The sequence below is a fragment of the Helianthus annuus genome, chromosome 2, assembly GCF_002127325.2.
Source record: "Helianthus annuus cultivar XRQ/B chromosome 2, HanXRQr2.0-SUNRISE, whole genome shotgun sequence".
Lineage (NCBI taxonomy): Eukaryota > Viridiplantae > Streptophyta > Magnoliopsida > Asterales > Asteraceae > Helianthus > Helianthus annuus.
The window spans coordinates 43268521-43412699 of NC_035434.2; positions in this window are offsets into that span (position 1 = coordinate 43268521).

Genomic DNA, 144179 nt, shown 5'->3' on the forward strand with positions numbered 1-144179 from the left:
GAGTTGGATGATGTCCTACCAGATGAGCCAGTTGTCCCTACACCTAACCATATTGCCTCTATCCTACCACAGACCGACCATACTGACGAGGCAGGACCCTCTGGACATGCCCACATACCACCCAGTGAGCCTCTTATTGCGCCACACTCTCCACCTCACGTCATGCCCGTGACAGATCCATACCACCCATCGCATTACCCATCTGTTACTACCGAGTTATGTGCTCGTGTGCTGACTCTCGAGCATCAGATAGACTTTATTGTCCGTCGAGTTCATGAACTCGAGGAGGAGCTTCTTCACCTTGAGGCTTTGGTATTTTTGACTCCATCACCACCAGCTCATTCACCACCTCATGCTCCACCACCACCACCAGAGTTACCACCATTACCCCCACTACCACCTCAGATACCACCAGTTGACTTACCTGCTCGTGTTTTGACACTCGAGCAGCAGATGATTTTCCTTCACCGTTTGGTTCATGATATGGAGGATAGGGTTTCTCATGTTTACAGGGCATTGTTTCCGGTTCCACCACCAGTTTTTCCTCCACCATAGACTTTGTGTTTGCAGGTACTTCTTTTGTGATAGGTAGCTATATCAGCGTTTTGTGTACATAGACTCACACCAAGTTTCAAGACAACTGAAAGACTAAAGACCGCATGGAATGAAGGAAAAATTTTGCCACTTTGTATATGTACTAGTCTAGTAAGACCGGGGGATGTAGCCCGAGTCTATTTTGATTTCCTTTTCAAAAACAATCATGTAATCGGTTGTCAGTTATATAAATAAGAAAACTTGGTGTTATCCTATATGTGCATTTGAATGTTATATGATACATGTTTTGTTGCTTGTATTGTTTGGTCTATTCACATGATATATTACTGGATTATATTTTTATTAATGTTATAAATGTGTTTTATATACTTAGTAAAAATATTTATTAACAAACCAACGCCTAAACTTAATCGTATATTCTTTTGGAAGAATAATGGCGCCAAGAAGACAACCTCCACGTACACGAACATCTAATCCACCCCCACCTCCACCAATGCCTACAAATGAGGCGGAATTGAATGCATTAATCGGAGAAAGGGTTTCCCAAGCTATAGCCCTTTATGAGGCCTCACGTGCCGAACACAGTGGTGGCACTGGCGGATCAGGAGGCCCAGGACACGGCGGTACCTATGGCGGAACCAATACCAATGGTAACACTTAGTGTTTTGTCACAACTTACCCAATTCCTTTTATAATCTATTCGTGTGTTTCATTGTTTGCTCATTCTTAATCCGTTAATTATCTATTTCAGGATGCACATTCAAGCAGTTTCTAGACTGCAAGCCACTCAATTATGATGGCACAGGCGGTGCTGTGGCTTATGTGCGTTGGACGGAGAAAACGGATTCCACCATAAGAATGAGTAGATGCTCTCTTGATCAGCAAGTCACCTACGTCACTGGCTTGTTCATCAATGAGGCCCTTACATGGTGGAATTTACAAGTGCAAACTTTGGGTGATAGTGTAGCATACGGATTGACGTGGGAAGAATTGAAAGAAAGGATGAGAGAAAAATATTGTTCCCGTGCTGAACTCCAGAAGTTGGAGAATGAATTTTGGAACCTTACTATGGTCGGATCTGATATTACTGGGTATACACAAAGGTTTCACGACCTGTCTCGTGTGATTCCTTATTTGGTTACACCAGAATACAAGCGTATTGAACGCTATATTTGGGGACTTGCTCCTGAGATCCGAAGCCATGTTACTGCAGCAGAACCCACGACTATCACGCAGGCGGTAACTTTAGCTGTGAGCCTTAATGAAGACGCGATCAGGATGAAGAAATATAATGTGAAAGGAGATGAGAAGAAAGATTCACATGTCGAGTCTTCCACGGGTGGAAAAAGGAGTTACTCAAATTTCAAGAAGGGAACTCGTAGGAACAACAACTACAACAATAACACCAACCCCAACAACAATACCAACAACAATACCAACAACAACAACTACAACCGCAATAACCACAACAATAATAACAACAACCGCAATCACAACAACCCCAACCATTATAACATAAAACAAGAGAATACTCAGGCAAGGGATGCAAAGGCGTTTATAGCCACCAATGATACTGGCCCGAAAAAGTACTCAGGTACTATGCCGAAGTGTGAGCGATGCACGTATCATCACGTGGGTAATTGTAGGAAATGTGACAAGTGTGGAAAGCTTGGCCACCGTACCGAGTCATGCTGGGGATCAGGAAATAGATCAGGAACGGAGAATAGAAACAACAATAGGAATGGAAATGGGCGTGAGCAAGGATGTTTTGGATGCGGAAGCAAAGATCACTTCAAAAGGGATTGCCCTAAAGAAAACCAAGCTCGTGGTCGATCATTTGTGATTGGAGCTAAGGATGCGCGCCAAGACCCTAATGTGGTCACTGGTACGTTCCTCCTTAACAATCATTTTGCATCCATATTATTTGATACTGGTGCCGATTTTAGCTTTATCTCTGTAGAATTTAAAAATACTCTGGGACTAAAATCTAGTAAGTTAGATGTCCCATATTCTATAGAATTGGCTAACGGTAAACTAGTAGAGTCGGGGGAAGTTGTTAAGGAGTGTTCCTTACAACTTGGAGAACAAAAATTCACTATCAATCTCTTACCTGTTGAGTTGGGTAGTTTCGATGTAGTGGTTGGCATGGATTGGCTATCCAATAATCGAGCCGAAGTTGTTTGCCATGAAAAGATCATTCGCATACCACTATTGAACGAAGAGACACTTGTGATACATGGAGAGAAGCGAGACACCCCATTACGGATCATTAATAGCATGAAAGCCCAGAAGTGCTTACGGAAAGGGTGTATTGCTTTTCTAGCACATGTTGTTGACAAGAAGACTGATGGGCCAAAGTTGACAGATATTCCTATAGTGAAAGAATTTCCGGAAGTCTTCCCTGAAGACTTACCAGGACTACCCCCTTATCGACAAGTCGAATTTCATATCGATTTGGTACCAGGAGCCGGACCCGTAGCTAAATCTCCATATCGTTTAGCACCTTCTGAAATGCAAGAGTTATCCACACAACTTCAAGAGTTGTTGGATAAAGGATTCATTAGACCGAGCTACTCGCCTTGGGGAGCTCCAGTCTTGTTTGTAAAGAAGAAGGACGGAACTTTCAGGATGTGCATCGATTATCGCGAGTTGAATAAACTTACCATCAAGAATCGGTATCCATTACCGAGGATTGATGATCTATTCGATCAACTACAAGGGTCGAGCTTATACTCAAAGATAGACTTACGATCGGGGTATCATCAATTACGGATTCAAGAGGAAAGCATACCGAAAACGGCTTTTCGGACTCGTTACGGTCATTACGAGTTTCTCGTTATGCCATTCGGCTTAACGAATGCACCAGCGGTCTTCATGGATCTAATGAATCGCGTGTGCAAGCCGTATCTTGACAAATTCGTTATAGTGTTTATTGACGATATCTTGATATATTCTCGATCGACTGAGGAACATGAACAACATTTGAGAACAATTTTGGAGTTGCTAAAGACGGAGAAACTATACGCGAAATTTTCCAAATGCGAATTTTGGATTCGCGAAGTACAATTTCTGGGGCATGTAGTGAACGAGAAAGGCATTCAAGTAGATCCGTCGAAGATAGAAGCAATTAAGAATTGGGAAGCGCCCAAGACTCCTACCGAAGTGAGACAATTTTTGGGCTTAGCAGGATATTATCGGAGATTTATTGAGAATTTTTCAAAGATTGCTCAACCGCTAACTTATCTTACACAGAAAGACAAGAAATTCGATTGGGGAGAGAAACAAGAAGCATCATTTCAACTTCTTAAAGACAAGTTGTGCATTGCACCAATCTTATCATTACCCGATGGTACCGATGATTTTGTTGTATACTGTGATGCTTCGCATCAAGGTTTGGGTTGCGTACTCATGCAACGTGAAAAAGTTATCGCGTACGCGTCTCGCCAACTAAAAGTTCACGAAAAGAACTATACCACTCACGACCTTGAATTAGGCGCAGTGGTATTTGCTTTGAAAATATGGCGACATTATCTATATGGTACTCAATGTACTATTTTCACAGATCATAAAAGTCTACAACACATATTCAACCAAAAAGAATTAAATATGCGTCAACGACGTTGGGTTGAATTGTTAAACGATTATGATTGTGAAATTAAGTATCATCCGGGCAAGGCGAATGTGGTAGCTGACGCCTTGAGCCGCAAGGAGCGAGTTAAAACGCTAAGAGTCCGAGCATTTGAAATGACAATTCACACAGATCTTATCACTCGGATTCATAATGCACAACAAGAAGCGCTCAAGGAAGAGCATATTCAAGCTGAAACACTTCGAGGCATGGAAAAGCAATTAGTGCCAAAAGAAGATGGAACTTTATACCTTATGGGTCGAATTTGGGTTCCACTCTTTGGAGGCCTTCGAGATGTTATTTTTGAGGAAGCACATAGGTCTAAATACTCGATTCATCCTGGATCGGATAAAATGTACCAAGATTTGAAAGAGTACTATTGGTGGCCTAAACTCAAAGGTGATATCGCGACTTATGTTGGAAAATGCTTAACCTGCGCGAAGATCAAGGCTGAATATCAGAAACCCTCGGGCTTGTTACAACAACCTGAGATTCCTGTTTGGAAATGGGAACAAATATCGATGGACTTCATTACGAAGTTACCCAGGACCTCAAAAGGTCATGACATGATATGGGTAATCATCGATAGATTAACAAAGTCCGCACACTTCTTGCCAATTCGGGAGAAGGATAGTACTGAGAAACTAGCGGAAATCTATGTCAGAGAAATAGTGGCTCGTCATGGGGTACCTATTTCAATCATTTCGGACCGAGATGGTCGTTTTGTTTCTAGAATTTGGAATTCATTTCAACAGGCCTTTGGATCACAATTAAATCTAAGTACGGCCTTTCATCCTCAAACTGACGGCCAGAGCGAACGGACAATCCAAACACTCGAAGATATGCTTCGTGCGTGTGTTATGGATTTAGGCGGCAATTGGGATACTCATCTACCTTTAGTTGAGTTTTCCTACAATAACAGCTACCATACTAGTATACAAGCTGCACCGTTTGAAGCTCTTTATGGTCGAAAGTGTCGCTCTCCGCTATGTTGGGCGGAAACAGGCGATAGTCAGTTAATTGGTCCGGAACTAGTCCAAGAGACTACGGACAAAATTTTCCAGATCCGAGACCGTATCAAGGCGGCTCGCGATCGACAAAAGAGCTACGCAAACAAAAAGCGAAAACAATTATCTTTCGAGGTCGGAGACAAAGTCTTATTGAAAGTCTCGCCTTGGAAAGGCGTAGCGAGGTTCGGTAGGCGTGGAAAGCTAAACCCACGTTACATTGGACCATTTGAAATCTTAGAAAAGATTGGCACTGTTGCATACAAGTTGAAGTTACCGGAGGAACTTAGCAGTGTGCACCACACGTTTCATGTGTCGAATCTTAGAAAGAGTCCAACACAAGATACCGTTATCATCCCTGCGGATGAAATTCACATTGACAACAAACTTCAATTCACCGAAGAACCTGTTGAGGTCACGGACTGGAAGGTTCAGAAAACACGAAGAAGTCGTATCAAGTTAGTAAAAGTTCGTTGGAACTCTCGTCACGGACCCGAGTATACTTGGGAACGTGAAGATCAAATGAAAGAAAAGTGTCCTCACCTGTTTCCAAAGACTCCTACAAAGAATAAGAAACCTCGAATTTCGGGACGAAATTCTCAATAACAGGGGGAGAATGTGACAACTGCCACTTTCTGGTAAATTACTTACATTTAAAGCAATAAATTACATTATACAAATACGTGATTAGAATATCCGGAATGCATGATTTCATGATATACATCTTAGAATACTTATGGAATATTCATTTATGATGCACATGATTCATTTTTTGTGGTTACATTTGAAACAGTGTAAACAGTGCATCGAAACAACTAGAGTAGTGCCTAGTAAACTAGTGTACTGACAAAAACTCAGGATCCGCAGAAACTAGTGTAACGACAGTTTTAGGACTCAGACAAAAGTCCAACATCAATTATACAATAAACCCTACTTGGAAATACAAGGGTTTGGTCTAATATATTACCAATGTCCGATAGCACAAAAACTGTCTGAAAACTGCCAAAAAGCACCAAAAATGACCATTTCAATGTTTTTCCGCAAAAATTCAGCATTTGTATTTTTACTACAAAGTGCAAAATGGGTTGTTTAAACTCAAATTCCATATGAAAATACATAGGAAACATCATATAAATATATAACCGAATGTTTCCCTACAACTTTCATAAGCAAACCTTTCGACTATCTTCTTGCGGAACGAGCGACAAAAGACTATCCGAACTACAAATTGACATATGTAGTGAACTAGTGAATATTATTTTTGGGTCTTTTAAGGCCTATTTATAGTCATTCAATGTTATGAAACCTCTTGAAACATTAAATCCCTAAAACATCTAAACATTTAAACATTTCATCACAATTATGAACCATTAATTTTACTAACCCATTTTTACAATAAAAGACCCCCCCCCCCTCATGTGAACCGTGAACTAGTGGGAACCCCCCTCTCTCTTTGTTTTTTTATTATTTTATTTTTAGTTAATGATACTTATCTAAATAATAAGTGGAAGGTGTGGTGGCATGAAATTAACATAAGTGTAAAGAGTTAGTAATGTGGTGTCCTTGTTATAACACTTCTCATAAATCACTAACACAATTACAACTCCTTTTCACCTTTACTTTCACACACTTAACAAACTCTCTCTTCATCTTCATCATTTCACCAAGAACACCATAGAAAACCCACTTCATCTTCTTCATGTTTCTTATGATCAACATGGATTTTCATGGAACCTAAGAAGATCTAAAGCATTTGCAAGCTAAATCAAGTCTTTTCATCCATCCAAGAGTCTTCTAACAACAAGATCTTCATCTTCTTTGTTTCTTAACATCCTCTAGATCATCCCTAGCCTAGAGCTAGAAGTAAGCTTCTAACTTTATTTTTCATACTTATTTATGTTATGATTATTATTATAACTAGTAATAACAAAGTAATCATAAATAATAATATGAAGATACAAAGAAGCAAAAATTACAAATCATGATGTATATGTTTGTTTATGTGGTGATTAAGATTGTTATTTGCATATTTGATCTTGTTGAGATGATTAAGACATGTATAACTTGTTAGATGAAGTTCTAAAAATATGATCTAACAAGTATACATGAATATGTTAAAGTTTTTTTTAGATAATGGATGATCAAAATTTATGGTGTAATTAAAGTATCTAAGGTTTTAACTAAAAACAAGACTTTTTACAAGATAATATACAACATGAGATTTTTATAAAAGTTGTTAAAACTAGAAGTAAACTTGGTTTTTGAACTAGTTAAAATATGTTATGATCATGTTCAAAACCCTACATGATTTTGAGATCATCTTGATAAGATTATGTTATAAATCTTGTTATAAAGTTTATGTATCTTGTTTATAAAAGTTATGAGTAAATTGTGATGTTGATTTGAAAAGAAAAAGATATGTTTATTAAACATGGCAAAGTGATTAAAACAAAGGTTATATGGCAAAATTTTCTTAAAAACTATATGATATAAAAACTATCATTTTTAGTTCAATCTTTCCAAGATTTACAAAGATATAAAAGAAAGCTTTTTATAAAAAAAAAGATTAGATATATATATATATATATATATATTTTTTTTTTTGAAAAAAAAATATATATTTGGTCATTTTAACCACTTATGTGCTATGTGTAAATTGATGGTATTAGTTATATATATTAAAGATAGGAACTTGAATCCAATATTACCTCTAAACTCAAGACATATAATTACGCCTTAAAAACATGTTACGGACAATACGAACGATCGGACATAAATTATGGACAAAACGGACGACGGACAAACTTATGAACATATTACCAATCCGAGGACTTAATACGACATCTAGACGAGTTTTTGACACGGACACAAAAATTTTGTTACCATTAACAAAATTCGGACATTTTGAACCTTATAAAAACTATTATGTTTTTATTACCTAAAAAGTATACTTAGTAAATTTTTATAAAAATGTTTTTATAAAAATGATATGGACTTATATCTCTTAATGGGCTATTTTTATAAATGGGTTATTTTTATATAAATGGGCTTATTTTCATAATGGGCTTAAACCAAACTCATGGGCCGAATCCAATACTAAACTCATGGGCCAAGCCCAACACTATTTTAAGCCCAACACTATTTTAAGCCCAACACTATTTAGGCCCAATGACATAGATTGTAAAAATACAAGTATACCATTGATTAACACTAGACACGAAATCAAGAGGACTAGATCCGACTATATGTCATACAAGATACACAATTAATTTCATATATATATTTGGAAAAATATATATATAACGGTTAAACAATAAATGCAACTAATACAAAATTCAACGAACAATAAAGACATACAAGTCTTACACATATTTAAGACATAAGACTTGTACTCAAGTTATTTACAAAGACCGAAGTGTCTAACAAATATAACAACGATTGTAGGTCGCAACACTGTTCAGGACTACCGCACGTGAAATCATATTTACTTCTACTCACTGACGCGATACTGTGAGTTCATGTCCCCTTTTCATTTTAAATGTTTTTCAAGCTTTACAACGATCGGGGAAAATACATGTACAATAAGTATGATAAGTCAAGGAATGAAACACCTTAGATCATGTGAGAAATTAGGGCCATAACTAAAGCACCATTAATCCTAGTTTGGACCAAGGAACAAAGGGTTAGATCTAATGGGTTTTGGCGAGCCTCACTCATGGCCATTTTGCCTAGGAGTGCATTTGTTGCCCTACGACATGGTGTCGATACAATTAAAATCGTCTAGGGTTGGTTTGCTTCCTATTTCGTCACACATATTAATGTCCTTGCAAAACATTAATGATCACGATTTCATTGACGCTTTTCATACTTTATTTGATTCAAATACAAATACATTTTTCATTTTTCGGGTGTATCATACACAACTAAACTGCATGAACTCGCTCAACCTTTGTTGATTTTTCTACTTAAACATGTATTTCAGGGAATTAGTGGACCTTGTCAGGGATTCTAATTCAGGAAACAAGTATCAAGACTCCGTGCCATCTTTTGAAGGGTTTATCTATTATATTGCCGCTTTGCGGTGATATAGTGGACAAAGCCTTAGTGTTTAAAATTTCGTTTTGAATGTATGAAATAATAACACCTTAGTTTCTTTGAATGGTTTGTAAATTATAAACTTAATGTATGTTACGCATCTTTTGAACAATTATGGTAATGGCAATGGAGTATGTTTTATTCATTTAGTATGTTTACTTATATCGTTATGCAATGAGAACCAACAGATCACACCTCGCGCTTCCGCTACGAGCAGGGTGTGACATTACAGACGGTTCATCAAGGATTTCTCAAAGATTGCTCAGCCGCTTACACTACTGACACAGAAGGGTGTCACCTACCATTGGGGCAACACTCAGGAAACTGCTTTTCAGCACTTAAAGGATAGACTTTGCAGTGCACCTATCCTCTCATTGCCAGAGGGCACGGACGACTTTGTGGTTTATTATGATGCATCCATTCAGGGCCTTGGATATGTATTAATGCAGCGCGACAAGGTCATTGCTTACGCTTCGCGCCAACTCAAGGTTCACGAACGGAACTACACGACACACGATTTAGAGCTGGGAGCTGTTGTTTTCGCGCTTAAGATATGGCGACACTACCTGTACGGTACCAAGTGCACTATCTACACCGATCACAGGAGTCTTGAGCATATCTTTAAGCAGAAGGAGTTAAACATGCGTCAACGTCGATGGGTTGAACTACTGAACGATTACGAATGCGCTATCAAGTACCATCCAGGCAAAGCCAATGTTGTGGCTGACGCCCTCAGTCGGAAAGACACCCTACCTAGACGCGTACGAGCCTTACAGCTCACTATTCAGTCTAGTTTCCTGCACAAATACGAGATGCTCAGGTAGAAGCATTGAAACCAGAAAACGTAAGGGCTGAAGCCTTACGTGGTTCGAGGCAACGATTAGAACAGAGGGAAGACGGTGCCTACTACGTAACGGGGCGTATTTGGGTCCCACTATATGGCGGTTTACGAGAACTTGTGATGGATGAAGCACACAAGTCTCGCTACTCGGTACATCCAGGGTCGGATAAAATGTACCACAATATCAGGACGACGTATTGGTGGCCTAGCATGAAGGCCCACATCGCTACCTATGTCAGCAAGTGCTTGACCTGTGCAAGAGTCAAGGCAGAGTATCAGAAACCAGCAGGTCTACTTCAGCAACCAAAGATATCACAGTGGAAATGGGAGGAAATTTCCATGGATTTTGTTACAAGCCTACCTAGATCCCAGCGTGGGAACGATACTATTGGGTGATCGTGGATCGACTCACCAAGTCTGCTCATTTCCTGGCAATCAAAGAAACGGACAAGTTTTCCACACTAGCAGACATATACCTGAAGGAAGTAGTCTCAAGGCACGGGGTGCCCACCTCTATCATTTCGGATCACGATGCACGATTCACTTCAGAACTATGGCAAGCAATGCACAAAGCTTTTGGCTCACAGCTAGACATGAGCACAACATATCACCCTCAGACGGATGGACAGTCTGAACGCACGATACAAACTCTAGAAGACATGCTTCGGGCGTGTGTTATCGATTTCGGCAACAACTGGGAAAAACATCTCCCTTTGGTGGAGTTCTCGTACAATAACAGTTATCACTCCAGCAAACAAACCGCTCCATTCGAGGCATTGTACGGGCGTAAATGCCGGTCACCTCTTTGTTGGGCAGAGGTGGGGGATACTCAGATCACGGGTCCAGAACTTATAGTGGACACCACGGAAAAGATAGCACAGATACGACAACGCATGGCGGCGGCGCGTGACCGTCAGGAAATTTACGCCGATAAGCGTAGGAAACCTTTGGAATTTCAGGCCGGGGATCGGGTTTTATGTGACAACTCGAATTTCCAAGATTCGATTTCATATGTATTACACGATCATGTATTGACTAGTTGTTTATTTGCACATTTGGTTGCCATGAAATTTTATACGTTTTGATTGTTTGACTGTACATAGTTGTTTGTTTGTTACATTGTGAAACTTGTAAATGTGTAAACTAGTTGGTGTGAAACACATTACATCACACAAACAACCTTCGAAGGATGTCCAACCTTCGAAGGATGTCCACGAAACATGGCTCAAGGATCGAAGGATCACGAACCATATCCTTCGATCCGAAAGATCAACTTTCGGCTTGAAGGGTCTCGAAACATATCCTTCGGGCCAAGAAGAGATCCTTCGACATCTTTCGGCCCAGTCTTCTAATGGGCTCGGCCCACTCCTGTAATATGTTTATATACGGTGAATGGCATGCAAAGTCGGAGTTTTTCTAAAAACCCTAGAACACCTTTACTTGTGACGGCAACCACAAATTTACGGAGACTACTTGCTGATCAATTCTTTTGCTTTCTATCCCGGTTAGTGTCTAAAGTATATGATTTCATGATTTATCAATCACATGTCAATATGTTGTTTGTATGTTAACCGGTTATGTATAATGATTGTATATGGATGTTAATCGGATTTGTATGCTAATCGGATCTGTTGTGAACTATGTTTAATGATACTGTTTGGTGAATCGGATGTGATTGTGGATCGGATGTGATTTTATGCAATCCGAAATTGTTATCGTTCATGAAATCGGAACACACATGATTGAGTATTATTATTGTTCATACGGTTAAATTAGGGTTCATAAGGTTTTAATATGAAACTGACTGTTTGATCGATTTTAGGTAACCGATTACTTGAAAGTTGTGTTAATTGATAATCGGATAAACTTGGAAAACTTGAATAAAATGTAACTGTTATTTATCGAAGGATAACCAATATGCCGAAAGATACTTGTTATCCGAAACATGGTTGCTGTGAACCGAAAGATGCCTATCCTTCGAACCATAGTAACTTTGACCGAAAGATAGTTTGGACCGAACCATAACTTTGACCGAAAGATAGTTTGGACCGAAAGATAGCTTTGACCGAAAGATGACATTGGTCCGAAACATAACATTCGGTCCGAAGGATAATTGTGATAACTGTTGTCGAAAGATAATAGTTGGATTCGAAAGATACTAGGGATTTATGAACCTACCTTGAAAGATGGAATTATATGCTTGAGTTATTTGGCATGCCATGCTTGATGAACGTTAACATTTGTATACGTGCAATAATACGTGTTGTGCCGATATGCAAACTGACTGCTATGTGAACATTAAATTGCATGCGTATCATTGCGAACATGAACTGATTTGTTATACGTGCATACAATAGGACGTGATTAAATTCTTGTGAGTGCATAACCTAGCATACCGAGCAAACCAAGGTGAGTTCACACTCTTACCAAGGCATGGGATTCCCGGGGTGTTGGGAATGGGATTGAAAGGTTGATTAGATACACTATTGACACTATGACTAGACTACCACATTACTATCCTCGGATGTGAAGGATACTTATACTGATCACTATCCTCGGATGTGAAGGATACATATACTGATCACTATCCTCGGTTGTGAAGGATACCTATAGTTACGAGTAGTCTAGTGGTTATATAACGTGGAACACCACCACCAATAACGTGGAACACCACCACCAATAACGTGGAACACCACCACCAATAACGTGGAACACCACCACCCATAACGTGGAACACCACCACCAATAGAACATACAATCGGCCCAGTAGAGCCACCTGTTACAAATGAACTTACTATTATGCATTTACTTTCTGTGAACTCGCTCAACTAGTTTGTTGATCATTCTGTTACATGCCTTGCAGATCGTTAGGTACTTGGAGCTTGCACACGGAGGAGCTGGTCGTTGTGGGGCTTGGATCTTGATCATCTTATTGAACACTTTTGATATTTGATACTTATTTGCTATGGGTTTTACAATAATACGCTTCCGCTAAACAATGACAACTTACTTATGTTTTGGAAACACCTTTCATATGGAATTGGTTTGGATTATATTGCATTTACTTTTACTTTATACAATGTTCTGTATGATTGGTGGCTTGATCCTGGTCAGTCACGCTCCCAAGCGGTGATACTCCGCGTGTGGATTTTTGGGGGTGTGACAGATTGGTATCAGAGCCATTGGTTATAGAGAACTCGGTTTTAATATGGAAAAACGTTTTTATTAAAACCAGACTATAACCAGAACAGTGCTCTCAACGATCCACAACGACGCTTCGCTCCACGTGCAAGACTCAACTTCCTAGGTAATAAGGTTTATGTTTATTGCCTACATTGCTAGAATTTGCATAGAACTTTGCTCGTAGTATGCTTACATTACCTTGCTCACAACTTGTCATTGCATGAGAATACTTATGTGCTTACACTCTTCTGTCATCGCACTATTCGCGAACCTTTCTCACTCATGTTGCCTTTGATGTGAAGATCAATGGCCGCACGAATTACCATGACTCAAGCCCAGCTAGAGGCTCTCGTTGCTGCGGCAGTTGCAGCCGCCCAAGCAGGTAGTATACCCTGCAGTATAGACACTAGGATCTTTAGATCCTACATTAATTCTCGTACTTAACTTTGCCCTATTCGTACACAATAGGTCAACCCGCTCAGCAACAACCTGGGTGCACATTCAAGAATTTCATGGACTGTCGTCCTAGCTCGTTCAGTGGCACGGAGGGGGCAGTTAGACTCCTCCACTGGTTTGAAAAGCTCGAGTCGGTTTTCGAAATGTGTGAATGCCCTGAGGCTCGCAGGGTGAAGTTCGCCACTGGCACACTTGAAGGGATTGCGCTCACTTGGTGGAACGCACAAGTGCAGATCTTAGGGTTGGCAGCTGCTAACGCCACACCCTGGAATGATTTTAAAGAACTGATCAAGAGGGAATACTGCACTAGAGAAGACATTCACAAGTTGGAGGACGAGTTGTATAACTTGAAAATGGTTGGTTCGGAAATCGAAGCCTACACCAAGAGATCAAATGAGTTGGCTGTGTTATGTCCAACTATGGTGGACCCTCCATACAAGCGTATTGAGTTGTATCTCAAAGGTTTGGCACCAGAAATACAGAGCCACGTTACCTCGGCTAACCTCAACAACATCCAGGAAATCCAGCGTCTCGCTCATCGCATCACCGATCAGGCAGTGGATCAGAACAAACTGCCAAAGCGTATTAGTGCTACTGCTACCACTACTGCTTCTACTACACTTGCTACTCCCAGTGAAAGTAAGAGAAAATGGGATGGGGATTCTAGCAAGGGATCAGCTTCAGTGCAGTCGCAAGCTCAACAGCGAAAGACAGACAGTTACCAGAGTCCAAGTCAGCACTCCTCAGGCAGCCACAGACAGGGAGGGTATCGAGGAAATCTCCCAAAGTGTAACACCTGCAACAAACATCACAGTGGCCAGTGTAATAAGGTTCGTTGTCAAAGATGCCTCAAGATGGGTCATGAGGCCAAAGATTGTAGAAGCGCTCGACCTGCAAACCAGAATCAGCAGCAACCTCAAGCACAGCAGAATCAACAGCAGGGTAACAAAGGGTGTTTTCATTGCGGTGCAGAGGGTCACTTCAAAAGACAATGCCCTCAGTTGAACAGAAAACCAGAACAACAATCACAACAACAATCAGGGCAACGGGAATAATAACAACAACAACGGGGGAAACAACAACAACGGCAATGAAGCTCGTGGTCGTGCTTTTGTGTTGGGTCGAGGAGATGCAGTGAATGATCCCAATGTGGTTATGGGTAAGTTTCTTCTCGACGATATTTATGTTACTGTCTTATTTGATTCGGGTGCTGATACAAGCTATATGTCATTGAAAATGAGTAAATTATTAAAACGTACACCAACACCTCTAGACACCAAACACGTCGTAGAACTAGCCAATGGTAAAAGTGTAGAAGCCGCACAGGTAGTCAAGGGTTGTAGTATTGTTCTAGCGGGTCAGACTTTCTCGATTGATCTCATACCCATAGTTTTGGGTAGTTTCGACGTCGTCATCGGTATGGATTGGCTATCCCAACATCATGCGGAGATCTTATGCAAAGAAAAAGTTATTCGTATTCCTCGCTCCAGTCAAGAACCTCTCGAGGTACAAGGTGACAAGAGTGGTGCTGTGGTTGGCATCATCTCTTTCTTAAAGGCGCAGAAATGCTTACGAAAGGGACATACTGCCATTCTGGCACTTGTCACTGACGCATCAGCAAAGGAAAAGAAGCTGGAGGATATACCAGTTGTGCGTGATTTTCCTCAAGTGTTTCCTGAAGATTTACCTGGTTTACCTCCTCATCGTCAAGTCGAGTTTCAGATTGAGTTAGCTCCTGGAGCAGCACCAATAGCCCGCGCACCGTATCGTTTAGCTCCAACCGAACTGGAAGAACTATCGAAGCAGCTACAAGAGCTCTTGGAAAAGGGCTTTATTCGTCCAAGCTCTTCGCCTTGGGGAGCTCCAGTGTTATTTGTAAAGAAGAAGGACGGTACGTTCAGGATGTGCATCGACTACCGCGAACTCAATAAGGTGACGGTGAAGAACCGTTATCCTCTTCCGCGCATAGATGACCTATTCGACCAGTTGCAAGGGTCGTGTTACTATTCCAAGATTGATTTAAGGTCAGGGTATCATCAGCTGAGAGTCCGGGATGAGGACGTCTCCAAAACCGCTTTCAGAACTCGCTACGGTCATTACGAGTTTCTTGTCATGCCATTCGGGCTTACGAACGTGCCTGCAGTCTTCATGGATCTTATGAACAGGGTGTGCAAACCGTATCTTGACAAGTTCGTTATCGTTTTCATAGACGACATTTTGATCTACTCCAAGAGTCAGGAGGAGCACGAGCAGCACTTACGCCTTATCTTGGAACTTCTTCGAAAAGAGCAACTGTACGCAAAGTTTTCAAAATGCGACTTCTGGCTTCGTGAAGTCCACTTCTTAGGCCATGTGGTGAACAAGGATGGGATTCATGTTGATCCATCCAAGGTTGATTCGATCAGAAACTGGCCAGCACCGCGTACACCGACAGAAATACGCCAATTCTTGGGTTTGGCGGGTTACTACAGGCGATTTATTAAAGACTTCTCCAAGATCGCGCAACCACTTACTATGTTAACACAGAAAGGTGTCGTTTACAGATGGGATAGTACGCAAGAGACCGCTTTTCAGTACTTAAAGGATAGGCTTTGCAGCGCACCTATTCTCTCATTGCCAGAGGGCACGGATGACTTCGTGGTTTATTGTGACGCATCGATACAGGGGCTTGGTTGCGTATTGATGCAGCGGGATAAAGTTATTGCATACGCCTCTCGGCAACTCAAGGTTCATGAACGGAATTATACGACGCACGATTTAGAGCTGGGAGCTGTTGTTTTCGCGCTTAAGATATGGCGACACTACCTGTACGGTACCAGGTGCACGATTTACACCGATCACAGGAGTCTCGAGCATATTCTTAAGCAAAAGGATTTGAATATGCGTCAACGGAGATGGGTTGAACTTCTGAACGACTACGAATGCGCCATCAAGTATCATCCAGGCAAGGCCAATGTTGTGGCTGATGCCCTCAGTCGGAAAGACACTCTACCTAAGCGCGTGCGAGCGCTACAGCTTACTATTCAGTCCAGTCTTCCTGCACAGATACGAACTGCTCAGTTAGAAGCACTGAAACCCGAAAACGTCAAAGCTGAAGCCTTACGCGGTTCAAGGCAACGCATGGAACAAAAGGAAGACGGCGCCTACTATGTAACGGGGCATATTTGGGTCCCACTTTATGGCGGTTTACGCGAACTTGTAATGGATGAAGCTCACAAGTCTCGCTATTCGGTACATCCAGGGTCGGATAAAATGTACCACGACATCAGCACTACTTACTGGTGGCCTAGTATGAAAGCCCACATCGCCACCTATGTTGGAAAATGCTTAACCTGTGCGAGAGTCAAGGTTGAATATCAGAAACCAGCTGGTCTACTTCAGCAGCCCAAGATACCGCAGTGGAAATGGGAAGAAATTTCCATGGATTTCGTTACGGGCTTACCTAGATCCCAGCGTGGGAATGACACTATTTGGGTGATCGTTGATCGACTCACAAAGTCTGCTCACTTCTTGGCTATCAAAGAAACGGATAAGTTTTCTACCTTAGCAGACATTTACTTGAAAGAAGTTGTTTCGAGGCACGGAGTGCCAACCTCTATCATTTCGGATCGCGATGCACGATTCACGTCAGAGCTTTGGCAAGCGATGCACAAATCCTTCGGCTCACGGTTAGACATGAGCACAGCATATCATCCTCAGACGGATGGGCAGTCTGAGCGAACTATCCAAACTCTAGAAGACATGCTTCGAGCGTGTGTCATCGATTTCGGCAACGGCTGGGAAAAACACCTCCCTTTAGTGGAGTTTTCATACAATAACAGTTACCACACCAGCATTCAAGCCGCTCCATTTGAGGCATTGTACGGACGTAAATGCCGGTCACCTCTCTGTTGGGCAGAGGTGGGGGATAGTCAAATTACGGGTCCAGAGATTGTTGTGGACGCCACAGAAAAGATAGCACAGATACGTCAACGCATGGCGGCAACACGCGACCGTCAGAAAGCCTACGCGGACAAGCGTAGAAAGCCATTGGAATTTGAGGTCGGGGACCGGGTTTTATTGAAAGTTTCACCCTGGAAGGGTGTGGTTCGATTTGGTAAACGAGGCAAACTGAATCCGCGGTACGTCGGACCATTCGAAATCTTAGAAAAGATTGGCAAAGTAGCCTACAGATTAAACCTACCAGCTGAACTCGGTGCAGTTCACAATGTATTTCACGTGTCGAATCTGAAGAAATGCCTATCAGATGAGACCCTTATAGTTCCTTTTAAGGAACTCACTATCGACGAGCGGTTGCAGTTCGTCGAGGAACCAGTTGAAATCACGGACCGGGATGTTAAGGTCCTCAAACACAAGAGAATCCCTCTTGTTCGAGTTCGTTGGAACTCCCAGCGTGGCCCAGAGTATACCTGGGAACGCGAAGATCAGATGAAAGAAAAGTACCCCCAGTTATTCGAAACCAATGCATCCACTTCTGAGGCTGAAGCTACTACTACTGAATTTCGGGACGAAATTCCAAATCAACGGGGGGATGATGTGACACCCCAGGAAAACCAGTGAATGATGTAACTTACCTAGCTTCCTCAGTGAGTGCGTACCAAATTTCGGGACGAAATTTCTTTCAAGTTGGGGATAATGTGACAACTCGAATTTCCAAGATTCGATTTCATATGTATTACACGATCATGTATTGACTAGTTGTTTATTTGCACATTTGGTTGCCATGAAATTTTATACGTTTTGATTGTTTGACTGTACATAGTTGTTTGTTTGTTACATTGTGAAACTTGTAAATGTGTAAACTAGTTGGTGTGAAACACATTACATCACACAAACAACCTTCGAAGGATGTCCAACCTTCGAAGGATGTCCACGAAACATGGCTCAAGGATCGAAGGATCACGAAACATATCCTTCGATCCGAAAGATCAACTTTCGGCTTGAAGGGTCTCGAAACATATCCTTCGGGCCAAGAAGAGATCCTTCGACATCTTTCGGCCCAGTCTTCTAATGGGCTCGGCCCACTCCTGTAATATGTTTATATACGGTGAATGGCATGCAAAGTCGGAGTTTTTCTAAAAACCCTAGAACACCTTTACTTGTGACGGCAACCACAAATTTACGGAGACTACTTGCTGATCAATTCTTTTGCTTTCTATCCCGGTTAGTGTCTAAAGTATATGATTTCATGATTTATCAATCACATGTCAATATGTTGTTTGTATGTTAACCGGTTATGTATAATGATTGTATATGGATGTTAATCGGATTTGTATGCTAATCGGATCTGTTGTGAACTATGTTTAATGATACTGTTTGGTGAATCGGATGTGATTGTGGATCGGATGTGATTTTATGCAATCCGAAATTGTTATCGTTCATGAAATCGGAACACACATGATTGAGTATTATTATTGTTCATACGGTTAAATTAGGGTTCATAAGGTTTTAATATGAAACTGACTGTTTGATCGATTTTAGGTAACCGATTACTTGAAAGTTGTGTTAATTGATAATCGGATAAACTTGGAAAACTTGAATAAAATGTAACTGTTATTTATCAAAGGATAACCAATATGCCGAAAGATACTTGTTATCCGAAACATGGTTGCTGTGAACCGAAAGATGCCTATCCTTTGAACCATAGTAACTTTGACCGAAAGATAGTTTGGACCGAACCATAACTTTGACCGAAAGATAGTTTGGACCGAAAGATAGCTTTGACCGAAAGATGACATTGGTCCGAAACATAACATTCGGTCCGAAGGATAATTGTGATAACTGTTGTCGAAAGATAATAGTTGGATTCGAAAGATACTAGGGATTTATGAACCTACCTTGAAAGATGGAATTATATGCTTGAGTTATTTGGCATGCCATGCTTGATGAACGTTAACATTTGTATACGTGCAATAATACGTGTTGTGCCGATATGCAAACTGACTGCTATGTGAACATTAAATTGCATGCGTATCATTGCGAACATGAACTGATTTGTTATACGTGCATACAATAGGACGTGATTAAATTCTTGTGAGTGCATAACCTAGCATACCGAGCAAACCAAGGTGAGTTCACACTCTTACCAAGGCATGGGATTCCCGGGGTGTTGGGAATGGGATTGAAAGGTTGATTAGATACACTATTGACACTATGACTAGACTACCACATTACTATCCTCGGATGTGAAGGATACTTATACTGATCACTATCCTCGGATGTGAAGGATACATATACTGATCACTATCCTCGGTTGTGAAGGATACCTATAGTTACGAGTAGTCTAGTGGTTATATAACGTGGAACACCACCACCAATAACGTGGAACACCACCACCAATAACGTGGAACACCACCACCAATAACGTGGAACACCACCACCCATAACGTGGAACACCACCACCAATAGAACATACAATCGGCCCAGTAGAGCCACCTGTTACAAATGAACTTACTATTATGCATTTACTTTCTGTGAACTCGCTCAACTAGTTTGTTGATCATTCTGTTACATGCCTTGCAGATCGTTAGGTACTTGGAGCTTGCACACGGAGGAGCTGGTCGTTGTGGGGCTTGGATCTTGATCATCTTATTGAACACTTTTGATATTTGATACTTATTTGCTATGGGTTTTACAATAATACGCTTCCGCTAAACAATGACAACTTACTTATGTTTTGGAAACACCTTTCATATGGAATTGGTTTGGATTATATTGCATTTACTTTTACTTTATACAATGTTCTGTATGATTGGTGGCTTGATCCTGGTCAGTCACGCTCCCAAGCGGTGATACTCCGCGTGTGGATTTTTGGGGGTGTGACATTTTACTTAAAGTCTCACCCTGGAAAGGGTGTGGTACGTTTTGGTAAACGGGGCAAACTCAATCCGCCATATGTCGGACCATTCGAAATTGCAGAAAGAATAGGCAAAGTAGCCTACAGACTAAACCTACCAGCTGAACTCGATGCAGTTCACATGTTGGTGCAGTCATCTGTCGTCTTCGTCTTATGTCGAATCTCAGGTTCATTGCAGATCAGATTGGACAAGAAATCAAGAGGTTTGAATGAAGCCTGTCCGTTTGAGAGGTGTCCGTTTGAGTGTTCATCGTTTGAGTGCTGTCCGTTTGAATATGTTCAAACGGTCAGGTCACTACTATAAATAGATTCCAAACAGTTATCATTTGAAACGATTCGAAAATCGGATACCGAGGTGCTCCCGGTATTTCATTGTACTGTAATCACTGTTATATCAATAGAAAAGAGGTTCAAAGTGTATTCAAGCTGTTTTGAAGTGTGTTTCTTAGTATTCCGCCTCTGAAACATACGAGAGCTCTTCTGACCGACTCATTCAGGTCGCGAAACCGTTCCTACAATTGGTATCAGAGCTCAGGATGAAGAGTTCTTGCCATATTCAGCTTGGAAATCTGACTTTCTACACCTTCTGTTCAAAACTGATATTTTTCACGGTTGAAATTAGCTCAAAACTTCACACTGTGTTCGGAATTGATGATTAACAAAGCCTTACAAGTTTCAGACTAAAATTCGAAGTAAAATCGGTAAAAATTGGCTGTCTGTTTGAAATCATTCAAGAAAATGATGACGTCATGAGACTTTCCGTTTGAAACTGGGTCCATCGTTTGAACTGATCGCTTGAAAACAGTTTCCATCATTTGAAATTGTTGTCCTATCGTTTGAAATCAGCTTTTGGCCGTTTGAAAGTTCATCGTTTGAACCGTTCGTTTGAAAGTGATCTGGTCGTTTGAAATCACTTCCAGTCGTTTGAAAGATACTTTCTGTCGTTTGAAACCATCCTGTCGTTTGAAAGTCGTCCGTTTGAATCAACCACCGTTTGAATTGTGTTATTCGTTTGAAAGTTGTTTAAATTTTGAATCATGAGTACCGAGTTCTACAACGCGTTTGCAACACCGTCAACTCCAGCCGCAATTGCTCAGGCAATGAACTCAGAGAATGAGACAGGAACCACTCAAAAGCCCCTAGATTAATGAGTATCGAAGAATATTATGGGTGGAAAGATCGATTTGAGAACTGGGTTCAGGCAAATCATCTTAGATCGTGGGAATGTATATTGAAGAAATATGTGTTGCCTGAAACTGAATTACATGTTACCAAAGAGTTATCAGAATTCACAGATCAAGAATGTGTTATGTACAAATCAGAAAAGATGATGATCAGTTTTCTTCAACAAGCTATCAAGGAAGACATTTTTATTCTACTTCAGCATGACAAAACTGCAAAATCGATTTGGGATGCACTTAAAGTCAAGTTTGAAGGTAGTGAGAATATGATTAAAAGCAAGAAGGCATTGCTAAAGAAAGAATTTGATTTGTTTAGCAGCTTACCGGGAGAGGATACAAAGAAGCTGATTGAAAGATATTGTCACCTAGTACGATCTATGTCGATGTTGAGTATTAGGAAAGATCGTGAGGAGTGGGTGGACAAGTTAGCTGATGCATTACCTCAGAAGGATTGGGGCACGTATTTGATGATATTGAAGAACACAGGTGTTTATGACGGGCTAACAATTTCACAGTTTATCGAGAAAATTGAAAGCCAGGATCTAGAACAACAGAAGATCGCTAGGATGAACAGTCCAAGTGGTCAACAGGATGTGAAAATGTACTACAAAGGTAGTGTTCCAGTTCCTGAAGCTGAGAAAAGTCCGAAAATTCAAACTGCATTCAGTGCTGGAGATTTATAAGACAAAGCTGATCAGGGTTCTAACAAGAGTAGCAGCGGGTTTTCATCATTTCCGAGTGTAAATCCTAAAGAGACAAACACAAGTTATCAGTCTCAGAGTACAAAAACCGGAAATGGATATGTGATTCAATGCAACATAGCTCTCAATCTTCCAGAAGGTCAAAGCTTCTCTGAAGACACTGCGAAAGACCATATGGCACTTCTGGGTTCTGTTTTATTATCCTATGAAGGTCTGGTTGCTGGTCGGATCGGGAATCCTATGCTCACCAAAGAGGATTACGATCAAATAGACGCCAAAGAGATGGAACTCATGGATATCAAATGGTGTCTTGCAAGTGTTCTTCGACGGGCTGAGAAGTTCAAAACCATCACCGGGAGAAATGACTTTTTTGATGCTCATGTATCTACTTTAGGTTTTGATAAATCTTAAGTTACTTGTTTTCGATGCAGGGAGAAAGGTCATTTCAAGCGGGAGTGCAAAGGAAGAGAAGCTAGCGGAGCACAGAATCCATTCGGAAAAGATGACTACTATCGCAAAGCTATCTATCAACAAGTTGGTCAATCTCAAGAACCGCAGACGGCTCATGGGAGAAAGATCGAAGATCCCAATAGAGCATGTTTGGTAGATTTCAGCTGGAGTAATTACATATCATCTGAAGGCAAAGCAGCACGCATAATCGATCAAGATGATGAGAAACTACCAGAAGGTTTTAGTTGGGATATGTTTGTAGATGAGAAGGGAGAATTTAAAGCTTTCATTGCCAAGATCATCCGAGAGCCAGACATGTTTGCCACTTGGATGAAATCGATTGGGGTGAATGTGTCTAGTGAGAATGAGAAGTCTGTTGCATCTGATGGAAGTTCAGAAAGTACTGATGAACTTTCAGAAAGATCTGGAGAAATTTCAGAGGGTTCAGATGAAAGTTTACGGAGTTCAGATGAAAGTGTTCAGAATGAGATTGTTTCAGAACAGGAAGTTGTTTTTGATAAAACACCGTCTGATTCTGGTGTATCAGATGCTGATTATGAAAAATCTGTACAGTTTGATCAGTCACCAGTTGATAGTAACAGTGATGTTGAGGAAGAAAAACATATAAATGTTGCTAAATCTCATCTTTCTCCTGAAAGTTTTCATTTCTATTTTGCAGATCGCATGGAGAAATTGAAGGAGAAAAGAGCTGCTAAAGAACGACAAAAGGAATCTGAAAGTGATGTTCAAAATGTTGAAAGTGGTGCTGAGAAGATTACCGAAGTTGTGAAAGACGAAGAAAAGGTGACTGAAGCTGAAAAGGTGATTGAAGTTGTGAAAACAATCGAGGTTGAGAAGGTTGTTGAAGTCGTCAAGCCTTGCGAGAAGTATTTGGAAGCTTGCAAGGAATGTGTAGCAAAAGACGACATTATAGCTGAGTATGAGAAGAAGAAGGAACAGTTACTGTTCAACCTCAATTATGTGAAAGAATCGTACGATGTCTTGAACAAAACAGTAACTGGTCTCCAAAAGACAAACTCAGAAAGAGAACAAGCACTGACGATGATGAATGCAGTCATGATGTCAAAGCAAAAGGCGATAAACTTCTACATCGAAGAGAGTGCTAAGTGGAATCAAGAGTTGGAGACCGAGAAGATCGAAAATGAGAGGATTAGATGGTTATTGTTACGCTATTCTACCTCTGATTATCTCATTGATCGTGTTTATCCAACTGTTGCAGGTATGGAAGCTTTTCAAGATGAGAAGCAAAAGAAGAAGAAAGATTGTGGTAAGAAACCGACTGTTAGCTATAATAAGTGTCCGCCTCCGATTTGGGATGGTTATTCTCCTAGGAAACCAAACGAGGAGCAACTTGAGAAAGCAGTCAATATAAAGCTTAAAACCTACACAACTGACGTTTTACCAGATAACATTGATGTCACGTTTACCTCGTCCGATATTGATCATGAGTCTGAGTTAATCAAAAAGGTGGTCGATCAGGTATTGGATATTGATGAGGAGTCCGAGTCAAAGTCTGGGTCAGGAGAGTTAAATTCGTCAGTCAACAGTGAAAAGTCGTCGGTTAAACGGTCTTACAGTAAAGAATTTTTGTTATCAAAGGCAGATTTGAATGATGAAACATTCGAAGTTGTTTATACTTTGAATGGTTCTGACAAATTATATTACAACAAAGAGTTTCCAATTATGAGTATTAAAACAGAATTGGTTAACAAAACTTTCAAACTAATAGAAATTAATATTCCTGAGTTAAAAGTTTTGAAAAGTTTTGAAAAACCTAAAAAATATACTTCTCGAGTTCAACAACGTTTAAATAAGAAAAAGGGTTACAATTCTGGTCCTGGTTTTCAAAAGAAACCAAACCAAAATCGTAGCTACAAAAAGAAAGGTTTAGGTTATGTTCCACCGGAAAACATTAAAAATGAGAAAAATTCTAAAATCAAAACTGAATTTGTGTCAGGTGGAAGCTCGGAAGATGAACAGAAGAAACCGTTCTGGAAACAATCGAACCAAGAGTTTCTTGCTGATAGAAGAAGGAATGGTATTGGAGTATTTCATCCAAGAGAAACTCGAACCTGTTTTAAATGCAATGAAGCTAGTCATATTGCATCGAATTGTCCGAAAGATATCAAAACAAAACAGGAAGTTTCTCAGAAATTGAAAGAAAAAGTTGTTGATATTGAACCACCAATTGAGAAACTTAAAGTTTTTGAAAATTCAAAATTTTAGGTTGGTGAGTGTTCGACAAAGAAGAGGTATGAAAAGAAAGGAAAAGACAACCAAGTGTGGGTTGCTAAGCAGGTAGAAGTGAATGTCGGCGATGAATCTGGTTCCACAAAGCCAGAAGAGCCACAGACTGAGGAGAAAATTTCAGTGACTGATGATGATTTTCCATCACTGGAATTTGAGGAGATTAAAAAGAAAGTTGGTAAAACAGAAATTTCAAATCAGTTTTACAATGAAGAAAAAGAATTTGATGTCGAGAAAACATTCAACGGGAATGTTAAAAAGATTTTTGGGAAAATGTTGAGTGGGAGAGCTAAAGGGGTAAAAGATTTTTATGCAACTAAAAAGGCAACATACAACCCTACTGCTCAAGAGCTAAAAGCCATCAAGTCTGAAAAGACTTGGATGGAAGTCTGTTTTCCATGATAGTCTTAGGACTTTGCCGGAGATCCCAAGTTTATATCGTGGATCAGGAATCGGCATCATTTTAGTGTTTGAAGAATTTGTTTAAAAATTGTTGAATAGTGTTTAAATTTTACAGGTTAAATGACTACGCCGGAGCTTCCAGGTTGGTAATTGAGAAGTAGGAATCGGCATCTTTCTGACTAATTTTACAAGTGCTAAAGAGGTTTCTGTAGATGTCTCATTCCTACAGGAAAACCTACAAGTGTTATATTCAATATGATTGGTGGATTGATCCTGGTCATGTCACGCCTCCAAGCGGTGGTACTCCGCGGGTGGATTTTGGGGGTGTGACAAATCTAACCCGAGAGCTTCGCACATGATTATTGTGAAGAGGATATTACGCTACCTGAAAGGAACTCCTTCATTGGGGTTGTGGTATCCTAGAACAGGCGACTTTACGCTTGAAGGGTATTCCGACTCGGATTTCGGATGCTGCAAAGTCAATTCAGTAAACTGTGACGAGATATAAATCTAAAAGTTCAAACTTGCTTGTTCTGTGGGTTAACACAAACTTGGATATATAGGTAACCCCTGAAATCTTGTTTGAAAGGTCCCTTATTCTGAGATACTAGGTCTTTATGTTTAGTGATATATGGGGTATTATCCCGGTACTTCTGTTGTATGGAAGTAATGACCTAGTCCCCGGATAATGCTTTCCGCAAAAAGCTTGAAACATAGCTTCACCCTCAGCATGCTGATGAAACAATAAAATTGATAGTCGCTGCTGTTGAAATTAAAAGATCCTCTAAAGGGGACACACCAAAAGTCGAAGCCGTCATCTCTCTGCGTATACGGAAGTATCGACCTGAGCTCTCACGACCCTCGCATCTAACCCCTATACAGATATCATCTGTGGTATACTCACCTGTAAGACTGAATATTGGGATCTGGATACGGGAGTATATTCAAGTAGTGGGACACACGGATAAGTTTAAGTTCTTAAAACATTAATATAGTATCTCGGAACAGTTGAAATTTGTGTGAAAATTTAAGTGGACAGATATACTGACAATCTAAGTGAATTGTTTTGAACTGAAAATGAAATCAAGCTTAACGGTGTTAGTGACATGTCTCATATACTGATATGATCCTCTTACACGAACTCACAAAAATATTGTCTGTAAATATTTTTTTTACTGCATTACAGGTTTCTTTATTTCAAAATCCAAAAGGATTTTCAGTGTGTTTTAGCATAAATTTTTGAAAAAGTCAAAAAGATTTTCGACAACTGATGTTGGAAAACTGATTTTCAAAATTCCAAGTGCTAAACATGATGAGCAATCGTTGAGGAGGAGTGTAAGTTTGAATTTAAATGTTTTCAGAATCTAATCTTCCTAAGTGGTTCATCACAGAAAAAAGAGATTTAAAGGAGAGTGTTAGTTGATGCACATGAGAGGGAGTCAAGTGTTGGTGCACGTAAAGTGATAAAATTAGAGATTTATTTCTGGGTTAAGAATGTGCAGGAAAGCCAGGTTGATTGATCCTGAAAGACCAAGTAGAGTCAGACAACGATCCTGAAGATATTGCTGAAGAACAAAGAAATACCAGCAAATTGAGAGGGGGAGTCTGAAGACAGAGAGAAAGAGAGAAGCTCAAAGGACTGATAAAGACTGAAGATTATGAAGACTCGACACTTAAGACTCGTCAACATCTGAGGGGGAGTCTGTTGGTGCAGTCATCTGTCGTCTTCGTCTTATGTCGAATCTCAGGTTCATTGCAGATCAGATTGGACAAGAAATCAAGAGGTTTGAATGAAGACTGTCCGTTTGAGAGGTGTCCGTTTGAGTGCTGTCCGTTTGAATATGTTCAAACGGTCAGGTCACTACTATAAATAGATTCCAAACGGTTATCATTTGAAACGATTCGAAAATCTGATACCGGGGTGCTGCCGGTATTTCATTGTACTGTAATCACTGTTATATCAATAGAAAAGAGGTTTAAAGTGTATTCAAGCTGTTTTGAAGTGTGTTTCTTAGTATTCCGCCTCTAAAACATACGAGAGCTCTTCTGACCAACTCATTCAGGTCGCGAAACCGTTCCTACATCACAACGTCTTTCACGTGTCGAATCTGAAGAAGTGTCTGTCAGATGAGACCCTCATAGTTCCTCTGAAGGAACTCACTATCGACGAGCAGTTGCGATTCGTCGAGGAACCAGTAGAAATCACGGACCGGGATGTTAAGGTCCTCAAACACAAGAGAATCCCTCTTGTTCGAGTTTGTTGGAACTCTCGTCGTGGCCCAGAGTTCACCTGGGAACGCGAAGATCAGATGAAAGAAAAGTATCCCCAGTTATTCATGAACAGTACAACCACTACTGAGGCTGAAGCTACCTCGGAATTTCGGGAGGAAATTCCAGATCAACGGGGGGAGGATGTGACACCCCAGGAAAACCAGTAAACGATACAACTTACCTAGCTTCCTCAGTGAGTACGTACCAAATTTCGGGACGAAATTTCTTTTAAGTTGGGGATAATGTGACAACTCGTATTTGACCGTCTCTTGTATTACGTGTAACTATATGAACATTTATGTGATTACGTGAATTTGATTAGCGAATAAATACTGCATGTTACGTGATTGCATGTGAGTGTGTATATTGTTCATAGAACCGAATAGTAATTTGGCTACACAAGCCCATTCGGGCCACACACATCCGACTCGAGACCATGGGGCGGCCCAAGTGAAGGTTCGGCCCATCCCCTAATCGTATACACTTTGAGATGTAGTAACTATCTCACACTTTTACCAAACATCCTCACACACACAAACCCTAGAACACGCTCTCTCTCTCTCTCGATCGGAACCAAAGGCAGCCGAACATCCCTTTCCATCGAAGCTTTTGGATTCGGATCATCCTCTTCTCATCTCGGTTAGTAGTATGTTTACCGATTGCAAGTTCTATTTGTATGTTTAGATGAGGTGATATTGTTATCTATCGGATTACATGATCTAGGGTTCTTGTTAGCATGATTGATTATGTTGTTGATTCTTAGTGTTCATGAAATCGGTTGCATGTATGATTAAATCGGATTGGTAATATGCTAATCGGTCCAAATGTGTGCTTGTTAATCAATTGTGATATTATGACTTGTGATTCTGATTTAGGATGCATGATAGTTAAATGATTCAGTTTGTGCATGAATGATGATTTGATTGTTACTGTTCTTGATGATGATAGGAATGTTCTTGATTATCGATTGACTGCTGTTGAATACGGAAATTATTGTGTTTGATTTGGTCGATGAAACTGCCAAGTTGTTGGCTAAAATTACGGAATGATTGTTACTGATTAGTTACGGAAATCTGTTACACATTGTCCCGATCAGGGTTGCGAGTCGAGAACCCTTAGTCTCGACTCGGGACCACCATACCGACACAAAACAGCACAACTCGAGACCACGGTTGCGGGTCCGGTTGCGACTCGAGACCGTGTAGTCTCGACTAGACCATGATGACTCGAGACCTCCTTGTTGCGACTCGAGACCCCGAAACCAGTACACCTCGAGACCGACTAGTCTCGACTCGAAATCGTTAGTCTCGACTCGAGACCGTGAACACGTGCACACTGTTTGGACCTTGCACACTGTTACGAGCCCAACTGATTGGGCCGGATACTTGGACTTGTTACATGATTTCTACTGAAATGCTATGAATACTTGTGCATGCCATGCTAGGACGTGGTTGATCACTATATAGCTTAACCGACTTTCTGTGTATCTGCCGAGCAAACCAAGGTGAGTTCACACAGCCAAGGCATGGGATTCCCGGGTTGGGAATTGGGTTGGAAGATTTGAATTGGATAATTACTTGTACTTACGCTATTGCTAGACTATATACCATCGTCCTCAGGTTAGTCAGGACACTTACGTAAAACCTACGTAAACTAGTATCTACCACTGTCTCCCGGGTCGGGAGGACGCTTACGTAAAACCTACGTAAACTTATACCTACTACTGTCTTCCGGGTCAGAAGGACACTTACGTAAAACCTACGTAAACCCCATGCGTACCACTGTCCTCGGGGAAGGGCACTCACGTAAAACCTACGTGACCTTGTACGTATTCCTGTTCTCGGGCTAAGAAGAACACATGGTTGCAAATAGTCTAGTAAATATAAATATGGGAAGCCCCCACTAGTAATAAGTATAATCACGGGAAACCCCCACTAGTAGTACATATGCATGGGAAGCCCCCACTAAATGAACATACGTTTTGCTATTACGAACTTACTTACTGTGAACTCGCTCAACTAGTCGTTGACTCTCTGCTGCATGCCTTGCAGGACCTTAGGTACTTATGGAGCTTGCATAGGGAGGAGCAAGTCGTTGTGGGACATGGATCGTGGATGCCATGTTAAACATTTAAACAATTGAACTTATGATTTACATTGGGTTTACATACTTATGCTTCCGCTACTCAAACTATGTTTTGTTGAACATCAATTATATTGGATGGGTTTCATTGATTACTTTTAATATTTAATGTTATATTCAATATGATTGGTGGATTGATCCTGGTCATGTCACGCCTCCAAGCGGTGGTACTCCGCGGGTGGATTTTGGGGGTGTGACAAATCTAACCCGAGAGCTTCGCACATGATTATTGTGAAGAGGATATTACGCTACCTGAAAGGAACTCCTTCATTGGGGTTGTGGTATCCTAGAACAGGCGACTTTACGCTTGAAGGGTATTCCGACTCGGATTTCGGATGCTGCAAAGTCAATTCAGTAAACTGTGACGAGATATAAATCTAAAAGTTCAAACTTGCTTGTTCTGTGGGTTAACACAAACTTGGATATATAGGTAACCCCTGAAATCTTGTTTGAAAGGTCCCTTATTCTGAGATACTAGGTCTTTATGTTCAGTGATATCTGGGGTATTATCCCGGTACTTCTGTTTTATGGAAGTACTGACCTAGTCCTCGGATAATGCTTTCCGCAAAAAGCTTGAAACATAGCTTCACCCTCAGCATGCTGATGAAACAATAAAATTGATAGTCGCTGCTGTTGAAATTAAAAGATCCTCTAAAGGGGACACACCAAAAGTCGAAGCCGTCATCTCTCTGCGTATACGGAAGTATCGACCTGAGCTCTCACGACCCTCGCATCTAACCCCTATACAGATATCATCTGTGGTATACTCACCTGTAAGACTGAATATTGGGATCTGGATACGGGAGTATATTCAAGTAGTGGGACACACGGATAAGTTTAAGTTCTTAAAACATTAATATAGTATCTCGGAACAGTTGAAATTTGTGTGAAAATTTAAGTGGACAGATATACTGACAATCTAAGTGAATTGTTTTGAACTGAAAATGAAATCAAGCTTAACGGTGTTAGTGACATGTCTCATATACTGATATGATCCTCTTACACGAACTCACAAAAATATTGTCTGTAAATATTTTTTTTATTGCATTACAGGTTTCTTTATTTCAAAATCCAAAAAGATTTTCAGTGTGTTTTAGCATAAATTTTTGAAAAAGTCAAAAAGATTTTCGACAACTGATGTTGGAAAACTGATTTTCAAAATTCCAAGTGCTAAACATGATGAGCAATCGTTGAGGAGGAGTGTAAGTTTGAATTTAAATGTTTTCAGAATCTAATCTTCCTAAGTGGTTCATCACAGAAAAAAGAGATTTAAAGGAGAGTGTTAGTTGATGCACATGAGAGGGAGTCAAGTGTTGGTGCACGTAAAGTGATAAAATTAGAGATTTATTTCTGGGTTAAGAATGTGCAGGAAAGCCAGGTTGATTGATCCTGAAAGACCAAGTAGAGTCAGACAACGATCCTGAAGATATTGCTGAAGAACAAAGAAATACCAGCAAATTAAGAGGGGGAGTCTGAAGACAGAGAGAAAGAGAGAAGCTCAAAGGACTGATAAAGACTGAAGATTATGAAGACTCGACACTTAAGACTCGTCAACATCTGAGGGGGAGTCTGTTGGTGCAGTCATCTGTCGTCTTCGTCTTATGTCGAATCTCAGGTTCATTGCAGATCCGATTGGACAAGAAATCAAGAGGTTTGAATGAAGCCTGTCCGTTTGAGAGGTGTCCGTTTGAGTGTTCATCATTTGAGTGCTGTCTGTTTGAATATGTTCAAACGGTCAGGTCACTACTATAAATAGATTCCAAACGGTTATCATTTGAAACGATTCGAAAATCTGATACCGGGGTGCTGCCGGTATTTCATTGTACTGTAATCACTGTTATATCAATAGAAAAGAGGTTTAAAGTGTATTCAAGCTGTTTTGAAGTGTGTTTCTTAGTATTCCGCCTCTAAAACATACGAGAGCTCTTCTGACCGACTCATTCAGGTCGCGAAACCGTTCCTACATCACAACGTCTTTCACGTGTCGAATCTGAAGAAGTGCCTGTCAGATGAGACCCTCATAGTTCCTCTGAAGGAACTCACTATCGACGAGCAGTTGCGATTCGTCGAGGAACCAGTAGAAATCACGGACCGGGATGTTAAGGTTCTCAAACACAAGAGAATCCCTCTTGTTCGAGTTTGTGGAACTCTCTCGTCGTGGCCCAGAGTTCACCTGGGAACGCGAAGATCAGATGAAAGAAAAGTATCCCCAGTTATTCATGAACAGTACAACCACTACTGAGGCTGAAGCTACCTCGGAATTTCGGGAGGAAATTCCAGATCAACGGGGGGAGGATGTGACACCCCAGGAAAACCAGTAAACGATACAACTTACCTAGCTTCCTCAGTGAGTACGTACCAAATTTCGGGACGAAATTTCTTTTAAGTTGGGGATAATGTGACAACTCGTATTTGACCGTCTCTTGTATTACGTGTAACTATATGAACATTTATGTGATTACGTGAATTTGATTAGCGAATAAATACTGCATGTTACGTGATTGCATGTGAGTGTGTATATTGTTCATAGAACCGAATAGTAATTTGGCTACACAAGCCCATTCGGGCCACACACATCCGACTCGAGACCATGGGGCGGCCCAAGTGAAGGTTCGGCCCATCCCCTAATCATATACACTTTGAGATGTAGTAACTATCTCACACTTTTACCAAACATCCTCACACACACAAACCCTAGAACACGCTCTCTCTCTCTCTCTCTCGATCGGAACCAAAGGCAGCCGAACATCCCTTTCCATCGAAGCTTTTGGATTCGGATCATCCTCTTCTCATCTCGGTTAGTAGTATGTTTACCGATTGCAAGTTCTATTTTGTATGTTTAGATGAGGTGATATTGTTATCTATCGGATTACATGATCTAGGGTTCTTGTTAGCATGATTTATTATGTTGTTGATTCTTAGTGTTCATGAAATCGGCTGCATGTATGATTAAATAGGATTGGTAATATGCTAATCAGTTCGAATGTGTGCTTGTTAATCAATTGTGATATTATGACTTGTGATTCTGATTTAGGATGCATGATAGTTAAATGATTCAGTTTGTGCATGAATGATGATTTGATTGTTACTGTTCTTGATGATGATAGGAATGTTCTTGATTATCGATTGACTGCTGTTGAATACGGAAATTAATGTGTTTGATTTGGTTGATGAAACTGCCAAGTTGTTAGCTAAAATTACGGAATGATTGTTACTGATTAGTTATGGAAATCTGTTACACATTGTCCCGATCAGGGTTGCGAGTCGAGAACCCTTAGTCTCGACTCGAGACCACCATACCGACACAAAACAGCACAACTCGAGACCACGGTTGCGGGTCCGGTTGCGACTCGAGACCGTGTAGTCTCGACTAGACCATGATGACTCGAGACCTCCTTGTTGCGACTCGAGACCCCGAAACCAGTACACCTCGAGACCGACTAGTCTCGACTCGAAATCGTTAGTCTCGACTCGAGACCGTGAACACGTGCACACTGTTTGGACCTTGCACACTGTTACGAGCCCAACTGATTGGGCCGGATACTTGGACTTGTTACATGATTTCTACTGAAATGCTATGAATACTTGTGCATGCCATGCTAGGACGTGGTTGATCACTATATAGCTTAACCGAGTTTCTGTGTATCTGCCGAGCAAACCAAGGTGAGTTCACACAGCCAAGGCATGGGATTCCCGGGTTGGGAATTGGGTTGGAAGATTTGAATTGGATAATTACTTGTACTTACGCTATTGCTAGACTATATACCATCGTCCTCAGGTTAGTCGGGACACTTACGTAAAACCTACGTAAACTAGTATCTACCACTGTCTCCCGGGTCGGGAGGACGCTTACGTAAAACCTACGTAAACTCATACCTACTACTGTCTTCCGGGTCAGAAGGACACTTACGTAAAACCTACGTAAACCCCACGCGTACCACTGTCCTCGGGGAAGGGCACTCACGTAAAACCTACGTGACCTTGTACGTATTCCTGTTCTCGGGCTAAGAAGAACACATGGTTGCAAATAGTCTAGTAAGTATAAATATGGGAAGCCCCCACTAGTAATAAGTATAATCACGGGAAACACCCACTAGTAGTACATATGCATGGGAAGCCCCCACTAAATGAACATACGTTTTGCTATTACGAACTTACTTACTGTGAACTCGCTCAACTAGTCGTTGACTCTCTGCTGCATGCCTTGCAGGACCTTAGGTACTTATGGAGCTTGCACAGGGAGGAGCAAGTCGTTGTGGGACATGGATCGTGGATGCCATGTTAAACATTTAAACAATTGAACTTATGATTTACATTGGGTTTACATACTTATGCTTCCGCTACTCAAACTATGTTTTGTTGAACATCAATTATATTGGATGGGTTTCATTGATTACTTTTAATATTTAATGTTATGTTCAATATGATTAGTGGCTTGATCCTGGTCATGTCACGCCTCCAAGCGGTGGTACTCCGCGGGTGGATTTTGGGGGTGTGACAAATCTAACCCGAGAGCTTCGCACATGATTATTGTGAAGAGGATATTACGCTACCTGAAAGGAACTCCTTCATTGGGGTTGTGGTATCCTAGAACAGGCGACTTTACGCTTGAAGGGTATTCCGACTCGGATTTCGGATGCTGCAAAGTCAATTCAAAATCAACAACTGCAGGATGCCAGTTCTTTGGACCTAGATTGGTTACCTGGCAGTGTAAGAAACAAACGTCTGTGGCGCTATCTACATGTGAAGCGGAGTACGTTTCTGCTAGCAGTTGCTGCTCTCAGATCCTGTGGATACAGCAACAGATGCGCGACTACGGTTTGCAGTTTCTTAACACACCTATTTTGTTGATAATGAGGCCGCAATAAATATAACAAAAAATCCAGTACCTCACGCTAAAACTAAACATATAAAAATTCGTCATCACTTTATTCACGTTTGTTTCGAGAAAAAGTTGATACGAATTGAGAAAATCCACACTGACGAAAAGAAAGCTGATTTACATACCAAAGCTTTTGATAAAAATCGGTTTAAATATTTGTTAAAACTGAATGGTATGAAGCTTCTTTCGGTGTCGGGTGGCATTATTGGCGTTGATGAGAGTACTGTTGCAGATGAAGATGAGAAACAATCTGCAATGGTTTGTCGACTTTTTTAATTGTTTTGGTATTTAGGGGGAGTAGATGTAAATAGTATATTTTCAGAAAATACAAAAACAGTAAAAAATGCAAAAATACAAAAACATGATAAAATTTTCAAAATCCAATAACATAGAAAACTGAAAAAGAGCTTGTGTAAAAAGGGAAAATGATAGTACATCGGCTAGACAGTTACAATATGCTAAAGAATTGTAAAGTTTAAATGAGTTAAACAGTCTCACTGATGATGTGTCGATAGGTTTTCGCACATTTAGTAGATTTATTCGGGATATAAACCTAAAATTTCAAACTTGCATAATTCGTGGGGAACACTACTTGGATATATAGGTAACCCCTGAAATCTTGTTTGAAAGGTCCCATATTCTGAGATACTAGGTCTTTATACTCTGTGATATCTGGGGTATTATTCCGGGACTTCTGCTGAATGGAAGTTCTGACCTAGTCCCCGAATAATACTTTCCGCATTGCTTGAAATATAGCAAACACCCTCAGCATAAAAAAACGATGAAACATTGCAAAATGCTAATCGTGTGCTTTTGTAACTAAAAGATCCTCTAAAGGGGACACACCGAAAAGTCAAAGCCGTCATCTCTCTGCGTATACGGAAGTATCGACCTGAGCTCTCACGGCCCTCGCATTTAACCCCTGACAGATATCATCTGTGGTATACTCACCTGTAAGACTGAATATTTGGGATTCTGGATACGGAAGTATATTCAAGAGGTGGGATACATGAATGAGCTAAGTTCATAAGACATCTAAATCGTATCCTGAATAGATTGAAATCTGTGTGAGAATTTAAGATGGATCAGTACATCGACAATCGAGGTGAATTGTTTAATTCTGAGTATGAAATGAAGCTTAACGGTACTTGTAATTTGTCTGAAAAGCTGATATGATTCCCTGACACGCTCGCCAAAAATATGTTTGTAAATAGTTTAATTTCGTTATATTCTGCAATTTAAGTTTCTGTATTTCATTTCTTAGTTTAGAACACTTTATTAAAATCCAAAAAGATTTTATTTCTGCTTTATCTTTGACAAACCAAAGTGGAGAGTTAATCGTTGGATTCTTGAAGATTGAAGCAGATGCAAGAAAAGTTCTGAGCTGAAGAATGAGGAGAGCTTACTTTGTCAGAGTTTGAGTGACTTACAAGTTAAAACAAGTTCATTAATTTGATGCTTGTTATTTAGAAAATGTTTGAAAATGTTTAACAAAATCAGTCTGTATTGTCAAAAAGATCAACCAAGGTCATTAAATTGGACTTGGTAGATTAATTGAGTAATCAGGGTCATTAACTTGGACCTGAATACTTGAGTGGATTTCTAGAACTGATAGACTGTGTGTTTTTGTGAAAAGATAAGTTTGTAATGTTTGATGTTTGAGACACAGGTTTTGGACTTCATTATTCCTATGGGAGCTAATTGTCAAAGCTTGAACCAGATCAAGACTTCAGATTCCAGCATACAGAGAGGGGGAGTCTGTGAAAGGGGGAGTCTGGATCAACAGTCAAAGGGGAGTTTGAAGATGGAGCTAGGAAGTGAACCTGAACTTGTAAAGATAGAGTTTTTACGATGAAAAGACAGAGTTGGAGAAAAGACCAAGACTGAAGACTCGGAGCCGAAGACTTCGTCAACATCCAAGGGGGAGTCTGTTGGTGCACTGAATGTCTGTTGACTACGTTTGTATAGAATCTTAGGTCTAGATAGGTTGTACGGAGTCGAAAATCAGAAAATAGGATCTTAGATGTTAATTTCGCTCTAGATGACACTTGTGTCATTCTGAGCGAAATCAGAACTTGTTATTTCGCTCCTATGTACACATTAGACTAGGTTTCGCTCATAGGGTCAGCTAGGGGGTTTCGCTCATATGGTTACCTGGTGATTTCGCTTATTAGGTCACATGGTGATTTCGCTCATGCAGTTTGGAGCGAAATCAGCCAGCTTATAAGTACCTCATGTGTGATCTTCATTTGGAAACGTTGGAGCGAAATCAGAGTCGAGGTGCTGTCGGATTTTTGTCAGATTTGTTGTAAAACGACTCAGAAAGTGTTTATAAAGAGGAAATTAAGAGGAACAGCTGTGTTACTTCATTTACACTGATTCCGCCTTTGTATTTGAAGATGAACTGCCTTATACTAACTGTTTAGGGTCATAGATCGGTCCAACAAGAAAGATCCTTGATCCTTTATCCTTCTTTCACTTATTTCTGAGTTTTGCAGAAGGTTGATGTATCCTTGACAAAGGATCAAGTATCCACAGAAGTCTCCTAAGTTTTATGGGCTTGTCCCAAGTTTTTGGGCTTGTCCCTAGTTTTTGGGCTTGTCCCCAGTTTTTTTTGGGCTTGTCCCCAGTTTGTTGGGCTTGTCCCCAGTTTTTGGGCCTGTCCCCAGTTTCGCCAGTAGCGCACGATGATCCTGGTGCAGGTCAAGGCAATGGGACCAGTACCCGCTTTAGGGGCTGACAATTTCATTGTACTGGCTGTATTCAGGATCCTACGTATAATGGTAGACGTACCATACATCCGTTCCTAAGGTTTCTAACGTTTTCACATTAGCTAAGTGTTAGGGCAGGATTTTAATGACCTATGATCCTTACGTGATATCCTAACAAGTGATCCTTGTTTCTTTGGCAGATAGTGATCCTCAGAAGAGCTTCAGGATCAGGATCATGGATCATCCTAAGGATCCTCATACTAACGATTGTTCTCTTTGAATTTAATGTTGTTTTGCAGGAATTACGAGTTGGACCTGGTCTTAGCAACGTTATCAAGGAATCTGTCACGCTAATTTCGCACATGCATAACCAAAAATAGACGTTGTGGAGAATATGGAAACTTAGCACAAATTACGGGCATTTAGTTAGGCTAAATTTACTTCTATTTCTAAAGGGGTAACGAGCTAGTAGTTAGGTGACTTGCCTAAAATACGACCACACACACACTTATATAAAGGGCACTCTTCAGCATTTGGAAGACACAACACATTTCTCACACGCTCTAGCATACGATACTATAGTGATCCTTGTACCTAGCTCGTTACCATCCAAAGTTGTAAACAATGTTTGTTATATTGAAGTTTGGTGATCGGTAGTTTCCATCACCCGAGGTTTTTTATGCCGGAGATCATTCATTGATCAAGGGCTTTTTCCTCGTATAAATCCTTGTGTCACTTGTGCAATTTTCATTTAACTGATCCTTATCTTTGTTCGTCATACCAAGCATCATTCCCCGTTTACAAAGAGTTTGGTTGCATTATCCTTGTGTTATTTTTAACCAAAACAGTTTGGCGCCCACCGTGGGGCAATTGGTGCTTCATTCATAAGAAAGTTTTTCTGTTAGTGATCATTCCGGAGCGTTGCATGGCTTCATCGTTGAAGAATACCTCCACAGCGATGTCTGCAGTCAACTCATCTCAGGGCACTCCACCTTTGCCACCACCACCAGCTGGATCTCAGAAAAATGCTGAGAAGAGACCAACTCCTATTTTCTCTAAACCTTCATCTTCTTCTGCTCTAACTTCTTCTGCTCCCAGTACTAGTGATATATTTACTTTGATTTTGCAGATGAGGGATCGTATGCAGCAGCAGGATGAAACTAATGACAGGATCCTCAAGGAAATCGGAGATCTTAAAAGACAAAAGAAAACGGCAGAGGATCATTCCCCACTGATGCCCAAATCTTTGAATTTTGATACTCCGACGATTACTTCTCAGCCATCAGAGATCCCAGACAATCAACATGTGGGTGGATCAAGAGGAATACATTTCGGCTCATCAACAGTGACTCAGGCATCAGGATCATATTTCCAGCCGGCAGAATCCTATACTCAGCATATGGGATCCTTCATGAATTCAGGAGCCTACTCAGGAGCGCAGCAATTTCAAGGATCCTCCTTTATTCCAGGATCATCCCAGGTTCAAGGATCCTCCTTTATTCCAGGATTATCCCGGGGTCAAGGATCCTTTCTCATCCCAGGATCATCCCAGTTTCAAGGATCCCTCCAGATACCAGGATCCTCGAAGAGTTTGCAGACAGGAAGTTCAGATGTCCATCAAGGAGATTTTATTCCGATGCAGACCATTGCTTCCACTGGTCCCTCCATTATCCCAGAATCCCAGCAATACGGATTCACATCCAATGTTCCTAACTTGAACCCGATGGGAGGTAACACTTTTAATAATTCTCTTACCACTAACCATGGATTCATGCAGGATACAGGTATCAACCATGCTATGGCCAGAGAACTGCAGAAACTGAAGGATATGATTTCAAGTGTTCCAGGGGTAGTCAAACCTATCCTGGAGATTGCAGATGGAAGCCATAAGGTATCTCGTTTCGCACCACCAATTTGTGATGCTGAGATACCCAAAAGATTCCATATTCCTACTATGAAGCTGTATGATGGTACAACGGATCCTGAGGAACACATAGCACAATACAGGGAGAGGATGGAGATCAATCCAATTCCGGAAAGGTTAAAGGAAGCATGCCTATGCAAGGGATTTGGATCCACTCTTACTGGATCAGCTCTTAAATGGCTGCTAAGTCTTCCCCCTTACTCTATTACTTCGTTTGCTAATTTAGTTAACTTATTCAATAATCAATTTTCTTGTAGCAGAAAATTTGAACGATTGACTAGTGATTTATATAGGATAACTCAGGGTCATAATAAATGATTAAGGGATTATATAACCAAATTTAGTAAAGAATCCTTGGACATTCCCAACTTGGATGTGGCCACAGCTGTTGAGGCTTTCAAAATGGGATTGCTTAGGGATTCATTGTTCTATGATGATCTTGTTATGACACCATGCAGGAACCTAGACGAAGTAAGGACTCGGGCACTCAGATTCATCCGGCTAGAGGATGACAAGAGGATCCAGGAGAGACAAGTAGGATCCTCAAAACAAGAAAAGCAAGGATCCTCTTTCAAAAGCAACAAATTCAAATCCTACAATAGAACTGACAACCAGAACGTGCATGCTGTTGACCAAGAAGAGGGTGATGAGGATTATCCTCCGATTTCTGAATACTGTTTTTCCGTTGATAACCATGAACTAATCCTTGCAATGCAGAATCTAGGAGAAAAAGCCAGATGGCCCAGAAAAAATGACAAACCAGCCGCAGCTAAAGACAAATCAAAATGGTGTGCATACCACGAGGATTTTGGGCATTTAACAGAAGAATGCATCGCATTAAGAAAGGAAATTGAATATCTGTTGAGCAAGGGGCATTTAAAAGAGTTGTTGGGAAGAAAAAAGCAAAGGACTCAGGATCCTGAAAGGATCCCTGAAAAAGCTCCAGCCCCTCCGGCAGATGCACAAGTGATAAACTTTATTTTCGGAGGATCAGACATCTGTGGTACATCCTTTTCAGCAGCTAAAAGGCATGCAAAGGAAGCTAAAATGGATAATGGAGAAAGACCTATTCGAACACCAAGTGTCTCGGAAGGAAGAATCATAACCTTTGATGAGGATGATCGCGTAGACATCCAGGATCCTCATCATGATAGTTTAGTTATTACTCTCTTTATTTCTAACCATTTTGTCCACAGGATCCTAATTGACGGAGGAAGTTCGGTAAATATTATCCAACTTGATGTTCTGAAGAAAATGGGTATTCCTGAATCAGACATCACACCAAGATCCTCCGTGCTTGTGGGATTTAGTGGCGAAACTAAGAAAACCCTGGGGGACATTAAACTCCCAATTTACGTGGAAGGATTACATAATTATCAAAAATTTTGTGTTATTGATTGTTTGTCTTGTTGTAATGTTATCCTTGGCAGGCCCTGGATACACGATATGAAGGCAGTCCCATCCACCTACCATCAATGTGTGAAGCTCTCTAGCCCTTGGGGAATAATCAAGATCGATAGTGATCAGCAGGAGGCTAAGGATTGTTACACCTCATCAATGAAACCAGCCTCGAAATCAAGGGAGCAATAGCAATTAAAGTATCCTCCAAGGGGTGTCTTGGAGGCAAGAGAGCAGGATGTGGACGAAATCCTCCTGGATCCTGACGATCCTGAATCCAAATCTATATCAGATCAGGGATCCTTGGACAAATGAAAGAAGACATCGTATCCTTCCTCAAAAGAAGAAAATCTACCTTTGCATGGAAACATGAGGATATGACAGGTATATCTAAAGATATTATCACTCATAAACTTGGCATTGACAGGTCAGTTAAACCAATCCATCAAAAAAGGAGGAAGTTTGCACCAGAAAGAAATGCCATTATCCAGGAAGAGGTAGAAAGATTACTACGAGCAGGTATGATTAGAGAAGTGAAATATCCAAAATGGCTGGCCAATGTGGTTGTTGTTCAAAAGAAAAATGGAAAGTGGAGGGTATGTGTCGATTTCACCGATTTGAATAAGGCATGTCCCAAGGATCCTTTCCCATTACCCCACATTGACTCCATGGTGGATGCAACGGCGGGTCATGAACTGTTAACCTTTATGGATGCATCATCTGGATTCCAACAAATTCAGATGGAACCATCTGACCAAGAGGATACGGCTTTTATGACCCCAACCGGTTTATATTGTTATATTGCTATGCCATTTGGATTAAGAAATGCAGGTGCAACATATCAAAGGCTGGTGAATATGATGTTCAAGGATCAAATTGGACAAACTATGGAAGTGTACATAGACGATATGGTGGTGAAATCCAAAAAAGCTAAGGATCACCTAAGGGACTTGGAGGAAGCATTTGATATCCTTGATAATTATAACATGAAGCTTAATCCTTCAAAATGTCACTTTGGTGTTAAAGCTGGCAAATTCTTAGGATATATGGTAACCCAGAGGGGCATTGAAGCAAGCCCGGAACAAATCAAAGCATTGGTGAATATCAAATCCCCTGCCAACGCTAAGGATGTGCAAAGGCTAACAGGCAGGATAGCAGCTCTAAACAGATTTATATCCAAATCCTCATAAAAGTGTAAAGAATTCTATGATATCCTAAGAAAAAACAAGAAATTCGAATGGACTGAAAAGCATGAGAATGCTTTACAAGCCCTCAAAGAATACATGTCCTCAGCTCCAGCATTGATGAAACCAGAAAAAGGAGATGTGTTATCCTTATACCTTGCGGTATCCCCAAAAGCAGTAAGTGCAGTCCTTGTTAAGGATCATGAAGGTACATAATATCCTGTCTATTATGTAAGTAAGAGTTTACTTGATGCTGAATCCAGGTGTTCACACCTTGAAAAACTTATTCTTGCACTAATTATGGCATCTACTAAACTAAGACATTATTTTGAAACCCATGTTATTGTTGTCAGAACTAATTTTCCAATTAAGAATGTCCTCAGGAAACCAGAGATGTCCGGAAGGATGGCTAAGTGGGCAGTAAAGCTTAGTGCCCATGATATAAGATATGAGCCTAGAACAGCCATCAAATCTCAAGCATTAGCAGACTTTGTGGCTGATTTCAGTAGTGATTTACAAAAGGAAGCCGAATTGGAAGTCCAGCAGCTGGATGAAACCAAGGATCCTTGGATACTACATACTGATGGATCCTCAAATATTAAAGGCACGGGGCTTGGTATACTACTAAAATCGCCACAGGGGGACATAATACCCCACTCCATAGCTTGTGAGTTCCAAGCCACTAATAATGAGGCTGAATATGAAGCCTTAATCGCTGGTTTGCAAATTGCTAAGCATATGGGGATCAGGTATCTTGAGGTATACGTGGATTCATTGTTAATCACTAATCACTTTAATGGATCCTATGCTGTTAAAGGTGAAAAACTAACCAAATATTTAGAGATAGTCAAAGAATTGGCACTCTCCTTTGTTTTCTTTAGTTTAACACAGGTACCAAGGGAAGAAAATACAGAAGCTGATGCATTGGCCAATCTAGGATCATCTTTAAAGATCCCAGAGGATAAAAGTATCCCCTTCATCCATATCCTGGCTCCTGCTATTGAAAATCAGGTGGCCATGGAAATAGAAGAGGATTCTACAATGATCCCTAGTGAGGATACTCAATCTTGTTCAGGATCATGGACCTCACCAATCATGAGATACTTACAACACGGAGAGATTCCTATGGGAGAAAACCCTAGGGTTTTCAGAATTAAGGTATCTCAATTCACAATCTTAAATAATATGCTATATAAGCGATCTCTTGCAGGACCATATTTAAGATGTATCGAGGATCCTGAAGTTCAGGAAGTTTTAAAAGACTTCCATGAAGGAGATTGTGGAAACCACACTGGGGGCAGGGCATTGTTCTCAAGGATCTTAAGGACAAGATACTACTGGCCAACTATGAAAAGGGATGTTGTGGAGTATGCTAAGAAGTGTGATCCTTGTCAAAGACACAGCAATATCCTTCATCAGCCGGCTGAATTTCTACATCCTATACCATCCTCTTGGCCATTCATGAGATGGGGGATGGATATAGTTGGCAAGCTCCCTAAAGCACCTGGTGGAAAAGTGTTCATGCTTGCTATGACTGACTACTTCTCCAAGTGGATAGAGGCTGAAGCTTTTGCCCAAGTCAGAGAGAAGGAAGTTATATCCTTTATTAAGAGAAATATTATAACTAGATTTGGCATTCCTTCCGAAATCGTATGTGATAATGGTTCCCAATTTATTGGGAGCAGGACTACTAACTTTTGTGACAGCTGGGGGATTAAGATGATAACATCAACACCAGTCCACCCACAAGCTAATGGTCAAGCAGAATCATCCAACAAGATCATCATCAACAATCTGAAGAAGAAACTTGGATCCAAGAAGGGGAAATGGGCAGAGGAATTGCCTTATGTGCTTTGGGCTGACAGGACAACTCCCAAGAATGCTACTGGTCAAACACCCTTCTCTTTGGTGTTTGGGGCAGAATCAGTGATCCCAACAGAAATGGTGGTTCCAACTGCTAGAACAAGTACCCGTGATCCTGAGGAGAATGATGCAAACCTGGCTCAAGACTTGGATACTATTGAGGAAATCAGGGATCTGGCTAGGATAAGGATGGCTAGCTATCAACAAAGAATGGCTGGTGCTTACAACAAAAATGTCAGGATAAGGAAATTCCAAGTTGGGGATATGGTCTTGAGAAAAGCATTCCAGAATACCACCAATCCTACTGATGGGAAATTGGCACCAAAATGGGAAGGCCCTTATTTGATCGAAGCCGAAGCAGGAAAGGGGGCATATAGACTGCTAACCATGGAGGGTAATTTGTTACCAAGAGCCTGGAATGCTGTCCACTTGAAGAAATATTTCATGTGAGCAGGATCCTTCTGGCACATATGATCCTTACATTAGAAGTATCCTTCAAGGATCCCTGAAGTATCGATGATCCTTACTCTGGTAATGTCCTAAGCTCGAACTCTTATTTACATATTTTCTTATTTAAGGATAAGGATCATGTATCCTTCATCCTTCTCTCACGAGATTTTGAGTTCTGATAGTCCAGGTATCCTTAGCATATTGTCGACAATCTTCAGAAGTAACTCAGATCCTTGGGTTCAATCCCAGTTGTTTGGGCTTGTCCCCGGTTATCCTTGGGCTTGTCCCCAGTTTTCGCCTGTAGCGCATGATGATCCTGGTATAGTTCACGTCTTTGGGACCAGTACTCGCTTTAGGGGCTGATAATTCCATCGTACTGGCTATACCTAGGATCCTACGTATAATGGTAGACGTACCATACATCCGTTCCTAAGGTTTCTAACGTTTTCACGTTAGCTAAGGTTTTGGCATTTTCATGTCACTAAGTTTGGATAGTCGCCAGTGAGCGCCATACTCCAGTTTACATACGATCCTTGGGCTTGTCCCCAGTTATCCTTTGGGCTTGTCCCCAGTTATCCTTTGGGCTTGTCCCCAGTTATCCTTTGGGCTTGTCCCCAGTTACTAACTTATCTCTTATATTGGCTTAGTCCCAAGTTATATTCCGTTTTCAGGTTTACAAAGTTAAACAATTAAGGATCCTCAATCCTTATTACCCTTTAAAAGCTTTTCTTATGGTTATCCTGATTACAGTGTTAAAGGTTAGGATCCTAACTTGGATTCTCAGGTATGATCCTTAACTGTTTTGGTTCTATTCATTATTTTTCTGAATAACCCACATACTTTGACAACTGAACCTATGATCCTTAAAATAAACTACTTTGAAAACTTTCGATTATAGGATATTTGATCCAGGATCATATCCTAAATTTCTTAAACATAATCTGCTTAACCTTTCTTACTTAGACGAGTATAAATCAAAACAATTGAAAGTTCAAAAGATATACAAGGATAACATCACAGGATAAGTCAAAAGTTAAAAGTTTTATTCATTAAATATTTAACCCCTTTTTAAGTTGTCAAAATTGCCAACCCACATTTCTACCAGCAAAACGTGGCCCGTCCACATGGGTTGGCAAAGGGTGTCCATTGTTTATGCGGTTATAGCAAGTGCAGGAAATTAAAGGCGGCAGGATCACAATGGCTTCATCCCCCAAACAGAGGATCCCTCCACCATTTGTAATCCTACCTATTGTTCACAGGATCCTAGATCCTCAACCCTAAACCTATTGTTCAAATACAGACCATAATTGTTTTAAAACATCACAACCACAAAAAAACAACCACCAAACAAAAAAATTGGGCTCCGGCTAAGTCTCGAAATTTCCATCATTGCCCAATCCTGCAGCTCAATCCTTCGCTGCACCATCACCACCGGCTCCACTTGCCTCTCCACCCTGATCCTTGCCAGTGTCTCCACCCTCAAGCATCGGAATCTCCTCAGCCTCCTCATCATCCTCCAGTTCAGCCAGCCTAGCCTTCCAGCCTTCGACATCCCAGGTGCTCTTGTCAAAAGCAGGATCCTGAGCCTCCGTAGCCATTTGCAGCTGGATCTTGTACATAGCTATTGCAGCAGAGACCTTGGCATCCTGGGTGATCTCATGCCTCTCATAGTCGAAGTTGATCAGCATCTTGGCGGCTTCCCCCTTGGTGGCCTGGAGCTCCTTCTGAAGATCGGCTATCTTGAGATCCTTTAACACCCCAACCTGTTGAAGGTCGGCAATCTGGCGATCCTGATCCTCAACATGGCCAACATATGTCTCTACCTCAGCAAATTTCTGCAAGGAAGACAAGGAATGACCTCAGAAATCGAGTGATCCTTAGACTAGCAGGATACACAAGCAGGACAGTGATCCTTACCTCGTTGATGTAATCCAGACACTGTTGGCGGAGCAGGGGCAGACCTTGCAAATCCTCAGAGGCCTTTCTCTTCTTGCTTCCTTTTCCCCTGATAGGTGCTTTAGGGGCTGAAGCAGTTGGGCTAGCAGCAGGAGTCTTCTTCCTTGAGGATTTGACATTAGTAAGATCATCGATGCCGAACTTCGAAGCAGACTTAGAGGATTTTCCAGCGCCTGCACAACCAAAATAAGATAAGTATCTTAATTTTATTTGACTCTCATTATATAAATACTCCTTAAAAAAGGATACTTACTTGACATTGTGACAGAAGCAGAGGATACTTCCTGAGAATCCTGGGTGATGACCTGGAAAGTTCTTATTTCAGGATCAAGCTTCCTAAAGGCCAAGAGTCTCTCTTTTGCAGCAGGAGTCAACTTAAGATGAGAAACGGATATAGCTGCACAATAAGGAAACAAAAGAATGTCAGTGATCCTTATGCTAAAGGATAAGTTCTACGGCGATCCTTCGAGGATCCTTTATCCTACCATGGGTAGCCCACTTCTTGGGCAAATCCTTCCCATCAGGGATGGTATCTCTCCTCACAAAAAAGAACCGCCGCTTCCAGTTCATGTCATTTTTGGTAACTTTGAGAACAGGGTGCTCCTCTCCAGCTTTTCGTTTGAACAAGTATCGGTGGGATCCAAAAGTTGTAAGATCATACATCTCAGCCAACTCCGCCATACCCAGATCAATTCCTTCTTGTTCGATGATCCTCTCAAGGGTGTATAAAACCCTCCAGATCATCGGCATAGCCTGGATATAGCAGATGCCGGTAAGGGAGAAAAAGGATTCGGTGAACCGAGGGAAAGGATACGAGTATCCTATCATGAAAGGAGTGGCCGGGAAAGCTACCCAAGTCTCAGAGATGTAATCACTCAAAGCGGTGGGGCTAAAAGGCTTAAAAAGGGTGTTCGCCGGAAAGCAATGACGGATTTTGTCGATTTGAAGTTCGGTAAAACAACGCCTCTCGGTGGGGGAATCCTTGATGATCCCTTGACCCTTCAAGGGGCTGTTCTTCTTAGGATCCTTACAGGGAGAATTCCGGAGCAACATTTTTTACTGAACGATGGAAAGAGAAAGAAAAACAGAGCAAGCAAGAGAGAAGATAAAGGGGAATACCTGTTCAATCCTCTGGTCGCGGTTATAAAGGGAAGAGTTCTTGAATTTAAATGCAAACGATCCTATCCCTATTTCTATTTATAATGATGATTTGTGCAGGGCTGTCATCTCCATGACGTCAGATCGCAACGGATAGTTCATTCTTAACGGCTATATATCCGTTGAGTTAGTTATAGATAAGATCCGGCAAAATATAACTCGTTAATATCACATAATTACTCCTTATATTTTGGGGGCAATTGTTAGGGCAGGATTTTAATGACCTATGATCCTTACGTGATATCCTAACAAGTGATCCTTGTTTCTTTGGCAGATAGTGATCCTCAGAAGAGCTTCAGGATCAGGATCATGGATCATCCTAAGGATCCTCATACTAACGCTTGTTCTCTTTGAATTTAATGTTGTTTTGCAGGAATTACGAGTTGGACCTGGTCTTAGCAACGTTATCAAGGAATCTGTCACGCTAATTTCGCACATGCATAACCAAAAATAGACGATGTGGAGAATATGGAAACTTAGCACAAATTACGGGCATTTAGTTAGGCTAAATTTACTTCTATTTCTAAAGGGGTAACAAGCTAGTAGTTAGGTGACTTGCGTAAAATACGACCACACACACACTTATATAAAGGGCACTCTTCAGCATTTGGAAGACACAACACATTTCTCACACGCTCTAGCATACGATACTATAGTGATCCTTGTACCTAGCTCGTTACCATCCAAAGTTGTAAACATTGTTTGTTATATTGAAGTTTGGTGATCGGTAGTTTCCATCACCCGAGGTTTTTTATGCCGGAGATCATTCATTGATCAAGGGCTTTTTCCTCGTATAAATCCTTGTGTCACTTGTGCAATTTTCATTTAAGTGATCCTTATCTTTGTTCGTCATACCAAGCATCATTCCCCGTTTACAAAGAGTTTGGTTGCGTTATCCTTGTGTGATTTTTAAGCAAAACACTAAGGTTTTGGCATTTTCATGTCACTAAGTTTGGATAGTCGCCAGTGAGGGCCATACTCCAGTTTACACAAGATCCTTTGGGCTTTTCCCTAGTTTTTTGGGCCTGTCCCCAGTATATTGGGTTTGTCCCCAGAATTGTTGGGCATGTCCCCAGTTGCTAACCTTTATCTTATATTGGCTTAGTCCCAAGTTATGTTCTATTTTAGGTTTCCAAAGCTAAACAGTTAAGGATCCTGGATCCTAACCTTTTACTAAGATTTGTCTTTTGGTTATCTTGATTGTAAGTATTAAAGATTTAGGATCCTAACTTGGATTCTCAGGTATGATCCTTATTTACCTTCACTTTATTCTTGATTTATTTAAGTTACCCTTATTCTTTGACAAGAGGATATATGATCCTCAAATTACATCACTTTTTTGAACATTTCGATTATAGGATATTTGATCCTAGATCATATCCTAAACTATTTGACATAATCTAATATATATTTTCAGTCTTAACTTATGAATTCAAAGAAATTGTATCATAACAGTTGAAAGGTAAAGATACACAAAATTAACAACACAAGATAGTCAAAAGGTTAAATTTTATTTATTTATCAAAGGTTAAACCCTTTAGATGTTGTCAAAATTGCCAACCCAAGTTTCTACCAGCAAAACGTGGCCCGTCCACTTGGGTTGGCAAAGGGTGTCCATACTAAGTGTTTGATAAGTGCAGGAAATAAGAGCGAGGGGCACTAAAGGCTTCATCCTCCACAAACAGAAGGACCCATCCACTTTGTTACCCCCTATTGTTCGAAGGATCAGTGATCCTTAAACCTAAGACTATTGTTTAAGTACAGACCATTGTTTTAAACACACCAACAACCAAAAAACACTGAAAGTGTAAAAAATGGGCTCCGGCCACGTCTAGAAATTTCCATCATCGCCCATTGATGCAGCCTACGCCTTCGCTGCATCACCACCAGTCGTTGTCTCCTCAGTCTGATCCTTCAACCCGCTGCCACTTGCCTTGATTGCCAGAGTCTCCTCAGCCTCTTCCTCATCATCCTGCTCTGCAAGCCTCTTCTTCCAGCCCTCTTGGTCCCAGGCAGTCCTGTCAAAATTAGGATCCTCAGCCTCCTTTGCCATTTGAAGCTTGATCTTGAGCATGGTGATTGTAGCAGAAAGCTTGGCACCCTCCATCACTTCTGCCTTCTCCTGATAGCTGTAATGTGGGCCAGGACCAGCTCCCTCTTCGCCAGGTTAACATGATTCTCGAGAGAGGCGATCTTTTGATCCTTTGCCAGGAACATCTTCTGGAACTCCAAGTGCTTTTGTTCAGCCTCTTCAGCATATGAATCCATGAGCATCTGGATCTCAGCAAATTTTTGCAAAAAAGGAACCACATTTCAGGATCCGTTATCCTCAATATGGGCAGAACAGACCTGAGGATCCGGGATCCTTACCTTAGAGATGTATTCTTCAAACTGGTGTTGGATGAGAGGCAGGCCTTCAAGAGCTTCAGCAGCTTTCCTTTTCTTGGCACCTTTGCCACGTGTGCTCGTGCTTTTGGGGATTGGAACGCTGGGACTGGCAGCAAGTTGTTTCTTGATGGATTTTGAGGCAGCAAACGCGTCAAGGTCACTAACACAGAACCAAGAGGCAGATTTTGAGGATTTTCCGGCGCCTACAAATGCAAAACACAGATAAGTATCCGCATTCTACATCTATATAAATATTTAATTATACATAAATGTGAATACTTACTTGACATGGTGAAGGAACCAGAGGATACTTCTCGTGAATCCTTTGCTTTGGCTTGGAACGTTCTAACAGCAGGGTCAAGGCTCCAAAAGGCAACAACCCTTTCCTTTGTTGCAGGTGTTTCTTGGATGAAAGAGAGTGAAATAGCTGCAAAACAAAAAGAAGGATCAGTTATCCTTAAATCAGAAAAAGTCCTATTATGATCCTTGTCTAAGGATCCCATATCCTACCATGGGTGATCCACTTTCTAGGAAGGTTTTTTCCATCCGGGATTGAGTCCCTCCTCATGAAGAAGAAATGGCCCTTCCAGTGAGTATCGTTTTTAGTGGTTTTGAGGATTGGGTGAGGATCACCAGGTTTGTGTTTGACAGAAAGCGGTGTGAACCATGGCTAACCAGGTTGTACAGTTGACTGAACTCAGACACCCCTATTTCTATGCCCTCCTGCTCAATGATGTTTTCTATGCTATAAAGAACTCTCCACATCATTGGCATGGTGTGAATATAGCACATGCCTGTGAGTGTGAAGAAAGACTGTGTGAAGGCAGGGAAAGGATAAAAGAACCCGATCAGAAAAGGGGTGGCCGAAAAAGCAACCCAAGTTTCAGAGACACAATCACTCTTCATCGAAGAGTCGAAGGATCGAAAGACTGTTTCAGCTGGAAAGCAATGGCGGATCCGGTCAATTTCTGGATCAGTGAAGCGGCAGAGTTCCAATGAAGGGTTTCTGATTACCCCTTGGCTCTTCAGAGGAATATCCTTTTTAGGATCCTTAGCGGGTGAAGATCGGAGAACCATTTTTGCCATAGATGATCGAGAAGAAAGGATCAGAAGAGAAGGATTTAGAGAGAAGGGAAGAAAGAATACCTGTTCCAATCTTCGAATGAAGATTTAAAGGGAGAAGTTATTGAATTTAAATGCAAAATATCATCCCTATCTCTACCCTATTTATAATCATTGTTTGTTGCAGGGGTGACCTTCGCTGACATATGCCTGGCAACGGCTATATCTCCAAGTAACGGCTAATCCGAATTTCATTCAAACATGACTATCTAATTGGATATCAACTAGTCATGTTTGGGGGCAATTGTTAGTGATAGAATTTTAATGCTTATGGATCACGGATCCTCAAGTGTAGCATGGATCACGGATCCTCAGATCAGATTGAATTAAGGATCTTCAGGAGACGCTGCGGGAATAAGGATCCAGGATCCTCATTATTATTCTAACTTAACAATTGTTTCCATCACCTTGAGCTTGTTTTGCAGGTATGTTTCGAAGAAGACTTATTCCATGCGAGATTCCAGGGGAATATGCTCTACATTTCAACATGTGCATTAGCAAGTTACCGTTATTGGTGATCGTGGGTGATGGGCAGATTTTTCGGATAGTTAGTTAGGATATTTTTACAAAGATTAAAGGGGTATTTTGCTTATTTTTAGAAACACTTTTGCACCTAGTTTACGAACAACAGTACTGCCATTCTCTCTCGAACAAACACACACTAGAATTCATTGTATCAAGCTCAATACTTCCGAAGTTGTAACTTTCTTTATTCAATATACTTGATAGTGATAGTTTTCACTATCCGAGGTTTCTTGTGCCGGAGATCATATCTTGATCAAGGGCTTTTTCCTCGTATAAATCCTTGTGTCACACATCTATTTTACTCATAGTTTGTTCATACATTTGTTCATATATTCAAGCATCACACCTCACAAAATAAGATTTGGTTGCATTATTCTAGTCTGATTTTTGACCAAAACAGGAGGATAGAAAGGATTTATGAGGACTGATAAGGATACACGATTACATGATTTTATGATACATTGAATTTTCCTGCATACTTAATGTTAGTGGTTAACATACGTGCATATGTTGTGATTGATCTGTTACAGACATTATGTCATCGTCTGATAGCGGATTGCCCGACGACCATGATCCCATGGCAGTAGTCCCCGACGATGAGGTTATGCCAGAGCCGGAGATCTTCACATTAGGTTCAGAGAGTGACCCGCAGATGATGTCCGACGACAACGACGACTTGCAGCCATTCGTGTTGCCTGGCTTAGGAGATGAATTACCGCTTACTGATGGCATTCCAGACGAGGATCCTTTTGTTGTTCCCACCCTAGCCCATGATCATCTTATCATCGATCATCCTGATGGTAAGCATGTCCTGGCACCGATCCTTGCTCCCGTTCCTTTAGTGGCCATTCCTCTCGAGGATTTGCCTTCTGACGATTTGATTGATGTTAACGATGAATTATTTGTTGATGGTCCTCCTGATGATGTCCATGGTGATGGAGAGCTAGATGAGGACATTGTTGCTATTCCATTTTTTGAGATCCCTTTTATTGAGATTTCCTCTGACTCTAGTTTACACTCTATCTCAGATTCCTTTAAGTTTGTGACGTCTTCAGCCTTGCAGGCAGCTGGATTACGACGTTATGCCACTGATTCAGATGATGACACGATCATGTCAGCTGCATTATCCCCTCCACATGACTTTGAGCTTGATCTTGAGCTAGATTTTGTTCCTGATGATCAGCCCGATGTTGCACCTGCTGATCCTGAGCCGTTACCTGATCGTGACCCTATTCCTTTTGGCATACCTGACATTGCATCCCTCATACTTGACCCAGTTCCTGCACCCGTTGATCCTCCTGTTGTCGAGACATTTGTTCCTCCACCTGCACCTGCACCCACTGATGTTGCTCCTTCTTATTGTGTGGAGTCTGATGTCCATCGTGTTGATTTACCTAACGATTTCTTGCAGAACATACCCGCACCCCGTCCAGGGAAGGCACTTCAGGCCAGCAGACTAGTCATTATGTCCATGTTTCAGCAGCTTATCCACATTCCCCAGTCTGTACCTTTTGCCCCTTTTACTTCTTCACCAGCTGATGAGCCATTCAGAGGGTCCCCGCCGTATTCACGCCGACCTCAGACCCCTACCATCCCTCACATTTTTTTGGTTATACACAGGATGAGTTACTTTATTTGCTTCAGCTTTAATTTCAAGTTATGAGTCGCAGAGTCTTGGAGCTTGAGTCGATACCGTGTCCCTTACCATGTCCTTGTCAGCATGCTTCCGTTCCCCCTCGTTCATCACCTCCTTCTTTTGCACATCCACCTGCTCCTCTTACTCCTTTCTCAAAGTTTGATGCTCGATTTCTCACCATCGAGCAACAAGTCCGTTATATGCTTCGTCACGTGCACAAGCTCGAGGAGGAGCTCGTGCATGTTCTCAGTTTGACTTTCCTCCCTCCTCCTCCTCTGCCATGTAAGACCCTTAGTCCAATTATACGATTATTATATAAATTTCGACTATAATAGTGTATTTACGGTTAACCATACACTAAAAATACAGGTTCGTCAAAACATTTTAAGAATTAAAACATTTCCACATTTTATAAAACATTCGCCATTTAAAACGTGACGACGAATCATTTCGCGGAAGCTTTGTTCTTTATGTGTTCGGTTCTTCGTTGAGCTTGATCGTCCTCCGGTAACTCAATTAATACCTACATTTCATAAAAACATGAAATGAGTTAGTCATATAGCGCTTAAAACATATCTAAACGAGTTTGCAGCTGCATTTTTACAACCAGCACACTTTTGCAGTCATTTAGGTTGGTCGCGGGCCACGAGGGCTCTAGTTTAACCCCTTTTTTAAAGAATGTTCACCCATCAATAGGAATGTTCATTAAATAGTAGTAGTGTTCACTGAATAGTAGGGGTTTTTACTGAATAGTAGGAGGTTTCACTGTACAGTAAGAGTGTTCACTGTACAGCAGGAGTGTTCACTGAACAGTAGGGGTTTTCCAAATTATTCGACCCATTCATGCATTTATCAAACAAACAAGTTTGTTTGACCGCTATTTCTCATGAACCTATTAAATTCAATAATGTTTATCATATTAGGTTGTAATCACGAGTTCATATCCATTCTTAAACCCATTAAGCACGAATCGCTTTCATTCGCTTCTAATTTCATATGTCTACATTTTTTATCAAATGATCTCCCACCACAACTATATTTGTGGTGGATTCAATGTGGTGATCTATATAATCCGAGTTTTACTCCTCGGATTGTTAAATTACGGCAAAGACTCATATAGAGTCATTTGACCAAAAATTTACATCTTTCGCTTTTTATACTTATTCTAAGTATTTACTTAATCATAAGCCTCGTTTCCAAATAACCTTTAAAGGTCATTTGTTCAATTACGCTTACAAGGGCGTTTTGGTCCCTTTTAGCCTTTCATTTACGATGAAGGACTTTTGAAAGCATGTTTGACCAAAATTCTTCTTTTTAACTATGAATTTGTTTGAAAAGTCATTATGCTTTTTCAAACGCAATATCTACTATTTGGAACATTCGGTTTACACATTAAAGTAACCAAATGTCCATTTTTACTTTATTTAACACTCATTGAACCTTACGTTCTAAATGAGTGTCATCCTATTACACATACCTGGCTCGGATCAATATATTGACCTGTTTTTCCTACCCTTCTTTTATAACCGCTAATTCATAGCGATGCTAATATCCATTTGATATTTACTCCTGAAATAATATAAGTCGACAATAGTCATTAGTCGATATTGTCAAAAGGTAATTGTTAGGGGAGGATTTTCTAACAATTAGTGATCCTTATTTGCTATCCTAATTAGTGATCCTTACTTCTGTGACAGATAGTGATCCTCAGAAGAGCTTCAGGATTAGGATCATGGATCACCCTAAGGATCCTCATACTAACGATTGGCTGTTTGTGTTTCGTATTGTTTTGCAGGAGTATTGAGCTTGACTTGGTCTTGGCAACGTTACTATGGAATATTCCACGGGTATTTCGCACATATTTGAATAGAAATGGACGTTGTGGAGAATGTGGGAGCATGGCACAAAAGTCGGACAATTAGTTAGCTTAGTTAGCTTTCATTTTTAAAGGGGTGACGAGCTAAAATTAGAACATTTAGCCATTTTCGGTTACACACACACTCTCATACAATTGCAGTCTCAAAGCTCTCAACAAACACTTAACAATTCTCACACTTTTACACGATTAACTATAGTGATCCTTGTACTTAGCTCGTCACTATCCGAAGTTGTAAACTTTTATTGACTTATTTGAGCTTGGTGATCGGTAGTTTCTATCACCCGAGGTTTTTATGCCGGAGATCACTCATTGATCAAGGGCTTTTTCCTCGTATAAATCCTTGTGTCATTTGTGCAATTTACATCGAAGCGATTCTTATTATTGTTCTTCATTTCAAGCATCATTCCCCGTAACTAAGAGTTTGGTTGCATTATCCTCATTAGATTTTTAACCAAAACAGTTTGGCGCCCACCGTGGGGCAATTGGTGCTTCATTCCTAAGAAGTTTTTCTGTTGGTGATCATTCCGGTTCATTGCATACGAATATATGGCTTCATCATTGAAGAATACCTCTACTGCAATGTCTGCAGTCAATTCGTCTCAAGGCATTCCACCTTTGCCTCCACCTCCTGCTGGATCTCATAAAAATGCTGAGAAGAAACCAACTCTCATTTTCTCTAAACCTCTAACTTCTTCTGCTCCTTACACCCCCACTACTAGTGACATGTTTACTTTGATTTTGCAGATGAAGGAACATATACATCAACAGGATAAGACCAATGATAGGATCCTCAAAGAAATCGGAGATCTCAAGAAACAAAAGAAAGCGGCAGAGGATCATTCCCCACTGGTGCCCAGATCTTTGAATTTTGACACTCCGGTGATTACTTCTCAGCCATCAGAGGTTCCAGATGTTCAATATGTGGGTGGACCAAAAGGAGTGCACTACGGTTCAGCAATAGTGACTCAGGCATTAGGTTCATATTTCCAGCCAGCAGGATCCTATCCTCAGCATATGGGATCCTTCATGAATTCAAGAGCCTACTCAGGAGTGCAGCAGATTCAAGGATTTTCCTCTGTTTCAGGATCATCCCAGGTTCAAGGATCCTCCTTTGTTCCAGGATCATCCCAGGTTCAAGGATCCTCCTTTGTTCCAGGATCATCCCAGGTTCAAGGATCCTCCTTTGTTCCAGGATCATCCCAGGTTCAAGGATCCTCCTTTGTTCCAGGATCATCCCAGTTTCAGGGACCCTTCCAGATGCCAGGATCCTTGAGGAGTTTGCAAACAGGAAGTTCAGATGTCCATCAGGAAGATTTTATTCCGATGCAGACCATTGCTTCCACTGGTCCCTCCATAATCCCAAAGTCCCAGCAATATGGATTCACATCCGGTGTTCCTAACTTGAACCCAATGGGAGGTAACACTTTTAATAATTCTCTTACCACTAACCATGGATTCATGCAGGATACAGGTATCAACCATGCTATGGCCAGAGAGTTGCAAAAACTGAAGGATATGATATCAAGTGTTCTAGGAGTGGTCAAACCTATCCCGGAGATTGCCGATGGAAGCCACAGGATATCTCGTTTTGCACCACCAATCTGTGATGCTGAGATACCCAAAAGATTCCATGTTCCAACTATGAAGTTGTATGATGGTTCGACGGATCCTGAGGAACACATAGCACAATACAGGGAGAGGATGGAGATCAATCCAATTCCAGAAAGGTTAAAGGAAGCATGCCTATGCAAGGGATTTGGATCCACTCTTACTGGATCAGCTCTCAAATGGCTGCTAAGTCTTCCCCCTTACTCTATTATCTCATTTGCTAATCTAGTTAACTTATTCAATAATCAGTTTTCTTGTAATAGAAAGTTTGAGCGGTTAACTAGTGATCTATATAGGATAACCCAGGGTCATAATGAATCATTAAGGGATTACATAACCAAGTTTAGTAAAGAATCCTTAGACATTCCCAACTTGGATATAGCCACGGCTGTTGAGGCCTTCAAAATGGGATTGCTCAGGGATTCATTATTCTATGATGATCTTGTTATGACACCATGCAGGAACCTAGATGAGGTAAGAACCCGGGCACTCAGGTTCATCAGGCTAGAGGATGACAAAAGGATCCAGGAGAGATTAGCAGGATCCTCAAAACAAGAAAAGCAAGGATCCTCGTCCAAGAACAACAAATTCAAATCCTATAACAGATCCGATAACCAGAACGTGCATGCTGTTGATCAAGAAGATGATGATGAGGATTATCCTCCAATTTCTGAATATTGTTTTTCCGTTGATAACAATGAACTAATCCTTGCGATGCAGAATCTAGGAGATAAAGCCAGATGGCCTAGAAAAAATGACAGACCGGCTGCAATCAAAGACAAATCAAAGTGGTGTGCATACCATGAGGATTTTGGGCATTTAACAGAGGAATGCATTGCATTGAGAAAGGAAATTGGAAACATGTTGAGCAAGGGGCATTTAAAAGAATTGCTGGGTAGAAAAAAGCCAAGGACTCTGGATCCTGAAAGGATCCCTGAGAAAGCTCCGGCCCCTTCAGCAGATGCACAAGTGATAAACTTTATTTCTGGAGGATCAGACATCTGCGGTACATCCTTCTCAGCAGCTAAAAGGCATGCAAAGGAAGCTAAAATGGATAATGGAGAAAGACCTGTTCGAACATCAAGTGGCTCTGAAGGAAAACTCATAACATTTGATGAGGATGACCGTGTTGACATCCAGGATCCTCATCACGATGGTTTAGTTATTACTCTTTTTATTTCTAACCATTTTGTCCGCAGGATCCTTATTGACGAAGGAAGCTCAGTGAACATTATCCAGCTAGATGTTCTGAAGAAAATGGGTATCCCTGAATCAGATATCATACCAAGATCCTCCGTGCTCGTGGGATTTAGTGGCGAAACCAAGAACACCCTGGGGGACATTAAACTCCCAATTTATGTGGAAGGATTACATAATTATCAAAAATTTTGTGTTATTGACTGTTTATCTTGTTGTAATGTTATCCTTGGCAGGCCCTGGATACACGATATGAAGGCAGTCCCATCTACCTACCATCAATGTGTGAAGCTCCCTAGTCCTTGGGGAATAGTCAAGATTGATAGTGATCAGCAGGAGGCTAAGGATTGCTACACTTCATCAATGAAACCAGCCTCGAAATCATGGGAGCAATAGCAATCAAAGTATCCTCCAAGGGATGTCTTGGAGGCAAGAGAGCAGGATGTGGTAGAAATCCTCATGGATCCTGATGATCCTGAATCCAAAATCTATATCGGATCAGGGATCCTTGGCAAAATGAAAGAAGATCTTGTATCCTTCCTCAAAAGAAGAAAGACTACTTTTGCATGGAAGCATGAGGATATGACAGGTATATCTAAGGATATTATAACTCATAAACTTGGCATTGACAGGTCATTCAAACCGATCCATCAAAAAAGGAGGAAGTTTGCACCGGAAAGAAATGCCATTATCCAGGAAGAGGTAGAGAAATTTCTCCGGGCAGGTATGATTAGAGAGGTCAAGTATCCAAGATGGTTGGCCAATGTGGTTGTTGTTCAAAAGAAAAATGGAAAGTGGAGGGTATGTGTCGATTTTACAGATTTAAATAAGGCATGTCCCAAGGATCCTTTCCCATTACCCCACATTGACTCCATGGTGGAAGCAACGGCGGGTCATGAACTGTTGACTTTTATGGATGCTTCATCTGGATTCCAACAAATTCAGATGGAACCATCTGATCAAGAGGACACGGCTTTTATGACTCCAACCGGTATATATTGTTATATTGCTATGCCGTTTGGATTAAGGAATGCAGGTGCAACGTATCAAAGGCTGGTGAATATGATGTTCATGGATCAGATTGGACAAACAATGGAGGTTTACATAGACAATATGGTGGTAAAATCCATAACAGCTGAGGATCATCTAAGGGACTTGGAGGAAGCATTTGATATCCTTGACAAATATAATATGAAACTTAATCCTTCGAAATGTCACTTTGGTTTTAAAGCAGGTAAATTCTTAGGATATATGGTGACCAAGAGAGGCACTGAAGCTAGCCCGGAATAAATCAAAGCCTTGGTGAATATCAAATCTCCTGCCAATGCAAAGGATGTCCAAAGGCTAACAGGCAGAATAGCAGCTTTGAACAGATTTATATCTAAATCCTCGGAGAAGTGCAAAGAATTCTATGATATCCTAAGGAAGAACAAGAAATTTGAGTGGACTGAGAAGCATGAAAATGCCCTAAGAGCTCTCAAAGATTACCTATCCTTAGCCCCAGCCTTGATGAAACCAGAGAAAGGAGATGTGTTATCCTTATATCTTGCAGTATCCTCAAAAGCAGTAAGTGCAGTCCTTGTTAAGGATCATGAAGGTACACAACATCCTGTCTATTATGTAAGTAAGAGTTTACTTGATGCTGAATCCAGGTATTCACACCTTGAAAAGCTTATTCTTGCATTAATCATGGCATCTACTAAGTTGAGACATTATTCTGAAACTCATGTTATTGTTGTTAAAACTAATTTTCACCAATTAAGAATGTCCTCAGGAAACCAGAGATGTCAGGAAGGATGGCCAAGTGGGCAGTGAAGCTTAGTGCCTATGATATAAGATATGAGCCCAGGACAGCCATCAAATCCCAAGCATTGGCCGACTTTGTGGCTGATTTCAGTAGTGATTTACAAAAAGAAGCTGAGTTAGAAGTCCAGCAACTAGAAGAGACCAAGGATCCTTGGATACTCTATACTGATGTGTAACACCCCCAAAATACCACCTGCGGAAACCCCCGCGAGGCGTGTTACACATCAGAGTCTGAGCCACCAATCACATTGAAACAATAGAAAATACTTAATAAAACATGTTATCAAACCAATAATGTCGAGTAGCGGAAGCATATAATAAATTGTTTTGTAATCGTTTCATAATAATTCAAAACCAAAGTGTCAATACTAGCAATCTCATAGCTTCGATCCATGACAACTCCAGCACTCCCAGATAGCAAGTCCACGCTCCACAGTTAACGACCGAATTAAAGAAGAGACAAGAATGATCCTCGGTTGTAGGGTGTGGGTGTGTCGCCGGGTTCCAAGTAGCCGAGAGGGAGAGAGAGTTCTTTAGGGTTTGTGTGTGTTTGTGAGATAATTGTAACAAATGAGAGAACTTCCTCCACTAGTGAGTGTTTACACGGTTTAAGAGAGTGGGCCGTCCCCTCATCGGGCCGCCCTAACGGTCTCGAGTCCATCAATCATGGACCGAATGAGTTGTGTAGGCAAATGGGTCGTGTATTCGGGTTATGTAACATATAACATATATCACGATTTCACATAAAACACATATATCATGTTATTCACTAATGTTCACACAATCACGTAATGTTACACAAAACAGGTTCGAAATACGAGTTGTCACAGTATCCCCAACTAAAAGGAAATTTCGTCCCGAAATTTGGTACGCACTCACTAACGTAAGCTATACAGGTTAAAGCTAGGTAGGTTACATCGTTTGCTGGTTTTCCTGGGGTGTCACATCCTCCCCAACTTGAATGGGAATTTCGTCCCGAAATTCGCTAGTTGCCTCAACTCTAGGTTCACTAGGTTCTGCCTGATCTGTGGGAAACAAATGTGGATACTTAAGTTTCATCTGGTCCTCGCGTTCCCACGTGAACTCTGGACCCCGTCTCGAGTTCCAACGAACTCTGACAATCGGTATGCGGCTGTGCTTACGAACTTTGACTTCCCGATCCATGATTTCAATTGGTTCTTCGACAAACTGCAATTTGTCGTCTATCTTTAGTTCTTGGAATGGTACTACTAGTGTTTCGTCAACCAAACACTTCTTTAGCTGTGATACATGAAATACATCATGGACATTACCCAACTCAGCAGGTAATTCCAACCTGTAGGCCACCTTTCCAATCCGTTCTAAAATTTTGAAGGGTCCTACATAACGAGGGTTTAGTTTGCCGCGTTTCCCAAAACGCACCACACCCTTCCAGGGTGAGACCTTTAGCATAACTCGGTCATTAACTTCGAATTCCAACGGCTTACTACGCTTGTCAGCGTAACTTTTCTGACGATCGCGAGCTGCGGCCATACGGTTTCTGATCTGCACGATGCTTTCTGATGCTTCAAGGACAAACTCAGGTCCTGTGATCTGACTATCTCCCACCTCATGCCAACAGAGAGGTGAACGACATTTCCGTCCGTACAGTGCTTCGAACGGAGCTGCCTTAATACTTGAATGGTAGCTGTTGTTGTAGGAGAATTCTATCAACGGTAGGTGTTTCTCCCATCCTTTTCCAAAGTCGAGTACGCATGCTCGAAGCATGTCTTCAAGTGTTTGGATGGTGCGCTCGCTTTGACCATCCGTCTGCGGGTGATAAGCGGTACTCATGTCGAGTTGGGAACCAAACGATTTATGCATAGACTGCCATAACTCTGAAGTGAAACGCGGATCACGGTCTGAAATGATAGAAGTTGGCACTCCATGCCTAGCAACCACTTCCTTGAGATACACTGCTGCCAGCTGAGAAAACTTGTCCGTTTCCTTGATTGCTAGGAAGTGTGCTGATTTCGTGAGGCGATCAACAATCACCCAAATAGTGTCATTCCCAGCCTGAGTTCTTGGTAGTCCTGTCACGAAATCCATAGCGATCTGTTCCCACTTCCATGTGGGTATCTCTGGTTGCTGCAGTAGACCTGAGGGCTTTTGATGTTCTGCTTTGACTTTAGCACAAGTCAAACATTTGCTGACGTAGGTTGCTATATGAGCCTTCATGCTGGGCCACCAGTAAGTAGTTTTCAGGTCGTGGTACATCTTATCTGATCCAGGATGTACGGAGTAACGTGACTTATGTGCCTCTTCCATTACAAGTTCCCGTAAGTTGCCAAAGAGCGGGACCCAAATGCGTCCAGTTACGTAGTAAGCGCCGTCTCCCTTTTGTTCTAGTCGTTGTCTCGAGCCACGTAAAGCTTCAGCTCGAACATTCTCTGGTTTCAACGCTTCTAACTGAGCGTCTCGTATCTGGGAAGGGAGATTGGACTGAATCGTGAGTTGCAATGCTCGCACACGCCTAGGTGCGTTATCCTTCCTGCTGAGGGCGTCGGCTACAACGTTCGCCTTGCCCGGGTGATACTTGATGGCACATTCATAATCGTTCAATAACTCCACCCATCGTCGTTGTCGCATATTCAACTCTTTCTGGTCGAAGATGTGCTGGAGACTCCTATGGTCGGTGTAGATGGTGCATTTGGTACCGTACAGATAGTGTCTCCAAATCTTCAACGCAAACACCACCGCTCCTAGCTCCAAGTCGTGTGTCGTGTAGTTCTTCTCGTGCACCTTCAGTTGTCGAGAAGCATAAGCGATCACCTTCTCGCGTTGCATCAACACGCAACCGAGACCCTGAATTGACGCGTCACAATAAACCACAAAATCTTCGGTGCCCTCTGGCAAAGACAAGATCGGTGCACTGCAAAGTTTCTGTTTTAACATCTGGAAGGCCTCTTCCTGCTTCGTTCCCCACGAGTACGCCGTGTGCTTCTGTGTCAGTGAGGTGAGAGGTTGCGCGATTTTCGAGAAGTCTTTAATAAACCTTCGATAGTATCCGGCGAGACCAAGAAATTGACGTACCTCAGACGGAGTCTTTGGTGCCGCCCAATTCTTAACTGCATCCACCTTCGCAGGGTCCACATGTATCCCTTTCTCGTTAACAACGTGCCCAAGGAAATGCACTTCCCGAATCCAAAAGTCGCACTTAGAAAACTTTGCATACAGTTGTTCCCTCCTCAAGAGTTCCAAGATGAGACGTAGGTGACGCTCGTGATCTTCCTTGTTCTTGGAGTAGACCAAGATGTCGTCGATAAACACTATAACAAACTCGTCGAGATATGGCTTGCACACGCGGTTCATAAGATCCATGAAAACTGCTGGTGCATTGGTCAATCCAAACGGCATGACCAAAAACTCATAGTGCCCGTAGCGCGTTCGAAAGGCTGTCTTGGGAACATCCTCTTCCCTAACCCTTACCTGGTGATAACCCGACCTTAAGTCGATCTTTGAATAGAAACTCGACCCTTGCAACTGGTCGAACAAGTCGTCGATACGTGGTAACGGATAGCGGTTCTTAATGGTCACCTTGTTGAGCTCTCGATAGTCGATACACATACGGAATGACCCGTCTTTCTTCTTTACGAACAAAACTGGGGCTCCCCAAGGCGAAGAACTGGGTCGAATAAAGCCCCTGTCCAACAACTCCTGCAGTTGATTAGACAGTTCCTGTAACTCTCCTGGTGCTAACCGGTAAGGAGCTCGAGCAATTGGAGCTGCTCCCGGTGCAAGGTCAATTTGAAATTCTACTTGACGGTGAGGAGGTAACCCTGGTAGCTCCTCTGGAAATACATCAGCGAATTCTCGCACTACTGGGAGATCCTCAATCTTACTCTCTTCAGACTGAGCGTTGGTAACTAGCGCTAACAGTGCAGGATACCCCTTTTGTAGATACTGTTGTGCACGCATGGCCGTGATAATCCCAACCATCGTCCCACTACGATGTCCTTGAACTAACAGTGACTCTCCATCAGGGAGAGGAATACGCAAAATCTTCTCCTTACATAGAATTTCTGCCTGGTGCTTAGACAACCAATCCATGCCTACCACTATGTCAAAACTACCGAGCGTAACGGGAAGGAGGTCAATATCAAACACCTGACCCACGAGATCTAGTTTGCACCCAAAAAGGACGTTCGAGGCTTCTATCGTCTTACCATCTGCTAGTTCTACTACTTGTTTAACCTCTAAGGGTGTTGGGGTTATCCCTAATCGTTGACTAAACTCTAGGGACACGTAACTCCAATCGGCACCCGAATCAAATAATACAGAAGCAATACGATCGTTAACAGGAAACGTACCAGTTACAACGTTGCCGTCATTCCTGGCATCCCCTGCTCCAAGCTGAAACACTCTGCCCCGAGCACCATTACCCCCGTTGTTGCCGTTATTGTTGTTGTTTCCAGCATTGTTGTTATTCGGGCGGTTGTTGTTGTCGTTGGCGTTCTGGTTTAACTGAGGACAATCCCGTTTAAAGTGGCCCTCATCCCCGCATTGAAAGCACCCCTTCCTGAAACCCTGGTTCTGCTGGGGTGGTTGTCCCTGTTGTCTCTGATTCTGCTGGTTCTGTTGCTGCTGGTGCCTGGGCTGTGAAGCCCTGCAATCCTTGGCCTCATGGCCCACTTTACCACACCTGCGACACGTGCGACTACATGGCCCGAAATGATGGTAGCCACACTTATTACACTGTGGTTTCTTTCCTGCATACGAGCCCTGACTTTGACCACTTCCCTGGCCTTGATTGACAGACGACGACTGGCTGATGTTGCGGTTGCTGTTGTCTGGCCTTTTCTGATTTTGGCCGGCACTGGATGCCTTGTCATAATCACTCCACTTCCGCTTGTTATCATTAGCAGACGCAGTGGCAGTGGGTGTAGCAGCAGCAGTGGCTGAAATGCGCGGAGGTAACGATCCGCTCTCCACCTCTTGATCCACAATCTTGTGAGTCAGACGAACGATCTGTGTCAAATCATTGAGATGGGCTGCAGTGACCAAGCTCTTCACACGCGGAGGTAACCCTCTAATGAATAACTCAATTCTCCTAGGCATAGGCCGGGACAAGTTTGGGCACATGTCGGCCAGTTCGTATTGTCGCTTCACATACGCTTCAACTTCCGACCCAACCATCTTCAAGTTGTAATACTCGTTTTCCAGTTTCTCGATTTCATCCCGAGGACAGTACTCCTCCCTGATCAGTTCTTTAAAATCTTCCCAAGTTGTGGCATTCGCTGCCTCAATGCCCAACAACTGCACTTGGGCGTTCCACCATGTTAGGGCACCATCAGCCAAGGTACCCGCAGCATATTTCACCCTGTCCCCGGCGGGACAGTTACAGATAGCAAACACGGATTCTGCTTTTTCGAACCATCTTAGGAGTCCCACAGCCCCTTCAGTCCCGGTGAAGGTCTGTGGCTTGCAGTCCATAAACATTTTGAAGGTACACACAGGCTGGTTAGGTTGGGGTTGCGCTTGTTGACCTAAATAACGGGAGGAAACACATTATAGGAATGAAAAGACGTGTATGTGGTATAAGAATAAGGAGTACTTGGTACATTCCGTACCAGCTTGATAGGCTGCTAGAGCCTCAGCCACGCGGGTATTGATTAGGTCAGTCAACTCAGCCTGAGTCATGTTGATGTTGCCACGTCCGTGTCCTCGTCCACTCATGTTTCTATAGTTGGGAATAAACCGGTTTAGAAATCGAAACGAGATGGAAGTCAGGTGTCATACAGATATCTATATACTACCAAGTTTGCACATAGTAAGGCAGAACCCTTCTCACGCTCGATAAGCCTCACTGGGACTTGCATGCACCTCGCGTTATTATTAAGTGTGCACCCATAATAATAAGGCGATTTGCATGTTCATCTCAGAGCCTCTTAGCTTGCGCTCGAAGTTTCCCCCGTTCAAATAACACAACAGCTGATATCATAGTTCTATGGTTCACATGAGTCGAAGAGTAGTGTCACACTATCAAGTCACTATGGTGTTTAATGTATCAGTTCATATACGTTGTGGGTGTGTGACTGCTAAGCAAGTAATGTATAAAGTGAGAGAGAAGCGAACCTTGCAATCTGGTGCTGAGTGTCATGATCGATTGTCGAAGTTGTTCGGTTATAGTCTGGTTTTACAAAACGTTTTAAAACCTAGTTCACTATAACCAGTGGCTCTGATACCAAACTGTAACACCCCCAAAATACCACCTGCGGAAACCCCCGCGAGGCGTGTTACACATCAGAGTCTGAGCCACCAATCACATTGAAACAATAGAAAATACTTAATAAAACATGTTATCAAACCAATAATGTCGAGTAGCGGAAGCATATAATAAATTGTTTTGTAATCGTTTCATAATAATTCAAAACCAAAGTGTCAATACTAGCAATCTCATAGCTTCGATCCATGACAACTCCAGCACTCCCAGATAGCAAGTCCACGCTCCACAGTTAACGACCGAATTAAAGAAGAGACAAGAATGATCCTCGGTTGTAGGGTGTGGGTGTGTCGCCGGGTTCCAAGTAGCCGAGAGGGAGAGAGAGTTCTTTAGGGTTTGTGTGTGTTTGTGAGATAATTGTAACAAATGAGAGAACTTCCTCCACTAGTGAGTGTTTACACGGTTTAAGAGAGTGGGCCGTCCCCTCATCGGGCCGCCCTAACGGTCTCGAGTCCATCAATCATGGACCGAATGAGTTGTGTAGGCAAATGGGTCGTGTATTCGGGTTATGTAACATATAACATATATCACGATTTCACATAAAACACATATATCATGTTATTCACTAATGTTCACACAATCACGTAATGTTACACAAAACAGGTTCGAAATACGAGTTGTCACAGTATCCCCAACTAAAAGGAAATTTCGTCCCGAAATTTGGTACGCACTCACTAACGTAAGCTATACAGGTTAAAGCTAGGTAGGTTACATCGTTTGCTGGTTTTCCTGGGGTGTCACATGATGGATCCTCAAACGTTAAAGGCACAGGGCTTGGTATACTACTAAAATCGCCACAGGGGACATAATACCCCACTCCATAGCTTGTGAGTTCCAAACCACTAACAATGAGGCTGAATATGAAGCCTTGATTGCTGGTTTGCAAATTGCTATGCATATGGGGATCAGGTACCTTGAGGTACATGTAGATTCATTATTAATTACAAATCATTTTAATCGATCCTATACTGTTAAAGGTGAAACGCTAACCAAATATTTAGAGATAGTCAAAGAATTGGCACTCTCTTTTGTTTCCTTTAGTTTGACACAGGTACCAAGGGAAGAAAATACAGAAGCTGATGCATTGGCTAATTTAGGATCATCTTTGAAGATCCCGGAGGATATAAGCATTCCCATTATCCATATCTTGGCTCCTGCCTCCGAGGATCATGTGGCCATGGAAATAGGGGAGGATTCTGCAATTATCCCTAGTGAGGATACTCAATCTTATTCAGGATCAGGATCATGGATCTCACCAATCATGAGATACTTACAACACGGAGAGATTCCTATGGGAGAAAATCCTAGGGCTTTCAGAATTAAGGTATCTCAATTCACAATCTTAAATAATATGTTGTTTAACCGATCTCTTGCAGGACCATATTTAAGATGCATTGAGGATCCTGAAGTCCAAGAAGTTTTAAAAGACTTCCATGAAGGAGATTGTGGAAACCACACTGGGGGCAGGGCATTGTTCTCAAGGATCTTAAGGACAGGTACTACTGGCCAACTATGAAAAGAGATGCTGTGGAATATGCTAAGAAGTGTGATCCTTGTCAAAGACACAGCAATATCCTTCATCTGCCGGCTGAATTTATACATCCTATATCCTCCTCTTGGCCATTTATGAGATGAGGGATGGATATAGTTGGTAAGCTCCCTAAGGCACCTGGTGGGAAAGTGTTCATGCTTGCTATGACTGATTACTTCTCCAAGTGGATAGAGGCTGAAGCTTTTGCTCAAGTCAGAGAATAGGAAGTTATATCCTTCATTAAAAGAAATATTATAACTAGATTTGCTGGGGGATTAAGATGATAACATCAACACCAGTCCACCCACAAGCTAATGGTCAAGCAGAATCATCCAACAAGATCATCATCAACAATTTGAAGAAGAAACTTGGATCCAAGAAAGGGAAATGGGCAGAAGAACTACCTTATGTGCTTTGGGCTGACAGGACAACCCCTAAGAATGCTACAGGCCAGACTCCATTCTCTTTAGTATTTGGGGCAGAGTCCGTGATCCCAACAGAAATGGTGGTTCCAACTGCTAGAACAAGTACCCGTGATCCTGAGGAAAATGATGAGATCCTGACTCAAGACCTGGATACTATTGAGGAAATCAGGGATTTGGCTAGGATAAGGATGGCCAGTTATCAACAAAGAATGGCTGGTGCTTACAACAAAAATGTCAGGATCAAGAAGTTTCAAATTGGTGATATGGTGTTAAGGAAAGCATTTCAGAATACCACCAATCCTGCTGATGGAAAATTGGCACCAAAGTGGGAAGGCCCTTATTTAATTTAAGCTGAAGCGGGAAAGGGGGCATATAGATTGCTGACCATGGAAGGTGATTTGTTACCAAAAGCTTGGAATGCTGTCCATTTGAAGAAATACTTCATGTGAGCAGGATCCTCCTGGCACGAATGATCCTTACATTAGGGGTGTCCTTGAAGGATCCTTAAAGCATCAATGATCCTTACCATGGTAATGTCCTAATCTTGAACTATTTCATTTACTTATTTTCTCATACAAGGATAAGGATCATGTATCCTTTATCCTTCTCTCACAAGATTTTAAGTTTTGAAAGTTCAGGTATTCTTAGCATAATGTTGATTATCTACAGAAGCAATCCAGATCCTTGGGTTTAACCCCAGTTATTTGGGCTTGACCCCAGTTCCGCCTGTAGCGCATGATGATCCTGGTATAGTTCAGGGCAGTGGGACCAGTACTCGCTTTAGGGGCTGATAATTCCATTGTACTGGCTATACCTAGGATCCTACGTATAATGGTAGACGTACCATACATCCATTCCTAAGGTTTCTAACGTTTTCACGTTAGCTAAGGTTTTGGCATTATCATGTCACTAAGTTTGGATAGTCGCCAGTTAGGGCCATACTCCAATTTACATACGATCCTTGGGCTTGTCCCCAGTTATCCTTGGGCTTGTCCCCAGTTATCCTTGGGCTTGTCCCCAGTTGCTAACTCTTATCTTATATTGGCTTAGTCCCAAGTTATGCTCTATTTCAGGTCTTTGAAGTTAAACAACTAAGGATCCTTGATCCTTATTTCTCTCTAAGGTTTATCTTATAGTTATCCTGATTATGGTTAGGATCCTAACTTGGATCCTCAGGTATGATCCTTAATTGTTTTTAATTCTATTCTTTTTTTTTCGAGTAACCCTTGAAATTTGACAACTAATCTTGTAATCCTTAAAATGTATACTACCTTTTGGGATTTTTCAACTACAGGGTATTTGATCAAGGATCATGTCGTAAATGTTTTCAATCTGACTTACTCAAAACTGCTGATTTAATAAGTGTATACCAAAACAATTGAGAATCAAAGGAACTAAAGGATAACAACACAAGATAAGCGACAAAAGATTAGGATTTTATTTATTAACAAAAAGACTAACACTTAAAGGTTGTCAAAATTACCTACCCCAAGCATCTACCAGCAATACGTGGCCCGTCCGCTGGGGTAGGTAAAGGGTGTCCATGATAATAGGTTTGAAGTTGTGCAGGAACATAAAGGCGGCAGGATCACAATGGTTTCATCCCCCAAACAAAGGATCCCTCCACCATTTGCAATCCTGCCTATTGTCTGAAGGATCCTTGATCCTTATACCTAAAGCTATTGTTCAAGAGTACAGACCATCATTGTTTAACAAAACAACCACTAAACAAAAAAAATTGGGCTCCGGCTATGTCTAGAAGTTTCCTTCATCGCCCAATCCTGCAGCTTAGACCTTCGCTGCATCTTCACAACCAGCTCTACTTACCTCACCACCCTGATCCTTGCCACTGCCTCCCGCCTCAATTGTCAGGATCTCCTCAGCCTCTTCTTCATCCTCCAGTTCAGCCAACCTTGCCTTCCAGCCCTCCACATCCCAGGTGCTCTTGTCAAAAGCAGGATCCTGAGCTTCTATAGCCATTTGCAGCTGGGTCTTGTACATTGCTATGGCGGCAGAGACCTTGGCATCCTCGGTGATCTCGTGCCTCTCATAGTCAAAGTTGATCAGCATCTTGGCAACCTCATTTCTGGCGTTCTGGAGATCCTTCTGAAGATCAGCTATCTTGAGGTCCTTCAGCACGGCAACCTGTTGAAGATCAGCAATCTTGCTATCCTGATCCTCAACGTGGCCAACATAGGTCTCGATCTCAGCAAATTTCTGCAAGGAAGACAAAGGATAATGTCAGAACCAAATGATCCTCATATCAGCAGGATATAGGGGCAGAGATGGTGATCCTTACCTCATTGAAGTAGTCCAGAAATTGTTGGCGGATCAAGGGGAGACCTTGCAAATCCTCAGCTTCGGAGGCCTTTCTCTTCTTGCCTCCCTTTCCTCTGAGGGGTGCCTTGGGGATTGAAGCAGTTGGGCTAGCAGGAGTCTTCTTCTTTGAGGGTCTGACATTGGTGAGATCGGTGATGCTGAACTTTGAAGCAGACTTGGTGGATTTTCCAGCACCTACACAACCAAAACAAGATAAGTATCTTAATTTTACTTGAATTTCATTATTTAATTGAATCTTTAAACAAGGATACTTACTTGACATCGTGACAGAACCAGAGGATACTTCCTGAGAATCTTGGGTGGTAGTCTTGAAAGTTCTTGTTTCAGGGTCAAGTCTTTTGAAGGCCAAGAGTCTCTCTTTAGCAGCAGGGGTCAATCTGAGGTGTGAAACGGAGATAGCTGCACAACAAGAAAGCAAAAGAATGTCAGTGATCCTTAAACTAAAGGATAAGTTCTATGGTGATCCTTCTTAGGATCCTCCATCCTACCATGGGTAGCCCACTTCTTGGGTAGATCCTTCCCATCAGGGATAGAATCTCTCCTGACAAAAAAGAAACACCGTTTCCAGTTAGTATCATTCTTGGTGGCTTTGAAGATCGGATGCTCCTCCCCAGGTTTTCGTTTGAACAGATAGCGATGGGAACCAAAGGTGGTAAGATCATACAGTTCTCCCAACTCAGCCATGCCTAAATCTATCCCCTCCTGCTCGATGATCCTTTCAAGGGTATACAAAAGTGTGATCGCTATGGCAAACGGGATATGTGTAGCCTATGGCAAACGGGGTCACAGGGAAGGCAACCCATGATTCAGAAGTGTGATCGCTCAGGGCAGTGGGATCATAGGGTTTAAATGCGGTGTTTGCGGGAAAACAATACCGGATCCTATCGATCTGAGGATCGGTGAAAAGGCAACGTTCTTTAGCGGAATCTGTGATGATCCCTTGACTCTTAAAGGGGCTTTCTTTCTGGTGATCCTTAGCAGGGGAGTTCCGGAGCAACATTTTGAATGGAATAATTGAAAGGAAAGAAAAACAGAGCAAGCAAAGAGAGAAGATGAAGGGGAGAATACCTGTTTGATTTTCTGAACGCGGTTATAAAGGGAGTAGCTCTGGAATTTAAATGCATACGATCATATCCATATCTCTTATTTATAATGATGATTTTGCAAGGGTGTCACTCTGTGACGTCATAATGCAACGGATAGTTCGATATTAACGGCTATAAATCCGTTGAGTTTGTTGCAGATAAGATCAAGAAAACATAACTCGTTAATTTTACATTTTACTCCTTATATTTTGGGGGCAATTGTTAGGGGGTGGATTTTCTAACAATTAGTGATCCTTATTTGCTATCCTAATTAGTGATCCTTACTTCTGTGACAGATAGTGATCCTCAGAAGAGCTTCAGGATCAGGATCATGGATCACCCTAAGGATCCTCATACTAACGATTGGTTGTTTGTGTTTCGTATTGTTTTGCAGGAGTATTGAGCTTGACTTGGTCTTGGCAACGTTACTATGGAATATTCCACGGGTATTTCGCACACATTTGAATAGAAATGGACGTTGTGGAGAACGTGGGAGCATGGCACAAAAGTCGGACAATTAGTTAGCTTAGTTAGCTTTCATTTTTAAAGGGGTGACGAGCTAAAATTAGAACATTTAGCCATTTTCGGTTACACACACACTCTCATACAATTGCAGTCTCAAAGCTCTCAACAAACACTTAACAATTCTCACACTTTTACACGATTAACTATAGTGATCCTTGTACTTAGCTCGTCACTATCCGAAGTTGTAAACTTTTATTGATTTATTTGAGCTTGGTGATCGGTAGTTTCCATCACCCGAGGTTTTTATGCCGGAGATCATTCATTGATCAAGGGCTTTTTCCTCGTATAAATCCTTGTGTCATTTGTGCAATTTACATCGAAGTGATTCTTATTATTGTTCTTCATTTCAAGCATCATTCCCCGTAACTAAGAGTTTGGTTGCATTATCCTCATTAGATTTTTAACCAAAACAGTAATATCTTCGCCTTTTGACCCGTTTAGTCTAAGTGACCGAATTTATTGGCGAGATGATGTTTATTACTATCTCGTCTACATGACTTGCTCCGGTTTACACCGTACGGTCATTTTCCTTATAAATAATTTATTGACTCTTTTGATCCATTATAACTTACGCTATAAAGTGTCTTTCACAAACTAACGGTAATCGTCAACGAGTGATCGAATTACCGTTTTACCTTTATTATTTGTTTTAGTTTACCTTATAAGGTAACTATTCAAAACTCGTTATTTATTAGTCCTTTCATGACTAAATAACCGTATTAGCTCTTTTTAACCATTAAACATGGTTTATCTTTATTATCTTTTGTTCCGAACCGCACATGTCGTGTCGGAACATCAGAATTCAAACAAGACTTTATATTATTCAAAAACCTATAAAATCAATAGGTATTAAATAAATAGAATGTAAGCTTTACTTACCTAGCATCCAAATTATGCTTTTCCTTCATTCTTGACTCGTTTGACCCGCTTCATTCCCAAGCTTCCACCTAGCTTGTCAAGCGTCAAACTATCATTGAAATTTGTAAGATGGTTAGATTTGTCATAATCATTTACGACTATTCCATCCTACGATTCTTATGTCGAATTTTTCATTCGATCATGTCATTGATCAATTATCCGATAAGCATCATTCTTATGTTACCGGTTTAATCATTTTAACACGTGATGATATTAGACATCATTCTAATCAAGAATATATCATCATTTTCATTTTATCATACCACTCGTTTCCTAGTAAGTATGATCATGTACTTGAACACACTATTTTGTTCAAGTATTTCTTGATTAAAATCGTATACGATGATCCTAAACACAATTATATCATCAAGTTCTTCCTACGGCTAAAACCCACTTAACCTAGTGTGGTAAATCATCCAATCCTTCAATTCATAGCATGTTATGTACGATTTTCACTTAGGGTTTGGTTCCTAAGCAAATATACATCACTAATCTAGCCATAGCTTCTCTAATCCATGCCTAATTCACGATTAGGATGATTATCAAATTTTTAAAACTTCACGAATCACCAAGATTTTACATACTTTATGATCCTCTTGTTCGGGTGATCATTAATTCACGTTCGGTTGTGAATTTGAGCTTCGTTTGGCCCTTCAATTGGATGGATTTGTTGAAGGTTAGGGTTTGGCTCCATGAGGAGCTTCCCCTGCTCGATCTAGAACACACACGTATGTGTGTGTTTGTGTTTTGATTTGTTTAAATAACCTTTCAGGTTATCCCACTTTAACCCCTCGTGTTTGGTTCATTATTAAGTAGGCCACAACCTGTTTATTTTAATAGCAATGTTCTCATTTACTAACTAGGTTAAACATTCCTAGTTAGCTCAGTGAGTCTGGGGAAATTATGACTAAGTTTATTTTGAGTCCCGTTAACTCGGGCCTTCTATAAACTTTATTTCATCAAAACCCTTTATACTATTTTTATTTAATATTAGGTTTATTAATTTAAAAATCCTAATATTCACCGGGTTAATTTTACCACTAACGGTACTTTACCCGTCTTTTAGTATTGACGTGGTTTGATTACCAAACCCATTTTCGGGGTGTTACAAGTCTACCCCCTTAAAGAGGTTTCGTCCTCGAAACCTTTTCTTACATAATTTATTGATTTTAAACTCAATGCTTTTGACCCGAGTAATCTTTTAAACATTACTTATACTTTAACCAATTGTTAGTATTACCAGAAAAGTATGGTAATATCTTTTTGGTTACATAGCATATACGTATTTTATACGAATTAATGTAAATCAAAATAACATAATCTCGTTATTTCAACCGGTTTGATTAACTTAGCGAAATTCATCGCTTTTATACTTTCGAATTTTTCATGAATCCGTTAATTTAATCCGTTTGGATATTTTAGTGAGATCTTTCACTTTTAACAAACAAACTCCTTTGTTTTTGAACTTATAGCCTTTTGATCCCTCAACATAGGTGACCAATATTTTTCGTTAGTGAGGCCTCATGGGCCGTCACTTTAATCTTGTACTATATACTTTTATCATTTACTTGACTGGGTCGTCATAACTTGGCCACTTGGTCATATGAGCTTATCGACTATATTTATTTAACGCTAATCTTGTAATGGATATGGTATAAAAAAATTCTAAATTTTAAGTTTTGACCTCAACCGGTCTCACTGACTACACTTATTAGTCCAGTTACTTTATACCCATCATTCGGGCTACAATGCGATTACTTTTCACATTACTTTTCTTGATCGTGATCGTATCACGTCATGTTATATTTATTTCAACCTTTCATTATCGAAAAAATTTATTTTCGGATGTATCGTCTTGCACTTATTAGTGTCAAGACCTGTATCTTTTAATATTTACTATGTAAATTCCTATCAGAATTCATATTTGTAAAAACGTTATTTCATACTTAAACTAAATTTTAGTCTGACGTTTTTTTTACTTATGTCAATTACTTTATATCAAGAAATTGACAACAAAGAATTTATCCTTCTACAGTCTTTGTTTTATGCGGGGATTCTTAACTGGTTCCCTCGCTTTATCTAATTAACCCGTAGGTTCTATCACTTAGCCTCGTGGGCTATTTCATTAGACGTTCATCTTTTTAAGGCGATGTCTTTATAATCTATTTCTTTCTATTCATGACCCGTGGGTCATTTTGGTCCTGTAGACCTTTACACTGTTTATAACCCGAAGGTTATGATGATCCCGTAGGTCCTTCTTTTTATATTTGAAATTCATTTGTTTTCATATTTTAAATTTATTAAGTGTGACTGTAGTCCGTATCAACAATCGTTTTCTTAGGCCATCCAGCCTTACTTTGTATTTAACCCGTTTGACTTGTTTATGTGAAATCCATCACTTGTGAACAGTCAAACTTTGTTCTTTATTCACCCTGTTCAACCTCACAACAGTTGAACATAATTATTAAAATTTCTGTTTCCGAAATTTTATAGTCTTTTAGTCATAATCCGAGTCTTTTGACTTTCAATCCGCGTTCCCCTTTCTCGGTTTACGCATCTGTTTGATTCCCTACCCATCAACCGGGTGATTTAGTGAAGTTATCATTAATGCAACCATTTAGGTATGCATTAAGACTTCGTTTTGACTTGTTCGGTTTTCTTAGCGAAATCCATTGCTTTATTTAACCAGACCTTTATTCTTTATGTGACCATGCTTGATGGTCTTATAAATTCTGAATGATGATTATCATCATCATCCTTTCTTTACTACGACCAAAGTTAATAACTTCAATCATCTTTTTGTATGAGCAATACCTTCGTTTCTATGACCTTGCGGGTCATTTATCCTTTGGTTTTATATGCCCCTTTTTGTCAACCATGGCTCTTTCGTCCAGTATGACTTATTTCACTATTTACTTGGGTTATTTATTTCTATACGCGCCATACATCGTTTTTATGGTTCCCTCGAAAACCATTTATACGAGTATGCCCATAAGATTTCTTGACCCCAAGATTCTTTTAACTCTTTATCCATCTCCACTTTACTACATCGGACATAAATATGCTCATTATAAGAAGCTCATGGTATCATGTGTTCACTACTTACTTGGCCAGAGTAAGCGATCAATGCATGGTACGCATGACCTTATTATAATTACCACATCACGTCCCATGTAAGTAATCTCTTGATTTGTTTTATTTAGTAAAATTTTATTTAATTGTCAATTAACAATTATTAGTTCTACCCGTTTTATCTTTGAACATTTTAAAAGTCCCCTTTTTATAAACATTTATACAATTACATTCGTTGATGTGATCTTTATTTTTTCCTCAACAGGATTTATATTGAGAATTCTTACTTGAATTATTACTCTCGTCCAAGTTTGTATTTAAACAAAATGCAGTTATTATCTTATTATTCACGACTGTGAATAATACGTAACTCTACCGAGTTTCTCTTGTCACACCCCTTTCTAAAGCGGAAGCACGAGGTGTGATCATGAAAGGTTTTCATTGCATACGATTGGTAAACATACTACATACTCATAAAAATAACTTCAAACACCATTAACATTACGTAACGGAAAACATAGTTTAAGTGTTTACATCACGAAACAACATATTGTCTGAAAGTTTACGACTTTATTTAAGACAAACATAAACGACATCAACGAGCATGAGTAAGACCGCGCACACATCCACTTTAGTTACCTGAAATACATGTGAGTTTTGGAAAAACGTCAACATAATGTTGGTGTGAATTCATGCAGTTCTTTTGTATTTCACGCTAGTATACTTAGTATGAAAACGTGATATGTGTCTTGTAAAAATAAAGTATATAAAGTTTTCTTGTGGTATGAACCAAATAAGGTATTCTTGTGTACAAATAAAGTATTCTTGTGGTATGAACTCTAAAGTATTTTTGTATGTATCAGGGTTGTTAATGGGTTGCAAGGCCATAAACATATGACACGACATAGGAAGTCACCAAACCATAGGCATTTTTCTAGTTGTCGATTCACGACGGAGACACAAAAGCACTACTCGGTACTAGTTTTCACCAAGAGTGTGGCTGCCCAGTCACCCGTTAGATCTAACCTTTTGTTCTGCGGTCTAAGTATGTACACGATTAATGGTGCTTATGGTACCCTATTCGTGACACGATTTCTCGTATCATTCTTCAAAACGCATCATACTTGGTACTAGTTATCACCAAGAGCGCTTCTTGTTTTTGTATTCATCATACCATTTGTAAACATTATAATATTTGTAACATGTATTTCACCCCCGAAGTTATAAAACTGAAAACAGATAAAAGAAAAGGGGGAGCATGAACTCACAACTTTGCGTTCCTGCGTCTTAAACTTCACCGGATTTGATTTATCTAGTGTCGTGACCTAAACGTGTTTTATCAACGTTAGTCACTAGACTTGTATCGCACAAGTACAAGTCACTATCTTTTGTATATGTTTTCTTGTGTTAAAAATAATTTATATTTTTAACTATGTATCTTACTTATATTATTTTCTCGAAAATAAATATAAGTATCTTGTATTTTGCACTTTGCACCCGAATTATGTATCTTTGTTCAAAACTTCATTTCATGTTCATAACTTGTCCAAATGATTTATTCTATCAAGTAATATATTTTCATAAATATATTTTCTTGTATTTGTCTAAGCATGTTTTATGTGTGTTTTTGTATCTTCACTCCTTAAGAGTATTTAGTGTATTTTCAAGTCCTAATACACTATCACGTATAATACATACTAAATACACTTAGCACAAAATTTGGTGATCAATAAATATATATATTTTCACCAAAAATATACATACTTAATATCGATTTTAGTCTTGAAGAAATCATTATTTCTTATCTCAAAAATTAGGGAAACCTTGGTAAGTATTTTTTTAGATACATTTTTAGGGAATAAGTTTCTCAAAAACTTATATTTTCTAAGTGTCAAAATCTCTAGAAATTTTGACAGAGTTTTCCCTAAAAATGGAGGTTTCCCATGTTTTCAAAACATGTGTTTATTTTCTTTTAAAATCATCATAATCAATAATCAATGTACTCAACACCTTCCGAGTGTCAAAATCAAGTAATTTCACTACGTCATGAACTTGAAGTTCTTGTAAAAACTTGTAGTAACTTACCACGGGTTATTTAGTAGGTTTAGTTACCCTTAAAAACATGGTTATTTGTTTGTAAACCGCTTTATCAAAAGATCTAGTCATTTACAACTTGTAAAATTATTTTTCTAAAAAAAATACCTCTCTTGTATTTTTCTTGTTACATACATGTTTCTAGTCTTGTTTCAACACTAAAAAAATGGTTAGTTTATTTAGGAACGATGACTTTGTGAATCTCATAAATAAACTTGGTTTCTTGAGAAAATCATTTGGAAACCATCTATTTACAAGACTTGTATTTTGTTTTAACCATTTTTACATAAGAAAACCCATTTCATTATTCAAGTTCATGAAGACATAAAGCATGGAGATCTTGTTCTTTCACAAGATCACCACTTTAACTTACTAGATCATGTGTTTAATCACAATCTAGTAGGCTCCATATGATGTCTAACATTACTAACACTAATAATCAATCAACAGGAAGCACATCAACATATTCAACATGTATTATTATATTTTTAAGCTTATGTTAAAGTATCATGATCATGTTCTTTTGTGTTCTTCAAGTTTATCATTGTTCATCATCTTTTATTCAACAATATATGAAGTAATAAGTTACAAGGAGCTTACTACTAGCACAAGGGCTAGGGAAGAACACTTGAGGATGAAGATGAAAAATGGGTTGGGTAAAAGCAAAAGAAGAAGGTTCTTCAAGATCTACAAGCTCTAAACCTTCTTAAACACCTTCTTGCATCTTGTGGCTAACTTGAAATGGATTGGAATGAGATGAAGGTAATGGTGGTGTGGGGGGTGGCTCACGGCCGAGATGAGAGGGAGAGAGGAGAAGTTTGGTTGGGGTTGTGAAGATGAATGGGAGATGATGTTCTTATATATAGGCCATATCTTCATAAGATCTTCATGAGTACAATTCATATCTTCACAATCTTATGAAATCTTGTAATATCTAAATGAAATCTAAGCAAGATCATTTGCAATCTCATGAGATCAAGTAAGATCGTTGGTGGGACCAACATGACCGTCCAACATATGGGGGGGGGTAAAGTGCAACTTTCAAACCTTAATTTCAAATAACAAGTTAGTTTACAAGTGTAATTTTTTAGGGACTTGTGTGTTATTATGTTATAAGGGGTGTTATGGTGTTCGGGGACCATAACTAGCTCAGAAACGTTAAAACAATGCTTCTAGTAATATTTTTATGTTCCGGGTAATGTCCAGTTGTTCGATTAAATACCGGTTCATTCAAACATGACTATCTAATTGGATATCAACTAGTCATGTTTGGGGGCAATTGTTAGGGATAGAATTTTATTGCTTATGGATTACGGATCCTCAAGTGTAGCATGGATCACGGATCCTCAGATCAGATTGAATTAAGGATCCTCATGAGACGCTGCGGGAATAAGGATCCAGGATCCTCATTATTACTCTAACTTAACAATTGTTTCCATCACCTTTAGCTTGTTTTGCAGGTATGTTTCGAAAAAGACTAATTCCATGCGAGATTCCAGTGGAATATGCTCTACATCATTCTAATCAAGAATATATCATCATTTTCATTTTATCATACCACCCGTTTCCTAGTAAGTATGATCATGTACTTGAACACACTATTTTGTTCAAGTATTTCTTGATTAAAATCGTATACGATGATCCTAAACACAATTATATCATCAAGTTCTTCCTACGGTTAAAACCCACTTAACCTAGTGTGGTAAATCATCCAATCCTTCAATTCATAGCATGTTATGTATGAATTTCACTTAGGGTTTTGTTCCTAAGCAAATATACATCACTAATCTAGCCATAGCTTCTCTAATCCATGCCTAATTCACGATTAGGATGATTATCCAATTTTTAAAACTTCACGGATCATCAAGATTTTACATACCTTATGATTCTCTTGTTCGGGTGATCGTTAATTCACGTTCGGTTGTGAATTTGAGCTTCGTTTGGCCCTTCAATCGGATGGATTTGTTGAAGGTTAGGGTTTGGCTCCATGGGGAGCTTCCCCTGCTCGATCTAGAACACACACGTATGTGTGTGTTTGTGTTTTGATTTGTTTAAATAACCTTTCAGGTTATCCCACTTTAACCCCTCGTGTTTGGTTCATTATTAAGTAGGCCACAACCTATTTATTTTAATAGCATTGTTCTCATTTGCTAACTAGGTCAAAAATTCCTAGTTAACTCAGTGAGTCTGGGGAAATTATGACTAAGTTTATGTTGAGTCCCGTTAACTCGGGCCTTCTATAAACTTTATTTCATCAAAACCCTTTATACTATTTTTATTTAATATTAGGTTTATTAATTTAAAAATCCTAATATTCACCGGGTTAATTTTACCACTAACGGTACTTTACCTGTCTTTTAGTATTAACGTGGTTTGATTACCAAACCCGTTTTCGGGGTGTTACACGCCATCAGTACAGTAGGTTTTTGGTCTTATGCAGATGCATTACCTGCGATGAGAGCACCACTATTAAGCTGAGCTTGTGAAGCCTTTTGGAGACCACCTTTTGATTGTAAGACCTTCGTAGATTGGTAGACTTGTTAGACAAGGGTAGTGTGACCCTGTGTTCCCTTTTGATATGACATATTTTGTAAGACATGTAACAATACTTTGTGGTCGATGATTAATGAAAGGCCAATCGTCATGTTCTCATTAAATATGTAAATCAACAACGTGCTTGATTATTACGTTCTCATTAGACATATTCCCAATCACTTGATTTTGCTATGATTGTGCTAATGTTTGATTGATTGAGATGATGATATAATATGTGTACTTATATTTTTTTTATATACGACCTCTAAACAACTAAATACCATCCCTGAACAAATAAGACCTGACTAATCCGAACTTCTTCTTAGAAGATGTCTCATCAAGAAATCATTCGGCTGACCAAGGCAGAATGGCAAGCGCACGTCTCACGGGCCATAGCTCGGCACGAGGTTCTTCGCTACAAACGCAGCGAAAGTACCTCAGGGAATAACCCAACTAACGGTAATGTTTAAGTCACCTAAGACAAATTACAATACGCTTGGACAATTCCAAGTGTGCCTTGCTAATGCTTTCTGTGATGATGATTGCTTGGGTACAGGTTGTACCTACAAGCAGTTTTTAGACTGCAAGCCTCTGAACTTCGATGGCACTGGAGGTGCCATAGCTTTTGTGAAATGGGCCAAGAATATGGATTCTGTTTTGTGAATAAGCGGATGTACGCCAGAGCAACAAGTCCCATACGTATCTGGATTGTTTCAAGATGAGGCTCTGTTATGGTGGAACCTTTGGGTTCAGATAATGGGCGAGGCTGCTGCGTATGCTTTGATATGGGATGAGTTGAAGGAAATGATGCGTAGGGAGTATTGTTCTCAGATGGAGATCCAGAAGCTGGAAATTGAATTCCGGAACTTGACGATGGAAGGTCCAAAGGTGGTGGAGTACGTTCAGAGACTTCATGATTTGTCGCGAGTTGTTCCATATCTGGTGGAACCAGAGTTGAAAAGGATGGAGCAATTCATCTGGGCACTGGCGTCTCAGATCCTGAGCTTGATGACGACATCAACGCCACCAACAACTATTGATGCAAATATCTTGAGTTTGGCGCTCGCTAAGGAAGCACTTAGATTGGAAAAACTTTCGACCCCTCATGAGAAGAAGGAAACTCAGGAGGAGTCATTTGGAAAGAACAAGAGGAAGTTCACTAATTTCCAAAAAGGTACTCGTGCGAATAACAATAACAAGGCCAAAAAGGGGAAAGAGTACATGGGTATCCTACCTAGGTACGACAATTGTCGACGTTATCATGTCGGGCGATGTAAATATGGAAAATGTGAGAACTATGGCAAGGTGGGGCATGTCAAGGAGACGTGTAGGCAAGGTACTGGACATGGATACAGAGGTCAAGATGGTAGCGGGAATCACGGGGGAAACAACTACAACAACGACTATCAAGGCAAAAAGAGTGATGAACAAAAACGTGCTCAAGGTTGTTTTAACTGTGGAGACAAAAGGCATTTCAGGAAATATTGCCCTAAGAATAATCAGGCTGATGTTAAGATCTACTTGGGATCTAAACCGAGATGTGATAAGTGCAAGCTTCACCATGAAGGTCGATGTCGGAGGCCCAAGTGCGGTAAGTGCGGAAAAGAGGGACACAGCAAGGATGCCTATTGGGCAAAGAATCCCAGACAAGGGGTAAAATGTAACGACAACCACGACGGAAACAGTAATGGTAGAGTCCCAGGTTGCTTCGAATGCGGAGACGTGGGGCACTTTAGGAAGGATTGCCCGAAGAACGACTAGGATCGTGAAAAAGCATGCAATATCGGAGCTCGCGAAGTAGATGTGGTTGCTGGTACGCTCTCTATCAACCAAAAGTTCTGCATCTGTGCTATTTGAGCACTGTGCTGTCTATAGTTCCGTATCTCTAGAGTTTAAGAATATACCTGCTTTAGTTGCCAGTAAGTTAGACATTCCGTACTAGATAAAACTAGCTATTGGGAAGTTAGTAGAAAAGCAGGGAAGTGATTGGAGGCTACGATATAGAGATTGGAGAACACAAGTTTTCGTCAGACCTCCTGCCAACTGAAATAGGAAGTTTCGACGTCGTAGTTGGAATGGATTAGTTGTCGAGTAACCGAGCTGAGATCGTATGTCATGAGAAGATTATCTGTATCCCAGTGGCGAATGGAGAGACGATCGTGATGCATAGGAGAAGCAGGATACGCTTCTACGGGTTAGTAGTTGTGCGTAGGCACGGAAGTTTTCGCGTAAAGAATGTGTCGCTCCCGTGGCTCATGTCATGGACAAAGAAGCCAAAGAACCTAAGCTCGAAGATATCCCTGTGGTAAGGGAATATCCTGAAGTCTTCCTCGAAGACTTGCCAGGATTGTCTTCTCAATGACAAGTCGAGTTCCACATTAACTAGGTTCCAGGCATTGCGCTAGTAGCTAAGACACCTTATCGACTTGTGCCTTCAGAGATGCAAGAGTTGTCAACGTAGCTTCAGGAATTGTTAGATAAGCGATCTATAAGACCAAGCTTCTAGCTTTGGGGACTCCAGTGTTACCCGTCGAAGAGAAGGGTGGTAATTTTCGAATGAGTATCGACTACCAACAACGGAACAAGTCAACCATCAAGAACCGGAATCCCATGCCGAGGAATTAACGATTTATTTAACTGCAAGGATCCAACTACTATCCCAAGAACGGTCTTCGATCAGGTTATCGCTAGCCGCGGATTCAGGAAGAAAGTATACCAAGGTACAGTGAATCAACAAGTTGTGTTGAACATACGCTAATGCTGTGTTTTATACACGATACACAAAATAGTTACACACAGAATACAGAACCTTGAGGGTTTAGGAATCATGCACTTAAGACCTTCGGGAACTTATGTCAAGATCCACTAAAGGTCACCACGTAAGAACCACGTTTATTAACTCGGGCAAACACCATCATTCTGTCGAATATGCTATTTTAGCTAACAGATAAAGCACTCAATTTTCTTTTATTGAAATTCCCACTCTTGATTCTAGCAAGTAGATTTTTACATCTCTACTTCTCTTAATGGTAGTTGCATTACAACAATTTCCTTCGTTAGAGCAAACACTCCCTTGTCTCGATACTTGATCATTTCTTCATCATAGAGAGTACTCATTGTTTCATTTCTTGGAAATTCATATGTTATGCACGCACCATTGGTTATGCATGTGGTTTCATTTCGAATCAGCGCTTCATCAAAGTTCAAATATTATTTGCTAAAGCTATTTTTTTTATTTGCGATTCGAATAACCTACATTATTGTAATTGTTGACCCCTTTGCTATCAAGTCAACACACTTTCTTGAAATTTCTTTTCTTTCAAGTTACATACATGGTTTATCTTTGCAACCATGCCAGAATCCTCTTGTCGATACCTACATTTATTGTCAGACTGCGCTAAAATCAAGTGCAATTGCTTGAGCTTGCCCATTTCGCATATTCAATTCAGGACACCATATGATGTATTGAGAGCATCATATTCAAATTCATTTTTGGAAAATGTCTCTTTGTTCCAAGTCATAGTAGACTCGTTTGGTCTACGACTCCATTAAATCACTCGTTGATTTTGACACCTTGTAGTGAAGCTTTCGCTAATTGAAGCTTGTGCTAATCTCGGTTACTCATCTCATACACGGATTTAATTGTTTATTTATTGACTTGCTCTAAATCCGTTTTGTTTTATCATGATTGAAGCAGTCCTAACACAATCGTGTGTTAAGACAATGGTACATAAATTCATTTTATATCCCAGTGTACCTCCTAACGGTTCTTTCATTATCGATCGAATACCTTGCAGTATTTATTGCTTTTTTTTCATCTTCGATCGGAAACGGTAATTCTTTAGTGTTCTATATTCAATTGAAAGATCCTACGATGCCGTTTGAATCAAATTCTTCAGACTCACTTCATTACACTTTCACTTGATTTCAAACACGGTGAACTTGTTCGGTCACTGTTATTATTGAATTATGTCCATTACGACACCTTGTGGTGTCATTACAAAACTTGTAGCTTATGCTAATCAGGGTCAACCGCTTCATACGAAACTACACATACTTTTATTTGACCTGTCATCTAAACTATGCAACTACGTATTGAGACAACAATACACCATTTTCTATTGTATTTCATTTCAGTGTATTCTCGCAAATTCAATAACGTCAACACACTAATTTTATTCATTTATTTATTCGAAAGTTGACAGATCATTTTCATGTTACTATTATATTCGAGTTGTCGATTTTGAGTTCATATAGCGGATGCTATTGTTTCTGAGAACTCATTAGCATATTGTGATCAATTGTTTGAAATTCTATTGGTTGAAACTCCTTTGATGCACCCTGTTAACTAAGTTACACTAGATTATACATCTATACATCTCGTGTCCTTTGACATCTAATTCTGAAACACATACCTTTTAACTGCTGGGTTCTGATTATTGTAATATGTCATTGGATGCACCTGTTTCGAATAAGTCGTGATTCGGTTTTGTGGTTATCTACCTCAGTATTATTCATAAGGTAGTATAAATTTTCGAGGACGAAATTTTCTTAACAGGGGGAGAATGTGACAACTGTCAAATTTGCATGTATCCGTACAATTAATTAGACAATAATTAATGATTAATGATTGTGCTGATTTACAATTAATTACTTGAATTGCTTCTGATTATTACCATATAGATACATGTGCATCATATATTGCTTAATATCATGACATTATTGCATGAGAATTTTATTGACTCAAACGATGCATGAAACACAGTTAGCACAGTTATCAGACAAATCTGAATAATGCTGACGGAATTCAGTATATAGACAGACAATGTGTTGAGACACAGAATGAGTCAGAAACCAAGTCTTACACTAGTATAGTGTGTAGGAAAGTAAGGATCACAAAACTGCCTTCCTAGTGATAATTTAAGTGCCGGAAAGTGCCTAAAACTCACCCAAAGTGCTGAATTCAGCAAAATTCATCAAAAATCAGCATTTAAACAATCTGATATAATGAAGAAATATGGTAAAATGATCCTGAATGCTTTCCTAAGTGTCGGGAATCAAAAGTGTCAAAAAAGGTAACATAAAGCACACTAAACTGTAGAGTTTAGCACCTTAACAAACCGGTAACCAACCGAACAACCGGACAATACCCGAAACACCAAATTTTCACTAAAAGCATTGTTTTAACATTACCAAGCTAGTTATGTGACCCGAACATCATAACACACTATGTAACATACTAATAACTAAACACCCTAACTAAACACTTGAATTTGAACTAGATTATCTAACTAATAGTTAAACCTAGTCTACTAACCCCCCCCCCCCCAACCTAGTTCATGGCCCAACTTATGGGACCCACTATTGATTTTATTTGTTACAAAATTAGATCATGTTGGGTATATTCTATACATATTATACCATATTCCATTACATGTTGGAAGATATTTCCTATAAACCATGAGATTAAGCCAAGATCATTTCTTCATCTTCAACACAAAAATTCCCCTTCTTATTCCTTCCATACTTACGGCTCACACACACACCACATACACATCCATTTTCACTCAACAATCAACCATTCTAAGGTGTCCACAAGGTGTCTCTAGCATCATTAGGAAGCTTGGAACCTTCGGAAGTTCAAGGACCTTTCTCATTTGCTTTTATCCACTTGTTTTCTTCTCTTGATCATCCCTAGCCTTGAGCTAGTGGTAAGAACCTTGATCTTGCTATTTTACTTCTATTTTAAGTGGTTAAAAGAAGAACCATAATCATAATCTTGAAGAACACTAAGAGCTACAAGAAGTAAACTTGAACATAAGCATGGTTTATGAAGAAACTAAGTTGTTATTGTGTTGTTTTGCTTGTTGAATTGTTATTTGTTCATGTATATGATGTAGATCATCATGTGATCTTGCTAGATCATGATTAAAAACATAATCTAGAAAGATGAGAAAATTAAAATGTTGTAGGATGATAGATCATCCACACAAAGATCATGAACTTGAAAGAATAAAGTTGTTTCTTGTTAAGAAATGATCTAAGTAAGTTATTAATCATGTAGATCTAAAAATTTCATGGATGATTTCTAAAGAAACCAAGTTAAAAATATAAGTTTTTCTAAATCTTGGTTCTTACATAAACAAACCTTATTTTTGGTAGTTAAACAAGTGTAGAAACACTTGTGTAATAAGAAGAATCCACAAAGAAACATTTTTAGAAATGATGATCATAAGTTGTAAAGATCTATCGTTTTCAAAAATGAAGTTTTTAAAGAACTAATCACACTTTAGAAGGTAACAAGGCTTACTAAGAACATTAGTAAGTTCCTACAAATTTTTACAAAGATTCAAGTTCATGAAGTAGTAGATTATGACTTGTTTTTGGCAAAGTTGGTAAGTAAAAGTTGTTTGTTGTTGAGTGTGGATTGATTGTGTTGATTTTTACAAAAGAAAATGGTATGCTTGAAAGCATGGAAACCTCCATTTTTAGGGGAAACTATGGCAAAATTTTCTGAAAATCTAAACACTTAGAAAAATATTAATTATCATACACTTACAAGTGTATTTTAAACCATAGAGATTTACAAAAACTTTGCCATAATTTTTGTTACAAAAATATAAATATTGGAGGTTGGTTTTTATAAATAAAAGTGAGTAAATATGTATTTAGGAATATATATTTAGATGACACCATGTGTGTGATTATTTATATATTTTGTGTATTAGCTATATTATTTTAGGACTTGAAATAATATAACACATCAAAATACCAAGAATTACAATCCAAAATATTACCAAAATTCCAAGGAATAAATATACACATTCTACACAAAATATTGGAGAAACCGAACTATGAAAGAAGACTTACAAAATAATCCGGAAAATTTATTCACGAAGTATATTTTGGTAAATAATATTTTGGACACCAAGGAAATGAAAATATGATTTTTACAACTACTACAAGAATATATCATATTTCTGACAAGGGAAAAATATATTATTTTTGGCAAGTATGAATATATATTTTTCTTGAAATTTTTAGAAGATATATTATTTTTTAGAAATATATATTTTCTTAAACAAACAAGAAATACAATAAATTTTGGGGTGAAAGATATATTTTCTTAAATAAATATGAAGTATGTCATTTTCGGAAAAAAATAAGTTTATATATATAAGTTAGACTTGGAAATATATTATTTTTGGAACTTATATGAAAATACAAATATTTTTGCCAAGGAAAAATTATAAATAATTTTTCTAAGTACTATTTCTTAACATATATATTTTGGAAATATATGTTGGTGAATTTTTCCGGAAAAATTAATACAAAAATTAAGTATGAGAATACTTAACAATTACAAGAAAATATGTATTCTCATACGTATAAATACACTCCGGAATACGACACCAATACATGGAAAAAATACACAAGTATAAGAATACGAATACAAATACTCCCATCCTTGGGAAGGAAATGCATGTATAAATACTTGAGAAGTATCAAGTTAAAATATATTAACTTAACCATTATTCCAAAATGAAATAAATATAATTTAAGTTAAAATATTTATTATTTTAACAAATAATTATATAACTTGGAATAATATTGAAGACACAAAGAGACGTAACTCAAAGACACTAATTAATACAAAGTCAAGGCACGACCCGTTCGTCTAACAAACCTAAGTACGTTGTAGGAAGTCGTGTACACCCGAAGAAGCTTTGAGTTACAGGTGATTACAAAGAACGCAAAACTGTGAGTTCATGTCCCCCCTTTTCTTTTAACTATTTTCAGTTTTATAACTTCGGGGGTGAAGTACATGTTACAAAATGTTTACAAACAATTACAAATGGTATGGTTAGCTAAGGAAAATACTTTTAGATCATGTGAAAGGGTAGGCACACTCTTAAGACCATTAATCCTCATTTGAGGACCGAGGGACATGAGTGATACATCTATTTGGGTGTACCAAGCCTACACCCATGTGGACCGGGGTTTGGCCCATGAGGTGACTATGTCTTACAGCCGGAGGCCCGGTACAAAATCTGTTAGGTTTGAGCCTTCCTACGTCGTTTCACACATGTTAATGTATTAGCTACACATTAATTGATATGTTCCTTGTTGCTTCATACCAGTTTACAAATACATACATACACACTTACAAATGTTTACAAGGATGATTCGTGCACACATTACAAATCACATGAACTCGCTCAACTTTTGTTGATGTTTTCAAACTACATGTATTTTAGGAAACTAAGTATGGATCTGGCGGGCATTGAAGTTTTAAGTGTTGTTTAGAATAAAAGATGTCATCCGGTGTCGAAGGGTTTAGAATGTGTATCCTATCCTGGATAGGATAAATGTTTCAAAGCCTAGTTTTCATTTGTGTCTTTTGAAAAGTCCTTGTGGAACTTAAAACCTGTTGGTGTCGTATTCTGAATACGAAGTCTGCGGTTTTGGGGTTTAAAACAATGTTGTTGTAATGTTTTAAAACTTAATCAATGGATGAACATCTTGGATTTATCATTTAGTTGTTTTTATGGTTGAATGCAATGATATTAAGCAAGTCACACCAAATCACGCTTCCTCAAAAGTCAGGGTGTGACAAAAAATTCATCCACTACTAAAAGGTATCCTCTGTTTTCCTTTATCCATTGCCTGGACCACTGTTGATCAAACAGATGTTGGTCTCAACCATTGATGTCTATCCACTGATAGACTAAAATCAGCCATTGTTCATTTCACTGTTCCCAACCACTGTTGTTGCCCTCCAACAGAGGTTGCGACATGGACAGATGTTAGCCGTCAGATCTTTGAAACCGCTGCCACGTCAGCGTTCACTTTTTCACTTTATAAAACCCTGTTTTATCCCCAAACAAAGCTTTTACTTGCCGTATCGAATTTAAAATTCTCCAAAGCGGTTTCCATCTTCTTCTTCACAACTTCTTCTTCAACCTCTCGCAAATTTCTATTCCGATCATGGCTCTGACAATCAAAAACCCCCATAACTACCTTCCTATTTTTAAGAAAACTGACAAAAACGCTACCTATCATTCAATAATTGATGTTCTTACGTCATCCAAATACAAAGCTATTCTTACTGCCAATGCACCGATTTATCAAGATACACTCCGTGATTTTTGGGCAAATGCTAAAATTCAAGAACAAAAGAAAGAGCCTTATGCTATAACTTCAAAAGTCAGAGAAACACTTGTTGCAATTACCCCAACTACCATATCAACAACATTTGGGTTGAACAACTTGGCAGGTAAGACATCTTTTCCCAAGAATGAACTTCATGCAGAATTGATTGAGAGGGGTATGAAGGACAGTTAAAAGGAGTTAAAATGTTTAAACCAAATTTTCCTGCTCCTATGAAATTATTTTTACATACCCTCTTAACATGTCTTTCTGCTAAAACCACGACTTTCAATGAAATTCCTTTAAAAATTTCAGTACTTGGGATATGCTATTTTGACAAAATCTAATTTTAACTACTCTCAAGCACTATTTTTAGATTTGGTTTCAAATGTGAAGAACATTCAAAAAGGAAAAAACGCTGCTTTTTTATGTACCCCAGACTATTAAGCTACTACCTACAAAAACATGTTTCTTAAAATAAATAGTCTCACTTCTGAAACTTTTACTCGCCTTATGGCCAAAGAGTCAAATGTTTCCAAAACACAAGCAAAGGGGGATGAGAATGTTTTAGATGAGTCCACATCTGCTGCTCAAACCTCTGTTACTGAGCCCACTGCTCCTGGTGATCACAGCACCACAACCATTACTGTGAAACCCACACCAGCAAAACCCAGAAAGAAAACTATCAAGTCCAAAAAGCCCACCAAACCCAATAAAACGGGTCCTCTGGAAGATGAGATCCCAGAGGTTAACCCAGTGACAACACAAATGTCACGTGAAACCACTGCTGCTACTTCCTCACAGCATGTGGAAAGATCTCAACCCATTGACCAAACTCCTCATGTATCCTCACAAAAAGATCATGTTGTAAGCATAGGGACACCACAACATGAAGCATTACTTTCATTTGAAAGTATGCTTAAAAGCCCTTCTCCTAGGGCAATGTCTCTTTCCACACCAAAACCTTCATCTCCAATTCCACCAACCATATTACCACTGTTTGAAGCAACTGATATTCAGACTCAAAACAGTCGCTCTCACCAACCCATTACTGGGAGTATAACCCAACAAATGACTGTGTCTGAACCTATTCAATCTGCTAACCCCCAAACAGTTGAGGAGGTTACACCCCTTGAGTTTTACAAAACTCTTGGTAGCAATTCAAGTAGAGCAGCCACTACAACTGTTGAATCCATTGATTTATAGTTGGACAGTGGTTTCACTACTAAGACTCCCTTGAAGGTAACCAATGTTAAGGCTACAACTGTAAACTCTGTTCCAATGGGAAGTCCCCAGAACCAAGAAAAAGGGGCATTTGTTTCTGATGACATGGAGTCTTCTCCTATTATCAAAACAAATACAACCACCTCTGGTGGGAATTCAGATTATCCTATTAAATTAGGTGATGAATTAAGATACAAGGATTTGATGGATATGTTGTCTTCCATTAAAAACTTTGTTAGTGAAATGAAATATATGATGAAGCAGATGTTGGAAAATTCTAACTGTCAGCCTAGTACTAAGCAAATCTCCAAAGAGCTATGGAACTCTGTGCAACCAATACTTGCAGCTCAAAGGGAATTTGCTGAACTCAACCACAATAAGCATATGAAATTTATCAGAATAATGGTTGTGGCTAGGTATAAAGATACACAGGCAAACATAAGGGTCATCAAAGAATATTTGCTCAAACTTACTGGCTCCTCCCCTGCACCAGTGTTTGAAAAAGATTATGAAGATGATGCCAAAAAGGGGGAGAAAGACTTAACGAGGAAGTTGGAACCATATCCAAAAGTCAAACCAAAAATAAAGGTCCAACAATAGCCAAAGTCTTCCAAACAACAAACTTCTGCAAAAACTTCAGAAGCTGGAAAGAAAAAGGGAATTGATGAGACCCTAAACATCCAAGTTGAGGAAAAAGTTTTAGAAAAGCAGAAAAAGCAAGATACAAAAGAGAGCAAATCTTATAATTGGAATAAAGCACAGGAGGAGAAGAGTAAAAGGGAAAGCATTGGTACTTTACAAAGATGGAAGTCTTTTAGAAATAATAGACCACCAATTGGCGCATTTCCCAAAAACACTAATACTCCTACAAAGCATGTATCCTCTGCTACACCCAAAACCAAACCTTCCCCTCAACAACCACCTCAAAAGAAGCAAAAGAAAGCTTCACCACCACCTTCATCCACTAAACCAACAGATGTCGATGTAACAAATGCATCAGCAGATAGGCAAACAGCTGTTGAGACACCAGTTGTCTCAGTAGAGGTTAGCCACTCCTTTGCCACAATCAACTTCAATACACCACCATCAACACAACCACCTCCAACACCTCAAAGATTCCCTTCACAACCACTGTCTTCACCTAAACCACATTCTCCACCTAAAGTTCCTCCACCACCAAAATTTTCTTATGTACGCAAAAAAAATTGTTCTACATGAGGATGACAAGGAGATTCCATCACTAATCCCCTTATCATCTGTTCCCATTCAAGTCATTCCATCCTCATCACTTCCACATAAATCCACTTTGACTCCACCCATTGGTTCACTACCATCTGTCATCCCCTTGGCTGCTAAATATCCTCTAGAACTGCTTACAGTTCAAGGTGAAATTGAATCTTTCTTTAAAATTGAGGATCCATCAAAGAGAACCTTCCCATCTCTCTATGGCTTTAGACAACCTCAGAACTTGGATGAGTACTTGAAAATGAAAGCAAGACAAGTAGAGGTTATAGCCAGAGAAGACAGCAAAGGGTTAGGTGACAGGAAATACCAAGGTCTGTTATCACATGAGCTTAAAAAAGTCAGAAAGCTTGAAGACTTTGCTAAAGACCTTAGTAAATCCATGTCTGAGTAGCCATTGGATACTGAGCTTGAAAAGGAATTGAAGGTTGATTACATTGATCACATAACGAAGCAAAAGCCTTACAAAGAAACGAAGTCTATATTTAAAGACTAGTCATCAGATGCTCTCTTGGAAGAAATCAACATAATTACTAAGATGAACAATGATCCTCTGGTCAAGAAAACTCCACCCAATTGGAAGAAATCCAAGCAAGTGGATCCGTATCGATTAGCGCCATCGGAGCTACAAGAATTCGACTAAAGAGTCACTAGAGATTAAAGACGTACCTGTCGTATGAGAGTTTGAAGATGTTTTTCTGGAAGATCTACCGGGGATACCACCCGAGCGTGAGGTGGAGTTTGGAATCGAGCTAGTCTCGGGTGCAAAACCGGTAGCTAAGGCACCGTATCGATTAGCGCCATCGGAGCTACAAGAATTACTGTCGCAACTGCAAGACTTACTCGACAAGGGATTTATTCGGCCTACCGTCTCTCCGTGGGGAGCACCGGTATTATTTGTAAAGTAGAAAGACGGAAGCATGCGGATGTGTATTGATTACCGGGAGTTAAAAAAACTCACGGTAAAGAATCGATACTCGCTTCCGAGAATCGACGATTTATTCGATCAGTTGCAGGGTTCAAGTTGGTTTTCAAAGATCGAATTAAGATCCGGCTATCACTAGTTGAAGGTGAAGGATGAAGACATACTGAAAACGGTGTTCCGAACACGTTATGAACATTACGAAATCCTAGTAATGTCTTTCGGATTGACGAACGCACCTGCGACTTTCATGGACCTCATGAACCGTGTTTGCAAACCAATGCTAGATAAGTCGGTGATAGTGATATTCTTGTGTATTCGAAGAGCGAAGCGGATCACGAACGTCATTTGCGTGAAGTACTAGAAACGCTTAGGCGGGAAAGACTTTACGCAAAGTTATCGGAATGTGCCTTTTGGCTACGCAAGGTGCAGTTTCTTGGGCATGTTATAAGTGCCGACGTGGTGTTGGTGGACCCGTCAAAGATAGAAGCAGTGTCAAAATGGAATCCTCCTAAGAATCCATCAGAGATTAGGAGTTTTTTAGGACTTGCGGGTTACTACCGGATATTTTTACAAGATTTCTCCAAGATCGTTGTCACACCCCCAAAATCCACCTGCGGAGTATCACCGCTTGGGAGCGTGACTGACCAGGATCAAGCCACCAATCATATAGAACAACGTAAATAGTAAAAGTAATTGTCATTTAACAAAACCAATCCATATGAAAGGTGTTCAAAACATAAGTGTAGTAACAAAGTTTAGCGGAAGCGTATGAGTAAAAGCCCAACATAAATAAAGTAAGTAATATCATAATGTCTAATCAAAGCATTCACGATCCTTGTCCACAACGACCGCGCCTCCCAGTGCAAGCTCCAATTAAACCTAACGACCTGCAAGGCATGTAACAGAGAGTCAACAACTAGTTGAGCGAGTTCATAGTAAGTAAGTTTGTAATAGTAAGTTCCTTTCGTAACCTGTGGCTCTACTGGGCCGATAGTATGTTCTATTGGTGGGGGTTTCCCATAATTGCATATACACTAGACTATTTGTAACCATAGGTGTTCTTCTTACCGAGAACAGTAGTACGTACAAAGTTTACGTAGGTTTTACGTAAGTGTCCTTCACAACCGAGGACAGGGGTACGCGGGGGTTTACGTAGGTTTTACGTAAGTGCCTGACACGACCCGAGGCAATAGTGAGTATAAGTTTACGTAGGTTTTACGTAAGTGTCCTTCGCAACCTGAGGACAGTGATGTGTACAAGTATACGTAGGTTTTACGTATGTATCCTGCGCATCCGAGGATGATGGTAGATAGTCTAGTAACATTGTAAGTACAAATCTATCCCTTCAATCCCATTCCCAACCCCGGGAATCCCATGCCTTGGTAAGAGTGTGAACTCACCTTGGTTTGCTCGGTATGTTATTGCTTCTAGTGTTAATTAATGGTTAAGTCCGTTACACACGACCTAAGGTACATTGCACATAAACTCAATGTAAGTGTTTACGTTCAATTAGGGTTTACAATTCCTTGGTGTCCAAACAATTGTGATCCGTGTGATAATTGTGTACAGAATGATATGAGATAGATTGTTCACACATACAGAATCATCCAGTAACATACTGTATCATCGAGTAACATACAGTATCAAACAGTAATATGCATACAGTAACATGGTGTTCCTCATACAGGGTTATGAACTTGACAATATAAATAAGCTCAGACAGTTATCCATTCATGAAATTCGGACCATAAAGCATTCCATAAAATTCAGACACGTTGTGCATCAATAAAACTCAGATCATGTATATCAACATCAAAATGTCGGACCATATATATATATATATATATATCATAAAATTCGGACTAGTTATCATCTCACAAATTCGGGCTAATTAACTCCTTTGCACAAAAGTTCGGACCTTGGTTTCTTGTAAAGAATTCGGACTATATACTACACATATAAATTCGGACCATCACATATAAGCAAAACTCGGACCTCAAGTCCTTGACAAGTTCGGACCATCATTACCCCAAACAAAACTCGGACATGTGCATTCATTTAAAAACTCGGACCCTACATGTTACATGATAAAAGTTCGGACCTCCCTTAACATACAAGGGTCGGACCCCCTTAACATACAAAAGTCGGACCCCCCCCTTAACATACAAAAGTCGGACCAAATAACCTCATAAAGTTCGGATCATTTATAAGCATTTAAGAGTCGGACTATGTTTAAGATTCAAAAGGTCGGACCTAATATCCTTCCTTGATCAAAAACTCGGACCATTCATGATAACAAAAGTCAGACTTCATGAGAAATCATCAAAACTCGGGCCAAACATCAATCATGCGAACATTCATATGCAATGTAACAGTTACGTTCTACGATTAAGAAACCCTAATTTCATACATTTGCATTGCAGTAATCTAATCAACAATCAAACATCTTTATCATATCAGACATCTTAGTGTCATGCAAGTGATTACACAACTAATCATATCCATTTGACAATAATCAGAATGGATCAGTAAACACAGAACTATTGTTTGTAGAACTAGGGTTTGCAAGAATCAAATAACCAAGGATTGACATCAAATAATCATTAAACAATTACCTTGGATTGATTCTAGATGGATTGGAAGATCAAGATTGATGCAGAGAACTTGTGCCAATGAGGAAGAAGATGATTGTAGGAGAGGGTTGTAGAGAAATCTTGAAGGTACGTATGATGATTTGTGAAATGATTTGTGAGGAAGGTTAGGGTTAAGAGTTACTAATCATTTCACTAACTACTCTACTCACCCCTAAGTATCATCTTTTACATAAAGCACACCCTTCACAATATAATTTACAGTTTCATCACCAAGTTCATGCATTTATCAAATCTTTCGTAAATAACACATAACCATGCACAATCACAATACACTTTATCGAACCAAAACGTATACAATTACAAAGCAAACCAATTGTGCAAGTAAACAACTAAACAAACAGTGAACGTGCAATAAATGCGAAATTGGAATCTCGGAAACTCGAGTTGTCACATTATCCCCAACTTGAAAGAAATTTCGTCCCGAAATTTAGCATGTGGTTACTAAGGAAGCTAGGTAAGTTGTATCGTTTACTGGTTTTCCTGGGGTGTCACATCATCCCCCCGTTGATTTGGAATTTCGTCCCAAAATTCTGTAGTAGCTTCAGCCTCAGTAGTGGTTGCATGGTTTCCGAATAACTGGGGATACTTGAGTTCCATTTGGTCTTCTTGTTCCCAGGTATACTCTGGGCCACGATGGGAGTTCCAACGAACTCGTACAAGAGGTATTCTGGTGTTCTTGAGGACCTTAACATCCCGGTCCGTGATTTCAATAGGTTCCTCGACGAAATGCAACTGTTCGTCGATAGTGAGTTCCTTCAGGGGAACTATGAGGGTCTCATCTGACAGACACTTCTTCAGATTCGACACGTGGAAAACATTGTGAACTGCACCGAGTTCAGCTGGTAGGTTTAGTCTGTAGGCTACTTTGCCTATTCTTTCAGTGATTTCGAATGGTCCAACATACCGCGGATTGAGCTTGCCTCGTTTACCAAAAAGAACCACACCCTTCCAGGGTGAGACTTTGAGTAGCACTCGATCCCTAACTTGGAACTCGAGCGGTTTCCTACGCTTATCAGCGTAACTTTTCTGACGATCGCGAGCTGCCGCCATGCGTTGTCGTATCTGTGCAATCCGTTCAGTAGCATCAACTACCATTTCTGGACCTGTGCTCTGACTATCCCCCACCTCTGCCCAACAGAGAGGTGACCGGCATTTACGTCCGTACAATGCCTCGAATGGAGCGGCTTGTATGCTGGTGTGGTAACTGTTATTGTACGAAAATTCCACTAACGGGAGATGCTTTTCCCAGCTGTTGCCGAAATCAATAACACATGCCCGAAGCATGTCTTCTAGGGTTTGAATTATGCGCTCAGGCTGCCCATCCGTCTGAGGGTGATATGCTGTGCTCATGTCTAATCGAGAGCCAAAAAATTTGTGCATTGCTTGCCACAGTTCTGAAGTAAATCGTGCATCACGATCTGAGATAATAGAGATTGGCACTCCATGCCTCGAAACAACTTCTTTCAAGTAGACGTCTGCTAAGGTAGAGAACTTATCCGTTTCTTTGATAGCCAAGAAATGAGCAGACTTTGTGAGTCGATCTACGATCACCCAAATAGTATCATTCCCACGCTGGGATCTAGGCAGGCCAGTAACAAAATCCATGGAAATTTCTTCCCATTTCCACTGTGGTATCTTGGGTTGCTGAAGTAGGGCTGAGGGTTTCTGGTACTCCGTCTTGACTCTCGCACAGGTCAAACACTTGCCGACGTAAGTTGCTATGTGGGCCTTCATGCTAGGCCACCAGTACGTAGTTCTAAGATCGTGGTACATTTTATCCGAACCTGGATGCACCGAATAGCGAGACTTATGTGCTTCGTCCATTACAAGTTCTCGTAAACCGCCATATAGTGGAACCCAAATGCGTCCTGTTACATAGTAGGTGCCGTCTTCCCTTTGTTCTAATCGTTGCCTTGAACCGCGTAGGGCTTCAGCCCTGACGTTTTCTGGTTTCAAAGCTTCCACCTGAGCATCTCGTATCTGTGCAGGAAGACTAGACTGAATAGTAAGCTGCAGTGCTCGCACGCGCCTAGGTAAAGTATCTTTCCGACTGAGAGCGTCAGCCACAACATTGCCTTTGCCTGGATGGTACTTGATGGCGCATTCGTAATCATTCAGTAGTTCAACCCATCGACGTTGCCGCATGTTCAATTCCTTCTGCTTGAAGTTATGCTCGAGACTCCTGTGATCGGTGTAGATAGTGCACTTGGTACCGTACAGGTAGTGTCGCCATATCTTAAGCGTGAAAACAACAGCTCCCAGCTCTAAATCGTGCGTCGTGTAGTTCCATTCATGAACTTTAAGTTTCCGCGAGCGTAGGCAATGACTTTATCCCTTTGCATCAATACACAACCAAGACCCTGAATCGACGCGTCGCAATAGACCACAAAATCATCCGTGCCCTCTGGCAATGAGAGAATAGGTGCGCTGCAGAGCCTATCCTTTAGGTATTGAAAAGTCGTTTCTTGTGTATTACCCCAACGATAGGTAACCCCTTTCTGTGTCAGCAATGTAAGCGGCTGTGCGATCTTGGAAAAGTCTTTGATGAACCGTCTGTAATAACCCGCCAAACCCAAGAATTGGCGTATTTCCGTTGGTGTACGCGGTGCAGGCCAGTTCCTGATCGAATCTACCTTGGATGGATCAACATGAATCCCATCCTTGTTTACCACATGGCCCAAAAAGTGAACTTCACAAAGCCAGAAGTCGCATTTTGAAAACTTGGCGTACAGTTGTTCCTTTCGAAGAAGTTCCAAGATAAGTCGTAGATGCTGCTCGTGTTCCTCCTGACTCTTGGAGTAGATCAGAATGTCGTCGATAAAAACAATTACAAACTTGTCTAGATAAGGCTTACACACTCTGTTTATAAGATCCATGAAAACTGCAAGCGCGTTCGTTAGCCCGAACGGCATGACTAGAAACTCGTAATGGCCGTAGCGTGTTCTGAATGCTGTCTTAGAGACGTCCTCATCCCGGACTCTCAGCTGATGGTAACCTGACCTTAGATCAATCTTGGAGTAGTAGCTCGACCCTTGTAACTGGTCGAATAAGTCATCAATACTTGGTAGAGGGTAGCGGTTCTTCACTGTCACCTTGTTCAGTTCGCGGTAGTCTATGCACATTCTGAATGTACCGTCTTTCTTCTTCACAAATAATACTGGAGCTCCCCAAGGCGAAGAGCTAGGACGAATAAAGCCCTTATCCAAGAGCTCTTGTAGTTGCTTTGACAGTTCTTCCAGTTCGGTTGGAGCTAATCGATATGGTGCACGAGCTATAGGTGCTGCTCCTGGAGCTAGCTCGATTTGAAACTTTACCTGGCGATGAGGCGGTAGACCTGGTAAATCTTCAGGAAACACTTGAGGAAATTCGTGTACAATTGGGATATCCTCTATTCTTTTCTCTTTCGTTGCTGCATCAGTAACTAGTGCCAAAATGGCAGTATGACCCTTTCGTAAACATTTCTGAGCCTTCAGGAAGGAGATGTTGCCAACCACAACACCACTCTTGTAGCCTTGAACTTCGAGAGGTTCTTTACTAGCTTCTCTTTACATAGGATCTCTGCTTGCTGCTTGGATAACCAATCCATACCAATGACGATGTCGAAACTACCCAGAACTATAGGAATGAGATCGATGGAGAAAGTCTGACCAGCGAGGATAAGATTACAACCCTGAACTATGTGTGTGGCCTCTAGACTTTTACCATTAGCTAACTCTACGACATGTTTGGTGTTTAAGGGAGTTGGTGCACGTTTTAACATTTGACTGACTTTAAGAGACACATAACTTGTATCCGCACCCGAATCAAACAATACAGTAACATAAAAGTCGTCGAGAAGAAACTTACCCATAACTACGTTGGGATCATTCCTGGCATCACCCTGCCCCAACACAAATGCACGACCCCTTGCTTCGTTGCCGTTCTTGTTCCCACCGTTGTTTTTTGCATTGCCTTGGTTATTGTTGTTGTTGTTGTTCTGGTTTCGGTTTAACTGAGGGCAGTGTCTTTTGAAGTGACCTTCAGCGCCACAATTAAAACATCCCTTGTTGCCCTGTTGCTGATTCTACGGTGTTTGCTGCTGTTGCTGATTCTGATTCGCATGTCGCGGGCTCCTACAATCCTTGGCCTCATGACCCATCTTGAGACAACTCTGGCAACGACCCTTGTTGCACTGGCCACTGTGGTGTCTGTTACAATTGTTACACCTTGGGAGGTTCCCTCGATAACCACCCTGCCTGCGACTGCCCGAAGATTGCTGACTAGGGCTCTGATAGTTGTCAGTCTTCCGCTGCTGCACCTGAGACTGAACTGAAGCTGAACCTTTGCTGGAATCCCCCTCCCATTTTCTCTTGTTGTCACTAGGGGTAGCAGGAGTAGCAGAAGTGGTAACGGTAGCAGTAGCGCTGATGCGCTTAGGCAGCCTGTCTTGTTCCACTGCCTGATCCGTGAGGCGATGAGCAAGGCGCTGAATATCCTGAATGTTAGCAAGGTTGGCCGATGTCACGTGTCTTTGAATTTCTGGTGCCAACCCCTTGAGATACAACTCAATGCGTCTGATAGGAGGGTCCACCATAGTTGGACACAGAACGGCCAGCTCGTTTGACCTTTTAGTATATGCCTCAATTTCCGACCCAGTCATCTTCAAATGAAAGAACTCCACTTCTAACTTGTGGATGTCGTCGCGTGTGCAGTATTCCCGTTTAATCAGCTCCTTGAAATCATTCCAAGGAGTGGCGTTAGCAGCTGCCAATCCTAAAAGTTGGACTTGCGCATTCCACCAAGTCAGCGCGATTCCTTCTAGTGTGCCAGTGGCGTACTTCATCCTGCGAGCCTCAGGGCATTCACACATTTGAAACACAGACTCGAGCTTTTCAAACCAATGGAGGAGTCCCACTGCTCCCTCCGTGCCACTGAACGTGCTTGGACGACAGTCCATGAAATTCTTGAAAGTGCAAACAGGTGGCTGAGCGTGTTGACCTGTTGTGTATATAAGAACAGGACAAGGTTAAACATAAGAGTTGGTTTAGGAGTGTAGGATCTAAAGATCCTAGTGTGAGTTACGACTGCAGGGTATACCTCCTGCTTGTGCGGCTGCAAGTGCCGCAGCAACTTGTTCGTTGATGAGAGCCGTCAACTGGGCTTGTGTCAAGTTAATGCGTCCAACCATGATCTTCATAGCAAATATAACATATGTGAGAGAGGTTCGCGAATAGTGCGATGACAGAAGAGAGTAAGCACACAAGTGTTCTCAAGCAATAACGAATAGTAGGCAATATAGTCTAAGCATACCACGAGCAAAGTTCTATATAATTCTAGCATGTAGGCAATAAACATAATCCTTATTACCTAGGATGTTGAGTCTTGCACGTGGAGCGAGGCATCGTTGTGGATCGTTGAGCACTGTGCTGGTTATAGTCTGGTTTTAATAAAAACGTTTTTCCCTTATTAAAACCGAGTTCTCTATAACCAATGGCTCTGATACCAATCTGTCACACCCTCAAAATCTACCTGCGGAGTATCACCGCTTGGGAGCGTGACTGACCAGGATCAAGCCACCAACCATATAGAACAACGTAAATAGTAAAAGTAATTGTCATTTAACCAAACCAATCCATATGAAAGGTGTTCAAAACATAAGTGTAGTAACAAAGTTTAGCGGAAGCGTATGAGTAAAAGCCCAACATAAATAAAGTAAGTAATATCATAATGTCTAATCAAAGCATTCACGATCCTTGTCCACAACGACCGCGCCTCCCAGTGCAAGCTCCAATTAAACCTAACGACCTGCAAGGCATGTAACAGAGAGTCAACAACTAGTTGAGCGAGTTCACAGTAAGTAAGTTTGTAATAGTAAGTTCCTTTCGTAACGTGTGGCTCTACTAGGCCGATAGTATGTTCTATTGGTGGGGGTTTCCCATGATTGCATATACACTAGACTATTTGTAACCATAGGTGTTCTTCTTACCGAGAACAGTAGTACGTACAAAGTTTACGTAGGTTTTACGTAAGTGTCCTTCGCAACCTGAGGACAGTGATGTGTACAAGTATACGTAGGTTTTACGTATGTATCCTGCGCATCCGAGGATGATGGTAGATAGTCTAGTAACATTGTAAGTACAAATCTATCCCTTCAATCCCATTCCCAACCCCGGGAATCCCATGCCTTGGTAAGAGTGTGAACTCACCTTGGTTTGCTCGGTATGTTATTGCTTCTAGTGTTAATTAATGGTTAAGTCTGTTACACACGACCTAAGGTACATTGCACATAAACTCAATGTAAGTGTTTACGTTCAATTAGGGTTTACAATTCCTTGGTGTCCAAACAACTGTGATCCGTGTGATAATTGTGTACAGAATGATATGAGATAGATTGTTCACACATACAGTATCATCCAGTAACATATTGTATCATCCAGTAACATACAGTATCATACAGTAATATGCATATAGTAACATGGTGTTCCTCATACAGGGTTATGAACTTGACAATATAAATAAGCTCAGACAGTTATCCATTCATGAAATTCGGACCATAAAGCATTCCATAAAATTCAGACACGTTGTGCATCAATAAAACTCAGATCATGTATATCAACATCAAAAGGTCGGACCATATATATATATCATAAAATTCGGACTAATTATCATCTCACAAATTCGGACTAATTAACTCCTTTGCACAAAAGTTCGGACCTTGGTTTCTTGTAAAGAATTCGGACTATATACTACACATATAAATTCGGACCATCACATATAAGCAAAACTCAGACCTCAAGTCCCTGACAAGTTCGGACAATCATTACCCCAAACAAAACTCGGACATGTGCATTCATTTAAAAACTCGGACCCTACATGTTACATGATAAAAGTTCAGACCTCCCTTAACATACAAAAGTCGGACCCCCTTAACATACAAAAGTCGGACCAAATAACCTCATAAAGTTCGGATCATGTATAAGCATTTAAGAGTCGGACTATGTTTAAGATTCAAAAGGTCGGACCTAATATCCTTCCTTGATCAAAAACTCGGACCATTCATGATAACAAAAGTCGGACATCATGAGAAATCATCAAAACTCGGGCCAAACATCAATCATGCGAACATTCATATGCAATGTAACAGTTACGTTCTACGATTAAGAAACCCTAATTTCATACATTTGCATTGCAGTAATCTAATCAACAATCAAACATCTTTATCATATCAGACATCTTAGTGTCATGCAAGTGATTACACAACTAATCATATCCATTTCACAATAATCAGAATCGATCAATAAACACAGAACTATTGTTTGTAGAACTAGGGTTTGCAAGAATCAAATAACCAATGATTGACAACAAATAATCATTAAACAATTACCTTGGATTGATTCTAGATGGATTGGAAGATCAAGATTGATGCAAGAGAACTTGTGCCAATGAGGAAGAAGATGATTGTAGGCGAGGATTGTAGAGAAATCTTGAAGGTACGTATGATGATTTGTGAAATGATTTGTGAGGAAGGTTAGTGTTAAGAGTTACTAATCATTTCACTAACTACTCTACTCACCCCTAAGTATCATCTTTTACATAAAGCACACCCTTCACAATATAATTTACAGTTTCATCACCAAGTTCATGTATTTATCAAATCTTTCGTAAATAACACATAACCATGCACAATCACAATACACTTTATCGAACCAAAACGTATACAGTTACAAAGCAAACCAATTGTGCAAGTAAACAACTAAACAAACAGTGAACGTGCAATAAATGCGAAATTGGAAACTCAGAAACTCGAGTTGTCACAATCGCGACGCCATTAACTAAGTTGACCCCCAAGGATGAGAAATTCGTATGGGGAAGCGCTTAAGAGGATGCCTTTCGTGTACTCAAGGAAACGTTAACTATTGCATCGGTATTAACTTTACCAGATGGAACTGACGACATGGTCGTATATTCTTACGCATCCCAGCTTGGTCTCAGGTGTGTACTCATGCAAAGGGAAAAAGTTATTGCATATGCTTCAAGGCAATTGAAAGTTCACAAAAAGAAGTATCCGACTCACGACCTTGAGTTGGCGGCGGTGGTTTTTGCCTTAAAGATTTGGAGGCATTACCTATATGGTGTGAAATCTACTATTTTCACCGACCATAAAAGTCTTAAGTACTTCTTTGATCAAAAGGAGTTGAATATGAGACAAAGATGTTGGCTAGAGACGGTGAAAGATTACGACTGTGAAATTCACTATCATCTGGGAAAAGGTAACGTAGTGGCAGACGCGTTAAGTCGAAAGGAAGATAACTCACCTATTCGAGTGCGGTCGATGCAATTAGTAGTGACCTCGGGTTTACTTGAGCGAATCCGAGAGGCACAAACCGAAACGGCAAAAGAAGAAAATTGGAAAAGGGAGCGAATAGTGGGCCAACTAAAACACTTGGTGGATGGTAATAATGGATTGGAAACCCGTTTCAGTAGAACATGAGTTCCAAACACATGTGGTGTTAAAAAGCTTCTTCTTGATGAAGCTCATAAATCACGTTATTCCATTCATCCGGGAGCTACCAAAATGTACCCTGACTTAAAACAAAACTATTGGTGGCCCGGAATGAAAAGAGATATAACCACGTGTGTTGAAAAATGCTTAACTTGTTTATAAGTAAAAGCAGAACACAAGAAGCCTTACGGTAAATTTCAACCGTTAGACATTCCAGTGTGGAAATGGGAACACATCAGCATGGATCTATTAACCAAACTACCGAGAACAACTCATGGATTCTATGCCATTTGGGTAGTCGTAGATAGATTAATAAAGAGCGCTCACTTTATTCCGATTCGTGAGATGTATACATCAAAGAAGATATCGAAGGTATATATGAATGAAATTGTAGCTCGTCATGGAATGCCGGTGTGTCTGATAGAGATACTCCGTTTACTTCAAACTTTTCGCGTGATTTTCAAGAAAAAATGGGTACTAAGTTGTTTATTAGTACCGCATATCATCCTCAAACAGATGGGCAAAGCGAAAGAACAATTCAAACGCTAGAAGATATGCTATGGGCATGTATCATTGATTTTGGCGGTAGCTGGGATGTCTATCTACCACTAGTTGAATTTTCGTATAACAACAGTTACCATTCAAGCATTGGGGTGGCTCCGTAGGAAATGCTTTATGGCAGAAAATCTTTAACCTCGGTATGTTGGGGTGAAGTGGGTCCTCATGAACTTGCCCACAAAGATGTAGTCAAAACCACTAACGAGAAATTGAATCGGTTCGGGCTCATTTGAAAGCTGCCCAATACCGACATAAATCCTACGCTGATAAAAGACAAAGACAAATAGAGTTTCAGATTGGTGATAGGGTCATGCTCAAGGTGTCTCCGTGGAAGGGGATCATTCGATTCAGGAAAAGAGGGAAATTGAGCCCAAGGTTTGTTGGGCCATTCAGAATCGTTGAACGGGTGGGAAAAGTAGCCTACCGACTAGAACTACCGAAGGAGTTGGGCGGTATACACAACACTTTCCACGTTTCGTATCTTCGAAAGTGCCTAGCTGATGAAACGGCTTATATAAGTTACGACGGCATTGAGGTAGACGATAAACTGAACTATGTCGTAAAGCCCATTGCAATTCTTGACAAATAAGCCAAAGGCTTTAGGAATAAAGAAATTGATCAAGTGAAAGTTAACTGGGAACATCAGAAGGGATCGGACACCACTTGGGAGTCCGAAGAAGAAATGAGACGCCTTTACCCTTCCCCATTTGGTACGTATTACGATTTCGAGGACGAAATCCTCTTTAAGGGCGGTGGACTTATAACACCCCAAAAATATTAAATTATATATATTTATATATATGTATAATTAATTATGTTGATAATAACTTTGCAAAAAAAAAAAAAAAACTAGGAATATTTAACATAGTTAAATATTATATGTTATTGAATGATGAAGAATCAACGGATTCTAGCCCATTTTACAAATCTTAAAAGTAGAGGGACTAAAAGGGGCAAACTTGAAATTGATTTAGTAAAATAAAAATATACAAAAACACACACTTATGTGTGTTTTTGGTCGACTGAAACCACAGAGCCAAGAGAGCTCGTCTCTAAAACCCTAACTTCACCAAAATCTCTCAAAATCAAATAAGGAAACGGATTAGAAATCAATTCCAAGCTAAAATTGTGATCACCCAAGTTAGAAGATCACAAGGTATGTCTAATTTTGATATTTGGTGATATATGATTAGTGATGAACACTCATAGATGCAATTCTAGGGTGAATGTTTGATGTTATGGCAAAATTGAGATGATTACAAGTCTAGGAACAAACCCTAGATAAGAATTTAGTGATTTTGTGTCATAACTTAGTGATTTAATGATTAACCACATATGTGCTAAATGGGTTTTGTGATGAAATGATGAACACTTGAATTCTAGTGATAAATTGGTGTTACTTGATTGTTATGATTCAAGTCTAGGTGTTGTGTATGCATACTAGACATATGAGTTTGAAAATGATGTTTAGACATGGTTAAATTACTAATCATGAACTTGATAATGTTTGTAAAATAATCTCACCCATAAGATGTTCGACAAAATGTCTAAGTGATCTTGAAATATTGAAAAATATGAAAGGATCGCTTAATTAGCTACTTAGACGCATTGCGTGTTAAATATTGTATAACGAGTTCTAAACGATAAATTCGAATTGAACTCTATAGGCAAATTGGGCGAATCGTCGAGTGGTCAACACGGAACAAATACCCGCTTAAAGGGAAAGCTATAAAGGTACGCGGCTACATGCTTCATAAATTTTTCGTTAGTATTTGTATCTATTTTATGTTGAATGACAAATGCAAAATCATGAAGTTCCGTTGAATCTTAAACGGAGGATTCCGTGTGAATAAACTGAATGGATGAATATGAGTCTAGCAATAAGTCTGAATGTAAAAGTGATGGATTTCACTATAATATTCAAACGGGTCAAAATAACTAGAATAATAAAGGTTTGGTAGTAATAAAGGTTTGGTAGTATAAAAGCGATGGACTTCGCTAGGAAAACCAAACGGGTCAAAATAACTAAAGTAATGAAACGTTGGTTGTATGAAAGCGATGGACGTTGCTAAGAAGACCGAATGGGTCGAATTAAAGTCTTAATGCAAACCGGAAAGGTTGCATAGTTAATGACTTTGAAATAACACCTAAATTATGGGTAGAAAGTTATTATACGTGTTAACCGAGAATCGGGAACGCGGATTAAGAGTCAAAAACTCAGGTATTGTGTATGACTAGAAAATGCACAATTCCGCATATGGGAATTGTGTTAAGTATGTTCAACTAGTTGTAGTTGAATGGATTTATATAATAGATAATGGGCGCATAAATCTGATAAATAGAGCCTCGAGCACTAAGAAACATTGATGGACATGATGTTCGAATAAAATTTGAAATTACTAAAATAAGTTTGTTGTTTAAAACATGAACGGGTAAATTAAGTTAAAAATAATATAAAGCCGAGAGCTTAAAGTTAAGAATTTTGTTAATTCAGATGTCGGATTTTAACTCCATATGATGGAGAATCGAATTACAAACACGTAGAAAGAAACAGGACGAAAAACGGATAAGAAATGAGAAAGATATGACCAATTTAGTAAAAATTGGCAAAGCTAGGAATATGCTGCTCCAGATTTGAAACTTTCTGTCAAAATAGGGGTGTCGCGCCCCGCGACGGTCAAGGACCTTTACGGTCGCGGCGCACCAGAGCCTTCGCGACCCGCGACGACTTAAAAAGCTGTTAAACATTTGTCGTTTGCTTGTTTTTGGCTTACGGACTTGTTTAAACGTATTATAAACTCTCACAACTAATGTTTATGATGGTTTCGATTACAGGTAACTACCACAATCTTTTGGATGACGATCAAGCTTGCTCAAGAACTGAACACACATACAAATGAAGCTTTCGCGTCTATATTAGTTTCTTTTGTTACTAAAAACTTGTGTAAAACTTTTATAAACATATTTTGAATGTTTTAAACTACACGTAAACATCGTTATGCCGATGCTTTTGTAAAATGGCTTTTTGTATGTAAATGCACACTTTATTTTATGCATTATTCCATATTATTGTAAGGGTCTTACGCTAACCAAACCAAATTCAATCGATTTATTTGGTTACATTATCAAATTAAACCAATTACTATTTGGCTTATTCAGTTGAACCTAATACAGTTATTTGACTAAGTAAGATATGTGAAATAGATAACTAAACAGATGATCCAATTCACAATTTTTTTACCGACAATCCACAAGTGTGAGATAGTGCCTAAGGAACACCTAATTCACAGTTTGACATGTCTCCTAATTTATACTTTAGGCCGGACACCCCCATGTATGTATCCCATTCATCGTGGGTGATACGATGGGGACTAAGGCGATCTTGGATGAGAGTTCTTCTGCGCGTATGCTCGTGCTGCCCCTTATCACGCCTCCCAGTGTTTGCCCTTGTATCACGTGTAGTACTAACATCATAGTAAGATTCATCATGTTGGTGCTGCTCACCCCTATACACGCATGCTCACGTGGTGGGGGGGGTGTAATCCAGGAATCTCGGACTTGGTAACACCTGTGGGATCTGTTGTGTGGTAGTCGGTGCTTGCGCGCACAGTTGTGCGTATACTACATTCAGCGCAGCTTGAGATTTCATGAACTAGAAGGCGAGAGTCTCTCCTTACGGTAGTAGTGAAGCGATTTGGGCAGAGGAGCTAACATGTTGTGTTACTCGGCGGCTCGCGCAGCACTACTGTGCACATGTGTAACCCCACCGTTAGTGACGTTTCCTTCGGTGTACCCGTCAGCATGTGAGGTTTGGACGTGCGCCTCGTCTGTACTTGGAGTATGTTGAGAGCTCTAACTGAAGTGTAGGAACGAAGTTCCCTGATCAGCCATGAGGATGAACATATTGGAAAGAAAAGGATGATGAGTAGTAAGAAAAAATCAGTGGGTGCCAATGAAGAAAGACCAAGTCTAAATCCGTTGATTTAGACTTGTGGGAATGGTCTCATCAAATAGAAGTAAATCCTCAATCTTCCCTCGATGATAATCCGATTGTTATCTACAAAATAAACTACCGTGAGACTCGTTACAAGGAGGAAAGGTCGAGGGTTCTCCTTGTAACCACCATCCGGCGTGAGAATAAGTATCGTCTAAGAAGATAAAATGAGTGTGTATTAAGAGTGAGAAAGTGAGAGAACCGATCCTTAAACCTGTGGTTGTAGGCTCGTATTTAATGCTGAATAATGTGGAGAAGGAGATGTGCTGATGGGCCTTGGGTCGAACGTCTCTAACAATGAATATCCTCCTTGTCTCCTTTCACACGACTGCTAGTATTTGCATAACAAAGATGTGACAACTCGAGTTTCTGACTTTCACTTTCGCACTTGATGCGCGTTGACTTTGACTGTTTAGTTGTTTGTATTGTGAATTGGAAGTTGTACGTGTTGTGTTCTAATGAAACGATTGTCATTTGGCCTATATGTGATTACTTGCTGTGGTAGAAAATAATGTTAGGATTACTATTAAAACACTTAGTCTAGATCGGAACATGTCATACAGTTCGAAGGATTCGAAGGACCACGAAGGATGACCTTCGATTCGAAGACCCCGAAACATATCCTTCGAGCACGAAACATATCCTTCGAACACGAAACATATCCTTCGATATGTTTCGGCCCAGTCTTTCCAATGGGCTTGGCCCATTACTGTGATACGTATATATGGGAGTGCATGTAAACTGATGGTTATTTTTCTAAGAAAAACCCTAGTTCCTTTGTGTGTGTGCGACGGCAAAGCAGACTTAGTCCCTGTTCGAAGGATTTTATTTCCGCAACCCCAATTTCCGGTTAGTGTGTGATGTTGTTTATGATGTATGATTTCATGATTGATCAATGGTCTTGCAATATGTTGTTTATATGTTGTCATGAATCGGATAAGCTAGGTTTAGCAAATATAATTGGATTGAATAGTCATGATTACTAGGATGTTGTTGTTGATCGGTTGGCAAATCGGTCAAACTTGTTTGATTAATCGGCCGGATTGTTTGTATACGAATTTGGATATGTATGTTAATCAGGTTGATACTCGGCTGAATATGGTAATCGGACATGTTTATGTAATCGACACATATGTGTAAATCGGATAGTTTGAATGATCTTGTTATTCAGATTAGGGTTCTTGATAAACATGAGAATTATGCTTGTTTGATCTTGTGGGTGTTAGCAGAATTGTGAAATTGGTGTTAATTGATAGACGGGTAAACTTGGAAACTTGGAATAAACGTAACTGTTATTTGTCGAAAGATGTTAGTTACCCGAAACATAGCTGTTGACCGAAGGATAGCTTTGACCGAACCATAGTAGCTATGACCGAAAGATATTAGTAGGTCGAAACATAGTTGTGACCGAAAGATAGGTTGGTCGAAAGATGACATATGGTTCGAAGCATAACAGTTGGCCCGAAAGACAACCGTTATAACTTATATGCCGAAAGATAAGAGTGGATCGAAAGATATATGGTTAAAAACCTACTTTGAATGATGGAATGTATGCTTGATCTATTTGACATGCCATGCTTGGTGATGAATGTTAACATTTGTATGCGTGTACACTAGCTGATGATTAAATGTGAAATGATACGTGTTGTGCCGATATGCAAATTGACTGTTATGTGAACATTAGATTGCATGCGTATCATTGTGAACATGAACTGATTTGTTATACGTGCATACGATAGGACTTGATTAATTACTTGTGAGTGCATACCCTAGCATACCGAGCAAACCAAGGTGAGTTCACACTCTTACCAAGGCATGGGATTCCCGGGGTGTTGGGAATGGGATTGAAAGGTTGATTAGATACTCTATTGACACAATGACTAGACTACCACATCACTATCCTCGGTTGTGAAGGATACCTACAGTTACGAGTAGTCTAGTGGTTAAGTAACGTGGAACACCACCACAAGTAACGTGGAACACCACCACAAGTAACGTGGAACACCACCACAAGTAACGTGGAACACCACCACAAGTAACGTGGAACACCACCACAAGTAACGTGGAACACCACCACAAGTAACGTGGAACACCACCACCATTAAAGCATGAAATCGGCCCAGTAGAGCCACCTGTTACAAACGAACTTACTTTTACGCATTACTTTTCCTGTGAACTCGCTCAACTAGTTTGTTGATCATTCTGTTACATGCCTTGCAGATCGCTAGGTACATCGGAGCTTGCACTGGAGAAGCGGGTCGTTGTGGAAAAGGATCGTGGCTTTTCCGTTGAACTATTAAGACACTTAAACTGTTAACTATTACTGGTTTATTTACTATGCTTCCGCTACATTTTGAAATGATGAGTTTGGTTAATCACCTTTTGTATTGAATGGATGGTTTTTCATTTCTTTTACTTAATATTAAATGCATGTTCAATATGATTGGTGGCTTGATCCTGGTCAGTCACGCTCCCAAGCGGTGATACTCCGCAGGTGGATTTTGGGGGTGTGACAGATTGGTATCAGAGCCATTGGTTATAGAGAACTTGGTTTTAATATGGAAAAACGTTTTTATTAAAACCAGACTATAACCAGAACAGTGCTCTCAACGATCCACAACGACGCTTCGCTCCACGTGCAAGACTCAACTTCTTAGGTAATAAGGTTTATGTTTATTGCCTACATGCTAGAATTTGCTTAGAACTTTGCTCGTAGTATGCTTACATTACCTTGCTCACAACTTGTCATTGCATGAGAATACTTATGTGCTTACACTCTTCTGTCATCGCACTATTCGCAAACCTTTCTCACTTATGTTGCCTTTGATGTGAAGATCAATGGCCGCACGAATTACCATGACTCAAGCCCAGCTAGAGGCTCTCGTTGCTGCGGCAGTTGCAGCCGCCCAAGCAGGTAGTATACCCTGCAGTATAGACACTAGGATCTTTAGATCCTACATTAATTCTCGTACTTAACTTTGCCCTATTCGTACACAATAGGTCAACCCGCTCAGCAACAACCTGGGTGCACATTCAAGAATTTCATGGACTGTCGTCCTAGCTTGTTCAGTGGCACGGAGGGGGCAGTTGGACTCCTCCACTGGTTTGAAAAGCTCGAGTCGGTTTTTGAAATGTGTGAATGCCCTGAGGCTCGCAGGGTGAAGTTCGCCACTGGCACACTTGAAGGGATTGCGCTCACTTGGTGGAACGCACAAGTGCAGATCTTAGGGTTGGCAGCTGCTAACGCCACACCCTGGAATGAATTCAAAGAACTGATCAAGAGGGAATACTGCACTAGAGAAGACATTCACAAGTTGGAGGATGAGTTGTACAACTTGAAGATGGTGGGTTCAGAGATTGAAGCTTACACCAAGAGGTCGAACGAGTTGGCTGTGCTATGTCCAACCATGGTAGACCCACCATACAAGCGCATTGAGTTGTATCTCAAGGGGCTTGTACCAGAGATTCAGAGCCACGTTACCTCGGCTAACCTCAACAACATTCAGGAAATCCAGCGTCTCGCTCATCGCATCACCGATCAGGCAGTGGATCAGAACAAACTGCCAAAGCGTATCAGTGCTACTGCTACCGCTACTGCTTCTACTACACTTGCTACTCCTAGTGAAAGTAAGAGAAAATGGGATGGGGATTCTAGCAAGGGGTCAGCTTCAGCACAGTCGCAAGCTCAACAGCGAAAGACAGACAGTTACCAGAGTCCAAGTCAGCACTCCTCAGGCAGCCACAAACAAGGAGGGTATCGAGGAAACCTTCCAAAGTGTAACACCTGCAACAAACATCACAGTGGTCAGTGTAATAAGGTTCGTTGTCAAAGATGCCTCAAGATGGGTCACGAGGCTAAAGATTGTAGAAGCGCTCGTCCTGCAAACCAGAATCAGCAGCAACACCAGGCACAGCAGAATCAGCAGCAGGGTAACAAGGGGTGCTATAATTGTGGTGCAGAGGGTCACTTCAAAAGGCAATGCCCTCAGTTGAACAGGAACCAGAACAACAACAATCACAACAACAATCAGGGCAACGGGAATAATAACAACAACAACGGGGGAAACAACAACAATAACGGCAATGAAGCTCGTGGTCGGGCTTTTGTGTTGGGTCGAGGAGATGCGGTGAATGATCCCAATGTGGTTATGGGTAAGTTTCTTCTCGACGATATTTATGTTACTGTCTTATTTGATTCGGGTGCTGATACAAGCTATATGTCATTGAAAATGAGTAAATTATTAAAACGTACACCAACACCTCTAGACACCAAACACGTCGTAGAACTAGCCAATGGTAAAAGTGTAGAAGCCACACAGGTAGTCAAGGGTTGTAGTATTGTTCTAGCGGGTCAGACTTTCTCGATTGATCTCATACCCATAGTTTTGGGTAGTTTCGACATCGTCATCGGTATGGATTGGTTATCCCAACATCATGCGGAGATCTTATGCAAAGAAAAAGTTATTCGTATTCCTCGCTCCAGTCAGGAACCTCTCGAAGTACAAGGTGACAAGAGTGGTGCTGTGGTTGGCATCATCTCTTACTTAAAGGCGCAGAAATGTTTACGAAAGGGACATACTGCCATTCTGGCACTTGTCACTGACGCATCAGCCAAGGAAAAGAAGCTGGAGGATATACCAGTTGTGCGTGATTTTCCTCAAGTGTTTCCTGAAGATTTACCTGGTTTACCCCCTCATCGTCAAGTTGAGTTTCAGATTGAGTTAGCTCCTGGAGCAGCACCAATAGCCCGCGCACCGTATCGTTTGGCTCCAACCGAACTGGAAGAACTGTCGAAGCAGCTACAAGAGCTCTTGGAAAAGGGCTTTATTCGTCCAAGCTCTTCGCCTTGGGGAGCTCCAGTGTTATTTGTGAAGAAGAAAGACGGTACGTTCAGGATGTGCATCGACTACCGCGAACTCAACAAGGTCACAGTGAAGAACCGTTATCCTCTTCCGCGCATAGATGACCTATTCGACCAGTTGCAAGGGTCGTGTTACTATTCCAAGATTGATTTAAGGTCAGGATATCATCAGCTGAGAGTCCGGGATGAGGACGTCTCCAAAACCGCTTTCAGAACTCGCTACGGTCATTACGAGTTTCTGGTCATGCCATTCGGGCTTACGAACGCGCCTGCAGTCTTCATGGATCTTATGAACAGGGTGTGCAAACCTTATCTTGACAAGTTCGTCATTGTTTTCATCGACGACATTTTGATCTACTCCAAGAGTCAGGAGGAGCACGAGCAGCACTTACGCCTTATCTTGGAACTTCTTCGAAAGGAGCAACTGTACGCAAAGTTTTCAAAATGCGACTTCTGGCTTCGTGAAGTCCACTTCTTAGGCCATGTGGTAAACAGGGATGGGATTCATGTTGATCCATCCAAGGTTGATTCGATCAGAAACTGGCCAGCACCACGTACACCGACAGAAATACGCCAATTCTTGGGTTTGGCGGGTTACTACAGGCGATTTATTAAAGACTTCTCCAAGATCGCGCAACCACTTACTATGCTAACACAGAAAGGTGTCGTTTACAGATGGGGTAATGCGCAAGAGACCGCTTTTCAGTACTTAAAGGATAGGCTTTGCAGCGCACCTATTCTTTCATTGCCAGAGGGCACGGATGACTTCGTGGTATACTGTGATGCATCCATCCAGGGTCTTGGATGTGTGTTGATGCAACGTGATAAAGTGATAGCCTACGCTTCTCGGCAACTCAAGGTTCATGAACGGAACTACACGACGCACGATTTAGAGCTGGGAGCTGTTGTTTTCGCGCTTAAGATATGGCGACACTACCTGTACGGTACCAGGTGCACGATTTACACCGATCACAGGAGTCTCGAGCATATTCTTAAGCAAAAGGATTTGAATATGCGTCAACGGAGATGGGTTGAACTTCTGAACGACTACGAATGCGCCATCAAGTATCATCCAGGCAAGGCCAATGTTGTGGCTGATGCCCTCAGTCGGAAAGACACTCTACCTAAGCGCGTGCGAGCGCTACAACTTACTATTCAGTCCAGTCTTCCTGCACAGATACGAACTGCTCAGTTAGAAGCACTGAAACCCGAAAACGTCAAAGCTGAAGCCTTACGCGGCTCAAGGCAACGCATGGAACAAAAGGAAGACGGCGCCTACTATGTAACGGGGCGTATTTGGGTCCCACTTTATGGCGGTTTACGCGAACTTGTAATGGATGAAGCTCACAAGTCTCGCTATTCGGTACATCCAGGGTCGGATAAAATGTACCACGACATCAGCACTACTTACTGGTGGCCTAGTATGAAAGCCCACATCGCTACCTATGTTGGCAAGTGTTTAACCTGTGCGAGAGTCAAGGTTGAATATCAGAAACCAGCAGGTCTACTTCAGCAGCCCAAGATACCGCAGTGGAAATGGGAAGAAATTTCCATGGATTTCGTTACGGGCTTACCTAGATCCCAGCGTGGGAATGACACTATTTGGGTGATCGTTGATCGACTCACAAAGTCTGCTCACTTCTTGGCTATCAAAGAAACGGATAAGTTTTCTACCCTAGCAGACATCTACTTGAAAGAAGTTGTTTCGAGGCACGGAGTGCCCACCTCTATTATTTCGGATCGCGATGCACGATTCACGTCAGAGCTATGGCAAGCAATGCACAAATCCTTCGGCTCACGATTAGACATGAGCACAGCATATCATCCTCAGACGGATGGGCAGTCTGAGCGAACTATCCAAACTCTAGAAGACATGCTTCGAGCGTGTGTTATCGATTTCGGCAACGGCTGGGAAAAGCACCTCCCTTTAGTGGAGTTTTCATACAATAACAGCTATCATACAAGCATTCAAGCCGCTCCATTCGAGGCATTGTACGGACGAAAATGCCGGTCACCTCTCTGTTGGGCAGAGGTGGGGGATAGTCAAATTACGGGTCCAGACATTGTAGTGGACGCCACAGAAAAGATAGCACAGATACGGCAACGCATGGCGGCAGCACGCGACCGTCAGAAAGCCTACGCGGACAAGCGTAGAAAACCATTGGAATTCGAGGTCGGGGACCGGGTTTTATTGAAAGTTTCACCCTGGAAGGGTGTGGTACGTTTTGGCAAAAGGGGCAAACTGAATCCGCGGTACGTCGGACCATTCGAAATCTTAGAAAAGATTGGCAAAGTAGCCTACAGATTAAAACTACCAGCTGAACTCGGTGCAGTTCACAATGTATTTCACGTGTCGAATCTGAAGAAATGCCTATCAGATGAGACCCTTATAGTTCCTTTTAAGGAACTCACTATCGACGAGCGGTTGCAGTTCGTCGAGGAACCAGTTGAAATCACGGACCGGGATGTTAAGGTCCTCAAACACAAGAGGATCCCTCTTGTTCGAGTTCGTTGGAACTCTCAGCGTGGCCCAGAGTATACCTGGGAACGCGAAGACCAGATGAAAGAAAAGTATCCCCAGTTATTCGAAACCAATGCATCCACTTCTGAGGCTGAAGCTACTACTACTGAATTTCGGGACGAAATTCCAAATCAACGGGGGGATGATGTGACACCCCAGGAAAACCAGTGAACGACGTAACTTACCTAGCTTCCTCAGTGAGTGTGTACCAAATTTCGGGACGAAATTTCTTTTAAGTTGGGGATAATGTGACAACTCGAGTTTCTGACTTTCACTTTCGCACTTGATGCGCGTTGACTTTGACTGTTTAGTTGTTTGTATTGTGAATTGGAAGTTGTACGTGTTGTGTTCTAATGAAACGATTGTCATTTGGCCTATATGTGATTACTTGCTGTGGTAGAAAATAATGTTAGGATTACTATTAAAACACTTAGTCTAGATCGGAACATGTCATACAGTTCGAAGGATTCGAAGGACCACGAAGGATGACCTTCGATTCGAAGACCCCGAAACATATCCTTCGAGCACGAAACATATCCTTCGAACACGAAACATATCCTTCGATATGTTTCGGCCCAGTCTTTCCAATGGGCTTGGCCCATTACTGTGATACGTATATATGGGAGTGCATGTAAACTGATGGTTATTTTTCTAAGAAAAACCCTAGTTCCTTTGTGTGTGTGCGACGGCAAAGCAGACTTAGTCCCTGTTCGAAGGATTTTATTTCCGCAACCCCAATTTCCGGTTAGTGTGTGATGTTGTTTATGATGTATGATTTCATGATTGATCAATGGTCTTGCAATATGTTGTTTATATGTTGTCATGAATCGGATAAGCTAGGTTTAGCAAATATAATTGGATTGAATAGTCATGATTACTAGGATGTTGTTGTTGATCGGTTGGCAAATCGGTCAAACTTGTTTGATTAATCGGCCGGATTGTTTGTATACGAATTTGGATATGTATGTTAATCAGGTTGATACTCGGCTGAATATGGTAATCGGACATGTTTATGTAATCGACACATATGTGTAAATCGGATAGTTTGAATGATCTTGTTATTCAGATTAGGGTTCTTGATAAACATGAGAATTATGCTTGTTTGATCTTGTGGGTGTTAGCAGAATTGTGAAATTGGTGTTAATTGATAGACGGGTAAACTTGGAAACTTGGAATAAACGTAACTGTTATTTGTCGAAAGATGTTAGTTACCCGAAACATAGCTGTTGACCGAAGGATAGCTTTGACCGAACCATAGTAGCTATGACCGAAAGATATTAGTAGGTCGAAACATAGTTGTGACCGAAAGATAGGTTGGTCGAAAGATGACATATGGTTCGAAGCATAACAGTTGGCCCGAAAGACAACTGTTATAACTTATATGCCGAAAGATAAGAGTGGATCGAAAGATATATGGTTAAAAACCTACTTTGAATGATGGAATGTATGCTTGATCTATTTGACATGCCATGCTTGGTGATGAATGTTAACATTTGTATGCGTGTACACTAGCTGATGATTAAATGTGAAATGATACGTGTTGTGCCGATATGCAAATTGACTGTTATGTGAACATTAGATTGCATGCGTATCATTGTGAACATGAACTGATTTGTTATACGTGCATACGATAGGACTTGATTAATTACTTGTGAGTGCATACCCTAGCATACCGAGCAAACCAAGGTGAGTTCACACTCTTACCAAGGCATGGGATTCCCGGGGTGTTGGGAATGGGATTGAAAGGTTGATTAGATACTCTATTGACACAATGACTAGACTACCACATCACTATCCTCGGTTGTGAAGGATACCTACAGTTACGAGTAGTCTAGTGGTTAAGTAACGTGGAACACCACCACAAGTAACGTGGAACACCACCACAAGTAACGTGGAACACCACCACAAGTAACGTGGAACACCACCACAAGTAACGTGGAACACCACCACAAGTAACGTGGAACACCACCACAAGTAACGTGGAACACCACCACCATTAAAGCATGAAATCGGCCCAGTAGAGCCACCTGTTACAAACGAACTTACTTTTACGCATTACTTTTCCTGTGAACTCGCTCAACTAGTTTGTTGATCATTCTGTTACATGCCTTGCAGATCGCTAGGTACATCGGAGCTTGCACTGGAGAAGCGGGTCGTTGTGGAAAAGGATCGTGGCTTTTCCGTTGAACTATTAAGACACTTAAACTGTTAACTATTACTGGTTTATTTACTATGCTTCCGCTACATTTTGAAATGATGAGTTTGGTTAATCACCTTTTGTATTGAATGGATGGTTTTTCATTTCTTTTACTTAATATTAAATGCATGTTCAATATGATTGGTGGCTTGATCCTGGTCAGTCACGCTCCCAAGCGGTGATACTCCGCAGGTGGATTTTGGGGGTGTGACAAAAGAGACGCTGGCTCTCTTTGAGTGGAGCCACGTGGCTTTACGGTTGTCCTTGTTGTCAAATCTGACATCAGTTGTGAGTGAAGATAATGAAGCAGTGAACGACGCAACCTGAATGGTTCCACGTCACTGTCCTGATGTACTTTTTGTCCCCTGCACGATTGGACATAGTGAAATTGTCTAAATGGGGTCTAGCACAAGCTGATTGGCTACACCCTGCCATCTGTACGCACAGTCTAATATTTACTATGAATTATTTGGTCAAGTATGGGGAATGAACCTTTATACGCGTATGTTATAACTACTTGCACATAATTTAAAAGTTAAAACCATACCCTTCACCTAGTGAAAACTAGATGAACAATCTATACTTTCTATAAAAGGAGAAACTTCAATGACATAAGCAAAGCTTAGTTGGCAGCCATAGAGGCTGTCCAACAAGGCTTTTCTTATGTCATTTTTACATCATAAACCTTAATATTAAAAGACTTTAAAATTCAAAGGTGGCCCACATTCAAATTCCAAAGATCTGCCATTAAGCCACTGCCCATCTCCAAAATTCAACCTATGTTATAAATTCAAACCTCTGCAATTAAAACCACTGCCCATTCAAAATTTTGGCTCTAGATTCAAAATTCAAACTGAATACATATATAAGCTACATTATTCTGGCTCCACATTCAAAATTCAAACCATAAAGTCAATCCACATCTCTCTCAAATCCAGATTGAATATTATTTGAGTATTTACAGGTATCCAAAATTGAATCCATCTCTAAAATTAATCAAACATAATTTGAGTATTTACAGGTATCCAAAATTGAATCCATCCCTAATTTCTGCCATCGAACCCAATGTGTACTCCGTCACTTTTCAGAAACCCTAATTTCTATGCCATCAACGATTTCGTTTGAAGCTTTATACTCTAATCAACCCTTCAGATTCTACTCTGGATTAAGGATATCAACCACCAAGATCAAGTGCGGCCATTATCAACTGGTAAAGTTAATATATGTTATCATTTTCTGCCTTCGATTGTATCTATCTTTTTATTGATTATTAGTGTAACACCCCGTGTTTCGAAAGTCAAAGTCAAAGTCAAGATTGAAGTCAAAGGAAGAAAAGATTGCAAATTGCGATCAGTCACTCCTTGCTCAATTCCTGTTTTGACTTCTTTGACTTGTAGGTAATCAATTTGTTTTATCGCATTAGTTGTATTATGCGGAGTACTTGTAATAATCGAGGTTTAATCGTTAATTATCGCTTGTTTATCGCATGTTCTATCGCTCTATCGCTTATCGCATCGCAATCGCATTCGCAGCTCGAATTATGCGTTCTGGATTTTGTTTTACGTGTGTGTGCTAATTATGTGTTACTTGTGCATGTTTATTTATGTTTATAATGTGGTGATTAATCGAAACGCAATCGAAACTCTATCGCAATCGAATCGCAAACGCTAAACGCAAGTTAATTATAGTGATTGTATGTTAGATATAGTAGTTGGGATTAATGGGTAATTCTATCGCATCGCAAAACCCAACGCACAACACAAAACGCCAAAACTCAAACCGTCGGAGCCACTCGATCGAGTGACAGCTCGATCGGATGGCCACCTGATCGGATTACCACCCGATCGGATTGCCACCCAATCGGACAGCCACCCGATCGGATTGCCACCCAATCGGACAGCCACCCGATCGGTGACCCACCTGATCGACCAGCCACTTCCACCACTTTCCTTTTTGGGAAACCCTATAAATACCCACCTGTCACATTATTGTGATGTGACAGCTCCTTTGTTCGACCAGCTCGCTTCAGCCCACATTTCTTCCGATTTCACGCGATTCTTGTAAGTTTTCAACCTAAAATATTGTACTTCTATGATCTACACGCACTCCTTCACCTTTCTATCTTTTGAATCTTAACTTTTAACCGAGAAATCACTAGATTTGAGGTGTTCTATGATGATGTCATCATGGGATTCTTATGAACTCCATGTTTCGACTTCAATCCACCAAGAACAACTTAGATCTGAATGAATTCTTGTAAGTTTTCAACCTAAAATCTTGTACTTCTATGATCTACACGCACTCCTTCACCTTTCTGTCTTTTGAATCTTAACTTTTAACCGAGAAATCACTAGATTTGAGGTGTTATATGATGATGTCATCATGGGATTCTTATGAACTCCGTGTTTCGACTTCAATCCACCAAGAACAACTTAGATCTGAATGACTTCCATATGAATAAACAAAGATCTTGCATAGATCTGAACATATTCAAGGTAAAAGAGGACTGAAGGATGGTTTTAAACTTTCTTTCAACTCTTTACACTCAATGCACTCAAAACCGATAGAATCGGAGCTCGTTCTGATCTTCTACTCTTTCTTAGTGAAGTATCGGTTCAAGATCTAAATTCTATCCAGGAGACTACTGATTTCGGGTTAAACATGAAACGTCGTTCCGAACAGTTGACTAGTCAGACTAGGGTGGTTCCTGTCCGATCGGTTCACTCGCGTCTGGACGAAGTTTCTATTGTCTGACACGAATCACATCATCTCGATCAAAACTACAAAACATCAAAACAACCAAGTGTAAAGACGATCAGGTCGACTGGGACAGATTACCGTCCGATCGGGCAGCCGTCCAATCGGATTGCCACCCGATCGGACAGTCACCCGATTGGCTTGCACCTTGGTCCTACACTTAAACTATTATTTTAATATTTCAAGTTTTAAACGTCGAATGGATTGTCGTCCGATCGGATTGCCACCTGATCGAACGACCACCCGACCATGTGATGTTTTGAACTCCAACACTTAAACAATTTTCAACATGTTCAATGCATTACTAGTTCCATACGGATTACCACCCGATCGGATTGCAATCCGATCGAGTGACAAACTGCTGTGAACTTGTTCTCACTAAGTGTCCCACCAATCGGATCGTTACCCGATCGAACCGCCGTTCGATCGATCGACCTGAAGGGTAGAGATACTTCTGTCACACCCAGGCTTTGCGGAAGCGTGGTTAATTTGGTGTGACTTCTTAATACCATAGCTTAATCATAACAAAGCTATATGAAAATAAAACCATGCAAGATCATCCATTGAATTAAGTTTTAAAACATAAGTAACACAACATTGTCTTAAGGCGTTGACTCATGCAACGGACACTACAACCTGATAACATAAAAACATTGTTTAAAAGACACAACACCAACATGAAATAAACATAGTTTAAGGACTGTGACTCGTCCAGGTAAAAGTCACATCCCCTAAACTTGGATGACCTCGAAACTCTTATGCAGCGGGAAAACGTAGCATACCGCGCCAGATCTTTAGTTCCCTGAAATACATGTAAGTTGGAAAAATCAACAAAAATTGTTGAGCGAGTTCATGTGTAAGTGAGTATGTAAAACCTTTGTAAGTATAAAATCCTGGTATGTAGCAAATAAGGAAAAAGAGATCACCAATGGTTTGCAAGGCCATTGATATGTGTGATGTGCAAGTAGGAAGACTCAAACCTAGCGGATTTGGCGTTGGGTACAAAGTCACCCCAAGGTCCGTTATGCTGGGCCTGGGGCTGGGCTCGCTACACCCAGATAGATCTACCGCTACTGTCCCTCGGTCCTACAATGAGGATTAATGGCCTCAAGTTGCGCCTACCCACTCACATGATCTAAGTAGTAACCCTACTTACGCTAACCATACCATGTATAAAGTACTCGTAAATATAGTAACATGTATTTCACCCCCGCAGTTTAGAAAACTGAAAAACAGTTAAGAGAAAAGGGGGGCATGAACTCACAGTGGTACGTCTCTATCAAGAAAATCTCCTGATCAATCTGCTGCACGACGACCCACACGTACTAACTTCTATTAGACGGACGGTCGTGCCTTAGCTTAAGGTTTAATGTCTTTGGGAAATAGTTAGACAACTATTTCGTATGTACACTTCGTAATTATTTTGGTAAATATTTTCCTTCCCAAGGAAGGGGGTTTTAATACATGTGCGTTCGTGAATTTTCGTAATATATTATTAAGTCTCACTTAAAATATATTTTAATCCTTTATCAAAAATACTTTACTTCCAAAATATAAATATTTTCCCAAAAATATTATATTTTAATCCTTATAATTTTTCCCAAAATAATACTCTTGTCAAAATACGCGTTCACTAGTATTTTTCCGAAAATGCGTAAGTTACGTTTAAAGATCGGGGGGTATTAATAATACCGTTGTAACTTAATATTTATTGTGAAGGCGTTAGAAATATTTTGGAGTCGTTAATATTTGGTAATATTAGTTTTACCCTAAAAATAATATTTGTATAGTTCACAAAATAATCATAAAAATCTCACAAGTGTTGTTATGAAAAATATATACTAAATATATATTTATCAAGTTTTATTTTGTGAAAAATCCCACCTCCGACACTTAGAAAATTTGTAATAAAAATCGTGGCGAAAGTTATTTGGAAAAACAAGTTAAAAATATATTTATAACACTTGTGATAAAAATATTTCCAAGTGTTAGATTTTTGGAAAAATTTCGCCAGAGTTTCCCCTGTAACTGGAGGTGGCCACGCTTTCAAGCGTATCATTTTCTTTTATAATTTCAAACAACAATTTTCTAAATCAACAATAAACAATATTCAAACCATCAAACTTGTCAAAATAGATATAAATCGCAAAAATACAGGAACTTGTGGTTTATCCAATATCTTTGTATAAATCAACTCGGTTTCTTGAGAGTCTCGTTTTTAAAGAAAATAAATTTCCACAACTTCTTGTCAACATTTACAAAAATAGTTCTTTTGTCAAAACTTTGTGTTACACAAGTGTCTACACACTTGTGTGTTTACAAAAATCACTCTTGTTCATGTAAAACCCGGTTTAGAAAATATGATTTCTTTTGACGCTTGGTCCTTTGAAAATACGACTTGTAGATCCGTAGATCTACTAGTTTACAAGTCTATTTCATAAGAAAGATCGTCTTTACACAAGTTCATGCTTGGTATGTAGTAGTGTTCATCATTTAACCCCTTTAATACTTTAACATATTCTAGGTCATGTTTCATAGACATGACTTAGCCGGGTTAGATGACGATCCGAGCTACTACTAACATAGATCAACACTAAATAATCACAATAAAACAAGTCTTACAAGTTTTACACAACTCTATAGCTTTTATCCAACATGTTTATCATCTTTGTAAACTTTTAGTATGTCATCTTGTATGTTCATGATTTTTAACCGACAAAGTTCATTTTAACCACTTTAGAATAGATCAAGGAGGCGTTTAGAGTCACTTACTACTAGCTCGAGGCTAGGGAAGAAACTAGTCGAAAATCAAGTGGATAAAAGCAATGTAGTGAGGTCCTTCGCAATCCGAGTGCACCGAGGTTCCTTATACGCGATCCTTAACCCTTGTAGATGCTTGGAATGACTTGTATGAAATCGAAAAGATGATGGATGGGTGTGTGTGTCTTCGGCCGTGAGGAGCAAGAAGGGAGAGAGAGGAGTGATTTTGTTATGTGTTGAGTGAATATGATGGATCTAGCTTGATACTTATAGACAATTCTCATCTTAATTACCCAAAGGTTATAGTGTTGTCAAGATATTAGACACTTAGGATTATTTTAATCTATAAAGGACAAGGGTGTCCCCTTGGGGACGATTTCGGTTCAAGGGGGGGGGGGGTCTTTGGTTCGATTTCAACTAGATAATTAGGATATAGTTATGTTAAGTTAGGAGCTTAAGACTAGATATTAGCATGTAGTAAGTTGTAATGGGTGTTAGGGTATTCGGGGACCCTAACTGGCTAAGAAAAAGAAAAACAGTGTTGATGGCAATATTTTTATGTTCCGGGTTAAGCCCGGTTGTACGGTTCATATTAATCCGTTAAAGTGCTTAACAAAGCTTTAAAGTGTCGTAAATACTATTTTTAGTGACACAACTTATTCCCGACACTTTGGAAAGTGTCTAGTAATATTTTTCCCATGTTTTGGCACTTTATTAGTTAGCTAAATGTTGAATTTTTATTTTAAGTGCAGAATTTTGTACATAAAGTACGTTTTAGACACATCCGGTCACTATAACTTATACCTAGTGACGCAGTTCTACAACCCTCATATCCATACACTCTCTACTAGTGTAGTGATATATTCCCGGCTCACACAGGCCTTAGAGGCAGTGCCTGCCTGGTGCTGGCTATATCAGCATGTTAGATGGGTTATCCGTTCATTGTGCTACTGTGCTTTTGTGCATCAAGGTTGTCACTAAAGTTCTGTATGTAAATAATAGAGTGACAGCAAGTAAAGTATGATGCCAGTAAGTACATGTATCGGTATTCAGGTAGCAGTTTATCCATAATTGTAAGCAAGCACAGTAATTAAGCAGTAATTAAATATTAATTAAGTCGTACGGATACCTGGTTTGGTGAGGGTTGTCACATTCTCCCCCCGTTAGAAAAATTTCGTCCCGAAATTTTAAGTTCTGCTTCTAGATGCAGGGTTCTTGGGAAATAAGTGGGGGTACTTCTCTTTCATTCGGTCCTCACGCTCCCAGGTGTATTCAGGACCATGCCTGGCATTCCAACGAACCTTGACGAGCTTGACACTGCTTCGGCGGGTTTTGTTGATCTTCCAATCTGTAACCTCAACCGGTTCTTCGACAAAATGGAGCGTGTCGTCAATATGAATCTCGTCTGTGGGAATGACAACAGTATCTTGAGTTGGACTTTTCTTCAGATTTGATACATGAAATGTATCGTGAACACCATTCAGTTCAGCAGGTAGATCCAACTTGTATGCTACTAACCCAATTCTTTCCAAAATTTTGAACGAACCAATATACCGCGGATTCAACTTTCCACGCTTTCCGAAGCGTGCCACACCCTTCCAGGGTGATACTTTCAACAAAACCATATCACCTACCTCAAATTCCAGAGGTTTCCTTCTTCGGTCCGCATAACATTTCTGACGATCACGAGCCGCCTTGATGCGATCTCGGATCTGTGCAATTTTGTCTGTGGTTTCCTGTACCACATCAGGACCAACCAATTGTCTATCTCCTGCATCAGACCAACAAAGCGGTGATCTGCACTTGCGGCCATATAAAGCTTCAAATGGCACGACACCAATACTGGTGTGGTAGTTGTTGTTGTATGAAAATTCGACCAATGGCAAATGTTTATCCCAGCTACCGCCCAAATCCATAACACATACTCTCAGCATATCCTCCAATGTTTGTATCGCTCGCTTTGTCCGTCGGTCTGTGGGTGAAATGCAGTGCTCAGATTCAATTGTGAGCTAAAAGCTTCTTTGAAGGATTGCCATATCCTTGATACGAACCTTCCGTCTCTATCCGAGATGATCGAGAGAGGTACTCCATGGCGCGTAACGATTTCTCTCATATAAATTTCAGCCAACTTGCTCGTATTATCCTTTTCTCTGATAGGTAAGAAGTGCGCAGACTTCGTTAATCGGTCCACTATTACCCAAATAGTGTCATGACCCTTTGGCGTTCTTGGAAACTTCGTTATAAAATCCATGGAAATTTGTTCCCATTTCCATTTGGGAATTTCAGGTTGTTGCAGAAGTCCCGAAGGCTTCTGGTATTCAGCTTTCACTTTAGCACACGTTAAACACTTGCTCACGTAAACAGCAATGTCGCCTTTCATCCTAGGCCACCAATAGTAATCTTTAAGATCCTGGTACATCTTATCCGCTCCTGGATGGAGAGAGTACCGCGATTTGTGTGCCTCATCAAAAATAACTTCTCTCAAATCACCGAACAAAGGAACCCAAATCCTTTTCATGAAACATAACGTTCCTTCCTCGTTTGGCACCAATTGCTTCTCCATCCCACGGAGATATTCTTCTTCAAGGTTTCTTTCCTTAAGAGCTTCTTTCTGCGCGGCACGAATGCGCAAGGAAAGATCGGTTTGGATAATCATTTCTGAAGCCCTAACCTTATGGGCTTAATCCTTTCTTTTCAACTTAGGGCGTCGGCGACCACATTCGCCTTCCCTGGATGATACTTTATCTCGCAGTCGTAATCGTTCAACAACTCAACCCATCGTCTTTGTCTCATATTCAACTCCTTCTGGTTGAATATGTGTTGTAGGCTCTTATGATCTGTGAAGATTGTACACTTTGTACCATATAGGTAGTGTCTCCTGATCTTTAAAGCAAATACCACTGCGCCGAGCTCCAAATCATGCGTGGTATAGTTCTTTTCGTGTATCTTCAGTTGACGCGATGCGTAAGCTATAACCTTTTGGCGTTGCATCAACACGCAACCCAATCCTTGACGCGAGGCGTCACAGTATACCACGAAATCCTCGGTACCTTCTGATAGTGCTAAGATTGGCGCATTGCAGAGCTTATCTTTCAATAGCTGGAACGCTTCTTCCTGTTTGATTCCCCAATCAAACTTCTTATCTTTTTGTGTGAGGAGCGTCAATGGTTGAGCGATCTTTGAAAAATCCTCAATGAACCTTCGATAGTAGCCAGCCAAACCCAAGAATTGTCGAATCTCGATTGGCGTCTTGGGGTTTCCCAATTCTTGATCGCTTCGATCTTGGTGGGATCCACATGAATTCCATCTCCATTTACCACATGTCCAAGGAATTGGACTTCACGTAGCCAAAATTCGCACTTAGAGAATTTGGCATACAACTGTTCCTTCTTCAGCAGCTCCAAAATAGCTCTTAGATGCTGCTCGTGCTCAGCCTTCGTCTTTGAGTAAATCAAAATGTCGTTGATAAACACAATCACGAACTTATCGAGATACGGCTTGCAAACTCTGTTCATTAAATCCATGAAAACAGCAGGTGCGTTTGTTAACCCAAACGGCATAACTAGGAACTCGTAGTGTCCATAACGAGTTCTGAAGGCTGTCTTCGGGATACTTTCCTCTTGTATCCTTAACTGATGGTATCCAGATCGCAAATCGATCTTCGAGTAAAAGCTTGAACCTTGCAGTTGGTCGAATAGATCATCAATCCTTGGCAGAGGGTACCAATTCTTGATCGTCAGCTTATTTAACTCCTGGTAGTCGATACACATTCGAAAACTGCCGTCCTTCTTCTTGACAAACAGGACCGGAGCTCCCCAAGGTGAGAATCTTGGTCTGATGAATCCCTTGTCTAACAACTCCTGAAGTTGTGTCGACAGTTCTTGCGTCTCAGATGGGGCAAGTCGATAAGGTGCCTTAGCCACAGGCGCGGCGCCTGGAACTAAGTCGATGCGGAACTCCACTTGCCTCTGAGGTGGCAATCCAGGAAAGTCTTCTTGGAAGACTTCTGGATATTCCCTCACGACAGGGATGTCTTCGATTTTCAGCTCAGCAGCTTTCTTGTCTACAATGTGTGCCAGGAAGGCAGCACATCCCTTTTGCAAACACTTTCGCGCTTTCAAGCAGCTGATAATTCTTAAAGGCGTATCACGCTTCTCTCCATGAACCACAATTGCCTCACCATCTTCTGTTGGGATGCGAACGACCTTTTCGTGACAAACAATTTCTGCCTTGTTGCCTAATAACCAATCCATTCCTACCACCACGTCGAAGCTCCCCAGCTGGACTGGTAGTAGATCCAAAGCAAACTCACGCTCTCCCAATTCGATTACATAACCTCTGACAACTTCATTGGCTTCAACCAACTTTCCATTAGCCAATCCGATTGAGTAGGGGATATCTAAGTTACTAGCGGCTAACCCAAGCATATTCTTAAACTCTAATGATACAAAGCTATAATCGGCGCCAGTATTAAATAAAACGGATGCAAAGCGTTGGTTTACAGGGAACGTACCAGTAACGACATTGGGATCCTGGCGCGCTTCCCTTGCTTTGATATTAAAAACACTTCCACGGGCTTGGTTCAATTCTGGGCAGTTCCTCTTAAAGTGCCCAATATCACCACAGTTAAAGCATCCTGGTCTTTGCCCGTTTCCACCTCCATTCCCAGCTTGATTGTTGTTGTTTCGGTTCGCATTACCAACCTGATTCGCATTGTTGCCTCGATTCTCATTCGCTCCATTGTTTCCTTGTGGGCGATTTTCATTTCCACCCCGATTATTGTTTCTATTCCCAAATCCTACTTGGCCTCCCCGGCCAACAGTAGCCCAACAAGAATCCTTCGAGTGACCAGTCTTTCCACAAGCTTCACATACTTTTAAACCACATCGGCCTGAGTGGTGACGCTGGCAGGTGTTGCATTTGGGATGGGTACCCATATATCCCTTTCCTTTCCTTCCAGTACCAGTTGTAGCTTGGACTGGTGCACTTGGTTCTCCTTTCTTAACAACCCCACTGGTGCCTTGTTTGAAGTTCGAGAACTTTCTTTTGTTACCCCCGGACGACTCGACATGAGTCTCTTTCTTCTTTGGCTCAGCATCAGAAAACTTGTTTAGGCGGATAGCCTCCTCAGTGAGAGCCACGCTCAGATCAATTGCCTCAGTGATTGTTGCCGGCTTTGAAGAAGTCACCATACTTATGATTTGAGGAACTAAACCCCAAATGAAACGCTTAATCCGCTTGAATTCTGGTGTGACCATATACGGTACCACATGTGACAGGTCGTGAAACCTCTGAACATACTCTGCGATTTTCGGACCTTCCATCTTCAAATGCCAAAATTCAGTTTCCAACCTTTTAATTTCAGCGTGAGAGCAATACTTTCGACACATGATCTCCTTCAGCTCGTTCCATGTCATTGCGTATGCAGCGGCTTCACCAAGTGTCTGGACTTGTAAATTCCACCAGGACAGGGCTCCGTCCAAGAATAGCCCAGAGATGTAAGTAACTTGTTGGTCTGGAGTGCATTTGCTCATGCGGAGAACTGACTCTGTCTTCTCGTGTGACACCCCAGGAAAATCAGGAAAACAACGCAACTTAACTAGCTTCCTCAGTAACCATGCACTAAATTTCGGGACGAAATTCTCTTAACAGGGGGAGAATGTGGCAACCCTCAAAATCCCATGTATTCCGTACGAGTTATTAATAATAATTAATGTGCTTGACGACTGTGTGGAATTACTTAACTGCTTTCTGATATCTGTGATATGCTTACACGTATTTGTTAATATACTAATAGTATGCAGAAAAGTTACTAAATAGTCTTGTATGCTTTCCTCAATGTTAAAAATTAAAAACGTTACGAAAATATATATGTATGACACCTTACGGATTAATTAAACACTTTAACGAAACAACACCGAACCGAACAATCGAACTTTACCCGGAACACTAAAAATATTGTCATTAACATTATTTGTCTTTTTCTGAGCCAGTTAGGGTCCCTGAACACCCTAACACCCGCCATAAAACATAACACACAACTAACCAAGTTAACTACTTAACCAACCTATTTAACCTAACTAAATAATCTAACTATTGGTTACATATGGACCAAGACCCCCCCCCCATTGAAATCGGCCCCAACTAGAAGGGGACACACCTTGAATTCTATTTATTATTTTAATCAAGTTGTCTAATACTTAATAGCACATAATCCTTTGGACACTAATCTCATGAATGTCTATAAGTAACTCTTGATACACATTAGAACTTTCACACTTCATCACCCAACAAACTACTCTCTCTTTCCCTCTCTATATCTCGGCCGAACACCCCCTCCCCCTACATCCATTGTTCGAGTTTGATCATCCAATTCCAAGCATACACAAGTGTTAAGGATCTCATATTAGGAAGCTTGGTGCAAACGGAAGGCGAAGGACCTCATTCTCTTGCTTTTATCCACCACATTTATACCTTGTTTCTTCCCTAGCCTTGAGCTAGTAGTAAGTGTCTCTAATCATCATCTTGATCTTGTTTTTGGTGGTTAATAGGTGATATAATGGTTGAAAGTTAAGAACACTAAAGAACAAAACTCAAAGTCCATGAACATAAGTGTCTAATGATGGATAAAGAAAAGATATGCATGTAAATCTTGTGAATCTTGCATAGTTGTGATTATCTGATGATGTGTTAGTTAATATTGATGTTTGATGTTGTTGTGATAACTAAACATGATAACGGAAATCAATCGAACACGATTTAGAAGGTTAAACACTGAAAATCAGAATCTGTCCAAGTTTTACAGCCAACTTCAGTTGGCTGTAAACAGGTCATAAACTCAACGAAAAACTGATATTTTGAGTCTAAAATGTGATATTATGAAATACGGTTCTAATGGCACCGGAATCGTAATTTTTGGACTTCGTTTACTATTTTTAAAGTGTTAATTTGTAACAGCAACTTAAGCTGAATTTTGACAGCAATAAATGGGTGTCGTACTTTCAGTCATAACCTGAGTTTTGTGATGAATCGGACCATGAAATTTGTACAGTAGATGACAACCGATGCATGTGTAATTACCCCACTGGAATTTCGTAAATCGGACACTCGATGAATTTTTAATAAATTGTTCCGTGGACTGTGGTCAGAAATACATAAATCTGAGTTCAGTCCTGAATATGATTTTTTATAAAATGTTGGTAGTGAACCGGACCCGATATTTTTACACAATAAAATATGGAATGTTTAGGACATCCTGTAAAAATATGGGAATTTTTGGAAAAATTTAACTATTTTATTAAAACGTCCGAAAACAGCCGGTTTTGAATATAAATGCTGAATAGAGATAAGTTGTAACTTGCGTGTCTAAATGTCGAGTATGCTATCCGTGAATGATCTAACATGTTATATATGTTATGTGCATTATCGTATATTTGATTTTGAGTGGGGAATGGATGGGAAACTTAGAGGGGCATAAACCGTTAAAACGATGCATGTTGTGTGATAGATACGTGTAGGAACTTTGTGTTCTAATTGTAAGCCACTAAATGACTAACTGGTAAATTATACTAGGACGTGATTGACCGACTTTGACTGTTAGCTATATTGAGAATCTAACCGAGCAAACCGAGGTGAGTTCACACTCTTTCTAAGGCATGGGATTCCCAGGGGTTTGGGAATGGGATTGATTAACTACTTGTACTATCATTACTATTAAACTACTTTTTACTGTCCTCGGATTGAAGGGCACGTACGTAAAACCTACGTACACGATCATAAGACCATCAACTCTATCACTTTAAGTCCCTCATTTATCGACTTAATCGCCGAGGCCTATGGCGAGCGGGTCATTAGTTAATAGAGCTATTAGGTTTAACAAACCTCACACCGTGCCAGTCGGACGGGCGTGTACTAATGGACTATGGGCAAAGGGTCAATGCTGATAGACATTGACTTAGGGCACCTCTTATATTTTCGTAGCAGTCGATACGCGTGGTCTAGTAACACATGGGAAACCCCCACTAATCTTCGCAAACATGTCAGAAAGACCGCGATGCAAACTCATACGATACATGGTTTTCAAAACTAGCAAATGATTTACGAAACGAATGCCATAACTAAACAACCAACTGTGAATTCACTCAACTTTGTTGTTGACTCGTTGTTACATGCCTTACAGGTCGCTAAATGCTTGGAGCTTGCACGAGGAAGGAGTCGTTGTGGTGTACGGACGGTTATGTCCCGTGTTTAATATATAATCCTTATGAACTTATTAAACTTGCGTTTGAAACTTTAACTTATAAACTATGGACTTATATTTTGGACTTTACGTTTATGCTTCCGCTGTTTAAATTAAAACTTGGTTAACTAGCTTTCGGTCACCAATTGTATTGTGGTTGGCTTTAATTACTTAAATACATGGTTCAGTTTGATTGGTGGCTCGATCCTGGTCATGTCACGCCTCCAAGCGGTAGTACTCCGCATGGTGGATTTTGGGGGTGTGACAGATTGGTATCAGAGCCATTGGTTATAGTGAACTTGGTTTTAAAAAGTGAAAAGATTTTGATAAAACCAGACTATAACCTGTACAGTGCTCAACGATCCACAACGACGCGTCCACGTGCAAGACTCAACACAATAGGTGGTATGATTTATGTTATATTGTTGGTTAGATAGCTCACACTGTGCATTAGTTAACGTGATAACTGCTACTTGAACCTTGTGTGCTTACTCTCTACTGTCGTCCCACACTTACGCACTTTCACGACACTTTTCTCACTTACGTTGCTTCGTGATGAAGATCATGAGCGGACGCGGAGGACGTATCAACCTTACTCAAGCCCAGTTGACGGCTCTGATCAACGAACGAGTTGCCGAGGCACTCGCAGCTGTTCCTGCAGGAGGTATAACCTGCTACTTCGACCTATCTTAGGACGTTTAGATCTTACCTTCGCAAACCTACCCTCGTGCTTAACCTTGTCATTTATTCTCGCACCATAGGTCAACATGCTCAGCCTCCTGTGTGCACATTCAAAACCTTCATGGATTGCCGACCTAGCACTTTCAGCGGCACAGAAGGTGCTGTAGGCCTTCTTCACTGGTTCGAGAAGCTCGAGTCTGTTTTCGAGATGTGTGATTGCCCGGAAGATCGTAAGGTGAAGTATGCTACTGGAACACTCGAAGGAGCTGCGTTAACCTGGTGGAAAGCACAGGTCCAATTGCTTGGGTTGGCGGTTGCTAACGCCACCCCATGGAACGGCTTCAAAGAACTGATTAGAGAAGAGTATTGCAGTCGAGACGACATCCACAAGCTAGAGGTGGAATTTTTCAATCTGAATATGATGGGGTCTGAGATTGAGGCGTATACTAAGAGGTCAAACGAACTGGCCATCCTGTGTCCTACTATGGTGGACCCTCCTTACAAACGCATTGAGTTGTACCTTAAGGGCTTGGTGCCAGAAATTCAAAGCCACGTAACCTCAGCTAACCTTGGCACTATACAACAAATCGTCAAGTTGGCTCATCGTCTCACTAATCAGGCGGTTGAGCAGAACAAACTGCCCAAACGTATTAGTGCCACTACTTCTGATGCTCCCAACGACAACAAGCGAAAATGGGATGAAAACTCCAGTAAGGGTTCTGCTTCGGTTCAGTCTCAGCAGAGAAAGACTGATGGCTACCAGAGTCCTGGTCAGCAATCCTCCGGTAATCAAGGACAGGGTGGGTATCGAGGAAACCACCCGAAGTGCAACAAATGTAACAGACACCATAGTGGTCAATGCAACAAAGGACGTTGTCAGAGGTGTCTCAAGATGGGTCATGAAGCCAAGGGTTGCAGGAGCTCACGGCCTGCAAATCAGAATTGCCAGCAGCAACAGCAAGCACCGCAAAATCAACAACAACAACAGGGCAACAGGGGATGTTTTCAGTGTGGCGCTAAAGGCCACTTTAAGAAGAACTGTCCCCAGCTTAACCAAAATCAGAACAACAACAACAACCCGGGAAACGGGAACAACAATGGAGGTAACAACGGGGATAACAACAATGGTAATGGAGCAAGAGGTCGTGCTTTCGTGATTGGTCAGGGTGATGCAAGGAATGATCCCAATGTTGTGATGGGTAAGTTTCTTCTGGATGATTTCTTTGTTACTGTTTTATTTGATTCGGGTGCCGATACTAGCTACGTGTCCTTAAAAGTTAGCCAAATGCTTAAGCGCACTCCAACACTTTTGAACACCAAGCACACGGTAGAAATAGCAAATGGCAAAAGTTTAGAAGCTACACATATAGTTAAAGGTTGCAAGCTTGTCCTTGCCGATCAGACCTTTTCTATCAACCTCATTCCTATCGTTCTGGGTAGTTTTGACGTTGTCATTGGGATGGATTGGTTATCTCAACACCAAGCGGAGATTATTTGCAAGGAAAAAATCGTCCGCATCCCTCGCCCTGGTAAAGAACCCCTCGTGATTCGTGGCGACAAGAGTGGTGCTGTTGTAGGCATCATCTCTTTCCTTAAAGCCCAGAAGTGTTTACGGAAGGGCCATACCGCTATCCTAGCCCTCGTTACTGAGGCATCCGCGGAAGAAAGGAAGATAGAAGACATTCCTATTGTACGCGACTTTCCCGAGGTATTTCCTGAGGAATTACCTGGGCTTCCGCCTCATCGACAAGTCGAGTTTCAAATCAAGCTAGCTCCTGGAGCAGCACCAATAGCTCGTGCGCCTTATCGACTTGCTCCATCAGAACTCGAAGAACTGTCTACGCAACTACAAGAACTTCTGGAAAAGGGTTTTATACGTCCTAGCTCTTCGCCATGGGGAGCTCCAGTGTTGTTCGTAAAGAAGAAAGACGGTACCTTCAGGATGTGTATTGACTACCGCGAGCTCAACAAGGTGACCATGAAGAATCGTTATCCTCTTCCACGCATTGATGATTTGTTCGACCAGTTGCAAGGGTCGAGTTATTACTCTAAGATTGACTTGAGATCGGGATACCATCAGCTGAGAGTCCGAGAGGAGGACGTCTCCAAAACAGCATTCAGAACTCGTTACGGCCATTACGAGTTTCTGGTTATGCCATTCGGGCTGACGAATGCACCAGCGGTTTTCATGGACCTCATGAATCGAGTGTGCAAGCCTTACTTGGATAAATTTGTCATAGTCTTCATCGACGACATCCTGATCTATTCTAAGAGTCAGGAGGAACACGAGCAACACCTGAGGCTTATTCTGGAACTACTTCGTAAAGAGCAGTTGTATGCCAAGTTTTCGAAATGTGACTTCTGGCTTCGCGAAGTCCATTTTCTGGGCCATGTGGTAAACAAGGATGGGATTCATGTGGATCCATCTAAGGTTGAATCGATCAAGAATTGGCCTGCACCCCGCACACCAACAGAGATCCGCCAATTCTTAGGTCTAGCAGGATATTACAGGAGGTTTATCAAAGATTTCTCAAAGATTGCGCAACCTCTCACTTCACTGACTCAGAAAAGTGTTACCTATCGTTGGGGTAATGCACAGGAGTCCGCGTTTCAGCACTTGAAAGATAGACTCTGTAGCGCACCTATCCTCTCATTGCCTGAAGGCACAGATGATTTTGTGGTTTATTGCGACGCTTCCATCCAAGGGCTTGGTTGTGTGTTGATGCAACGTGACAAGGTCATTGCCTACGCATCGCGCCAACTTAAGGTTCACGAAAGGAACTACACTACGCACGACTTGGAATTGGGAGCAGTTGTTTTCGCGCTTAAGATATGGAGACATTACCTGTACGGTACCAAGTGCACCATTTACACCGACCACAGGAGTCTCGAGCATATCTTCAAGCAAAAGGAATTGAATATGCGTCAACGCCGATGGGTAGAGCTCTTGAATGATTACGAATGCGCTATCAAGTATCATCCGGGCAAAGCCAATGTTGTGGCCGACGCCCTCAGTCGAAAGGATACTATACCTAGGCGTGTACGTGCGCTACAGCTTACCATCCAATCTGCTTCCCGCTCAGAATCGCGATGCTCAAGTTGAAGCATTGAAGGCAGAGAACATCAGGGCTGAGTCCTTACGAGGATCGAGGCAACGACTAGAACAAAAAGAAAACGGCGCCTACTATGTTAACGGACGCATCTGGGTTCCGCTGTATGGAGACTTGCACGAGCTTGTGATGGATGAAGCGCATAAGTCTCGTTACTCAGTACATCCTGGTTCGGACAAGATGTACCACGATCTCAAGACTACATACTGGTGGCCTGGTATGAAAGCCAGCATAGCAACCTACGTCGGTAAATGCTTGACTTGTGCCAGGGTCAAGGTCGAATACCAGAAACCATCAGGCCCATTCCAACAACCAGAGATACCTAAATGGAAATGGGAGCAAATTTCCATGGATTTCGTTACTGGTCTGCCCAGATCTCAACGCGGAAACGATGCCATTTGGGTGATCGTGGATCGACTGACCAAGTCTGCACATTTTCTGCCTATCAAAGAAACGGATAAGTTTTCTACTCTAGCAGACATCTACCTAAAAGAAGTGGTATCAAGGCACGGAGTGCCAACCTCCATCATTTCTGATCGTGACGCGCGTTTCACCTCTGAACTGTGGCAAGCTATGCACAAGTCTTTTGGCTCACGATTAGATATGAGCACCGCTTATCATCCACAGACGGATGGGCAATCTGAACGCACCATCCAAACCCTTGAAGACATGCTTAGGGCATGTGTAATCGATTTTGGTAACGGCTGGGAAAAGCATCTCCCGTTAGTGGAGTTTTCATATAACAACAGCTACCACACCAGCATCCAGGCCGCTCCGTTCGAGGCATTGTATGGATGCAAGTGCCGATCACCTCTCTGTTGGGCAGAAGTTGGTGACAGTCAAATCACTGGCCCAGAACTTGTAGTAGATACAACCGAGAAGATTGCTCAGATACGACAGCGAATGACGGCAGCTCGTGACCGTCAGAAAAGCTATGCCGATAAGCGAAGAAAGCCACTCGAGTTCCAGGTTGGGGATCGAGTGCTACTCAAAGTCTCACCTTGGAAAGGTGTAGTCCGATTCGACAAACGGGGCAAGCTCAACCCGCGTTATGTCGGACCGTTCGAGATCATTGAGAGAATTGGCAAAGTCGCTTACAGGCTGAACCTACCTGAAGAACTCAGTGGAGTTCACAACGTATTCCATGTGTCGAATCTGAAGAAGTGTCTGTCAGATGAGACCCTCATAGTTCCTCTCAAAGAGCTCACAATCGACGACAAGCTGCGATTCGTTGAGGAACCAGTAGAGATTACGGATCAAGATGCACCTCTGGTCCGAGTTCGTTGGAATTCCCGTCGTGGCCCAGAGTATACCTGGGAACGAGAAGACCAAATGAAACTCAAGTATCCCCAGTTGTTTAAGAAAAATGCAACCACTACTGAGGCTGAAGCTACCGCAGAATTTCGGGACGAAATTCCAAATCAACGGGGGGATGATGTGACACCCCAGGAAAATCAGGAAAACAACGCAACTTAACTAGCTTCCTCAGTAACCACGCACTAAATTTCGGGACGAAATTCTCTTAACAGGGGGAGAATGTGGCAACCCTCAAAATCCCATGTATTCCGTACAAGTTATTAATAATAATTAATGTGCTTGACGACTGTGTGGAATTACTTAACTGCTTTCTGATATCTGTGATATGCTTACACGTATTTGTTAATATACTAATAGTATGCAGAAAAGTTACTAAATAGTCTTGTATGCTTTCCTCAATGTTAAAAATTAAAAACGTTACGAAAATATATATGTATGACACCTTACGGATTAATTAAACACTTTAACGAAACAACACCGAACCGAACAATCGAACTTTACCCGGAACACTAAAAATATTGTCATTAACATTATTTGTCTTTTTCTGAGCCAGTTAGGGTCCCTGAACACCCTAACACCCGCCATAAAACATAACACACAACTAACCAAGTTAACTACTTAACCAACCTATTTAACCTAACTAAATAATCTAACTATTGGTTACATATGGACCAAGACCCCCCCCCCCCCACCATTGAAATCGGCCCCAACTAGAAGGGGACACACCTTGAATTCTTTTTATTATTTTAATCAAGTTGTCTAATATCTAAATAGCACATAATCCTTTGGACACTAATCTCATGAATGTCTATAAGTAACTCTTGATACACATTAGAACTTTCACACTTCATCACCCAACAAACTACTCTCTCTTTCCCTCTCTATATCTTGGCCGAACACCCCCTCCCCCTACATCCATTGTTCGAGTTTGATCATCCAATTCCAAGCATACACAAGTGTTAAGGATCTCGTATTAGGAAGCTTGGTGCAAACGGAAGGCGAAGGACCTCATTCTCTTGCTTTTATCCACCACATTTATACCTTGTTTCTTCCCTAGCCTTGAGCTAGTAGTAAGTGTCTCTAATCATCATCTTGATCTTGTTTTTGGTGGTTAATAGGTGATATAATGGTTGAAAGTTAAGAACACTAAAGAACAAAACTCAAAGTCCATGAACATAAGTGTCTAATGATGGATAAAGAAAAGATATGCATGTAAATCTTGTGAATCTTGCATAGTTGTGATTATCTGATGATGTGTTAGTTAATATTGATGTTTGATGTTGTTGTGATAACTAAACATGATAACGGAAATCAATCGAACACGATTTAGAAGGTTAAACACTGAAAATCAGAATCTGTCCAAGTTTTACAGCCAACTTCAGTTGGCTGTAAACAGGTCATAAACTCAACGAAAAACTGATATTTTGAGTCTAAAATGTGATATTATGAAATACGGTTCTAATGGCACCGGAATCGTAATTTTTGGACTTCGTTTACTATTTTTAAAGTGTTAATTTGTAACAGCAACTTAAGCTGAATTTTGACAGCAATAAATGGGTGTCGTACTTTCAGTCATAACCTGAGTTTTGTGATGAATCGGACCATGAAATTTGTACAGTAGATGACAACCGATGCATGTGTAATTACCCCACTGGAATTTCGTAAATCGGACACTCGATGAATTTTTCATAAATTGTTCCGTGGACTGTGGTCAGAAATACATAAATCTGAGTTCAGTCCTGAATATGATTTTTTATAAAATGTTGGTAGTGAACCGGACCCCGATATTTTTACACAATAAAATATGGAATGTTTAGGACATCCTGTAAAAATATGGGAATTTTTGGAAAAATTTAACTATTTTATTAAAACGTCCGAAAACAGCCGGTTTTGAATATAAATGCTGAATAGAGATAAGTTGTAACTTGCGTGTCTAAATGTCGAGTATGCTATCCGTGAATGATCTAACATGTTATATATGTTATGTGCATTATCGTATATTTGATTTTGAGTGGGGAATGGATGGGAAACTTAGAGGGGCATAAACCGTTAAAACGATGCATGTTGTGTGATAGATACGTGTAGGAACTTTGTGTTCTAATTGTAAGCCACTAAATGACTAACTGGTAAATTATACTAGGACGTGATTGACCGACTTTGACTGTTAGCTATATTGAGAATCTAACCGAGCAAACCGAGGTGAGTTCACACTCTTTCTAAGGCATGGGATTCCCAGGGGTTTGGGAATGGGATTGATTAACTACTTGTACTATCATTACTATTAAACTACTTTTTACTGTCCTCGGATTGAAGGGCACGTACGTAAAACCTACGTACACGATCATAAGACCATCAACTCTATCACTTTAAGTCCCTCATTTATCGACTTAATCGCCGAGGCCTATGGCGAGCGGGTCATTAGTTAATAGCGCTATTAGGTTTAACAAACCTCACACCGTGCCAGTCGGACGGGCGTGTACTAATGGACTATGGGCAAAGGGTCAATGCTGATAGACATTGACTTAGGGCACCTCTTATATTTTCGTAGCAGTCGATACGCGTGGTCTAGTAACACATGGGAAACCCCCACTAATCTTCGCAAACATGTCAGAAAGACCGCGATGCAAACTCATACGATACATGGTTTTCAAAACTAGCAAATGATTTACGAAACGAATGCTATAACTAAACAACCAACTGTGAATTCACTCAACTTTGTTGTTGACTCGTTGTTACATGCCTTACAGGTCGCTAAATGCTTGGAGCTTGCACGAGGAAGGAGTCGTTGTGGTGTACGGACGGTTATGTCCCGTGTTTAATATATAATCCTTATGAACTTATTAAACTTGCGTTTGAAACTTTAACTTATAAACTATGGACTTATATTTTGGACTTTACGTTTATGCTTCCGCTGTTTAAATTAAAACTTGGTTAACTAGCTTTCGGTCACCAATTGTATTGTGGTTGGCTTTAATTACTTAAATACATGGTTCAGTATGATTGGTGGCTCGATCCTGGTCATGTCACGCCTCCAAGAGGTAGTACTCCGCATGGTGGATTTTGGGGGTGTGACATCTCGGCCCAACGAACAAAGGCAACAGCACCTCCGGTGTCATCAAAGTTTACAGGTTTGCAGTCTAGGAACTGCTTGTAGGTGCACCCTGCACATACGTTACAACATATGAATGGCATTAGCAAACTTGCTAGAGATATCCAATTGTATCATGGTATGTCTCAATGACTTAGTATTACCATGAGGCGGATTGTTGTTGCCAGTATTGCCAGAATTACTTCCACTAGTCCCTCCTTGGGAGGCGGCGTACTGTGCGATGGCAGCAGCGATGACTTGCTGAAGCTCTGCCTCATTGGTAGGCATTTGCGCTTGACGTCTCGGCGGCATCTTCTAAACGATGTGTTCACGTGGGTCAGGCCATAGTAAAGCGTACGTATATAATGATAGTAATAGTACATAACATCTCATGTTATAAATAGACCAATCACATAACATCCCATGTTACAACTATATCAATCACACAACATCCCATGTTATAAATATATCCATCACACAACATCCCATGTCATAAAACATAAATAACCAATCAAACATCATATATGATGAGAATACTGCGATTGCATTGCCATAAATCGAGACCACATGGTAAAGTGTACAAGTACATAACTGTAACATACAACATCAACGACTAAGGGCTACATCACCCCAGTCCAAAAATATATCAAATCAGTGTCAATATATCAGAGCAATCGCCGTCTTCTCACCAAAGTCCACCCGTGCTGTACTAAATAGCCCTACACTGATGGCGGTGGAGGAGGGGGGAAAATGGGAATAGAACAAACGACGCAAATGGAGCCAATCCTCCTCCATGGCTCGCTGGGAACGCAACCAGGAAGCCATCTGCTGCTCCAGTGCCCAAAGACGTGCAGTAGAGTCCGGTGACAACGGTCGAGGGGGTTGCGAAATAGCAGGGTGCGTCTGACCCTGACACTGGCACAACGGTGGCTGTGCTCTCACGAGCTCCTGTATGCGCCGTGTGAGTGCCTCCTGCTGGACAACAAACGACATAAGAATGTCCTCAATAGAATATCCCATATGAAAAGGATGGTAGGGGTCGGATGGTGGCACAGAAAATGGTGGAACATGGGGAATAGCAGAAGAAAACTGTGGTATAACTGGGACAGATGTCGGCACATGGCCGAAGGGATGAGTCGAGGAACCCTCCCCAGGTCATGCTGGAGGTGTGTACTGAGCGAACGAAAAAGGGAAATCCATGTGATGTGCATTGGTGGTATGTGGGGGAAAAGGTGGGAGCTCATCATCAGCATCAATCCACCCATTCTGGGTGTACGCATAACGGGGATCAATATGGGTCGCGAATAGCGCATGATCGGGCTCCAAAGGAACAGGATCAGGAAGAGGAGAGACAACAACAGGCTCAGCGGGTACGTCAGCGATGAGAGGGGCATCAGCCTGAGCAGCAGCAACAACATAATCACCCTCCAATAGTGGAGCAACAATAGGGTGATCGTCAACGGGTAGAGCAGCAATCACAGGGTCAACAATGGGTACGCCAGCATGAATAGGGTCATGCTCAAACACAGGGTCAGGAGCGGCTACCGGCTCGGGGGCCATGGCAGGCTCTGGGTCATCGAACTCCATCTCAAAATCTGCGTGGTCAGCAAACGCAGGGTCAACTGGGGCAACCGGGTCCTCCATAGGCTGATCCAGGTGTATAAACTCAATGTCCTGGTTCGGATCAAACCCAGGTGGAAAGACATGGTCAGAACCCTCATCAATGTCGTGATCGAAGGCGTAGCTCGGGGCAGGGGCAGAAGATGATGCTCTATCGGGATCTGAGGTATGAGAATAGTGTTGCGCACCCTGAGTGTGTGATGGTGCAGAGGCCACAGACTCGAAAGTGTCTGGGACGGGTGAGTGAGCAGGTGACTCCTCAGCTGGAGCATCTGCGAGCAGCAAAAGACCACCGTCGGCTATAAGGGCCTCGCCCTCAACATCATCCTCTAGTGGCTCGTCGTCCAACCAATCGATGTCGTCGTCAGCGTCGACGTCAAGGAGCATATCAAGAGCAGGATAAGCGGCAAGAGGTATAGGGGCAGGGATCTCCAAGAGCGGCAAATCCCCGGCAAAAGGGCAATCAGCGGGCTCGGCGGCAACATCGGGTAGCGCGAAGGGCTGGAAATCATCCTCATCCGTGCTGGTAACATCTGTAGTGTGTACCTCATGCTCCGATGATACTCGGTCGTCTGATACAATGGGCATAGGGCCCGTAGTGTCTGACTCACCAGTGCCTGATGAATCCATAGTGTCTGTAACATAAACACAAATATGCACAAATAATCAATCATACAATCAGATAAACACATTAGTCACCAATTAAGCAATCAAACAGTTCTCCTAGTCCCACTAGCCTCCCAGCCTCCCAGACTGATCTTCCTAGTCCCACTAGCCTCCCAGCCTCCCAGACTGCTCTTCCTAGTCCCACTAGCCAATTCTCCCAGCCTCTCAGACTGACTCCCTAGTCCCACTAGCCAATTCTCCCAGCCTCTCAGACTGACTCCCTAGTCCCACTAGACAACTACCTCGGCCTCCCAGACCGAGCCTCGGCCTCCCAGACCGAGCCTCAGCCTCCCAGACTGAGCCTATAATTAATAAATAAAATGTGCTCAACATTTGTTTGTAAAAACGTTTTGGATCTGTACTTAAGTGATATGCAGTGTAAAAATGTTTTCGTGAGAGCCCTAGTGATCATAGTCTAGACTCGAGAAGGAATCCTAGTTCGCTATGATCAGAGCTCTGATACCAAGCTGTCACACCCTGCTTTGCGGAAGCGTGGTTAATTTGGTGTGACTTCTTAATACCATAGCTTAATCATAACAAAGCTATATGAAAATAAAACCATGCAAGATCATCCATTGAATTAAGTTTTAAAACATAAGTAACACAACATTGTCTTAAGGCGTTGACTCATGCAACGGACACTACAACCTGATAACATAAAAACATTGTTTAAAAGACACAACACCAACATGAAATAAATGTAGTTTAAGGACTGTGACTCGTCCAGGTAAAAGTCACATCCCCTAAACTTAGATGACCTCGAAACTCTTATGCAGCGGGAAAACGTAGCATACCGCGCCAGATCTTTAGTTCCCTGAAATACATGTAAGTTGGAAAAATCAACAAAATTGTTGAGCGAGTTCATGTGTAAGTGAGTATGTAAAACCTTTGTAAGTATAAAATCCTGGTATGTAGCAAATAAGGAAAAAGAGATCACCAATGGTTTGCAAGGCCATTGATATGTGTGATGTGCAAGTAGGACGACTCAAACCTAGCGGATTTGGCGTTGGGTACAAAGTCACCCTGAGGTCCGTTATGCTGGGCCTGGGGCTGGGCTCGCTACACCCAGATAGATCTACCGCTACTGTCCCTTGGTCCTACAATGAGGATTAATGGCCTCAAGTTGCGCCTACCCACTCACATGATCTAAGTAGTAACCCTCCTTACGCTAACCATACCATGTATAAAGTACTCGTAAATATAGTAACATGTATTTCACCCCCGCAGTTTAGAAAACTGAAAAACAGTTAAGAGAAAAGGGGGACATGAACTCACAGTGGTGCGTCTCTATCAAGAAAATCTCCTGATCAATCTGCTGCGCGACAACCTACACGTACTAACTTCTATTAGACGGACGGCCGTGCCTTAGCTTAAGGTTTAATGTCTTTGGGAAATAGTTAGACAACTATTCCGTATGTACACTTCGTAATTATTTTGGTAAATATTTTCCTTCCCAAGGATGGGGGTTTTAATACATGTGCGTTCGTGAATTTTCGTAATATATTATTAAGTCTCACTTAAAATATATTTTAATCCTTTATCAAAAATACTTTACTTCCAAAATATAAATATTTTTCCCAAAAATATTATATTTTAATCCTTATAATGTTTCCCAAAATAATACTCTTATCAAAATACGCGTTC